General features: G+C 41.7%; 3 protein-coding genes across 6 annotated transcripts; all 3 read left to right on the top strand.

The window, feature by feature from the left end:
* Positions 1-10,745: 10,745 nt before the first annotated feature.
* galk1 (galactokinase 1) lies at positions 10,746-29,730 on the top strand. Its single transcript, XM_034193867.1, has 8 exons — positions 10,746-11,036; positions 12,952-13,141; positions 13,247-13,366; positions 15,133-15,268; positions 15,387-15,568; positions 18,537-18,687; positions 20,167-20,329; positions 29,233-29,730. Exons 1-8 carry the CDS (start codon positions 10,872-10,874, stop codon positions 29,305-29,307), a joined length of 1,182 nt encoding a protein of 393 aa, XP_034049758.1. The 5' UTR covers positions 10,746-10,871; the 3' UTR covers positions 29,308-29,730.
* Positions 29,731-32,095: 2,365 nt separating this feature from the next.
* Positions 32,096-77,680, top strand: llgl2 (LLGL scribble cell polarity complex component 2). 4 transcript variants are annotated; one of them, XM_034193383.1, is made up of 27 exons: positions 32,096-32,342; positions 46,155-46,275; positions 48,575-48,672; positions 50,832-50,913; positions 51,031-51,146; positions 51,324-51,482; positions 54,128-54,290; positions 54,370-54,502; positions 54,579-54,633; positions 54,926-55,080; positions 56,920-57,131; positions 58,487-58,554; positions 58,626-58,779; positions 58,901-59,005; positions 59,193-59,288; positions 61,232-61,428; positions 62,290-62,437; positions 63,242-63,389; positions 65,844-65,960; positions 66,088-66,254; positions 67,288-67,552; positions 68,423-68,567; positions 70,218-70,246; positions 70,401-70,448; positions 71,731-71,773; positions 73,131-73,192; positions 76,059-77,680. In XM_034193383.1, exons 2-26 carry the CDS (start codon positions 46,201-46,203, stop codon positions 73,168-73,170), a joined length of 3,018 nt encoding a protein of 1,005 aa, XP_034049274.1. In that variant the 5' UTR covers positions 32,096-32,342; positions 46,155-46,200; the 3' UTR covers positions 73,171-73,192; positions 76,059-77,680. The 4 variants fall into 4 exon arrangements, with proteins under 4 accessions (XP_034049274.1, XP_034049275.1, XP_034049273.1 ...); XM_034193384.1 differs by having other exon boundaries at positions 32,096-32,353; positions 65,844-65,954; positions 66,082-66,254; XM_034193382.1 differs by having other exon boundaries at positions 32,096-32,353.
* Positions 77,681-82,314: 4,634 nt separating this feature from the next.
* Positions 82,315-87,360, top strand: LOC117530627 (caldesmon). The gene is made up of 3 exons (XM_034193511.1): positions 82,315-84,553; positions 86,452-86,628; positions 87,292-87,360. Exons 1-3 carry the CDS (start codon positions 82,388-82,390, stop codon positions 87,358-87,360), a joined length of 2,412 nt encoding a protein of 803 aa, XP_034049402.1. The 5' UTR covers positions 82,315-82,387.
* The last annotated feature ends 36,008 nt before the right edge of the window (positions 87,361-123,368 follow it).

Here is a 123,368-nt window from a genome sequence, read left to right as displayed (position 1 = left end):
CCCAATAAAAGCAGGACGACACCTCCACCACGTTGCCGAGATATCGTTCTACCAAGGAGGTAACGTTCTCAGCCTGAGTGTTATCACTACTAACGTTGTTTCAGTGAATACGTTGTTGCAGCTGTTTTCCTGAGGAATCGGCGACTGCTTTGCTCTGCATCCCGCCAGTTAAGTGATTGACAGTAGCTACACGAGTGTGGATTATAGGTGGAGGTGGAATAACCACCATACTTGTTACGGGGTGTACACACACCCACACCTGACTGTTTTTGCTCTTCGCCAGCAGTACCAGATCCGACACGCAGAGACGGTGGCCACCTGGGGACTCGGAACTTGGCGGCTCCAGTATTCTCCTGGTTCGGTGGCGGAGGAAATCGTGTGGTTCCGGTTCTTCTCCAGACGGACGTCTCCTATCGTCGAGCCTGCCCACACGACACCTTGATTGATTGATTCTGTATTCGTTCTATAATCTGCTGTGTGTAGTTGTGGCATTCACAACAGTAAAGTGTTCATATTTGACTTCTTGTATTGTCCATTCATTTGCGCCCCCTGTTGTGGGTCCGTGTCACTACACTTTCACAACAGGATATCTCGGCCAGCGTCATGGACTCCGAGGGGCGTCATCCAGCAGTTGAACAGCCAATGGGAGAGCAGGGTGCACAGGCGTCTGCAGGAGGTGTGATTGGTGAGTTGCAGCACATCCTCACCGCCTTTACTGCTCAGTTGGATCATATGACCGAGCAAAACATCCTCCTGAACCACAGGGTGGAGGCTCTCTCCGCACAGGTGGCTGCGAGCGCTCAGGGCGCTGCTGCAGCTTCTCCTCCTGCCGACCCTGTGCAGGATATAAACGTTCCACTGGTCGTTCAGCGACCCCTCCCACCATCCCCTGAAGCATACATAAGCCCCCCAGAGCCGTACGGAGGTTGTGTGGAGACGTGCGCGGACTTTCTTATGCAGTGTTCGCTCGTCTTTGCACAACGTCCCGTCATGTACGCGTCTGATGCTAGTAAAGTAGCTTATGTGATTAATTTGCTTTGAGGAGAGGCACGCGCTTGGGCTACGGCGCTTTGGGAGCAAAATTCACAGCTCCTTCATTCGTACACTGGGTTTGTGAGGGAGTTCAAAACCGTGTTTGACCACCCTAACAGGGGAGAGACCGCTTCAACTGTGCTGCTGTCAATGAGACAGGGACGCCGGAGCGCAGCCGCTTATGCGGTCGACTTCCGCATTGCGGCTGCGAGGTCCGGCTGGAATAACGCTGCGCTCCGCGCCGCCTTCGTAAACGGACTGTTGTCGGTCCTGAAGGAGCACCTGGTGGCTAAGGACGAACCGCGGGAATTAGATGGGCTTATCGACCTCGTTATACGGTTAGACAATCGGTTGGAGGAACGCCGTCGGGAACGAGACGAGGGGCGTGGCCGGGCACGCGCCGTCCCTCTTCCTTCCGGGTCCGAAAAAGGTCCGCCCTTCCCACGCTCCACGGCCTCTACACTCCGTGTGGCTACAGCTCCCCCTGCTGACGAAGCTATGGACACGAGTACGGCCACATTCAGACCACCGAATCGACAGAGGAGGCTCGCCCGCGGGGCGTGCTTTGTTTGCAGCTCAATTGAGCATCAATTGAGAGACTTCCCCGAGCGGTTAAACACCAACGCCCGCCCCTAGAAACTGGGCTTAGGGTGGGCCAAGACATTCACGTGGGACACACACATATTTCCACACGACTCCCAGTTACAATCCTTAGCGGGGATTTAACCCTTCAGGCCCCAGCACTGGTAGACATGGGGTCAGAAGGGAATCTGCTAGACAGCAGATGGGCCAGGGAGGTAGGGCTCCCTCTGGTGGCGCTTCCTTCGCCATTGCAGGTGCGAGCACTGGATGGCACCCTTCTCCCTTTAATCACACACAAGACACCACCAGTAACTCTGGTGGTGTCAGGGAATCATCGGGAGGAGATAAAGTTTTTTGTGACTCCCTCTACCTCCCGCGTGATTCTGGGGTTCCCATGGATGCTAAAACACAATCCCCGGATTGATTGGCCGTCCGGGGTAGTGGTTCAGTGGAGCGAGACCTGCCATCGGGTGTGTTTAGGATCCTCGGTTCCTCCCGGTTCCCAGGCTAAGGAGCAGGTCAAAGTCCCTCCCAATCTGTCAGCGGTGCCGGTTGAGTACCACGATCTTGCTGACGTTTTCAGCAAAGATCTGGCACTCACCCTTCCCCCGCACCATCCGTACGATTGTGCCATCGATTTGATTCCAGGCGTGGAGTTCCCGTCCAGCAGGCTGTACAACCTCTTACGACCGGAGCGCGAATCGATGGAGACCTACATCCGGGACTCCTTAGCTGCCGGGCTGATCCGGAACTCCACCTCCCCGAAGGGAGCAGGTTTCTTTTTTGTGGGTAAGAAAGATGGCGGTCTTCGTCCATGCATCGATTATCGGGGGCTGAACGAGATCACGGTTCGCAACCGATACCCGTTGCCTTTGTTGGATTCGGTGTTCACCCCCCTGCATGGAGCCAAAATATTCACAAAGCTGGATCTTAGGAACGCATATCACCTGGTTCGGGTCCGGAAGGGAGACGAGTGGAAGACGGCATTCAACACCCCGTTAGGTCATTTTGAGTACCTGGTCATGCCGTTCGGCATCACTAACACCCCCGCGACGTTCCAAGCATTGGTAAATGACGTCTTGCGGGACTTACTGCACCGATTCGTCTTCGTATATCTGGACGATATACTCATTTTTTTTTCTCCGGACCCTGAGACTCATGTCCGACATGTACGTCAGGTCCTGCAGCGGTTGTTGGAGAACCGGCTGTTTGTGAAGGGCGAGAAGTGTGAGTTTCACCGCACCTCTTTGTCCTTCCTGGGGTTTATCATCTCCTCCAACTCCGTCGCCCCGGATCCGGCCAAGGTCGCGGCGGTGAGAGACTGGCCCCGACCTACAAGCCGTAGGAAGCTGCAACAGTTCCTCGGCTTCGCAAATTTTTACAGGAGGTTCATTAAGGGCTATAGTCAGGTAGTTAGCCCCCTGACAGCCCTGACCTCACCAAAGATTCCCTTCACTTGGTCGGATCAGTGCGATGCCGCGTTCAGGGAGTTGAAACAGCGCTTCTCGACTGCACCCATCTTGGTGCAGCCCGACCCTAGCCGCCAGTTTGTGGTTGAAGTGGACGCCTCTGACTCAGGGATAGGAGCTGTGCTATCCCAGAGCGGAGAGAACGATAAGATTCTTCACCCGTGTGCCTATTTTTCTTAAGGTTGACCCCAGCAGAACGGAACTATGACGTGGGCAATCGAGAACTCCTTGCGGTGAAAGAGGCTCTTGAGGAGTGGAGACATCTGTTGGAGGGAGCGTCAGTGCCATTCACGGTTTTTACTGACCACCGGAACCTGGAGTATATCAGGACCGCCAGGTGGCTGAACCCCAGGCAAGCCCGCTGGTCACTGTTCTTCGGCCGTTTTGACTTCCGGATCACCTACCGCCCCGGGACCAAGAACCAGAGGTCAGATGCCTTGTCCTGGGTGCATGAAAATGAAGTCAAAACCGAGCTGTCGGATCCACCGGAGCCCATCGTACCGGAGTCCGCTATCGTGGCCACCCTTACCTGGGACGTGGAGAAGACCGTCCGAGAGGCCCTGGCACGAAGCCCGGACCATGGAACAGGGCCAAAGAACAAACTTTACATCCCACCAGAGGCCAGGGCTGCTGTCCTGGACTTCTGACACGGTTCCAAGCTCTCCTGCCACCCGGGGGTGCGAAGGACCGTGGCAGTGGTCCGGCAGCGCTTCTGGTGGGCATCCCTGGAGGCTGACGTCCGGGACTACATCCAGGCCTGCACCACCTGCGCCAGGGGCAAGGCGGACCACCAAAAGGCACAGGGACTCCTTCAGCCGCTTCCTGTGCCTCATCGCCCCTGGTCCCACATCGGTCTGGATTTCGTCACGGGCCTCCCGCCGTCCCGGGGGTACACCACCATCCTCACGATAGTGGACCGGTTCTCCAAGGCGGCCCACTTCGTGGCCCTCCCGAAGCTTCCGTCGGCCCAGGAGACAGCGGACCTCCTGGTCCACCATGTCGTACGTCTGCATGGGATACCAACAGACATCGTCTCAGATCATGGTCCCCAGTTTTCCTCGCAGGTTCGGAGGAGTTTCTGCCGGGAGCTGGGGGCCACCGTGAGCCTCTCGTCTGGGTATCACCCACAGACCAACGGACAGGCAGAACGGGCTAACCAAGAGCTGGAGCAGGCCCTGCACTGTACGACATCCGCACACCCGACGGCTTGGAGTGAACACCTGGCCTGGATCGAGTATGCGCATAACAGCCAAGTGTCCTCTGCCACCGGCCTCTCCCCATTCGAGGTGTGTCTGGGGTACCAGCCCCCTTTGTTTCCTGTGGTGGAGGGAGAGGTTGGTGTGCCCTCGGTCCAGGCCCACCTGTGGAGATACCGTCGGGTGTGGCGCACCGCCCGTTCAGCCTTGTTGAGGGCCCGGACGAGGGCGAAGACCCATGCAGACCGCCGACGGTCCCCGGCCCCCGCATATCAGCCCGGGCAGGAGGTGTAGCTATCTAAGAGGGACATCCCCCTCCAGGTCGATTCCCCCAAACTCAAGGACCGGTACATTGGGCCCTATAAGATCCTCAGTCCCGCCGCAGTGAGGCTCCAACTCCCGGCTTCACTGCGGATCCATCCGGTGTTTCATGTGTCGAGACTCAAACCACATCACACCTCACCCCTCTGTACGCCGGCCCGGCACCGCCTCCTGCCCGTATCATAGACAGGGAGCCGGCTTGGACAGTGCGCCGGCTCCTGGACGTCCGTCGAATGGGCCGGGGTTTCCAGTATTTGGTGGACTGGGAGGGGTATGGACCCGAAGAACGCTCCTGGGTGAAGAGGAGCTTCATCCTGGACCCGGCCCTCCTGGCCGATTTTTACCGTCGCCACCCAGACAAGCCTGGTCGAGGGGGGGGTGTTTGTGTGGGCTGCCAGAAGAGGAGGTACTGCTGGCCCACCACCAGAGGGTGCCCTGCCTGAAGTGCGGGCTTCAGGCATGAGAGGGCACTGCCGCCCCACTAGAGCGGCCGGGGTGACGGCTGTCACTCAGCGGCTATGACACCTGTCACCAATCATCTGCTCCTCACCCCTAATAAAAATAGGACGACACCTCCACCACGTTGCCGACATATCGTTCTACCAAGGAGGTAACGTTCTCAGCCTGAGTGTTATCACTACTAACGTTGTTTCAGTGAATACGTTGTTGCAGCTGTTTTCCTGAGGAATCGGCGTATGCCGCAACTGCTTCGCTCTGCATCCCGCCAGTTAAGTGATTGACAGTAGCTACACGAGTGTGGATTATAATTGGAGGTGGAATAACCACCATACTTGTTACGGGGTGTACACACACCCACACCTGACTGTTTTTGCTCTTCGTCAGCAGTACCAGATCCGACACGTGGAGACGGTGGCCACCTGGGGACTTGGAACTTGGCGGCTCCAGTATTCTCCTGGTTCGGTGGCGGAGGAAATCGTGTGGTTCCGGTTCTTCTCCAGACGGACGTCTCCTATCGTCGAGCCTGCCCACACGACACCTTGATTGATTGATTCTGTATTCGTTCTGTAATCTGCTGTGTGTAGTTGTGGCATTCACAACAGTAAAGTGTTCATATTTGACTTCTTCTATTGTCTGTTCATTTGCGCCCCCTGTTGTGGGTCCGTGTCACTACACTTTCACAACACAGCCATTCACGAGCAAATATGGGGTGAGGATCACCACTTTAACAACTGCATGAAAAAATAGTCCAGCAGTTTAAGAACAATGTTTCTCAACAATAGCAAGGAATTTAGGGATTCCATCATCTACAGTCCATAATACGATAATAATAATAATAATACGTATAATCAGAAGATTCAGAGAATCTGGAGAACTTTCTACATGTAAGTGGCAAGGCCGAAAACCTGGTGTGTAAATTCACAGCCAATCACAAAGTCAGTACCCATACGTCATTCACGCGATTAGCATACGATTAACATACCAATGCGCATGCGCCGAAAGGTGAATAAATGCACCGAGCAAACGCACCGAAAGGTTAACAAATGTGCTGAACAGTGAACACACAATGTCCACCATTTCAAGATGAATTTGATTACACCAAATTTCACTGTTGAATCTATATTAGCAGGAATGAGAGTCTCAGGAAGATGCACAGTAAACAATAGGTTACACAGTCTTTGCTGTAACGTTTTTACAGCGTTTATAATTATCTACCTGTGACATACATGTACTTTGTTTTTCTGGGTACTACAGGGTGGGCCAGAAAAAGTATGTCTTGATCAATAGGAAATCTATTGTTTTTGCCTATTTTTTCTATTTGTTTGGAAATTGAATTTTTGAATCCTGATGGTTCTGATTATAGTTTATATTTCTTTTGTTTAATAAAAGATGAATTTGATTAGATCAAATTTCACTGTTGAATGTCTTTTGAATCCTGATGATTCTGTTCATGATTCTGTTTATAGTTTACAGTTATTTTGTTTAATAAAAATATATATATTTGATGACAGGGATTACACTGTTCCATCTTTTGGCACATTTTTGTAATGGAGTGATACGTTAATTTAAATAACTTTAAGTGATACATTAATTCAAATAAGTTTAATGTATCTTTAAACTCTCTAGCTTTAAAAAGTATCACTAAACTAATGTTTCACTCCATAAATGAAAACCTTTTTTTATGGAGTGATACGTTAGTTTAAAGATAGAAACGCAGAAGTCAGACTCCAGAAAAAAGTCTTAAGCATTATATTGTTTGCTTTTTTGTGAGCAAAGAGGAGAAATTTTTGGGATTATTCCAACATCACTACACTCTAACAGCACGAAGCTCGGCTTTCTGGAGCACGTAATACAACTTCATTTATTATCAGTAGAATTTATTTGTTCACCTTTTGGCAGTGTGTGCATTGGTATCTTAATCGTATGCAAATCGTGTGAATGACGTAGCTAGTACTGACTTTGTGATTGGCTGAGAATTTACATCCCAGGAGAAATATCCTACAAGTTTAATACTCGTTCCCACTGATCTCTATATATCACTGGATCGCTCATTGGCCAATATTTTTGAAGCAAACCGACCGCCATATTACCACTCCCATATCCAGCTCCTGAATGCTCTGTTCTATTGATCTTTAATGAGGCGCCCGCAACTTTATTCTTTGGAATTATGTTCAAAACAGTGGCGGTGCCAGGAAACTTTTGCTGGGGGAGCTGGGGTAAAAGGTGGAGGGGCTCCACAAAATGTCGTTGAAATGAACAGTATATAGTAAATTGCTTTATAAATACCAAGGTATATGTTTTAGTCATCCGTGCTCCTCTAAAATGTGGTATCAATGCAGACACACATCACTTAGAATGATTGCAAGTTCAGTAAACTTGCACATAAATCAGTTCTAAAATTTACCAGTAATAAAATTATAAAGATAAGTGAAGTTTTAAGAGTGGCCGTAATAAATATTTAGGAAACCTACATTTTTGGAGTATGGAGTTAAATTTGTCTCATTAATACTTGCAAATGCACAGAGGGTGATTTACAAATATCCTTTGATTTGTACACGTGCTTTGTGATCCACAAACACAAATTTCTGATTTGTAACTTGTGTGTGGGTTTTTACAAATAAATCTTTGTTTGCAAAACTGAAAATTCTGTTTGTGAAGGGTGATTCAGCATTGGTGGATCACTGAACACACACATTCATCACTTTGCTCAGTTACGCAATACTGACACATTCTCAGCGCAAAACTGCAGTTGAGATCCACAAATATGTCAGTCGCTACTCACATTATTGGCAGAATTATTGGGGGGGCTGAGGGGGAACTTGGGCCATTATGGGGGGGGGGGCTTTAGCCCCACAAGCCCCCCCTTGGCGCCGCCACCGGTTAAAAAAATACCTTCATGTGCAATTACAAACTGTGCAATCGAACATTTCACCTGTGAGTATGATTGAAATGGAAAGTAATGAACAATAATTTGAATAGTTCTATCCCTTATTCCAGCATATAGACATGTGTAATAATAATATTAATAACAACAACAACAACAACAACAACAATAATAACAATAATAATAATAATAAGTGGCTTATTAACTCAACATGTGTAGCCACATGTTGTGTTTTGTGTTGGATGAACTATTTTAAGACATTTATTGGGTCTACTTGTGCATAGTTTTTGAGCTTTGGGTGTTACTGCTACAAGCTTTATTACTTATATTAGGCTGAAGCTCATAGAGCTGTGTGTAATAAATGTTGTCATTGCAGCAAAAACTAATTGTCCTGTAGCTATTTAAGTGGTGTTTTATTCTTTTAGTGCAACTATTTTTTTTAAAAATCCACTATTTCGATGTTATCTATCATGACTTTTGTTATCCATTTACTTCATTTACTTTTATTCATGATATATATATATATATATATATATATATATATATGTGTGTGTGTGTGTGTGTGTGTGTGTGTGTGTGTGTGTGTGTGTGTGTGTGTGTGTGTGTGTGTGTGTGTGTGTAAAAGCTTGCTGATGATTCCGCAATACTTGTATTGACTAAAGAACTTTGATTAAAGAATGATAACTTTTAGAAGTGAGTATTTGCCCCAGTGAGATATGAGTAAGTGAGAATAGAAGGGAAGAAAATGTCAAAGTTATAAAAGAAAGAAAGAAAATAAATCAAATAGCTAATCATGACAGGCATAGATTAGGAGGGATCAATATTACATTGTCTGAAGAACAAAAATAGATAAATGAGAGAATCAGCTCAGTTATTATTACTTGAAATTGTTGACGTTCTAATAAGCTGTTTATGTGCAGTCCGCATAAATTGGGAGTGGCAAGATGGCCGCCAGTTTGCTTCAGCGGATTGTATGGAGTGTGCGGGCCAATGAGCGATCCAGTAGTATATAGAGATCAGGGATTCGCTCCCCGCCTGGTCCCCGCCTCCTCCGCGCACGAGGAAAAGGAGGCAGGCACAGTGAGCGCTTCTGATTCGCTCCTCCTTTTATGCTTCAGCACATGACATGTTGACCTTTAAAGCAGAACATAAATAAATACAGCAAATGAATGAATGAACGAATAAATAAATGCTGCTTCGTGCTGCAAGAATCATTTGGGGAGGGCATTGATGGGGTCACACACAGCACTACTGACTGCTTGGATCTCTGTACGGACATGATGTTCTCATTAAAATTGTGCGCTGCTTTCCAAACAGCAAGCCTTGGATTACCAGAGATATGAAGGACCTCCTCAAGAAGAAGTGCGTGTTTAAAGATGGAGGCCAAGCAGATCTGAAGTATGTGCAGGGGGAACTCAAGGTCAGGCTGGAAAAGGAAAAGGAAGGAAGGTGGAGCAGAAGCTGGGGGTTTGGAAGAAGAGCCAGAGGGGAGGGGGGTGTGGTGACAGTAAACCAGTTCAACCACTGTTGCTAGGTGCAACCATCCCCGGAACCTCCCCCAATAGCTGCTCCCCTACTGGCCTATTCACCACATGTTGCAGCTTCACACCTTCACCGTCACCACCTACAGATGTACCCTCCCCCATGCTGAGAGTGTGGCTCCACCACGGCTCCACTCAGTCCAGCAACTAGCCTTCAGCCACCTTCCACTGAAGCACCCCTCCCCCAGGTGACCACCAAGGACAAATAGACCCCTTTCCACCCCCACCATCACAGCAGATCAGGTCAGAGGAGAAACTGAGGAGATTGCCCATCACACATAATAAAAACCATGGAATGACTGCTCCTCCACCACCTCAGACCCCAGGTCCTCCAAGCACTTCTACAGTTTGCCAACCAGGAGAAGGTGGGTGCGGCGGATGCCATCATTTACCTGCTGCACAGGGTGAACTCTCATCTGGACAAGAAGAAAGGGGATGTGAGAATCATGTTCTTTGATTTCTCCAGTGCATTTAACACCATTCAGCCCACCTCGTTTTAGGGATCGACAGGAGGAGGAGTGCAGGAGCCTAGTAGACGATTTTGTGCAGTGGTGTAGGCAAAACCATCTGCAGCTGAACACCACTAAGACCAAAGAGATGGTAGTGGATTTCAAAAGGTCCCACCCAAACAGCCCATTTTCGTAAAGACATGAAATCGGCTTTTTTGATTGACCCCTCGCTTACAAAAGGCTGTTGTCAAAATTACCTGCCAGGTTGTGCCAATGACAACAAGTAAAGTTACAAGGGGGGGTCCACTAGTCCTAGGGTCCACTGGTTCTAACATTGTTATAGTATTTGATGGTGCATATTACAACCCCAAACTAATTTTAAAGTTCACCCTAACCAGTACTAGTGGACCCTAGGACTAGTGGGAAGTTCCCGTTACAATGGGGTGAAAACGAGAGCCTTATTTTGATTGGGCCAATGGACTAGTGGTAATAATTGCCATATTTCTTCCTTACAGCACTGACTGGATGGACCATCGGATTCTTGTACTTTTGTCTGATTACAGGGTTCCGTATCACTCTTAGTTCATCCTCCATCTCTTCCTTCTCTTTGTCATCATTGTAACAAATTTATGTTTGTCAACTGGGCTTGTGCCCAATTTGTGCCCGATCTATCTATCTATCTATCTATCTATCGATCTATCTATCTGTGTGACGTCACTGTCAAAGACTTCTTCCCGGTTTGCTCAGTGTGTTCCCGCCTCCTTGAGGCGGGAACCAGACAAAGAAGAAGCTCAACGTCTGTGTTTTCTCTGTGCAGACTTTCATCCTTTCATTTTCCGCCCGGATCGCAGGTCTGGTTCAAACAGTAACAGGACTTTTCCTCTCTCGACTCTTTGAAGACGTTCGGTCAGCAGACACGTGATCAGTCCGTTAGCTCGATGGCTAATCCGGTTCCCGGTGTCCCGGAACTCGTCGCAGATGCTCGCCGGGTGTTCGAGCAGCTCTCCGGCGGAGAGGCGCCTCAGGCGGCGGTCTGCGCTCCAGGAAGAGTCAACCTGATCGGCGAACACACCGACTACAACCAGGGATTCGTTCTGCCGGTGGTAAGAACATTCAGACTGGATGAGCAGGAGAGACTGAAATCAAACTGCACTCAAATAGTAATAAAAAAATAACCATCCACAAAGTTGCTCCACTTTTGTTAAAAATGCAAATTATTGCTTGATAAAGGAATAGTTTGCACCATCCAGAGAACACTGACCTTGTTTGACCTGTATTTTGGAGATCAAGGAGTCAGAACTATTCCATTTATTCATCCTGTTAGCTCAACCAATAATTTGCATCACTTTTTAACAAAATTGGAGAAACTTTAACATTTGACCCCTGTGCAGATTTTGTCACCATGTTTGCTGTTTTTACCCCATAACTCCAAAACATTCAGTCATAGATAGTCCAAACTCTACTTTGAGCATTTTCAAAGTTGTCCTCTGTATAATTACTCTTCGTTGATGTCTACCTGGCTACAGTTACCTCCCCGGGATGACCACCATACATTTTGTGCCAGTTATGGCGTGCTGAGGCTGGATCTCCTTCAGTCCCCTTAAGTGATACTAATTAAGTTAAAACTGGCTCATGGACTATTAACCTTCAGTTTTGTTTGAGTTCCTTAGTAGAGATTTGTAGAGTTTATTTCCTCAGTAGAGATTTGTAGAGTTTTTTTTTTTATAATAAGGAATAATTAAATTTTGGTGTGAAGGCAGGGCATTTACAATATTATATATATATATATTAAAGAGGGAAGTCTGGCTATGCCTCCACCAAGAATTATCATAGCTCATCTTGCATCATTAAGGTAATCTTGTTTCTATTCCAGACATCCAACTAAGCTTCAGTGAAAGTCCTGCCCATTTTTTAGTTTTTTGTTACTAAGTGCCCCTTGAATGTTCCTCTGTGGGTGAAAATTGCTGGGTCGGGCATGCTAACAGAATAAGAGAGAAAAGAAGACAAAATAACTGAAACAAATAAGAACACAAAATCTATGTTCTAAAATAGATCAATGATGAAATTCCAAAACTGCCTTGCAGACTTTAAAGTGCCTGAACTGGTTCTGCTTGCCTGAGGTGATGACCTCAAATTTGATCACCTGAAGCGCCCCCAAGTGGTCGAGAGACGCAATAGGTCTCTCTCTCTTTCTGTATATATATATATATATATATATAAACCTAATGGTATACACTAGAAAAATGCTAGCTTTGCATACTCATGACAAACTGGACACAGGATGACCATGTCATGATTAGGTCTAAATGATGGAGACGAGGTAGGATTAGGTAGGATTAGGATTAGGTTTTACTTCTTTCTACCCCCCCCATACACACACACACACACTTTTTATGTGGTGGGTGTGTGTGTGTGTGTGCACAGATGTATTCGAATGCTTATATTATCTGTATAATTAGTTAATTTGCATTTTTGTTGCAGTCATATACATATATGTGATGTGGTGTTTGTATTATTACTGAGGAATAGGTGTATTTGTGTTGATTTTGATATTTTGGTCACTTTTGGTGAAACGTTTGAAATAAAGTATTCATCCATCCATCCATTCATTTTCTTCCGCTTTATCCGGAGTCGGGTCGCGGGGGCAGCAGCCGCCCAGACCTCCCGATCCACACACATCTCCCCCAGCTACTCCGGGGAACCCCAAGGCGTTCCCAAGCCAGCCGAGAGATGTAGTCCCTCCAGCGTGTCCTGGGTCTTCCCCGGGGCCTCCTCCCAATGGGACATACCCGGAAAACCTCTCCAGCGAGGCGTCCATGGGGCATCCGGAAAAGATGCCCGAGCCACCTCAACTGACTCCTTTCGATGTGGAGTAGCAGCGGCTCGACTCCAGTGCTGCAAGACCTGGGTTAAAAAAACAGCAAATATTTGTTTGCGCAAATGTGCTCTTAATAATGTTGACCCACCGGTAATACCAGAGAGTGTGTAGGATTTCTTCACTGAGTGTGTGTGTTCCAGGCTTTGCCTCTGGTGACTGTGGTGGTTGGGAGTCAAACCTCTGGCCAGGACGTCACCATGGTGACCGTGGCGAAGGATGCCGATGCACCAAAAAGGGTGGATTTTAGTTTATCCGGTGACGGATCACCTCTGTCTCCAGGGTCACCCAGCTGGGCGAACTATGTGAAGGGCGTCATTCAGCATTACAGAGGTACACAGGTGGATTTTGTATCTGTGGGGATAAAATTGTTAGCTGGTGTTCTGGCTGTAAGACCTCAGAAAAATAACATAAATTTCTGTGTCTTGTTTTATTCAGCGCCTCCTGTCCCAGGGTTTCGAGCTGTGATTGCCAGCAGCGTCCCTTTGGGAGGAGGTCTGTCAAGCTCGGCCTCCCTGGAGGTGGCTTTCTACACCTTCCTGCAGCAGCTTAAACCAGGTCGGACTGATAACCGTGAATGCTGCTCTCTCATACACACTAAACTGGCTCAAAGAATGTGCTGTCTATGTGTGGAGATACTAGGTCACACTGCGGCTGCAGCTAATTATGATTATGATAAATTAGCTTTAAAAATGTCTTGTAGTGAAAATGTATGTCAGATTTAACATTTTAAAGCAGGGGTCCCCAACCACTGGGCCACGGACCAGTGCCGGTCCGCACAGAAAGAATAAATACTTTTTCTAAAAAGTATTTTTATTTTATTGATATTACTCTGCAAGGTATTTTATTTTGGAAAAATGATCACTTCCAGCTGTGTCTGTAGCCCACATTTGGCACAGTCAGTTTTTCTCGCAAGCCCACATGATAACCGTACCAACAAATTAGTAAAAAACAAACATCGCTGGATAGCTTCTTTGAACAAGGGGAAAGACTCAATAATGAGACAGCAGAAGACTCCAAGACTGGCAACAAAAAGAAAGCCAAATTTAAAAGAATAGAAAAGATACCAAGAGTCCTACTTAAGTTACAGGTTCACTGCATCAGGTGATTCACACGCTCCAAACCCGCTCTGCATAATATGTGGGGACTGGCTCCTCAACGACGCATGAAACCTTCAAAACTGCTTAGCCACATACAGACCAAGCACCCTGCATTAAAACACACTGCATTAATAGACACTTTTAATGCTGACAGATTGACAGCTGTCAAGCATTGTTGGGACCCCATCACCCCTTGGTCATATTAGTTCCAAGAGATGGAGGGAAAGTGTCCAGCTGCCATTCATTTTCAATCAGTGTGGGCATTTTACAGGGACAAGAGACAAGTAGTCGCTAGGCTGGGAGGTAGGAGGGACTAAAATAGATGAGAAGTCTATTTTATAAAAATGCTAAGCTATGGGATGCAGAGATAGACAATCAGATTGAAGCCAGCGTGACATATGTAGGTGGGTTGTTAGTTATATTTATAGTTTTATATATAATAACGTTTTTGCTTAAGTTATAAAATGTGAAGTCTCAGTGAGGAATCACAGCAGTTTTTAATGTATGTATTGTATCATAATTCTTCACTCCCTAATATCTGCATCGGCTCCCCTAAAAATCCATATTGGTCGGGCTCTAGTTTAAATATTATGTATAATTACCTGCAACAATGAATTGATGTGCTGTCATAAGCTTAGAATGAGAACTACATGGGAGTGGGCCCCCCTTATGAAGGCCATCAGGCTGATACAGTAGCCCAAAAGGGACATTTGCCTTTTGCATTTTGTGCCACGGTTGGAATACCGAATAAAAAATAATAATAATCACTGGTTGCTCTTGCAGGCTAACTAGTTTCAGAACCCTAATTTTTGTGAACTGTTGTTTATCACAAGAAAATACAAAGGAGCATGAATTCCCGTCTCCATAGAAACGAAAACGTGAAGGAAAACAAAATTGTGACAGATGACTGTATAATGTGATCTGCATCCTTACCACTAGATGGCCCTAAATCCAAAAACATACAATCAGGGTAAAGTCAAGCATTTGTTAAAGTAATTTATGTATTTTAAGCAACAGTCATAGTTATGCAAAAGACAGATTATGTCTAATTTAGCCAGATTACTGCCTGTTTGAGAATAATTTTACCCTGTGGAAAAGATATAGTTTTGAAAATAGTCTGTTGTTGACCTCTGACTGTTTAAAACCCAGAATGTCTGTAAATTTTCCAGATTAATCCACCTGGATTGTTTTTTTGTATTGCATTTATTTTCCTCTGCACAACAGATGATGACGACAAAGTGGCGAAAGCAGTTGCGTGTCAGCAGGCGGAGCACACTCATGCCGGTGTACCGTGTGGAATTATGGATCAGTTTGTATCTGTTCTAGGCAGGGAGGCTCATGCCTTGCTCATTGACTGCAGGTACTCCAAAGTCTTCAGTAAATCACTGCCATTGGTATACATTTTATTGTTTCATGCAGTTTGTGCTTTATAAGTAAGACTGTATATCCGTCGTGTCCATCTTTGCGGTTTCACGCAGGTCCCTGCAGGCCACGCCCATTCCACTGGCAGATGCAAATGTGGTCATTCTCATCACTAACTCCAACGTCAGACACTCTCTGACAGGCAGTGAATACCCCATGAGACGCAGACAGTGTGAGGAGGCGGCCACCATTTTGGGAAAACCATCCCTCAGAGATGCGACCATGAAGGAGCTGGAAGGTGCAACTCAGCATCCTGTCCGGATCCACTTCAGCCCAGCTAACTGATGCACATTTAATAGTTTTAAGTATTTTATCAAACACGAAGGTGCTTTATGTTTTTCAAACACACACATTTGCTGCTTTTCTTTGCTTAATGTAACTTTAAATGTATCTTAATTGACATGACACACATTAATGTAACAGCCAAAGACTATTTTCTATGTACAGATTTAGTAGATCAATGTCATCCTGTGCAGAGAATGAAGTGACACTTCCTCTGTGCTCAGAGCTTTTCTATCCCATTTGCACTCTTGGCTTGACCACATGTGCACATTTAGTGCATGTGAGTCCCGCCCTGCGAAACGCTGGCCTTCCCCCACATTCATAAAGAGGCAGCAGAACTCACTGCCGCTGGTCGAAGGCCCAATGGGGAATTGTGTCATAGCAATTTCTGCCTGTCTGTCCATCCCCCAAAGGGTATAAGTGTCATGAAATCAACCCCTCTCACACTTTTCGGAGGAATTTCATGAACCTTGGTCCAAGTCCTTATTGTAAGTTGTGAATACGCATATTATCATATCGTTCAAGTTGGGCTGATTTCACCAGAGTTATGGGCCTTGATTAACAAATCTAGACTCCATCAGTTCCATGAGTGGGTGCCTGCATTCTAAAATAAAACTCCTCTCACACTTTTAGATGGCTTTCATGTAACATGGTACAAATCATTGTTATAGGTTGATAATATGCATATTGTAATATTGTACAAGATTGATACATTTTGGCAGAGTTATGGCCCTTGATTAACAAATCTAGACTCCGCCAGTTCCGTGAGTGGGTGCCTGCATTCTAAAATCAGCTCCTCTCACACTTTTAGATGGATTGCACGTAACAAGGTATAAATCATTGTTATAGGTTGATAATATGCATATTGTAATATTGTACAAGATTGACACATTTTGGCAGAGTTATGGCCCTTGATTAACAAATCTAGACTCCGCCAGTTCCATGAGTGGGTGCCTGCATTCTAAAATCAACTCCTCTCACACTTTGAGATGGAATTTCATGTAAAATGGTACAAATCATTGTTATAGGTTGATAATATGCATATTGTAATATTGTACAAGATTGACACATTTTGGCAGAGTTATGGCACTTGATTAACAAATCTAGACTCCGTCAGTTCCATGAGTGGGTGCCTGCATTCTAAAATCAACTCCTCTCACACTTTGAGATGGAATTTCATGTAACATGGTACAAATCATTGTTATAGGTTGATAATATGCATATTGTAATATTGTACAAGATTGACACATTTTGGCAGAGTTATGGCACTTGATTAACAAATCTAGACTCTGTCAGTTCCATGAGTGGGTGCCTGCATTCTAAAATCAACTCCTCTCACACTTTGAGATGGAATTTCATGTAAAATGGTACAAATCATTGTTATAGGTTGATAATATGCATATTGTAATATTGTACAAGATTGACACATTTTGGCAGAGTTATGGCACTTGATTAACAAATCTAGACTCCGTCAGTTCCATGAGTGGGTGCCTGCATTCTAAAATAAACTCCTCTCACACTTTTAGATGGAATTTCATGTAACATGGTACAAATCATTGTTATAGGTTGATAATATGCATATTGTAATATTGTACAAGATTGACACATTTTGGCAGAGTTATGGCCCTTGATTAACAAATCTAGACTCCGCCAGTTCCATGAGTGGGTGCCTGCATTCTAAAATCAACTCCTCTCACACTTTTAGATGGAATTTCATGTAACGTGATATAAATCCTTGTTATAGGTTGATAATATGCATATTGTAATATTGTACAAGATTGACACATTTTGGCAGAGTTATGGCCCTTGATTAACAAATCTAGACTCCGCCAGTTCCATGAGTGGGTGCCTGCATTCTAAAATCAGCTCCTCTCACAGTTTTAGATGGATTTCATGTAACATGGTACAAATCATTGTTATGGGTTGATAATATGCATATTGTAATAATGTACAAGATTGACACATTTTGGCAGAGTTATGGCCCTTGATTAACAAATCTAGACTCCGCCAGTTCCATGAGTGGGTGCCTGCATTCTAAAATCAACTCCTCTCACACTTTGAGATGGAATTTCATGTAACATGGTACAAATCATTGTTATAGGTTGATAATATGCATATTGTAATATTGTACAAGATTGACACATTTTGGCAGAGTTATGGCACTTGATTAACAAATCTAGACTCTGTCAGTTCCATGAGTGGGTGCCTGCATTCTAAAATCAACTCCTCTCACACTTTTAGATGGAATTTCATGTAACAGGTACAAATCATTGTTATAGGTTGATAATATGCATATTGTAATATTCTACAAGATTGACACATTTTGGCAGAGTTATGGCCCTTGATTAACAAATCTAGACTCCGCCAGTTCCATGAGTTGGTGCCTGCATTCTAAAATCAACTCCTCTCACAGTTTTAGATGGATTTCATGTAACATGGTACAAATCATTGTTATGGGTTGATAATATGCATATTGTAATATTCTACAAGATTGACACATTTTGGCAGAGTTATGGCCCTTAATTAACAAAACCTAGACACCTGCCAATTTAATGAGTTGGTGCCTGGATTCTGAAATCACCTCACCTATTTAGGACAAATTTTGTGAAATTTGGTACAAGTACTTGAAATGTTATCAGAATGTAGCAAACAATTGTACCAAAGCAGCTTTTGCCAGCCGGGGATGTCATGCTCTCAGAGCACTCTTGTTTTATAAGTTGGCGGACAGCAGCTACTTTGTAGAAATACATCCAGAAATCTCACAGAGAGGCTAAAAATTCCTCTGGGCCGAGAATCCACATACATCTGGCTTTTCCCATATCGAGAAATTGGGATGTCCTGATCCAAGTCATACAGAGTCAGGTTAAAGAGTCCAACTACTTCTGAGTAACAAAATTCAAATTGAACTTTCTGTCACATTTCAGAAATGAGAGACCAGCTGGATGACGTGACTTATCGCCGAGCCTGTCATGTGATTCAAGAGATCAAAAGAACTGTCCAAGGTGCTGAAGCCCTGAAGAGAGGCGCCTATAAAGAGTTTGGCAAGCTGATGGTGGAGAGTCACAACTCCCTGAGGTACAAAAATGCTTTGGCTGAAACCCTCATAATATGACAGTTTCCACTAATATGCAGATTTATTAAAAAGCTCATAATCACATTTCAAAAATATACTCATAGATTTAAAATAAAAATGCTGCTACTCTTTGAGGGATCTTTATTAATTGAGTTCTTCAAAATGTGAAAATGTTTATAACAGAGATGCCCTAATTCTTTGAAGTGCCACAAATAAATAAATGTGGATACCATGTGAATTGCATGACATTTAGGGCTGCAGCTCTCGATTATTTTAGTAATCGAGTATTCTGTTGATTAGTCTGGTGATTAATCGGATGAAAAGTACTTTGCGTTTTTAAATAACATCAACAGTCCAGGGTGCTCCCTAAGCAATGGCACAATGCTGCTGTGCCACCACACAGATTGTCAAATTCAGTGTATCCCTTTCTGTTTTCCTGGGTAATTATTTTTTCACATCTTTACAAGTTTTGGATCTTTCTCGGTGTCAGGAGCTCATCACTTCCCTGACACCAGACCGTAAGCGGAGGCGCCAGGTTGTCGGTGTAATCCTCAGTCAGTCAGGCTACACGTGAACGTGAGCACAGCCTGTGAAAAACTGAGCTCTGGAGTGCAGCTTTTCCACAAAAGCCACACTGATAAATCCGCTCTGCATCCTGTCGATGAAAACTTCACTTAAAGTGCACGGAGAGCAGAGCGCAGCCAGCGGACCAAACCATTTGCTTTATAAAAACAGACAAAACACTGCTTTGTTTTAAAGGCGCAGTAAGTCTATTTCAGATGATCAGCGTGGACCCGCTTTCTCTTAAATTTTTTTTTTCTTGGGACGTTACAGCACCACACACAGGCCTGGCATATGTAGTACAACATTAAGACAGAATTTGCCTCAAACACTTTTTCTAATTGAATTATTTGAGTTACTCGATTAATCATTTCAGCCCTAATGACAATACAAAGGGAGAACGGGCTGAATGTGACCTGTGGACCACAACATCCTGGAGTAAGAATCAAATTTTGTGTTTTTAAAAAAATCTGAGGGCAGGTCAGCTTTAAATGGTAAATGGTCTGCATTTATATAGCGATTTTCCATCTGCATCAGATGGTCAAAGCGGTTTACAATAATGCCTCACATTCACCCCAATGTGAGGGTACTGCCATACAAGGCGCTCATTACCATCACCTCCCCTCAACAGCTTTGTTTTTAACCATCTGCAGCACTTGTACCAGTGAGAAAAAGTGTCCACTCTGTCCTGCAGCTGATCTCTTGTTCTTGAACACGGGTTTGCGAAAATCTGTCACCGCTTGCAGATTTGAGTTAAATCTGTGGTTTTCTCACCTCCAACTGCAACAGGGGACAAGGCCAGAAAAATATCACACTTTTGTTCTTGCAATTTTTACTCTTTTGTGTCTCAGCATTACATCTTGTGATTGAATATGGTGTTTATGTGATGACCATATGAGTGTCGTTGTTGTTTCTGTCAGAGATCTGTATGAGGTGAGCTGCAGGGAGCTGGAAGAGCTCGTGACTGCAGCCTTGGAGGTGGACGGGGTGTTTGGCAGCCGGATGACGGGCGGCGGGTTCGGCGGATGTACCGTGACACTGCTGCAGGCCCACGCCATTGACAAAACCATACTCCATATCCAGGTTAAGATCACATGCACATCTACATGGATTATACTTTCCTGTTGTGAAAGTGTAGGAACACTGACCCACAACAGGGGGCGCAAATGAACGGACAATGGAGAAAGTCAAATAACAAAGCTTTACTGTTGTGAATACGCACAACAAACACAACAGATTACAATTGTGGTTATAACCAATTCCAATGGTGTCGTGTGGGCAGGCTCGACGATAGGAGACGCCTGTCCGAGTCGAACCGGAACCACCTGATTTCCTCTGCCACCGAACCCCGGGAATACTGGAGCCGCCAAGTCCCGAACTCCCAGGTGGCCACTGCCTCCGCTCGTCGGATCCGGTACTGCTGGCGAGGAACAGAAACAGTCAGATGTGGGTGCGGCTGCACAAAGCAACACGTAGGGTGGAAACACCACCTCCACCTCTAATCAACAACAACACTGTAGTGCAGGAATGCGAGTACTTATCCCAAAATACAGTCTCCTGCTGTTCTTCTCTCTTTCTGTGCAAAGGCAAAAGTATTCAATAGTCAGAAGACAATTCGTTGGGCTGGATACGTTACCTCCTTGGTAGAGCGATATCTCGGCAATGAGGTGGAGATCCCGTCCAGCTGATATACCCCTCTGCTGATGGATGTCAGCTGTCTCGGTTGATAGGTGACAGCTGTCACCTTGGCTGCTCCTGTGAGGCGGCAGCGCCCTCTGGTGCCTGGAGCCCGCACTCCAGGCAGGGCGCCCTCTGGTGGTGGTGGGCCAGCAGTACCTCCTCTTCAGCGGCCCACACAACACTTTCCCTCATTTTGGCTGTTAGAAGTGAGGGATTAATAAAAGAAGCCACTAAACACATGAAGGAAGGCTAATGATTACGATGACAAAATGTCATTTTACTAAACTCTCTGTACTGACTGCAGCCATTGATTATCTGCAACCCCAAATCACAAAAAGCTGGGGTGAAATGGAAAATGCAAATAGCAAAAAACACAGTGTTCCTTAAATTTACTTCCCTCATTCATCTCCTTCCAGCACAGTCACTCAGTGTTTGAGATCTAGACAGATTCACCGTACAGTACCATACTGTTTGTATTTCTTAATGATTGATGTATGTAAATGAATTCCAAGACATATTCAGTGACTTGGAAGTGTTGATGTGTTCATGGCCCGACATGTCTCAAGAAAACTGGCTGTAAAAGTGATGATTTAGACTTCAGACAACTTTATTGATCCCAAAAAAGGGCAATTACATTTACTTGTTTACCATAATAATGGCACACATCAAAATTAAAGACAACACATATACATTTGACATTTTTTATGTGCACTGAACTTGAAGTAGTCCATCTTCCGAATTGAGGCAAAGTGGGTGAAGGCCGCAGCAGGAGGGGCCCGCGCTGCCCAGCCTGGGGGTTGAAGGCTGCAGCAGTAAAAAACCGCGCTGCCTTCGAGGTGGCAAGGAGGAAGCCAGGGTGGGGGGAGTGGAGAGACACGGGGGGTAATAGGGGTGGAGGGAAATTTCTGTTAAATTTCTGTCAATTTCTGTCTGTGTGTGTGTAAAGTCTGACAGTTTCTGTCCGTGTGTGTGTGTGTGTGTGTGTGTGTGTGTGTGTGTGTAAAGTCTGATGTTGCTAGGCAACGGCAGGCTGGGGGGGGGGGGGATAGATGAGAAGTGGGGGGCCGAATTCCTTCACCAAGGCTGTAGATCCTTCTGGGGGAAGAGCAGGGAATTTGGCCTTCAGGAGCCGATAAAGCTGTCATGTTGATGTTTGGCGGAGAGATACGGAATTCTATTTACTGCACCCCTGACCGTCGAGAATCCAAATTTATGAAGAATATTCTCTGGTCCTCAGCAGTACAATTCCTTTGCAATGCAGTGATTTGCTCCGAGATTGAATCCATTTTGCATTTGAGTTCAAGAGTTCACGCAGTCTGAGATTACACAGCATTGCCCAACTCATTAATTATGACAGACTGATGAGGGGACAAAATTCTGGAAGCAGCCGTCTTGCTAGTATTCCTGTGGGTCAGGGCAGCGCACAAACCAATCAGCACCAAACCTCCCACCATAAAAGCGAATACGAATGAATCCTCAACATCTTCCACAGAGAGTGGAGCCACATGTCACACTCCATTCTCTCAGCCGTCGAGAGCAAAGCCTGCTGGGTAGGTTCCATCAGGGCACGCAGGGTCCCCAAACCCTGATCTCCTTGTTGAAAACAAATGGTGTCAATGGCGTTGAGAGACCAGCTCATCAATTCCATAGTTAATCCAAATCATAATTTGAAGAATTCAGAGTCTGGTGAAGCTGGGACTTTGAAGGTCGGAGCAGAGATAGAGAGCAGAAAGTAGGAGAGGAGAGGGGGAGGAATGCGACCGTCCTTGCCGGAGTCCAAGCTATAATTGTTTCCAAATTGTTTGGACTCTAAAGCCCCTTTCACATCGGGCCTGCTTCGAGTTGCGTATGCTGCGTATCTAATAGCGCAGGAATGTCTGCGTCATTTGCGCACAGCAGGGGGGGAGAAGCTTGAGGAGGTGAGAGCGCAGAGGATCTGCAGCCAGACTGTAATGAGCAGGTGTGCACTCTGATTTAGGATAGAATAGAATAGAAACTTTATTGTCATTGCACATATATACATACAATGAAACTTGTCCTCTGCATTTAACCCATCCTCATTACAGTTAGACACAGTGGGCAGCCACAATCTGGCACTCGGGGACCAACTCCAGATGTAGATGCTACCTTGGTCAGGGGCACAGGAGGAGCAGACCCTAAATAAGTATGTTTTTGATTGTGGGAGGAAACCAGAGTGCCCAGAGGAAACCCACGCAGACACAGGGAGAACATGCAACTCTACACAGAAAGGCCCAAGAATTGATCCCATGACCTTCTTGCTGTGAGGCACCACTGCTAACCACTAATCCACCGTGCCGCCCTCTCTTCCAGTTTATATTTCTTCTTGTGCAGTGCTGCAGGTGTGTGCTCTGATTTCTCTTCTAGTTTATATTTCTTCCTGTGACTGCAGAGCTGCAGCCGGCGTTCGCGCTGAGGAACTGCAGCCAGGCTGTAATGAGCATTTTTTGTTTGTTTGTTTAATTGTTAACATGTGCTCTTCGAGTGGTATAGTTTTACTTCATTGTGTACACGTTATAAGAAGTTCAAAAACAGTCCTATGTGATTTATAGCTCGGCAACAATGGAGCACAGCAGGAATCGTAAATTGGCGTCAGGTAGCGTTATATTGTGTGGGTGTGGCATCCAGTCACGTTAAGTACCGTTAAGTTGCCTCAACTTGCGAGAAAACTGCTTCCTTTCTGCATCCTGTGCTGGACGCAGACAAAATTAAACGTTTAATTTTTTGCAACCATTTCGTGTCACCCTTTGCGTCCCTCATGGTATTGTGGCATTGGGCTGCATCAACTTGGCGTCGTCGTGACGCTGCATAATGCAGCTCGAAGCAGGCCCGGTGTGAAAGGGGCTTAAGATGTTGGATAGGCACCACAGTGCACTTTAAACAACCATAAGATTAAATTTGCATGTTTGCACCCATTACGTAAAACCTGCCTTAGTGCATTGTTGACTTGCAGCTGCTCCTGTTTGTTCAGGGTCACCACAGCAGATACAGCACAGATCCACATTCGGATTTGGCACAAGTTTTATGCCCTTCTTGATGCGCCTCCAGTTTTACCCGGAGAAACCTGGTTTTCCGTGTATGTCAGGAATTGGATCAGAGCATCACTGGATTTTATTTTTCACATGATGCAATGTTCATAGCAAACCTTCACTTGGTGCTCGTTGTGGAAATTCTGGCACTCGGTCTGTTTCAAGGACATAAAACTGAGATCTTTAAAAACCATCTAGTGGATTTCCTTTGTCTTTGGCATCTATTGATGTTGGTATCTATTGCTGACATGGTGTTCACCATAAAATAATCAAAAAGTGGATACTGTTAGTGCGCCATAAATTAGTTTAGTTAGTGTTGGTTAGCCATAAATTGTTCAAACTTTGTACAGGAATTTTGAAGGGGGTATTTACTGCCCCCTACTGGTTGTATGAATCTTGTTTGGGTCTTTGTTATTTGAGGCACTCTGAAAATATTAATTCTCAAATGATCATGCTATTTGAGTGACTAATATGAGCAAGTGGGGTTATTTATTGCCCCACTGACTTTATATTGCAATACATCTATATAAATGATTGTTTTAGGGTTCTTCATATTTATTTCACTTTCTTATATATTTGTCCATCATCCTTTTCGTCTTCACTCTGGGCATCAAGAATCAGTCTCGATGCTTGTGCAGCTGTAAATCTTGCTGTTCTCAGTCTGTTGGCCATGCGTCCCTGCAAGACAGTAAAATATAATGATTAGAGTTGGCAAATTACAATACCATCTGAAACTATAATATAAAAAATCTCATAGATCTTCCCGAGGTCATAAGTGGCCCCTCACAAGTTTGGATACTTGCCACATGGATCGGCTAATCCTTGCAAAATTCTATGAACAAATGCAGGACAAATAGATTATGGTAGAAAACATTTTTTTCTGATTAAAATTAGAAAAATGGTGCACAAAAATATACGCCCGGGGTCATAAATGACCCCACTTGGTCACTTGAGGGTTAATAAAGTTTGTTTCCTCTTATTAATTTCAGTCCTTAAACAAAAAAAAAAAAAAATCAGCTTTTTAATGTGTTATCCTAGTTGTTCAGTGCCAATAAGATAATCTGCTTTTCTTTGTTAAAATGATAAGATATACAGATGTTATTAACACAGTCGTATATCTGCTGAAATGTGATATTGAATGTTGCAGGAGAGTTCTGCAATTTGATTAGGAAGTTTTTACATTTTGTATTTGTGTGATTTTTTTTTTCCCAGAAGTCTTTCTCAAATGAACTGTGAACACTGTTTGTTTGTTCTCAGGGAATAGGAAGCTTTCCTCCGTGTGTCACTTTAAGATGGGTGGGGGGGTATTTCAGACAAATGGCCCGGTCCTCTGTGTCTTGCTGAGATGGCTCCGCTGTGAGCTCAGGGGGGTAAGAGCTGTGGATAAAAGGCGTAAAAGTGTCCCGTTATTAGCATGCCGGTCTGGTCGCACTCATGCAGCAGGCCCAACGTTGGCTGATTACCACCAACACCAGTCACAGTTCTGCAGGAGAAAAGTCAGCAAGGACGTAGATTTCATTCAGAAAATCTGAGAATTTGACAGCGTCTGTTTAAACAGTGAGGACAAAAGAACTGATGCCTTTTGTAGTTTGGAAAATCTGATTTGAAATCGTCAGCTTTGCAAGCGGACTTGGCAGATTTCCTCACATCTTTCCTAACTTGGCTGACTGGCTGTGACCCATTCTTGAGGAAACAGAAATACTTGAACTACATCACTTCAGTCCTCCTCGACATTCCTGACCAGTGCAGAAGGATCCTTATCCTTACAACGACTTTAAAAAAAAGGATTTGTAGGATCATAAGAAAACGGTTTTGCCTCTAACATGTTGAACCTCAACTCGCCAAATGGCAACAGGAACGCAGATTCTCTTCAGGATCCAGTGTCGCTGAATGTCGGTGGAGAAATCTACACCACAACTCTGGACACTCTGACGCGCTGCCGTGAGTCGATGTTAGGTGCCATGTTCACCGGACAAATCCCTGTGCTTAGAGATAATGGTGGGAATGTTTTCATCGACCGTGATGGCAAAGTGTTCAGGTATATCCTCAATTACCTGCGTTCAAGTGCCCTGGATTTGCCTGATGGCTTTTCTGAGATTGCGCTGCTGAGGAGAGAGGCTGATTTCTTCCAGATTCGCTCTCTGCTGGAGGAAATTCATCTTTATGAAGCGTCAGTACCGCTTAGTCTCAGAGGGGGGCCGCTTGGAGCAATGATCTTGGTGAATGTTGACTCCAAGGTAGGTGTTAAAGGTCAGGCAGGATGTCCAGCATCTTAGCGGGTCAATTGTTATCTTTGGCTGCGACTAGGAAGTATTTTTAGAATAAAATATTCTACCAACCATTTCATGATTACCGTATTTACCAATTGAGTTTATTATTATTATTCATTTATTTATTTATTTATTGCTAGTTTAGGAGGTCCTGCGACTTGTATACCAAAAAATCACATTCAGTAATAATAATTTTATTTAGGGCTTTCCCAGAAATTAAAACACTCAACAAAATTAAGTCCAATAATAAAGAAATAAATGCCAATAATTAAAGTACATATGAAAATCCCAAATTAAAGAGCTGATTAAAAAATGGACACACATTTTTATCACAGTGTTTCCAACTCTGTGGGCCAGCAATCCATGCCATCTGACTATTTTTTTTTCCAAGTAACATCAAATATGTTGTCTATCACACATTTATTTGTCTATTTTGACTTATTTTTTAAAATTTAACAATCCTTATGTTACACACCCCAAGCTAAGGGTTTCCTGTACAACTCCATGTTGCTGTGTGCTGTATTCGTGTCCATCTGAGAATTTCTTTTGTCCAAACTGCAGCAAATAACATCCAGTTTTTGTCCAACAATGTTTGTCTAATACCCGTTTATTTGTCGATCTTGATTATTTTTGGAATTTAAAAGTCTGTATGTTAAGTAACAGCAAATGCTGTGGTGTGCGCATGTGCTGCATGGAGTTGCTGTCTCTTGTTAAACTCACCTCCAGGGAAACACTGAGTTCCACATACAAAAAAGGTGTGACATAAACTCCAGTATGACTGATACTGTATATTTTTTTCCCTTGTCACAATGCATTTTTTTTTGACAGGTCCAACTTATACTTTAGAAATTATGGTAATCAAATAATTTCTGCAGCATAGCTCATTAAGATAGTGCCCTTGTGGTGGGTTTTCTTTTAATTTGTTTTCTGTCTATATTTATTTACGGCACAAGTATTCAACCATTTCGTAAAATCTCATCTGTTTACTAGACTTTTGATGACGACAAGATTCAGAACATAAACTGAATTGAATCACGGATCCAACATGAACGTATCTGTCCGTTGGTTCCCAGTGAACAGTTGCAGCCGTTGGTAGAATATTTTAAGTGTTTGTTTACATGTTAGACATGGAAAGCCAGTTTTGTTTGTGTACACTTTGGAGGATCTGTGGTCAGCATAAATCTACCCTGTCCTTCCAGGTCCGTCTTCTCCACTTTAACTTACGCCACGGGCCAGAGAACTATGAACTCCGCACATGTACTGTGCGAACCTTCACTGTTGACCTCTTTTGTACCTGGGGAGCTTTCCTGGCTTTGCTTTGTGAGCGGTTCTCCTACAGAACATCCCAGGGTCTTGCCAAACCCCATCCATGCAACTCCAGGCAAAACTGGTTGAAACTGGAGTGGGTACCAAGACCTAATGAGCTGCCGCAGGATCAATATGACAAGCATCACTACAGAGAACTAACGGTCTCTGACGTCACACACAGAAGCCCGCATGACGTCACAGACATGCAGGGCTTTCTCGAAGAACTGCTGAAGGTTTCTCTGGCTGAAGGATTCAAGGTGGATTTGGTGAATCCCGATCCAGCGGAAATTCTCAGCTGTAGCTCGCTGCGCCTCATCAAGTGCTGAAGTCTTGGAGAAGCAGACGAGTGGATGTTTGTTTGTAGTCAGAATTGAGTGGATTGTGTGTGTGTGTGTGTGTGTGTGTGCGTGAGAGAGAGAGAGAGTGAGAGAGATAAAATGCCTGAATTAACAAACGTATTTGACAAATCTATATTTAAAAAAAAAAAGTCTGATTATATCCCTTTGACGATGTCAGACCAGAATTATTTTCCATCATTCTTCACACCATGTGTGAAGGTTAATTGAAATCCACCAGATGGTTGAGGAAGATGGACAGGGTGATTCCTAAAGACCCCCACACCAGGAAACTTAATGGGAAATACAAATTGCATTTAAAACAAAATTCCAAGAATAGCCCAAAATGTGCCTTCTGGAATCTTTGTCCAGTTGAGCTTGTTTGATTTTGGGTTTGTTTTTGGTGGTCTTTAATATGCTACATATTTGTTGGTGGGGTCTGACCTGAGAACTTTGTCAGTTTTGGGTGGTCTGGTCACCTCCAAAATGTCCGTTGGTTTGGTTGAAGTGTGAAGCCCTGTTGCTCTCAGGTTGTCTCTGTCAAATACAGACCAATGGTTGAGGGATACAGACATCAAACATGAGACCAGCTCACGTCTTTAGTGTACAACACTGCCAGTTCTGGGATTACCTTCCAGGATCTTGCAGGTCTTGCCTATTTTGTTCAGTTGAAAAATTGTGTCTGGTGGTGGTGGTGGTGGTCTGGGCCAACTGATGTCCTTGGTTCCACTCAGGGAATATGGAGATCAGTGCTTCTACCACCACCGTGTCCTTGCTCAAGGACACTGATGCACAGAAGGACATAGCCAAGGATTGACCTACTAACCATTTGCTTTAGTGGTCATTGTGTTGTCCAGCTGAACCACAGTGCTCTTGTGTTACCGGAAGGTTCTGTTGTTTTAGCAGATTGTTCGTCTGACATCACTGGGAGAAAAAAGGACTTGGTCTTCATGTCTAAAAGTGGTTTTGCAGACCCCCTGGCCGCCGCCATCGCCAAAAAAATAGATCAACAAGGTTGTTTTGTCGCTGTACAACCAAACATCCTCAGTGGAGGAACTAACCCGCTGAGGAAGTGGGGCGAGTGGCTTCAGAGGGTAATTTTAACTTGGAGGAAGTAGTAGCAAAGGAAGAGGAAAACTTTGCTGTCGGATGAAGAGGAAATGTGGGCGGGGGTAGGAAACAAAGCTGTGCTGTCTGTGTCGACTCCTTCAAGCTGTGAAGAATTAAGCTCCGCCTACAACCTGGTTAGAAAATCCTCACACACACATGGACGTTCTTCCAACAGAAACAGTATTTTGAAACGTACCTTCTGATTGTCTGTCTGCATGTCTTGTTTTTCTCCGCAGGAGCGATACAGTGGGACGCCAACGTTCTACGTCACCACGCCTTCCGAGGGCGCCCGAGCTCTCAGGTTATCCTGATGTCTGACTCGTCTGCTCCAACCTGCACATTTCTTCCTCAGGGCAGCTGCTTAGCACCACCAATAATAATCATAAAAACAATAATAATAATGATGGCAAAAGTTTACACATTAAATAATCCAAAAAATGCTTTTACTGCACAATAAAACACTTTAAACTGCAGCATTTTAAAATACTACATTTTAATTTTAAAATATTTGTGTTCATCCTGAAGTCTGATTTTCAACATTGTAGATTCATCGATTTGTTTCACGGCTGCATTTTTATTCTTCTGAATCTGTTATAACTACACTGTAAACTCTTGATTTCAAGGTAGATTTTAATCGTTTTCAGTTTTCATGTTTGATTGTTTTGACCAGAAGTGCCAAAATAATGTGTTCTGATGTTGCTTTAAAGTCTTACGTGCTTGAAGAAGAAGAAGAAGAAGAATACTAAGAATAATAAAAAGCATAAGAAAATGAACTTGTGTTGATTTCTGTTTTGTCAAAGTGAAATATTAAAAGATAGAAATGTGCAGGTGTAATCCAATGAACCATGTCGGTTTTCACACGGAGGGTCATGAAATACAGCTGGTTTTCCTCATCAGTATTAAACATTTTTGATTTTTTTAATGACACTTTATTTCTAATTAAATAATCAAGCTATCACGGAGCAGGTGGACACCAACACGTACACTCACCAGCCACTTTATTAGGCACACCTTGCTAGTACCGCAGTTGCAGACTGAACGGTCCCCCCTAAAAATCGATCCGCCCTGCCTTCACTGCGCATGCGTCTTTTCTGAGTGTCAGCCGTGTTTCACTGATTATCACCTCGATTCTGCTTCAAACTGCACTCCATTCATCATCTAGCTTAGTGACAGATATCTGAAGGTTTTGTACAACAATCATTTCCACATAAATTAAGCATTATTTCATAATAAAAGATGGAGGAAGCGATCAGAGCGCGGATGCTGCTGTGTTCACTGCGCCTCTGTCGTTTTAAAGCATCAGTAGCGACTCACCAATTATCGCCTTGTTTCTGGTTAAAACAGCCTCATTTCTGCTTAAAACTGACTTTAGAATAATTTAAGAGGTTTTACCTTTATCATCTGATGGTTAATAATCACATTATTCCCTTTGATCGCTTTTGGTGAAGAGACTGCACAGTGAAGGCAGGGTGGACAAATTTTTAGGGGGGGACCGTTTGGTCTGCGACACCAGGTTGGACCCCTTTTTGCCTTCAGAACTGCCTTGATTCTTTGTAGCATAGATTCAACAAGGTTTTGGAAATGTTCCTCAGAGATGTTGGTCCATATTGACATGATGGCGTCACTCAGTCGCCCATTCTCCTCTGACATCTGTCCAACAAGGCGTTTTCGTCCACACAACTGCTGTTCACGGGATATCTTCTCTTTTTCAGGCCATTTTCTGTAAACCCTAGAGGTGGTTCTGTATGAAAATGCCAGTAGATCAGCAGTTTCTGTAATACTCAGACCAGCCCATCTGGCACCAACAACCACACCAGGTACAAAGTCACTTAAGTCCCCTTTCTGATGCGCCGTTTGAAATTCAGCAAGTTGTCTTCACCATGTCTAGATGCCTAAATGCATTGAGTTGCTGCCATGTCATTCATTGCCTGATTTGCTATGTGTGTTAAGCAGTTGAACAGGTGTGCCCAATGAAGGGGGCCGGTGAGTGTATAGACCAGGGTTTGAGTCCAGGGAACCTGTCTCTGTCCTAGCATAGTTCCAGTCTACTTGTGCACCGGCCTACGAACCTGCGATGGTTAAAAACTCATCTGCTTCATACGGTGTCCAAGGATAAGCACCGGTCCGATGGGCCTGTGAAGGTGAGCCGCGGTCCGAAAGTAAATGTGAGAATTCCATAAATACTATTAAAATACAATTAAATATTGTATTTTATAGAAAAGTTGGCATTCTAAGTGTAAGATAATATTACAAAATAACATTAATTTTCAGAGAATTTATCAACTGCCAGGGTGGGTCTCAATAAAAGGACTTTGGACCAAATGTAACCTGCAGCCCCCACATTGGTTAGCCCTGTTTGAGGGAGAGAAGAAAGAAGTCTGCTTTGGCTACAAAATACTTCATTCTGAGATCTTTGGATTTCAGAAAATGTAACTGCTGTTAAAAGATGAGAAAATAAAACTTCAGATTTAGTGAATTTCTGTGCATAAAAGGTCTCTTGGACCAGATTCGCTGTTAAAAAGAGAAGCAGTGGGCACATCCCAGGACAAAAGACTCCAAGAATTTGGGCAACTGCATTTAGGAAAAATACCCAGAATGCATTGTGTCATCTTTTTTTTTTTTTTGCCAAAATGAATACTTACTGTAATCTTAGAACAATGATGATTTTCGCTTGACTGTGCCTGGCTAATATGCTTTATTTTAAAATTATTTTAGTGTTTGTTTGCTGTTACTTTTACATGCATTCGCTCAGAATCTTGTCAGGAAAGCTAAAAAAAATTCTTGTAATAAGAAGTAAATTCGTTTTTAATTTAAAATCACTAACTTGTTTATTTCTGACATAAAACACAAGCTCAACAACGGTGGTCATAAAATGAGAAAACTTAGAACCAATAACTGGGTCCTCATCCTCAAATTCAGTCTTTTTCTTGGTCAATCATCTCCCTTGCAGCTAAATTCATAGAAAATCTTTTCAGTGGGGACTGGAAAATTTAAAACATTTTTGGCACACCCCAATCCAGTCCGCCCCCCATCTCCAGCGAATTTAGATCCGCCCCTGAATTTTTTAAATAGGCTTGGAGCGCACAGGGAAGTCAGGGATTCTGAGTTGACGAGGCGCCCTGAATGCAGCACGGGGGCGGAGTTACACAACTGAAGTTTAGCTTAGCAGGAAACCCGGAGGCTCCGCCGCCGCACAGCTTACCGATTACTTTTAGTTTGTAACCGGTTACCAGGACTTGAGGCCGTTCGTTTGAAAAGTCGCCGTTACTTAGATTTTTGGAGCTTGCGGGTTGTGGCTGTTCCGGTTTCCCTGGACTTTGGCGGTGGACCGAGCTGTGCGGATCAGGTGTGCGGGAGGTGGGCCCTCTGTTTGCCGTCACTCTCTGCTTTTCCCCGCAGGTGTCCGACCGGAACCACCCGGATCAGAACCGGACCACCGGGTCGGCCTCGTACACACAGCTGTTCGCTTTCTAACAACCGGGCAGCTCACCGGGATCCGCTGCGACTCCCCAGCTAACTGGCTAGCACTGACACTGACAACTTGGTCTTTTCCTCCAATAATAAGTTGCTCTTAAGCCAAATAGCACTTTTAAATGAATCACTTTCAAGTTCGGCTTTAATAACGTTTACGTAGCAGCACTTTGTGCACGTACGTAATACTTTAATGCACAAAAAAACATTTATTGCCTCTAATCAAAAGACCTTGTTGACGTTTTTAAATGTTGAATTCTTGAATAATTTAACCGAACTTTAAAAAAAAAATTGTTTTTGTTTTGAATTTGGTAAATTGGTTTTCACCCAAGTTAAGTGTTTATGTTTTACGAACCAATACAATATCCGTTATTAGAATATAGTTGTTAAACCTCGGGGTTCACGTATTACTTGGAAATAACCGGTTTGTAAATTGCAGAATGTTGTTAAAATGCCCCGTTTTTCTATGAAGTCTTGCTACTAAACTAATATATAATTTTAAATTGAGGTAACTCAACAACAAAACCATTTGTTAAAATAAATCACTCTAATTTTAGTTAACGATCAGTTTAACTTTTTATATATGCTTTAAATGTTGAATTGATTTGATCACTGCTGTATGTAAATGTCTGATTAGCGCTTGATTCAATTAGCTGCTTTATCAATTAAAGATCTGATTTTTATTAAATGCTGCAATAAAAAAAAATAAAACGGTCCATAAATTCAATTCAGTAGTGATTGCTTGTCAGGGATAGTCAAACTACAGTGGCATACGTATAATATTAAATGCTCATAAGAAGCTTTAAACCGAAGACTAATCAGCATTTTTCATTGATTAAATTCCCCAAACAATTGATCATGGTCTCTGATCTTTGTTTTAGTGACTAATTAACACTGATGTCATTGCAAATATTTATAACTTAAGTTTTGTTGAGGGAGAATAGTGGGTTCCCGGTTCAAGACCACCCTTGCACATCATCCATGTAACGTGGGTTGCGCCAAGAAGGACATCTCGTGTAAAACTTGTGCCAAATTGACATGTCGATCCATCTGTAGTTCTGCTTTGGTGAGCCCCAGTTTAACAAAAGAAAAGAAAAAAGGAGAAGCCAAAGTGACTTACTTTTATAACTGAAGTGCAATTGTGTTATAAAGTTGATAAACTGTCAGCTTGTTTTTTGTGCAGGGTTTATCTTAAAAAGAGAGAATTTAATTTTGAGCATAAATACTGAAATTTACCAAGCTTTTAAAGTTGCTTCACAGCTAACTAAACAAAATGGGTTTGTTAATTTTTGAATTCGTTTTATACATATATATATATATATATATATATATATAATTAAGTAGTACCTTGCTTAGAGTTTTGAAAATAAACCTAAGTGGTACATTCCACTAAGTAGGGTTTTCTCACACAAGACTAACTTTAAAAATGACAGTTTCTCCTATGGAGTTTGGTATGAAGGCAACAATTTGCACACTTCATATATAATTATACTTATTAGTACTTGAAGTGATTAGGTGTTGGCACTTATTTCTTCACAAGAGTCCAGATCAGGAACAAATTGAGTTGTTTAAAGTGTGCATGAGTGAAGTTGCGGTGGAACGGTGTGGCACATTTCGCCAGGTGAGGAACAGACATGGCCGCTGTTGCATAATTACGGAAATGTCTGAGTCGGGTAAGGTGTGTCTCCCCAGCAGGTGTGTCACCAAGGCTTTGAGTCAACGAGCTGGTTTCAAGCTTGAGTACTTTGCTTGGGGAGGGGGAGCGACTGCAGGGACGTTTCACCGGTTTGTCAGGTTTCACCAAAAGTCACACTGCCTGACCTCTTTCCCATGAAAAGAATTGTAATTAGAGCAATGGTGAAATGAGTTGGCTAATCCATTTGTCTGACAACTGATTATCATCAGTTTTATAACATTGTCATGTAAGTTGCCCTCTCAATGAAAATACTGTGTGTGCGTTGCTTCAGTTTTTATTTTCTTCCTCTGATTTACTTTATATGAAGTCAAGTATTTTCAGATAAATTATTTTCAACTCATTGAATTCGACTTATTTGATCCATAATTTGATTTATTTATGAAAAAGCTTGGATCTCGTAGTAGAAAGTGTTTTTTAAAAAAATAACAGTTTAGTCAGTAAGAGCACAGGAATGACAAGGATGACGTTTTAAGTGCATTTCTTTCGGAACTAGAACAGAAATATCAGAAGATGAATAAGTTGCCTTGCACAGTTCTTTACTGACAGTGTAGCAATGTCACGAGTGCAACCAAGAAAATATTTGGCTGTAACAACAATGAAACGAAAATGGTCAATAATTTTGAGGAGAGAAGTTTGAGTTCATGGTCCATGTGTCAGCAGTGACAGATGTCAGAAGATGGGTGAAAGTGAACCTGCCAAAAATACAAAAATATTAATGAGGAGGTGAAGAATATAAACTGTCAATCATTATGGCAACCTTGAGGCAAAAATGTTTTTGTTTCACTCTGTTCCTTATGGATTACATTGTTTTTCAGTAACAAAAAATAAATTATCCAGAGCTGAAACATAGAATCCAATTTTGTAAGTCATCCCTGCCACATTTCTCCAAACAATGTGGAGTTGCGTCAGGAAGAGCACCCGGCGTAAATTTTGTGCCAAATCAGCATGCAGATCCACATTGCATCTGCTGTGGCAACCTGGAGTGAGCAGCCGAAGGGACTAGGTTGTGACAAACCTCTGTTATCATAATTTGCTGTTCTGTGTTGAGATGAATTAGCTCGTCCGAGTTCTTGTCTTGGTGCCAGCTGACTAAGCATCTCAGTTCACACTTCGCATCCATCTGCCAAATCCTGTAATTCTTCGTTGGGGATCCAGAGGCATTCCCAAATCAGATGGGAGATATAATCCCTCCAGCCTGTCCTGGGTCTTCTCTGTGGTCTCCACCCAGTTGGACATGGCTGGAAGATCTCTCAAGGCAGAGGGCATCCTCATCAGGTGCCTGAACCACCTCAGCTCATTCGTTTTGATGTGAATAAGCAGCGGCTCTACTCTGAGTCCCTCCCTTAATTTCATGCTTCTCAGCCTGTCCCGGAGTGTAAGTCCAGATTCCCAACGGAGGAATCTCATTTCCACTGCTTGTATCTCTAACCTTATTCTTTCAATCATTACCCTTCATGACCACAGGTGAGAATAGGAGTGTAAATTGAGTCTCACCTTTTAACAGCTCCTTCTTTAGCACAAGCAACCGAGCGTCCGTGAACATCAGACCCATTCTGTCTATCAATCTCACGCTCCAATTTACCCCCACTTGTTAACAAGACCCTGAGATACTTAAACTCCTCCACATAGGGCAATAACTAGACCCTGACCCAGAGACGGCAATCCACCCTTTCCCAACAGAAGACCACAGTCTCAGATTTGGAGGTGCTGATTCTTATCCCAGTTGTGTCACACTTGGCCTCAAATCTTTCAGTATGTTTTAAATCACATCGTATTTTGCTTTTTTTTTTTTTTTAACTGTCTGTAATTAGAACAAGTTAAAACACTACATGTCACTTAAAACAAACGTTATAGTATGACTTGATCTGAGATTAAATGGTTCTCTATCAACAGCGAGCTAGTTACTAACTCCTTCTGACTCATTTTGAATAACTGGATCAAATTCCTAGGCTTTGGTAAAAGCCTATCCATGTATCCTGTACAGTGCAACTTAAAACATTAACTCAAAAACAATAAATGATATTTCTCTGCAAGTCTCCAAAGTAAAAGGGCATATGTTGGTTAAACTTTAGTTAACTTATAATGCAACAGATCAGTGCAAGAGGCAAGTTTGTTTTCGTTTAATTATAAACCATCTACTTGTGTGCTGGGAATAATCCTCACATGCATGGTGGGAATTAGGAGCAGGTGTGGTTAAAGCTTGTCAGTTTATTTCTTTTCCAAAGCCTTTACGTGGTGGCCTTCCAGACTGCCACTGTTTTAGTACGTACTTGTCAATGTTGGTGCTTTGAACGGAATCTGCAGTAGTTTTGAGAAATGGTGGATGGAAAGGCATTTATTTCATAATTTTTCTTTTTTGTCCATTTACAAATTGAACCATTTTTATTTATTATATAGATAATTCCTGTGAAGAAAGAGAAGGTGAGCTCATCTCTAACTGTTGCGTACAAAAAGAAAACCTCAGTGTGTGAAGGACCTCTACGTGTGAAGGACAAACCACCAGCATGGGTCCAGCTCCGCCTGCATAGGCGCCGGCTCGCCAAACAAAAAGCCTTTGTTCTGCCCTGCTCGTACACCTGCACGCTAAAGTCCACTTCAAGGTAGAATGGAGGCTATATATATATATATATGGCTGCTCCCAAATGTAGGGCAAATTGGAGCGAAATGTTCAGCTGCTGAGTTCACCACATATTTTAGAATTTGTTTTTGACTGAACTGCTGCCAGTCTCACCATGTGACCCTGATAACCTTTGAACAGCAAAGTTTATTGAACCTCACCAACATGACAGTGGAATGTCCGTGAAACTTGTGGTGGCAGTGAACGCAGCAGCAGACACAAACTTGATTAATGTCTTACGTCTGCCGATGGGCGACATGTTATCAGCAGGAAACGAAGCTTCGGGTGATTCCGTCCGTAAGGGGTCGAATAGCAAAGACATCAGGCTGTGAGCGGAAAGGCGCAGCAACATGCCGAATTCATAAGCACAAATATTTGTGTTATATGCAAACTCAGTAATGCCTTCTTTGTGCTGTTTCTCCAAAATTAAAGCTGGGCAACGGTGAGTTACATCCATGTGGCAGTGTCCAAGGTTGGGTAGGATTACTTTGAAAGAATACATGTGGGTTACATGTATGTATGTACATACATTTGGATTACTTGTAATCTGATTACATTTCAAAGTAATCCTACCCATCCTTGAGTGTAACCATGGGAATGGTAGAAGAAATAAAAGTACATTAAGATACTTTGATGCAGCAGAATCGCGTCAAAGTTTTATGGAGTGCTATTTGCATTTGTTTGCAGTGATGTCATTGAGAGCTGGTGTAAGATCAGAAACAAGTCAGTAGAACATTCTGTCAGCCAGAGATGATAAAACTCTAATCTGCCCCCTGGTGGATAAATGTTTAAACTCTTCAGAGGCATCCAAGTTGCACAGATTTGTCAGCAGTTATAATTGGTGTGTGTTTTTAGTTAGATTGCATAAATTCGTGGATGTTTATGTGACATTGGATGACATTTAATGTGTTTGAAAAGGCGTTATAAAAGTGTGCTGAAATTTATAATTTATTACTGATTTATTGATTGTCACAGGGGAAAAGTAGTCTTCCAAGTGATTTATAACATGTCTTTTTAGATCATTTTTGGACTGTCCAAACAAAATGTTCAATTGAAAACGTAATTAATGAATTAATTTTTGTTATTTCACAGCAGGTGGGTTTTGAACATCAGTTAGTGCCTCTAAACTGTTTTCTTTTCCGGATTAGATCTGTTGTGCCAAGGTCTTGAGATATTTGGTTTATTTGTTTTTGAGGGGTCGCACCTGCAAACAAACTGAGGAGCTAATTTTTTGTTTGTTTTTTTGTAAGTACAGCTGTGATTAACATACTTTAATTGATTAATCAGTTTGTTCTGTTAAGAAATTATTTGGAAGTAGAGCTACAACTAACACATTTTGATTGTGTTCTGTTTAAAAAAAAAAAAAAAAAAGTTTTCCAAACTATTTCCAAAATATTGATATTCCTGACAACAGTTATATATCTGTATTAGAACACATTTATGGCAATTTAACAATTGTGTTAAACCAGGAAGAGTTTTTAAACCAATTCGAGACAGATAAATTATGATTTAGTTAAATTTTTATCATTTAAAGGTGTTTAAACTTGCTTTACATTTGAAACATTTAATGCCCTGATGTGATGAAGTTTTGTTGAAAGCAGAGTGGTGAGATGAGCCGAGGATCACCACTGAGGATCTGCTCTGAGTTTGGTGCTCCTGGTTCCCCCCTCCCTCCCCCTCTTGGCTCTGTTTGTGATTACAGGAAGGAGTTTAGTGGCGATATGATATCTCAGCTGCCACACCCAATCTGACAAGATCTCATTGTTTTGGGACAGTGCAGAATAAGAGCTGCAATGTTTGTGAATGTGCTGTAGGCTCCTCCTGCTATCCTCTCTTATTGGCTGTATAGTTTGTTTGTTTTTTTTTTAAATCAGAAAACACGGTCAGTTTTGTTTACACCGCTGTACCTGACATATTATTCTGTGCAATATTCTCCAAAGCAGCAGGGGTCACTAGAGGGACAGGAATCCTCTATACACATATTCACAGCTACATATGGATATTAGTGCCACTAATGGGGGAAAAAAAATCAGATTTTAAAGAAATTTGGGGCCACAATATTATCTATATATTATAAGCGAAGTGGCCTCTATGTATGTGTGTGTTTAACTTTGATCACGGAGAAACTGGGGAGAGTTGACATTTGCCCGTTGTAATGCTTATGTATTTTGGGTCAAGGATGAATGCCGCTAAAGCAGAAAGCTAATAGGACATGTTTTTGGAGAAATTAGGGATATTACATAACAGTGAAGAATGGACATTGATATCGGCATTAATCAGTCCCTGGTAACCAGACAAGCTCTGAATAAAGGAAATATTTCAACCTTGCCAGTTGTGAAACATAACATCAACTAAATGTGCCAAATATTAAATACAATTAATCATAAAACTTACTCATTTTAATTTCCTGCACTTTGTTAAAATCATTATAGAAACTTTGCATAATTTATTGCCACCCTTGAAAAATGTTAGCTACTTATTTTATAAACACTACTCAATCTAGTACCCGTGGATCCCCGTGGTCAACATGCTAGTAAAAATAGAATGATCATTTTCCAATATTGTTTTCTCTTAATGTTGGAACATTATGCTTAATCACAAAATAATTTTTTTTTCCTCATAAGATTCATTTTCTTATAAAATTGTTATATTGTTATTTGATGTTTTTTCGCATTTGTAAAATTCAGATGTTTTCTTCAACAAACATACGAGTATTTTTGTAATGTTTATATTTACATCACAAATTCATTACCGATTTTTACAGTGTAATAAAATAATCTGCATTTATTTATTTATTTGTCTGTCAGGATTACGTCAAAACTACTGCACACATTTTGTTATTGTTGCGCTTTCCTCCCTGAGTGCAGAAGCCGCTCGTGCTGTCGATTGCATCAGACTGTATGTGGAATGTTTTGAATTCCAGACATTTCCGAGTGACTCATTCTCAAGGAAGATGACTGGGACTTGATTGAAAGGTGGAATTCATTTTGCATTTCCTGCCCCAGTTGCTTTTTCGTCAGGTTGTCATGGTGTTGAAACATGTTTATGCCCCCCCCCCCGTCCCCTTCTGTTGCGAAAGATGGCTGATATGCTGGGAATTTGATGACATCACTGAAGTGTGGAACTCAAAAAAAAAAAAAAAAAAAAAAAAAAAAAAAAAAAAAAAGAATTTCGGCATGCCTTTATTTTTGGTTACTCGGATTTTATTTATTAATTTGTTTAAATAAACAGGATGCCTTGCAGAGGTTGTCAATCCAAGTTTGAAATTCCAGATAAAATCTGTGTATGAGCATGGCATTGCTGACTGAAACTGCTTGTTTGCTGCTGTTTTTTTTCCTCTCTCCCCTGTTTAAGCAGAAACAAAGGGAAACTTCCTGTTTACCCTAACAGTCGTTTGTCCACAATTTAAATGCAGTTTGATGAGTTGCATTGTTTTCTGACAAACCCATCTCACTTTCAGGTTGTTTATTGTGTTTCAGTTTACCGTTTTCTCCTCTGTCAGAATAATATGACCCCATTAAATTTAGAAACAATATTTGTTGTCATAAATTTTGCTATAGTTTAATCTGTAGATTATTTAAACTATAGAACTCTATAAAATGTTGCATCATATTATAATTGTAATTTGACCTTTATTTAACCAGGTTAGTCCCATTGTGATCAAGATCTCTTTTACAAGGGAGACCTGGACAATTATAAAGTTTCCAATTCACCTAACCTGCATGTCTTTAGAAATAATCCATGATGATGGTCCATGATTAAAAATAATCCATGATGATGAAGATAATTAAAGTAAATCCCACGGCTGCTCCCTTGTTTGCACTTGGGGTCGCCACAGCAGATCCAAGGTAGATAAGCATGTTGGGTTTGGCACAAGTTTTGTGCTGGATGCCCTTCCTGATACAACTCCATATTAGATAGAGAAATGTGGCAGGGGTGGGATTTGAACCAGGAATCATCTACATGAAAACCAAGCACACAAACCATTTGGTCACCGCCCCTGATGATAACTTGCACATAAAGTATTTAAAAATTATCAATACCTTCAAAATGGAATCAGTTTGAAGAGTTTTATTTACTGCCCAATTGAGCTTTTCTTCTAATAAAATTTGACCACAAAATGCTTTTTCCAGATTTCAGAGGTTTTTCCCACAATAACTGTTTACCACAGATATGCCAAATTTACATATTTCATAGCCACTATAGCTGGCATTAAGGAGCCAAGAAATGGAAAGGCTTCTTTAAGTGTAATGTATGCTTCAGTGTCTCAAACATGGATGCTCGCTATAGTGAATGTAATATTTTCCATAGTTTGAGCATACATAAACTTCACAGTTTAGTGTCAGTCTGTTGTTTGACTATAGTCCAAGTCTGGGTGTCCATGACAACTGCCACAGAAAATTTCAGGCCTCTAAGTCCATTATTTGCTGCGATATTCTGCTTTGAACATGGCTCTAGAAATGACGGCCATAATTTTTGCCTAAAAAACGGCGGACCCCATGCACACTAAATTGGCCATATCTCAGAAACTACTTGGCCTACAGGCCTCAAACTTCAAATTTATTGTTCTGAATCGTCTGGGAATATTTGATTAAAATTTATGAAAATCTGAGGCGAAGTGCGTGAAGCCCTTGTTGAATTGACATGGATCATCATCCATCCATTGATCATCTGTCACAATAAAAGGACCCATGTCCATATACTGCAGTTTTTCTCCTGACAGAAAACACTGGCATGGGGCATTTGTAAAACCTGTGCCAATTCAACATGCAGATCCACCTTGGATTTGCTGTGGCAACCCTGAGTGCAAACAAGGGAGCAGCCAAAGGGACTTACTGAGTTGTCCTTTGCAGCCAGCCTGTTAAATATTTGGCTGTCCCCTTCCTTCAGCACACACAGCGTGCTGGTTAATGTGACTATGAAGTCACAGCGTTAAACATCGGTGCAGTTCACATAATTGTGATGTTTGTGCAGAGACTCTTCCCCTGATAAGTAGCTGCTCCAGAAATAATGTGTGAATGTGTTTAATTTGTGCTGTTTAATGTCTGTCGAGGTCCCGAAAAGCCACAATTATTCTGCACAGAGCAACAAAACTGTAGGTTTAAGGATCTCAGAAGACAGACTTGCTCCTTCCAAGTTGTAACTAAAGTTCGACATGCTGGTTGTTGTTACGGCATCAGTGTCAGGTCTGGGAGGATGCTCTGGTGCACGTGTTGCTGCATCCACCGCATCACTACAAAGTGTGTATTAGGCAGCACAGTGGCTTAGTTGTTAATACTTGCCTCAGAGCAAGAAGGTTGTGGGATCTCTTCCCACCTGGTCCTTTCTGCGTGGGGTGGGCATGTTCTCCCCGTGTTTGTGTGGGTTTCCACGGGGTGCTCCGGCTTCCTAGCACTTCCAAAGACACGCAGGTTAGGTGGAATGGCAACTCAAAATCGACCTTAAGTGTGAGTGTGTTTTGTTTGTGTGTGTGTATACCTGTGATAGACTGGCATTCTGTCCAGGGTGAACCCTCCCTCTCGCCTAATGATTGCTGGCATAAGCTCCAGCCCCAGCGATCCTTCAGTTGGAATAAGTGTGTATTATTTTTTGGGATATAGAAATCTGCCTTTCCAGTGAAACTACACAATATGAAGATGTGCATGAAGGGAAATAATTCAGGTCTGATGCTTTCAAGGGGCGATAACTGGGTGTTTGATGTTGGGGTTTTTGTTATGTTTATAGTAGGGCTGCCACAACTAGTCGACTAGTCACGACTACGTCGACTATTGGAACCGTTGACAGCTAACTTATTAGTCGACGAGTCGTATATGTTATTTAAGTCTTTTTCTCTCAGTTCATAGTTTTATGCAGCGAGCTGTCCTGCCGTCATTTGGACGTTCAAATTTTGGGAAAGATGGCTGATTAAAACAGTGGCCGCCTTGTTGAAAGCCGTTTAAAATGCGCAGTTTACCGACGGAGCTGTCGGGGGTGTGTGTGTGTGTGTGTGTGTGTGTGTGTGTGTGTGTGTGTGTGTGCGTGCGTGCGCGCGCGCGCATTGTTCTGTTCAGTTTGTCAGTTTTCCTGCACATCTGTGTATTTTTTTTTTCTTTATAGGAGTTGGTGTTTGCATTTGCTCCACAAAGTTTTAAAACACAAAAAAATGTTCACACTTTTCTTTATAGCAGTTCTGTAATTTCAGAAATGCAAAAGAAACAACCACAAATCAGGAAAAAGTTAGGACTATATGTAAAATGAAGATGAAAATAAAAATGTTGCACTATTCCCAGTTTCTCCACTCACAGAAGTCAAACATTCTTCCAGAGTTGTGTCTTGGTGGCTTCCCTCATTGTCTCCTTCCAGCATGGACATTTAGTTTTTGAGAACTGCCTACTTGACACAGATTTACTATAAAATACCACGCTGTTTGTATTTCTGAATAATTGCTGTAAATAAAGTCTAAGAAACAGTCACTCATTTGGAAATGTTCATGTTTTCTTCCCCTGACATTTCTCGGAAAATGCTGCAGGCCTTAATTTAGGAAATTACGCATGATCCGACTAGTCGACTAATCGCAAAAATAATTGTTGACTAGTCGACTATCAAAATAATTGTTTGTGGCAGCCCTAGTTTATAGTTACCAAATACATGTTTAAGCTTTTGGAATCTCTAATGAAAGGTTGGACAATTTGACAATTCGGATATTTCATCATTAATGATGCAGGACTGCTGAGCCCGAGTTTAGGCTGCCATTACTTCTCTTCACATATTCTGCCATTTCTCTATTATCGCCGTCCTAGAGGCTGTGAGGTCACTATAGGACTTGTTCATCCATTTATTCACAATTGTATAATTCTAGAAAATCAAAAGAATTGTCGAGTCTTTGCATTCTTAATTATAGTACTGGGCCTAAAACAATGCTGTTTCTTGAGTCAGTAACAGAAAATCATATTACACTTTGATTTTAAAAAGGAAATTAAAAAATTGAAAATTTAACCAGCTGCTCATATATGAGGATTTTCGTATCTTGTAATTTGATTGTAAGTTGAATGTTTGATTTTGGGACTGAATATTTTTGCCTTTGTTTAGGGGAATTGGGTGTTTTTATTTTCTGACAGTTACTGACTAAATGAATGGATGGATGAATAAGTTTCGGCTGTTTGAGGTGCTGCGAGCTGGCCGTCTGATTTTATTTGAGGTTTGTGAGCCACAGTGAGTCAGGCCGGCACTGCTGATGTGTCAGCAAGGACCACGTCTGTATTTGGACCGAGACAAACACGCTGCATCAGATGGAAAATCCTGAGTCACAGCTCGGCTTTGTCACGGACCTGTGACACTGTGGGGTCACATGTCTGAGTGTATAGAGTTTTTCTGGTCCTCTACTGCTCTCCATCACATTCTAAGTGCCGCTGTGCGAGCACAGAGGGCCCAAGCAGAACCGGGAGGTCCGGCTTTCCCTCCACATGACTGCACTTTAGTAATTTCTTAGATGATATGGATCCCAGAGCTGAAGTTCTTTAGGAATTTTTTTTTTTTCCTTTTCTTTTTTCCTCCCTTGACTGCATGAGTTATTATGGAATCTCTACCTGTGAATTGACAGGTTTAGAATCCATTGCATTTGTATGAACCGTTAACACTAATAACTTTAACGAGATGCAGTTGGTTCCACTTAATGTTGGATTATTTTGTGCTCAAACCCAAATAAGCACCCATAGTACAAACTGTCAGCTTTAATTTCAGTCATTACATCTGATTTTATGAGATGTGTCAGAATTGCACCAGTTTACTTTTTTTAGGATGTGTGGTCTTCCATTTTGGGGGAAAAAACAGTTGAACAGTTGGTTGCTACTGTTTCGTGTCTGTGTATGCATTATTCTGTAAATATTTTATTGACAAGTTGGCACATAGAAGGTCTAAAGCTGATTTCAAGTATTGCATATCTGTTTGACTTCAGGAAAAATGATTTTCAAAAAGTGATAATTATGCAATAACCCTGTTGTGTCTGATTTATGGACATTCATGCTGGATTTTATGGTTGCAGGTTTTTTAAAAAGGAGTTTTACCAGTAAAATTAATACTTGCAGCCGTAATCCAGCATGAATGGCCACAAATCATCAGACACAACAGGATTATTCCCATTCTAATCCATTTCCATCGTTTGCACGGTTTATTTTTTCTGTAAGTCATTCAGTCGGCAAATTGTTGTGAAAGGGTGTGGTTGTCATTGATGACACCTGCGCAGGAATGCGGTCAGGGAGCAGAGTAACACATCGAATGTGAAACAGTTTTAATATTTTGCCACCGTCCACGCAATATTTATTATGATCTGAAATCTCACACGATGAACCAATCAGGTTTGTGGAAAAAATGTAATTGGATTAGAATGCAGATATTGGTGTGGATCTGGGGGTTGGGACAGATGAGGTGTCTCTGGGGTGACTTCTTTTTTTTTTTTTTCCCCTCCTTTCTGTCTATTCAGACCCCACTTGTGGTATTTTCTACGGGTTGCACAGTTTGTATATTTTCAGGTTTTATTTATTTATTTTGTGCATACATTTCTGATTATGTATTCCCACATTTTTGCTATAAAATAATATAAATTTGATCACAGAAAAGTAAAAAGTGATGCGGTGTAGTAAATGTGTCCAGAGTAAGCTGTCCACAAAAACTGATAGCATGCATGAATGAAAGCAAGCAAGAGAAGCCACCAAGACGTTGGAGACAAAACTGTAACTTTCCTGTGGCTGCAGCAATCACATATCATAGTGGAGTGGAACACAAAGATAACACTGGTTAACATTTTCTTTTTTCTTTTTTTTCTTGCATGTACTTTGAGAACTGATTTTAGGGTAATTTATGGTTCTGAATCTGAGCTCAAATTTCCTCTATCACATCACGTTTTTTTTTTTTTTTGCAATCTGCATGTTCCTTATTGATAGATTACACAAAGGTTGCTCATTCACGCACAACTAATCATGCACAAAAGCAGCTTCAAAAGCATAGTTTGGCGAACCCAGGTTCGCCAAATGTGAACAAGAGCCATAATTTCGTTTATGATGCCAAAGTGGTGTGCAAGATTGTAGTGTTTGCTTCAGTGCTTGATACGAGAAATATGTTTTCATATGAGAAATAGGTTTTCACATCTAACAAATGTGATGCGATTGGCAAAAACTAACACCAGACATGGATTTAGCGCCTCCAAATTACCCAAAATCCGTTGAAATACTCCATGCAGGAAAAATCGTGTTGGCCATTGTAATTTAAAAAGAAGAGAGAAGAATTCTAGGCTTTACATTTGACATGCAGTGACAAACGTGCTTATTTCAACAAATATTTGTATCAAAGGTTAATACTTTAATGACGTCATACTTCTCTTATCTCTCTCTTGGATGCAGCGTGCGCTTTGTGGGCCTGAAGGCTCCACTCTGGTGCTGAGACGCAATGAAGAGGTTCAAGAGACATGGCCATGATTCCCACAGAGACAGACTCCGACATGACCTCTTCCAGTTCAACAAGGTAAGTCCGAGAGGACACACAGGCCTGGGCAAGAAAGTCCTGCTCAGAAAAGGGGTCTACATTTCCGTGCACACTCGCCGAGCATAAATCAACTTACAAATACCAAAGCCAAAAAGGATATGAAGCTAGTAACCCAAACTCCCAATGATTTTGGATATAACCCAAAATGGGCTCAAGATTATTAGACTGAAAAGGCTCCCAAAGATAACTCAACCCAATCTGACCAAACGCAAAGACATTTAGTAATAAAGACCCGAAAGTTGTTTGGGGATAACAGGACTCTATATGAAATAGACTCTCAGATTTAGACCCATGAATATTAGACCTGACCTGAAATGGACCAAGATTATTACATCTGACCTGATATACGAGGGCTGTCAATAAAGTAACGGTCCTTTTTATTTTTTTCAAAAACTATATGGATTTCATTCATATGTTTTTACGTCAGACATGCTTGAACCCTCGTGCGCATGCGTAAGTTTTTCCACGCCTGTCGGTGACGTCATTCGCCTGTGAGCACTCCTTGTGGGAGGAGTCGTCCAGCCCCTCGTCGGAATTCCTTTGTCTGAGAAGTTGCTGAGAGACTGGCGCTTTGTTTGATCAAAATTTTTTCTAAACCTGTGAGACACATTGAAGTGGACACGGTTCGAAAAATTAAGCTGGTTTTCAGTGAAAATTTTAACGGCTGATGAGAGATTTTGAGGTGAGACTGTCGCTTTAAGGACTTTTCACGGTGCGAGACGTCGTGCAGCGCTCTCAGGCGGCGTCATCAGCCTGTTCAAGCTGAAAACCTCCACATTTCAGGCTCTATTGATCCAGGACGTCGTGAGAGAACAGAGAAGTTTCAGAAGAAGTCAGTTTCAGCATTTTATCCGGATATTCCACTGTTAAAGGAGATTTTTTTAATGAAAGACGTGCGGACGGGTCCGCGCGTCGGGACGCAGCCGCCGCGACGCTCCGCCACAGGAAAAACACCTCTGTTGAAAGCCTTAAGGACAAGTTGGAACATGTCCTGCCTGTTAAACAATTTCTCATATACTCACTCCACTGAAAGCCATCAAAAGCCGCCTGGATTTTACAAATGGTTATCAACACGGAGGTGTTTTTCCTGTGCCGCCGCACCGCGTCGGCTGCGTCCCGACGCGCGGATCCGTCCGCACGTCTTTCATTAAAAAAATCTCCTTTAACTGGAATATCCGGATAAAATGCTGAAACCAACTTCTTCTGAAACTTCTCTGTTCTCTCACGACGTCCTGGATCAATAGAGCCTGAAATGTGGAGGTTTTCAGCTTGAACAGGCTGATGACGCCGCCTGAGAGCGCTGCGCGACGTCTCGCACTGTGAAAAGTCCTTAAAGCGACAGAATCACCTCAAAATCTCTCATCAGCCGTTAAAATTTTCACTGAAAACCAGCTTAATTTTTCGAACCGTGTCCACTTCGATGTGTCTCACAGGTTTAGAAAAATTTTTGATCAAACAAAGCGCCAGTCTCTCAGCAACTTCTCAGACAAAGGAATTCCGACGAGGGGCTGGACGACTCCTCCCACAAGGAGTGCTCACAGGCGAATGACGTCACCGACAGGCGTGGAAAAACTCACGCATGTGCACGAGGGTTCAAGCATGTCTGACGTAAAAACATATGAATGAAATCCATATAGTTTTTGAAAAAAATAAAAAGGACCGTTACTTTATTGACAGCCCTCGTACATAGGCTTTAGGATTTTGGCCACAGGGGTATTGGACACAACTCAGATTAAATTGGTGAGACCAGATTTAACATAGCTCTGTTGTAATTTAAGGATAATTAGATTTGACGTAACATTAATATAAGGATATTGAACCTGAACCCCAATGAGACCCATGTCCGTATTTAACCCCTCTGGATTGTAAAACAATTATCAGAATAGGAGACAGTTATTTACTGATTAATTAAAGAGATACTTGTTTGTCTTTGGGAGTTGTTGTATTGGTAACCCAGAAATTGTCACACGTGGGCGAAAGTGACATGGATGTGAGAGATGCGAGAAGCAGCACTGGGACCGTCATAGTCGTCCAGACACAAGAACTATAAACTGATCGTGGGACAGCAGTGATGGGGCAGGCGTGAGGCGCACGGGGGGTCCAAGCGACTACGCGAGTGATGTGGACTTGAGAGGCCCGAGAGACTGTGGACGTGAGACAGACATTTCTTGTCAAGGTGTAATCCATGTTCTCTACCTCATCCTGTCCTGTCATCGTCTCTACAGTCATGGTTCTGTCTCACCCACCCCTCCCCCATCTCTCTATGGTTTCCTTTCAGACGGTAGAGCACGGGTTCCCCCACCAGCCCAGCGCTCTGGGATATAGTCCGTCTCTGCACCTGCTTGCCATAGGTACTCGCTCCGGGGCCATCAAACTGTATCCTGAAAACGTTCACAGAGAGGTGTTGGAGTGTCATGTTTGAACTTGAGGGAGGCTAACAAACGCCTCTGATGTTGATAAATCCTCGTCTGTGCTTCAGATGTGTGCTGGTTTCAGGTATGTCGTTCCCACGCTGGTTGTTCAGCACCAACCGGTGTCATCAGACAGTAGTGTCTGTGTCGCTGTTCCCACAATCCTGCTCATTGATGGTGACGCGGAGCCAGTCAGTTCACTCTCCCCATTCAGACACACAAACCGGGTTTGATACCTCCCCATGAAGATGATTCATTAGTACAGTGGAGGAGATTGTTCTGGATTACAGCTAAAACGTGAAGATCCAGATGAATGAAAGTGTGAGTGAAATGAAAAGCAGCTTCTTTTTAGTTGATCAGAATAAAACTTTGTGGAATACTGAAGGGAGGAGTCCATTACCCTGAGAATTAATTGTTTGTGCGATGGCTGCGGATTCTGGATTTATTTATTTATTGTATCTTCTGCCATTGAGGTTACAGTCAAATCCACATGTAAGAAGTAATGCTTTTGCTTCTGTTCACTACCACAATGGAGTTTATAAAAGAATCCAGATGTTCTTGTAGTTAATACTTTCAGGTTTAACCGCTTAAAAACTGCAGCTATTTTTATAAATAGTCCATCTGTTTTCAGGTCCTGCAGGTAATTGGACAAACTACCATAATTATAAATATAAGGATTAAATAATAATTTTACAACCAGGTTCCTTTAGACTAGCCTGTGGAGGATTTTGAGTTGGAAGCCAAACAGGGTCAGAAACTGAATTCCTTCTCCCCCTTCCCCTCCCTGTTGTTAGATTGGTTCCCTCTCTGTTATCTGTGTTATCAAGCTTGGGACCATTAATGCCAACAAAATATGAAAAAAAATTCCCGAGACCACTTAATTTTAATTTGAATGTAATTTCAGTTGGTAAAGTACTCATGGGCATGAAGATGCTAAGTGCAGTGGGTAAACACAGCATTAATAAAGTTGTGATCACTTTATGTATGGTAGAATTTACTGGTAAACTGGCCCAGTTCATTGGCTGCTGGAATGTTGACCCCGGTTACCTTAACCTGTTTTGGAATGATTGACATTTCTCTGACCTTCCCAGAGCAAGTCTGGAATCAATGTGCATATGTGCAAAGCTTTGACCACTTGGGGTAAAAATTGAATTCCTTGAGCCCAATAAGCTATACATTAGTCAAAATGAACCGTGCAATTCTGGGGTCCACCTTCATGTACACACCAAGTTTAAGAGAAATCTGACAAAGGGCCTGGGTGCAGTAGGCCAACAAAGAAACACAAGGTTGTCCCTAATGATTGAACTCTTACAAATTTGACTTCACCTGAGAAATTCTGGAACCAATTGACGTGTGTGTGTGTGTGTGTGTGTCAAGATTAGTGTAAATTGGAGTGAAAATCACCTTTTGGACTGTAGGTCCTGACACTGTTGTTGCAGTACTTGAGTCTGGTCTTGGTCTCAACTTGTTTGGTCTAGACAATCAAGACTTAGTCCAAAACAAGGCTTAGTCTTTGAGAAGGTAAAACAGTTAAAATAAGTATTACAACACTACCTGAGACCCATTGGTACCGGTGCTTGTTTCTGGTTTCCCTTTCATGAAGCAGATGAGAACCTGAGTCCCGCTTGATGGGACTCAAATCTGATGCATGTCACTTCCCCAGCTAAGGTTGGAACCCATTTACATCTGGGTGGACTGGGATGATATAGGCGACGTTTCCTGTCCAAGGATGCAGACAGAAGGTGTGATCAAGCATGAAACCCAGGTCTACATATTGCTTTATGACTCCAGTGGCATTTATCTAAATCAGTGGTGTCCAAAGTATTCCAGAAAGGGCCAAGAGGGTGCAGGTTTTCTTTGCAGCCACTGACTCCAGCAGGTGATTTCACTTAACAACACTTTGAGCAGATGGGCTGAGTTCATAAGTGAAGTATTGAATACTTTGGACACCACTTATCTAAGTTAAGCCTTTTTAGGGCAGGTGTGTAACCAACTTTCTTCAAAAAAAAAAGGGGGGGGGGGGGGTTTGGCTGATGCTTGGCCCTGGGCCCTCTGATGAGCAAATATGGTATTTAGTATATCAGGGTGTCTCATCAATCCAGCATGTCCTTGACCAGTGTTCAGGTATGGAGCTCCAGGTGTGGAGTTCATGGGTCTACATGAAGAGAATGCTGCTGTTACACAGGTGCACTTCCTGCCCCACCAGGTACAGTGAAGCCACAACCTTCTGCTTACAAAATTTCAAAGGTTTGAAGAAGCATCATGTGTTTATCTGAGAGATGTGGCTAATTCAAACATGTCCACTGTGTTTTGATCTGTTTAGGTTGAACTGGTGACTTTGCTGGATGACAACAGCCTCCACATGTGGACTTTAAAAGCCCACAAGGGACTTTCTGAACTGCTGGAAATAGGCCGCTTCACTCTGACTGGACCACCCGGGTAAAACACACTCCTCCTTCACAGGAGCATTTTAGGAACTTTTTTTGGGCTGCTAATTTAAGAATTTAGTTCCTCAACTGCCTTGGTGCTGATGGGTTGAGATGAGTCAACTGCTCAATTGGTTCATACTTATCGTAGAGGGCGTCTCACAGTTCTCCACTGACTTACTACTCTTAGCGCCCCCCCGAGTGTGACCAGAGTAACGGCAGTGCTCGCCCACTCGTCAGGAGAGCTGTTGCTGTTGGGGACAGAAGGAGGACATGTCTTTGTGGTGGAAGTACCCGGGTTCACAGAACTGGAAGAGAGGAACATCAGTCTTGATCAGGTCACCAGCAGGTGGGTGTTTTCAGCATATTGTGCTCTCATTTCTTTTGGTCTGAATCTGTACCTGCAAGGTCTTGAAATGCACAAACACTTATGTTTTTTCCTCCTCCTTTTTTTTTTGGTATGGCTACTGACTGTTGAAACTGTTTGAAAAAGGCATCTGTAGTAGTGGTGGCCGTTCCTCTGGTGTCAGTCATCACCAGTGTGATGGTGCACCATGGTATGAATTGGAATCCAGGAAACACTGTGATGAATCTTTTCTTTTTTTTTTCCTCGGGGGAAAAAAAAATTAAAATTTTTTTTTATTTTGCCAATCCAAAATAACACCAAATATCCATTACCGTATTTTCCTTAGTATGTCACCTTTTCTTTTTAACTAGTTTGGGAGGCAGTGTTGCCACAGTTACTTTGAAAAAGTAATCCAATTACTGATTACTCCTTGAAAAAGTGACTTAGTTACTTTACTGATTACTCAATTGTAAAAGTAACTAAGTTAGGTTTCTAGTTACTTTTTTAGTTACTTTCCCCAGCTGCTGACAACAACCCTCTGCCACCTCAACATGACAATACCTGTTTTGCCCAAACTCACTTTATAGTCACCCTTTCTTGACTTCAATGAAAATAAATACTTGTTTTATAAAAAGTAAAATAAAGACCTCTTTCTTGACCTCATATATAACTGTTGACAGCACTGTAAAGGTAAAACCTGCAATTAAATTCTTTCTAACATTTTTCTAACATTTAAATTCTCTCTAAACATTTTACTTGTCAAAATTATTATTATAAGTAGTATTAGTAGTTGTAGTAAAAAAAAAAAAGGCTTCAAAACTGGACCTTTTAATCTAGGGGTGTTGTGGGGGAGGGGGGGCACATCCTTGCCCCATTCCTTCTGGATTCGCCCCTGCTTTGGCATTTGATCACAAAGAATGGATAACATTTATTTATGCAGAAAACATGACCAGATTTACAGGTAAGAAAGTTTTATTGCGTTTTTACATCATGTGGTCCTCAGAAAGAGAGTTTAGGTGCATTTGAGTGGAAAATAGTGTCGCGGAGGATTAGCTGATTTTAGCAGCAGATGCGGAGTGGCTCAGCTCAGAATTCTAAATAAAGGAGAAAAAAACCTAAAAATGTTTTTCGTAAAGCTTAGTGCAGGTGTGCTGTTGTCACCGCTTTAAGAGGTGAAGGCGAGTCGAGCTGCTGTAGAAAATCGCAGATGAAAAGCTCATAGCTCGCTTAAAGTGGGCAGTGCAGTCGAACCCCAACCTCCTGCCCACGGACCAAGTTTAATGCTGCTATCGACCCACAATGTAAAAATAATAGTAACGCACAGTGACTTGGAGAAGTAACTTTAATCTGATTACTGATCTGGAAAGATTAACACGTTAGATTACTCGTTACTAAAAAAAGTGGTTAGATTACAGTAATGCATTACTGGCATCACTGTTCGGAGGTCCTGCTACTTATACTCCAGTGTGACTTAGATGCTGAAAAATCATGTGTTAATAATAACTATTATAAGGCTTTTCCATAAATCTAAATGCTATGAATGCAAACTACAATAATAAAAAACACTTGAACATTGCACAAAAATACCAAATTAAAGAGCTGATAGTGCAGAAAAACGGTGCGATTTATAATACTCCAGAAAATACAGTCAGTTTGGAAATGAGTCATTTCAGCACAGCTCTGATCCGCACTGAGATCGAGGTGATCTGTCTGATCATCACTGTCGCCCCTGGGTTCTGCTGAGTACCGCACACAAGTCAAAACACTTTCTAAATACTTCTCTTATAGACGTAGCTGGCTATAAAGTCAGGTTCACCTGAAGATGTAACTCGACAGTCATCGAATTGTTGCTAAAATTTTACGCTGTATGCGCGCGCAAGCATTAATATTCCCAAAGATTTTTTTTTTAATTAAAAGCTATAAAAATCTTTGATTCACGAAGTTTTTCTTCCAGAATTTAACTTTGAAGGACCAGGTTTGAAAATTAAAATATCATCCAGGTTATTAAAGGGTCACCCCTTTGAGTCTGCTCTGTTTGGGGTTTCTTCCTCGGAGGGAGTTTTTACTTGCCACTGTTGCTCTGGGGGTTGGTAGGATTGGACCTTGCTTGTCTGAAGTGCCTTGATGCAACTCTGTTGTGATTTGGCGCTATATAAATAGAAATTGTTATATAGTGTAAACCCACTCCTATTGTGAGATCATGTTGTCCCCATCCAAAAAGTGAAAAATATCATAATACAAATTTTAAGTTATATTGCCGAACCCCACTCTGTAAAAAGAATAAAAAAATAAGAATAAAATAAATCTGTTTATGCAGAAATGTTTCTTTTGAAATGAAGTATTGTAGTACTAATGTAACCAGGCCATATTTAATTTCCCAGCTAGAGCTGACTATTGCTTATGGAAAATTAAAATTAATTTGTTTATAATCACTCTGAGGAATCAAGAGTGCAGCTGTTCAGCCTCCCCCCTTTTTTACACATTTGTGTAAACAAAAGAACCACAGAATAATTATTCCAAACTGTTTAACAGTTGTGTTTTTCCCGCTTGTTTGAGTTCCCACAGCTCGTCATTATAAGAACATGTCCTCATCCTGCCTGTGTGTACAAATATAAAGAGTTATTATAAAAATTGTCCCCGTTCTCCAGTGTGCTGGACGACTACATTGGCCGCCGGAATCTGGAACATGTGGAGGCCTTACAGGAGAACCCAGTCAATCCAAACCAGGTTGTGATTGGCTATGGACGAGGTCTCATGGTCATCTGGGATCTGGAGAAGCAGTCTGCAGTGGAACACATCCCTGCTACGCAGGTAGACCTTAACACAACACCGATACTAAGAAACACACGCCAGCAAAAGCACAACATTAACTCTGCGTTGTGTCTGACAGCCACTGGAGAGCGTGTGGTGGTTGGAGGACGGAGGCTGTATTCTCAGCTCACACAGTGACGGCAGCTACTGTCGATGGACAGTGGGAGGCAACAATGTAAATGACGAGGACGAGAAGTCTGACATTCCTTACGGTGAGGAACACCACCTGACGTACTTTATACTCAACATACTTTTAATAAAGACTGATAATAAACTCTTTTGTTGCAGGACATTTTCCATGCAAAGCCATTTCTAAAATCATTCAGCTGCCAACAGCAGACGGGTAAGTCAGTGTCGAGAACTGTTAACTAATAAGTTTCCCAGTTAAGTGTTTGTACCTCACTATGACGTTAGCGGAAATTGAATGTGTACCTGTTGATTTGACCAGAGTTCACCCCCGTCTCGCTTTTCGCTTTGTGTTTCACACGCAGCAGTCGGATTAATTTGTGACATCATTTATTTGCCCTCGCTCAGAGAACGTGGTTGTAATGTTTGACTTCATTTCCCAGGTGTTACACATTAATCTGTGTTCAAACAGAAGAGAACTTGACCTTACCTATTGTTTGTGCACTCAGGCCTCCATTCCTCTTGTTCAGCGGCGGGATGCCTCGGGCCAGTTACGGCGACCGCCACTGCATCACTGTCATCCACAATAAAACACACGTGGCTCTGGATTTCACCTCCAGAATTATTGACTTCTTTGTCATCAAAGACGGACCGCGACACACAGGCAAGAAAACGCATGCTAACCGACACATGCAACCGCAGACGAATCACGTTTGTGGAAACGAGCCCAATAATGTGGTCAGAATTCTCGTATTATCACAATAAGTAGGTGAGCATAAGTAATTCAACCTGTGGAAGAAATGAGAGATAATAAATCAGAGGAAATGTTTTGTAGTTCGACGATCATCTGTCCAGAATCTGCTCCAATACTGACCTGTTAGAATTTTGCTTTCAGGCTAATGTCACTGCTGCATGTTCAGAGTAAGTCTGTTTTTTACACTACATTGGTTTCATTAAGCTGTCCAGACAAGAGAGTTCCTCACAGATCCATAGTTGTCTGAATTTGTGCTTGAGAGGTCTCATACCACAGATATGGAAATACGATTCATCAACCTGTTTTTTTTTTTTTCCTCCCCCTTTTGGATGGCATTGCTAGATTGCTGCGATGTCATGAGAGCCAAATGGCTAACATCTAAATTGTTGACTATTACGTCAAATCTGTAGCTGTAATTTTGGCAGGACACCTGTCTCCACAGGGATTTCTCAAGCATGGATCTCCTCTGATGTCCTGCTCTGCATCTGCACAAAATTTCAGTTGTCATGTGATATACGTTCCTGTGTGGCAGAGATCTTGAAGCGTGAATAGTGGATATGATTAAAATGTCACAGAATTCACCACCTGGTAAAGAAATTATTCAAAATCCAGATCTCAGTCTAAACCACAAAAGTTCTTCTGTTGATACTTCTGATCACTCCTCTACATTTTCTGGATATCAGCTGAAGGAGAAGAAATCCAGAATCTACATCTTGATTATGAAGAGCTGACAACATTTAGTTGCCCATCCGGTGGGTAGGGGGTGGTTGGTTGTAATCACATAACCACCTCTGTGAAGATGAGGTTTAATTGTGACATTGTGATTGTGTGCTGTGTTCAGTGAGAAGGCCAGAGAGATTTTTCTGTACACCTTACAAATACTCGGGGAGCCTGGGCTGGTGCCATTTAGTTGCCGCATCTATCATACAAAAACGTGACCAGTTGATCGTGACCCTCCAGGCAGATCACCGGTTTATTCCACCTTCCCAAAAGCAGCCATCTATCTGCTGCATCCTGGTGACATGTGGATGTGTTCTTGGCATTTTCTAGTTATTGGGTTACTCAGTACTGAGGCATTCGCGTGGCAGGTCATGTTCACGAAACTGAGCCATGTTGACTGTAGTGTTGTAACTGATGTTTCCTCACATGGTAAGTAGAATACAAAGATCCACTGCATGGACCTGGTATATCTGGTTGTCATCTTCTCAGTGGAGATTTTCATGACCACTGTTGCCTATATGCTTGCTCAGGGGGAGGTTAGACCTTAGCCCTTGTGAAGTGCCTTGGGGTGACATATTGTTATTTGGCGCTATATAAATAAATGGAATTGAGTTGGTCACTGGTTAGAATCCAGGTCTCATAAACAGTGCAGCTATAAGCACCTGGTCAGTCCTCCTTCTGCAAAGATGCTGGTATTGCCAAACACCATTGCCATGAATGTCACTGCTGAGATAAGTGACCACCAGGAAGTCATTGAAGGCCCTGGTCTTCACCTCGATCCAGGACAATCTCAAACCTAGACATCCCACGTCTTGCTCAGCTTCTCAAGTGCTACAGTCAGGGCATCCATTGGTTCTGCAGAGATCACGACATCATCCACAAAGAGCAGCCTGGTCACCTGATCACACCTGCAGTTACTTTGATTGAGCTCAGTTCATTCAGTGAGTTTTCAAGAGTCTTCATGGAAAAGTGGAGCTGCGACCAGTTGACACAGTTTCTGACCTATAAACCTTTTTTCCTCATCTGCAGGAGATCCCAGTGCACTGGTGGTGCTGGTGGAGGAGGAGCTGGTTGTGATCGACCTGCAGACAGACGGCTGGCCGCCCATCCAGACGCCTTACCTGGTTCCGCTCCATAGCTCAGCCATCACCTGCTCCCACCACGTTTCGGCCATCCCCCTCAAACTTTGGGAGAGGGTTGCCTCTGCAGGAGAGCTGCAGAATATGCACTACTCAAAAAAGGTAAAGCCGCTAGTTTTGAAGTGAGAAGCGTGAGGATTTCCCACACGTCTACAGATGTCTGGGTTTGCTGGAGACTGCTGTTCCACTGCAGTTATGGCAGTTCATATGGGGACATGCATAGCGTTTTCCGTGCAATTTTATTGGTCAGCATGGATTATTAGGGTCAGTAAGCATAACTGTGGAAATTGTCTACCATGTTAAAAATAACAAGTGTCAGTGCACTCATCAAGGGTTTATTTTTTGGATTATTTCCTCACACTGTGCAGTTGAAAAAAATGACAACTTGCTGTAAAAAATATATATATTTTTTTACCACTATTTGTACATCTTGTGAGTCATTTTAGCATTTACACTCTTGTGTAAATACACTTTTAGTCTGAAGTACCAGGTGAAATGTTGACAGCACTGTGTGAACTGTTTTGGGAGACATACTGCTGGAAAACATTTTGCTGGTAGTTGAGGTTCTCCTCAAAAATCTTCACGACAAGGTGTAAATTTTCATGAATGGGGTTCTATTTTGGTGAAGTTTTTTTTTTTTTTTCTCACTACTTTATTGTCATACAAAAATCCTACAAAGTGAAATGATAACTTATAGCTTCAGCTGTGTAAAAACTGTTACTTGCTCTGACTTATAGTTTCAAACAGTGCTTTCCAAACTGGGCGTTTGACTGTCCAAGATTATTTAGACACCACTTTTTGATCTTATTTACAGTAAACACCAATTCTAACAGAAAGAACTCCTCTTCAACAAAGAAAGTACCACATCCAGAACTGGGGAAGGAAAACTGGACATTTTTTCCCCTAAAATCTATTTTTGATTGTGACATGTGAAGTGAAAACAGAAATTAAGCAGACGCGAATGTGTTCAGGTTCAGGAAACTGTCACCATTTCATCTGTCAAAATCGAGACTCGCACAAGACGAGTGGCAACAACATTTCCAGGAATATTCAGAGCGATCTGAAATAGATCTGTACTTATGAGTGTGCATGCCTCAATCAAAGTCGAGTTCAGGTGTCGACTACAGATGAGGGATTTTCGCAGATAGATGGTCGTGTGCACGGGCGTCCGTGGTTCATGTGTTCATTCATGCACAAAGCCTGTGTTGCAGCACCAGAACTTTGTGGTCAAAGACTTTCTGAAACTGTCTGAAACCCCTGCAGACAGGAAATAAACCCAGATCTTTCTGTACTCTGTGGAGCAACTTATTTGAGCTATCATTGATGATGGCACACTTAGTGTTCAGTAATCGTGTGTGTCTTGGTTTTTGTTTGTATTTTATCGGCCACCCCAGTAAGTCTGTTAGCTGCTGTTTGCATGATTTTTATAAGTTTTGATTTGCTGTCTGTCCCTGCAGCCGTGGCCAATTACAGGAGGTCAGAACCTGGCCCCAGACCCTCCACAGAGAGATCTGCTTCTCACTGGGTCAGTTCAGCCAAACGTCTGAAGATTCTTTCACATTATGTCGTTTTAATTTTTGTATGTTTTGCTCGTAGTCACGAGGATGGCATGGTGCGTTTCTGGGACGCATCAGGAGTGTGTTTGTATCCACTGTACAAGTTGAGCACATCCAGAGTTTTCCACACGGACGCCGACCCGAACGACAACATGAACCATGGTATAGAGGGGGAGTGGCCTCCTTTCAGAAAGGTAAGTTCATCACTTCTGTTCTCACATGACTGGATCAGCAAATTAAACTCACCTGAACTCCAAGTGGAAAAGCTGCTAATCAGTATTTTTCGTTTTTGGGTCGATATTTTTGTTCCTGCAGGTTGGATGTTTTGACCCGTACAGCGACGACCCGAGACTCGGCATTCAGAAGATCCACCTTTGTAAATACAGTGGTTATCTGACTGTGGCAGGCACCGCTGGGCAGGTGCGGAAACAATACAACACCCCGCCCCCCCTTTTTTCCCCTGCTATAGTTGAGAATGTGCCCCCCCCCCCGACATTTTGTCTTGGACCTGCGTCAGGGAGGTCGTAACCCTGCTGTGACTGGGCCCTAAGACGGTGTGTTTCCTGGTTTTTGGTGGGTCTGATGGGTCGGTGTGTCTTATTTTCAGATCTTGGTTCTGGAGCTGAATGATGAAGCTGCAGAACAGACTGTTGAGGCCAAAGTTGCTGACTTACTTCAGGGCCAGGAGGGATTCCGCTGGAAGGTGAGTGACTGATTCTTTCATAAAGACGGTAGCAGACTTAACTGATATTTACTTCTGACTCTCATCACATAATGTTGCTCAGCAACAACTGACAGTATGAGTTAAGTAGAATGGGGAAAAATGCATTTTATTTTTGTGTGTGTGAGAAAGAGAGAATGAAAATATTCAGCAGGTAAAATAACTATTGAACATGTCACTGTTTTTCTCAGTAAATATATTTCTAAAGGTGCTACCGACATGAAATTTTCACCAGATCTCTGTAACAGCCTACGTAATCCACACATACAAAGAAACCAAAACAAGTACAGAAATTAAGTTATGTGTAATAAAATGGAATGACAAGGAAAAGATATTGAACACGCTTACTAAAATTTATTTAATACTTTGTATACCGGCCATTGTTGGTAATGAAGCCTCCTGTATGGAGAAATTACTCACATGCATTGGTCAAGTGCGATTTTTGGCCCAGTCTTCATATCTTGAAGGTTCCTTGGAACTCGTTTATGAACTCTGATCTTTTGTTCTTTCCATAATTTTTTTTTTTTTCCCCTATTGGATTCAAGTCAGGTGATTGACTGAACCATTCCAAAGGTTTTATTTTCATTCTCCGAAACCAATGGAGAGTTTTCTCTGCTGTGTGTTTGGGATTGTGGTCTTACTGAAATGTCCACCCTCATTTCATCTTCCACATCTTGTTAGATGGCACCAGATCTTATCAAGAATGTCTCAGTATATTTATCCATTCGTCCTTCTTTCAATTACATGGAGTTTGCCAGTGCTGGATTCTGAAAAAACAGCCCTGCACCACGATGTTCCACCTCCAAACTTCACTGTTATGGTGTTTTTGGGGCCATTTGACCTGCAAACATGGTATGTTTTACAGCATCCAAAAAGGTCAGTTTTGGTCTCATCTGACCAGACTATCTTCTCCCAGAATTTCACAGGATTGTTAAATTGTTGTGCAGCTTCAACATGCTTTTTCTTCATCAATGGAGTCTTGCATGGTGAGCGTGCATTACTTAGTTTTCTTTAAAACAATTGCTCTGTTGCTCTCGACAAGTGGTCCTTGGCTCTTGGACAACTCTTCTGATAATTCTTCTTATGCCTCTGTCAAACATCTTGCAAGGAGCACCTGGTCATGGCTGGTTTATGGTGAAATGATGTTCTTTCCACTTTCAGATTAAGGCCCCAACAGTACTCACTGGAACATTCAGACATTTAGAAATCCTTCTGTAATCAATGCCATCAGTATGTTTTGCAACAGAAGAGAGAGCTCTTTGCAACCTTATTCTTGCAAGACATACTGATGGACCTATATGTCTCCAGGGCCCTGAGGTGAGCAGGGAAGATTGAGGCTGATCCCTCCCACCCAGAACACAAACCTTTTGTCACCATTCCCTCTGACAGGAGGCTGAGGTCCATCAGAACCAAAACCTCACCACACAAAAAACAGCTTCTTTCCATCCACAGCTGGCCTCATAAATAATGCCAGAGACCCCCACTTATTCTGCCTCCCTCTCCCACTACCATAAAACACGGGCTTGGTCACACGTGAACTGTACTGTACATCTGAACTCCAATCAGCTGTTTTTGCACACTGTCCCATTCCATTACAGTTTAAGAGCAAATATAGTTTTGTTCTTGCAGATACTGTTCTATTTTACTTCTTATAGAAGTGTTTTTCTTGTTTGTTTTTATGCACCAACAACACCGGAGCAAATTCCTTGTATGTGCGAACTTACTTGGCAATAAATTTGATTCTGGTGAAAATTTCATGTCAATAGCAACCTCAGAAATATATTTACTAAGAAAAATGGTGACGTATTAAATACTTATTTCACCCACTGAAAGTACAAAACAATGCTCTCGTATTTTAGATGCAGTAACTTGACATGTCAATTAGAGTAAAAGACTAAATCTTGTTGTTTTTGCTTCTGGATCAGGGCCACAATCGTCTGGATGTGCGAGAGGAGCCGGTGTTGTTTCCTGCAGGATTCCAGCCCTTTGCTGTGGTTCAGTGTCAGCCTCCAGCTGTGGTGACCGCCCTCAGCTTGCACTCTGAGTGGAAGCTGGTCGCGTTCGGCACCAGCCATGGCTTTGGGTTGTACGACTGCCAACAGAAAAACACCGTCCTCGTCAAGTAAGGAGACTTTTAAAGCACAGCTGGACTACTATAAATCTGTTTTTCACATATAGTTGATGCGTCAATAAACACTAAGAGTCAGTGAAGGGATGCAAATCTTTTGTCCAGTATTAAACCTTAATGACCTTTTAGGGGTTTGGTAATATTGCGGTTAAAGTTAAGTATGTGCTTGTTAACATGGAGATAAAACTGTGCATTAAAAGAGCAAACACTGTTTAGCTAATTAACATTAATGGGCTAATTGACATTTATAACATTATTATGAAGAACCTGGGAGTGAATTGCTTCTTGTTGCCACTGAATGGATGTAAATATTTGGTCAGAGCTAAAAGTGTGTAGGCTAACTTCACTAAATATAATTGTTTTACAACTGTTATACATTTTTATATTACAGTTAGCCTTACTAGAGCTTAACTGTTCTCTTGTTGCTGTTCCACACAGTCCAAACAAATGTGCTGAGTAGTGTGAAGGTTATTCCCTCTCTTTATTCAAGAGTATGGTCTTTCAGTTTTAGAGCATGATTGATTAATTTCACTTGTCCTTTATGGCCCAACACATCATCATCTTGTTTTATGGTGGTGGTATCCAGGTTGATGTTGCATTTCTCATGATGTTGTATGATTGAACCCACTTACTTTTAAGATGCTATAATGCTCAACTGATTGAGCTGAGATGGAATGATTTTTTTTTTTTTTGTAGAATACCTGATTATGAAAATAACTAATATTTGCAGCCTTAAACTGCTTATTCATGTTTTTTTTTTCTTTCTCGAAATGGGGGAGGGGTAATCCTATAACCTTCTGGTCACAAGCTATCTTCAGTGTGCTTTTTTTATATTGGGTTGTTGCTTCCCTGTAGGTGCACGCTGAACCCCAGTGACCAGTTGGCCATGGAGGGTCCTCTGTCTAGGGTGAAGAGCATTAAGAAATCCCTTCGTCAGTCCTTCAGAAGAATTCGACGAAGCAGAGTCTCTCTAAGGAAACATCATGTCAACAATGCTGCCAAGGTAGCTGGGAAATGTTCTGACTGCAGTTCCTGTTTGTTGAAACTAAACAGATGTGACCTCAACCTGAGTAACCAAATTATATTTGTGTCCGTTATGGTGAAGCTTCCTTCAATTAGTCATTTACTGAAATGATCCTGCTCTGAAAAACTTAACACACACTAAAATAGTGTTTCTGTTCCTAGATTTTGGAAAAGCCTTGATATGGACTGTGTAGAATGACGGGATAAATGGGTTCATCCTCTTCAGTTTAACACCATAAGTCAAAAACAATAAATACTCTCATCTTGTAACTTGCCACATTAAAAGTTCATGAAGGCAAACTGACTGGATGCTACTTAACTGGATCAAACCAAAACATACCCTTGCGTATCATAGACTGGTCTTCAACGTGCTAAACTTGCACGCTCTTTCATTTCTAGAGGACACTGCTACTTGTTTATTCGTGATTGAAGAAGTGTGCAGTGATTTAATAATGTTTTTGTATCAGTCTCCTGACTTGTCTTCTAAAGCTAAACCTGGCTGTAAAACTGATGGTTTAGATGTTAAAACTTATACATACTTGTGCTGACTTTTGTACTTTTGGCTTTTTATCTTGGGTTCTGTACTTTAAATAATTTTTTTTTGATTGTTCGTGAGTAAACAGTCGGTATAGACATGATGGAATTAAGAATCTGAAAGAGCTTTGAATCCTTTAGTGTTCATGTGATGTCACCTCATTTCTGGCATCAACAGTCTGTGTATTTTGAAGTAGTCACCTTTTATTCTGTATTTTTTATGAATTTTTTATTTTTTTTTTATTTGTAGCTCCAAGAGGCAAACGCCCGCCTGGAGGCTGAACTTGCAGAAATGGAGCTGGCCCCTGTCCAGAGGAAGATTGAGGCTCGTTCCTCAGACGACTCATTCACTGGCCTCGTGCGGACACTCTACTTCGCTGACACCTTCCTGTTGGACAGTGAGTTACAGCTTCTGAGCATAGGCCTGAAAAATGAAACCATCAGGAAAGCAATGTGGATGAATGTTTACAGAACAAAAGTCATTGAAATTTCACTCTGTCTTAATCTATACAGTAGTGTTCAGAATAATAGTAGTGCTATGTGACTAAAAAGATTAATCCAGGTTTTGAGTATATTTCTTATTGTTACATGGGAAACAAGGTACCAGTAGATTCAGTAGATTCTCACAAATCCAACAAGACCAAGCATTCATGATATGCACACTCTTAAGGCTATGAAATTGGGCTATTAGTAAAAAAGTCGAAAAGGGGGTGTTCACAATAATAGTAGCATCTGCTATTGACGCTACAAAATCAAAACTATTATGTTCAAACTGCCTTTTTAGCAATCCTGTGAGTCACTAAACTAGTATTTAGTTGTATAACCACAGTTTTTCATGATTTCTTCACATCTGCGAGGGATTAATTTTGTTGGTTTGGAACCAAGATTTTGCTCATTTACTAGTGTGCTTGGGGTCATTGTCTTGTTGAAACACCCATTTCAAGGGCATGTCCTCTTCAGCATAAGGCAACATGACCTCTTCAAGTATTTTGACATATCCAAACTGATCCATGATACCTGGTATGCGATATATAGGCCCAACACCATAGTAGGAGAAACATGCCCATATCATGATGCTTGCACCACCATGCTTCACTGTCTTCACTGTGAACTGTGGTTTGAATTCAGAGTTTGGGGGTTGTCTCACAAACAGTCTGCAGCCCTTGGACCCAAAAATAACAATTTTGCTCTCATCAGTCCGCAAAATATTCCTCCATTTCTCTTTAGGCCAATTGATGTGTTCTTTGGCAAATTGTAACCTCTTCTGCATGTCTTTTATTTAACAGAGGGACTTTGCGGGGGATTCTTGCAAATAAATTAGCTTCACACAGGCGTCTTCTAACTGTCACAGCACTTACAGGTAACTCCAGACTGTCTTTGATCATCTTGGAGCTGATCAATGGGTGAGCCTTTGGCATTCTGGTTATTCTATCCATTCTGATGGTTGTTTTCCATTTTCTTCCATGCGTCTGTTTTTTTTTTGTTGTTGTTTGTTTGTTTGTTTTTGTCCATTTTAAAGCATTGGAGATCATTGTAGATGAACAGCCTATAATGTTTTGCACCTGCGTATAAGTTTTCCCCTCTCCAACTTTTTAATCAAACTACGCTGTTCTTCTGAATTATGTCTCGAACGTCCCATTTTCCTCAGGCTTTCAAAGAGAAAAGCATGTTCAACAGGTGCTGGCTTCATCCTTAAATAGGGGACACCTGATTCACACCTGTTTGTTCCACAGAATTGACGAACTCACTGACTGAATGCCACATTACTATTGTTGTAAACACCCCCTTTTCTACTTTTTTTTTTTTTTTTTTTTTTTTTAACTAATAGACCAATTTCATAGCCTTAAGAGTGTGCATATCATGAATGCTTGGCCTTGTTGGATTTGTGAGAATCTACTGAATCTACTGGTACCTTGTTTCCCATGTAACAATAAGAAATATACTCAAAACCTGGATTCATCTTTTTAGTCACAAAGCACTACTATTATTCTGAACACTACTGTACATCTGTAGGAGTGACATCACTGTGTGTCTGTTGTGCAGAGTCAAGAATACTAAATTAGAGCATGGCCGATAACTTTAGACATAAGTTTCCCGAACATAACATACACTATCAGTGTTATTACTGATGTGAAAATGTTTCTTTTACTGAATAAACAACGCAGGAAAAAAAACACTTTGACTGCTGGGAAATGAGCCATTACATAGGTAGTCCAGCAATGGGTCCACAGACTGTCTAGTTTACGATGCTGTTTTGGCTGTGGCCCCATCGCCCCTTGGACACATGAGCTACAGTAAACTGAGGCAAAGCAAACAGCTGCCATTCATTTTTAATCAAAGTGATTGTTTTACATTGATGAGATAAGTGGTTGCTGTACCACTAGGTAGGTTTGACAGGGCCAAAATATACGAAAAGTATTTTGTGCAAATGTTGAGTGATGCGCGGCGACTGCCAATCTGAGTGATGGCACTGTGATGTACAGTACTCTGGTTAGTTGTTGGTTATTAGGTTGCTCCGTAGTATTGGTATCATATCAGTCCTTAAAAAAAAATCCATATCAGTCGCACTCTAACAATAATCTCTGTGCTCGTAGTGTGTCGAGGCCTCTGTGTCAAATAACTTGAGCACTTTCAGTGGTTGGCCTGAAACATTTTGTGAGGGTTAATCTCTGACAGGAAGGGTATGGTTGATGGGAATGCCCACAGACATACAGGTCGGGGGAGTATACCATGCTCTGTGTTCCTCTGGTTTAAAATGTACGGTCGAGTGAATGTGATTGGTCTTCAGTTGGTTGATATGTTTGACTTTCATATAAGTTTAACAGCTGGAATCTAATGTGGTTTTGTCGTAGGTTCACATAACACTCCCTCCCTGTGGGCGGGGACTAATGGTGGCGGCGTGTTTGCGTACATGCTCCGGCTTCCTGCTGTGGAGCACAGAGCAGACGAACCCGTCACCGCACATCCGGGTGAGAAGTGTGTTTCCATTTTTCACGTTTGAGTGCCAAAAGCGTACTTCTCCAGTTGAAACCAAATAATTCAAACTTGACATTTTGTATTTGAAGATTTTTTCTGTCTTTTCCTTCTTGAATCCAGCCAAGGAGATCCAGCTGATGCACCGAGCACCGGTTGTGGGTGTCGTGGTGTTAGATGGCCATGGAGTTCCTCTCCCTGATCCTTTGGAGGTGGCACATGACCTCGCTCGATCCCCCGAAATGCACGGCTCACACCACCTCCTCGTCGTATCGGAGGAACAGTTTAAGGTCAGGATCAGAGATGTGACCACAGCAGTTTGTAGATAACCTCTTCAGCCATTTTTTATTTATTTTCTTGGCTGTAATGTTACTGGAACTATTCAGCACTATTATTTGGAGTAACAAACCAATAAACGAGGTTAATATTTCCCATGGGCATGAACATGGGAACGGCAACGTGACATTTGACCCCAATGATCTTGCCCTCTAGCTGATATGTCATGGAAATTCTGGAGTCCACCTAAGTGTGCAGCATGTTTGCTAAATCCTAAATTCCTTGCTTTGCCAAAATTATTTATTTATTTTATTTTTTAAGGCAATTTTGGTGTCAACTTTCACTCACATTCTAAGTTTTGTAGAAATCAGCTAAATGACATGGCTGGAGCAAGCCAACAGACAAACTCCACATTGACCCCAATACAAGGTTCCTGCAGATCCTTAAAAAGTCAACACGAGGAGCGATTGAGAAGTTTTGAGCCTGACCTAGATAAAGTAGGGCATGGTTCTCCATCTTTTGCATTCTAAGAAACCAACATTTCTTGAGAACATGTCAAGTTTTGATTCACTGGGTGCAATGTTGAGAAATGTTGGTGTCTTAGAATGCAAACAATGGAGAACCATGCCCTACTTTTTCTGATTCAGGCTCAACACTTCCTCATTTGCCCCTCATAAGGCTAGAATTGGTATTAAAATGTCTTAAATTAGTCTTTCAAAACTTCCAAGACATGGGAAATAGAATTTTATTCATGTTTTCTTTGAACATGGCAAATAAAAATATCAAAATAAATGGAAATATTTTTGTATTTCAATGAAAGCCTCTCTCCAATGGCACAAATGTTTCTCCAATTAGTTTGATATTTTGTCTGATTCGAAAATTCAAGTTCCAGTTTATCTTTATGAATGACATCTCAGGCTCTGAAGCTAGCTGTTCTGTGTCTGTGAGCGTAACATCAGCTTTTTTTGCCTTTTTTGTTTTTCTCCACTATATGCAGTGATTCTGTAGTCGTCATGCTAACATGCAGCTGCTGTTTTCTGTGTCCAGGTTTTCACGCTGCCGAAGGTGAGCGCCAAGACAAAGCTAAAGCTGACTGCCATAGATGGCTCCAGAGTTCGGCGGGTGGGCGTGTCCTGGTTCGGCAGTAGTCGGACGGAAGACTATGGCGAGAGCGATCTGGTGGTTCTGACCAATCAGGGTGATGTCCATGTGGTGTCGCTGCCAACAGTGAAGATGCAGGTTCACTACCCGTGTATCCGCCGGGAGGACATCAGCGGCATTGCTTCCTGTGTCTTCACCAAGCACGGACAGGGTAAAGTCAGACAAACGCAGTGGTACCCAACGTGAGGTTCCAGCCCCCATGTGGTCATACGATTTATTACAGGTTGCAGAATGTTTACCAGGTTAGGAAGCAAAAATAGAGTTTGACTACATGCATTTTATTTTTTTAATGGCCAACTCAATGAAGTTGGGAAGCATTATGTTTTCACCCCGTTCAGGTGTCTGTCTGTAAACATTTAGTTTTTGCACAATAACTAAAGAGCACATCATCTGATTGAAACCATTTCTTGGTCATGTGTTGGAAGCAGGGTTGGGTAGGATTACTTTGAAATGTAATCAGATTACAAGTAATTCAAATGTATGTGCATACATACATGTAATCCACATGTATTCTTTCAAAGTAATCCTACCCAACCCTAGTTGGAAGATAGAGGAAGGTTCCTTTTGAACATGGAGTCAATAGACCACATAACATCGTTAAAGCACCAGACTTTCGCTATTGAAATAATTTCCACACTTCTGTAAAACCAGACACCCACTTGGCATACAGACTTACTCTTGTTTTCAATCTAATATGCACTAATGTTTTATTTTCTAGCACTGAAAATAAAATTTGTCAGAAGGTACTTTTGTTGTTACAGTATATCCCAGATCCTTCAAGACCTCACACCAGGTCCACCATTTCACTGCCAAACTAGATACCTTGTTTAAGTCCCACATAGTGACACAAATAGGTTAGACTGCTGTCCAGCACTGTGGTGTGAGTGGGTGAAACCTGAGGTCGAAATGCTCGGCGCGATTCACAAATGTATGACTGAAACGATTGACTAAACTTACTGGCAACTGTGGTGCGTCTCCACTAACGGTTTCGGCACCACCTTCCTTTTTTTTTTGTCTTTAGGTTTCTACCTGATGTCACCATCTGAGTTTGAACGCTTCTCTCTGTCAACACGTTACCTGGTGGAGCCTCGCTGTCTGGTGGACGCTCCAATTCGCCCCGCTAACCAGCACAGAACGTCGGGTGACAGCGCTTCATCCCCTCACAGGTACACACACTGAGGTTCCCTCCTGTAACGGACGGAGGAGGGCAAAGGTTATGTCCAGTGCTAAAACTTAGCTCGCTACAGATTGTAATGAAATGTTAACAGAGAGCAGGTTCTGGGACAAAATCGAGAATTTTTGGACACAACCTGAATCGGCAGAAAAATTTTCCTTTTGTCTTAATTCAAATGAATTGACATTGAGTGGTTTAGATCATATTTGGCTGAAAGGAGCTTTTCTGTCATGATTGGGGACCTTTCCTCATCAACTGCTCCTCTGTGCTGTGGAGTGCCGCAGGGATCTGTCCTTGGGCCAATTCTATTTTCTTTGTACATTCTGCCATTGTGGTCAATTATAACCCAGCACAATTTGTCCTTTCATTGTTATGCAGATGATCTGCAAATCTGTCTGCCTGTGAGGACTAATGGGAGTGATGCTTTGTCATCATTATTTAATTGTATTCGTGATGTGAAGCAGTGGCTGTCCCGAAACTTCCTTTACCTGAATTATGGTAAAACTGAGATCATGGTGTTTGAGCGCACTGGCATACCAAATGTGGTAACACCAAATTTTGGTGCTTTGGCTAACTATGTAAAACCAGCTGTCAAGAATTTGGGAGTGATATTTGACAGCTGTTTGAGGTTCGATCAACAGATAAATTCTGTTGTCAAAGCTAGTTTTTTCCAACTTCGCCTCTTGGCTAAAATAAAGCACTTTCTCAGTAGACGTGATCTTGAGACGGCCATTCATGCTTTCATCAGCTCCAGACTTGATTATTGTAATGCACTTTATGCGGGCATTAATCAGTCATCTCTTGCGCGTCTCCAGTTGGTGCAGAATGCTGCTGCTCGTCTTTTGACAAACACTTCTAGACGTGAGCATATTGCGCCCATCCTATACTCACTCCACTGGCTTCCAGTTCGTTTTAGAATTGATTTAAAAATTTTAATGTTTGTTTTTAAAGCTATTTATGGCCTTGCACCTCCCTACTTGTCTGAAATTTTAACTTTGCGCACCTACAGTAGGACGTTAAGGGCGTCTGGCCAGCTTTACTTAGATGTTCCAAGGTCAAGATATAAACGCTGGGGTGATCATGCTTTCGCGGTAGCTGGCCCCAGACTGTGGAATGAGCTACCTCTTGAGTTACGTACTATTCCTGACCTAGCACTTTTTAAATCTAAGTTAAAGACTTATTTATTTAAACTGGCTTTTAACACTTAGTGGGGAGGTGACATGTTCTGTTATTTTTATGGTTTTTTTTATGTGTTGTTTTAAAATTTTATTTTATATGTTTTATTTTGTAAATTTGTGTTTTTAATGTTAAGCACTTTGGACACCAGTCGGTGCTGTAAAGCGCTTTATAAATAAATGTTGATTGATTGATTGATTCTGAACTGTTGTTGTGGATTCATCTGCTTTATGATGTCACAAAAGTGATGGGGATAAAACTGCCGTCGTCTGTTAGTTAACAGCAAACATATTTGTTCTGAATGCACTGTCTACTTTTCTTTCGTTTGGCAATAATATAGAAGTCTGGCTGCAGGAACATTGGCATCTTTTAGAGTCTAGATCTGCTTTGATCTTACACTACAAAACTTGTTTTTTGTTCATTATCTCTGCCCTCAGTGTATGGTTTCTCTCTCTTCTCTTTCTAGAACCACCAGAAAAGTCAGTGAGGATGCAGGTAAAGTCTAAGAGAAGCTGCAAACAGCGCCGCGCTCAGAGTTGCATGTCCGCCTGCTTTGTCGCTCGCTCTAACCGTCTGTCTGTTTTTGCACATGTTTTCTTTGTGGCTGACTGTACCGATGTGTCCGTTGCCTGCCGCCTTTGTGACCCAGAAAGTGCAGCTAGACGTGTTATGGAGCATGCTTTGCTGAATGACGAGCGTGAGTACTCGAGAGAGGAACATGTTTAACTGTGTAATGCAAACCTCGACTCTGGTAAAGTGCGAGAAAGTCTGGCTTCAGTTTCCATAATGGCATCATGTGCTGTGTCGCCATTAACTGTCGTCTTCACGCTCAGTTTGATCACACAAAACGTCATCAGTCATCGATGTAGAACTTCCATTTTTATACGTCCTAACTATTGGTGGGAGATGTAACCTAAAATTACATCCACATTTTTCAGTTTTTGGATGACGACGATATTACAAGTGAACCCCGTTAACTAGCACATGCGTAAGTCACGATTTGGCTTTACTCACGGTCAAGTTGTGGACCCCAAAAATTTAGACTACTGCATAATATACTTTATATATTTTTGGTCAACTTGATTAACTCGTGGTTTCAGATAACTCACGGTCAGATTTTGTGGACCCCAACTCACGCGAGTTAACGGGGCTCACCTGTATATGGCAGTGTTGCTTGTTTTGCACTGTATGACCCCTTTTAATTTTAATCTTTGTTAAATAGCAAAAATTCTACCTGCATTGTTTTCATTTTCAAATCTGCTCCTTCAGAGTTGAAATCGGTGAAATACTTTAGCAAAGATTCTTTTTATTTTTATTTTTTAACAGCTTTATATGTTTAAATGTACCATGACTGGTAATTAATGATTAAGAGTTCGGTGACTAACTTGGGTGACTCTTTTTTAGCAGCGTCCGTCTTCTACACCACAAAAGTTCTGGCGCACACCTTCAATCCCTGTTTCTTAAAATAAATAAATAATATATTGAATTTATTAAACCCTTCAGATTTATTCCTGTCCACCTCTTAAAATCAGCTGTCATTTAAGGGTCCTCAATTTCTCCAGATATACCAGTGCACCCCCCAAGCACTTCAGATCTTACATCCCTTGACCTCGGGTCAGTCCCAGCACTCTCTGCGTGTCCTGAGATCACTAACTCTCTACTTCCCTTTGCATGAGTTCAGACTATTTATAAGCCATGCAGGAACAAACTGATACAGAATTCCTGCGTGATGAAAAGCTGTGAAAAATTCTAACATCTGCCGTTACTGGACCGTGGTTTTTCTGTAAATGTTATCGATTCCATGTGGACCAGGTGAATGGAACTGTGGAATATCTCACCTAAGAAACAAAACTTAGTGTTGTTCATCACATGTAGATTCTGTGTGATCATGAAAGTCCTCAAAGGAAATCCACATGTTTTATAACGTGAAGTGTTTCTATGAAAAGCTCAGCAAAAAACAATGATTTTTTTCTTTGCAGAAGTACTCCAGGAGATCCAGAAGTCACTAGAAGGAGACCAGACGTAAGTTCCAGAGTCCCAATACTAGGGGAGCTATGACCACTACCTTTCCCTCAAATGGAAAACCATTGCAGGTCACAGCAAACTCATTTGTGCCTAAACTAAATTCATTCATGGGTTTAAGATTCAAAATGGTGTCCAAATGGCCACCAATAGACCCTTATCATTAAAATACATAGTAGGAACAAACAGACTTAATGACAGAAATAATTGTTTTAGTGAAAAAACCCTATTATGATGGCCATCTTGGATGCCATCTTAGATAACTGGCTTAAGTCCAGTTTTTATTTTTGGGAACATGATTTTGTTATGGGGTCATCTAAAGAACCTAAAAAAGTTGGTTTAGTTTAGTCCTGGGGGGGGGGGGGGGGCGCAAGGTTATTGGTCATAGCTCCCCTAGTACAATGATTCAGTCCAAGTGTGACTGATTTATTTAACATACTGTGCAGAACTTTTGTAAAAGTTGTGTTTTGGTGTTAAGGTAAATACTGGTGTGAAAAGTAAAGTGGGTATTCTTATGAATCATAGAGATTATTTTCTAGCTCTTTGTATCATTATGAGGTAAGCTCCGATGGTAATAGTAATTTTGTACTAAGTTTGGAAAAACTCTGCTGTAGTCACCTTTTTTATGTGTCGCCATTCCCAGTGATTTTATTTGCAGCTGTAAAGTTATTCCACGTGATGCTATTTTGCTCAGCCATCACTGTATTAACGTATCTCCAGGGTGCATGTGCACATTGCTGTACGCAGGGCTTGCTGCACGTTTGAGTGCACAGGACACGCAACAGTTGTGCAGAAATGGGTCCAACGTGGAAGTGAGAAACTGAATAGGGTTTTGATCCTGCAGTGGTAGATGATGTGATACGTGACAGTTTTGCAATGGCAATAACTTATTTTATCAAAAGGCACCACATTTTTTTCAGGAACATCTTTTATATAGATTTAAGTTTTGTTTCTTCTATTCAGCTATGGCCACTTTTAAGGATGGGAAAGAATCAAATTAGCCACATTCATGCAATAATTCAGAATTTGTGATTTCATCTTCTGTCTGTTCATCCATGTTGTTTGAGAGACGTGTGGGCCCGCAAAAGTGTGAAAATGTTGCAAAGACATATGCATCATCAGAACTTCCCTATGTTGTAAAAATAGCTAAAAAAGAATCTTTACCCCTTGTCAGAAGAGCCACTGCCTTTGAAAATACACCACCACCAACCAACTTCATGGATCTGACAGCAATGCTTAAATTGGTTCTAATACCCCCCGTCATGAAAGATCTAGACAGCCCTGGTGGACATGGTGTGGTTTGTTTTCATCTTTAGGCAGGACCCATTGGTGATAGTTGTTGTCCATTTGCTAACAGATTGTTCCTGGAGAATAATGTCAGCAATGCTGTAGCTTGAGGAATGTTCCTGGATTTTGGAGGTGAGACTCTTAAATGTTACATTACTTTTTTCTTTTGCAGTTGAAGTGGAATGTTTTTGAGCATTAGAGTGATTAAAAAAAAAAAACACATACTTGATGCACATCACTGAATATATCCAATCATTCAGGAGTTTAAAGCAAATGTGGTAATGCCTTTCCTAAAACATAATGTTGAAGATGAATATAACCTTAAAACAGAACAAACAATGTCGTTTTTCTACTTTATGTTTCTGTTCCTTCTCACAAGACGAGATGTTTTGGCGTTGAGGATTTTAAGCGATGAAGTGTTTCAGGTGTTCTTTTGTTACATTCTTCTTGCAAACACATCTTAAGGTGTCCAAATTTATGAGGTCATTCTTGTTGTTGCATCTTTTCCTTTCAAAATTCTCCACACATTCTCTGTTGGGGACAGAGAATGCAGACAGGTCAGTCCAGTGTCTGTACACGCTCCCTCTGTAGCCATGCCTTTGCAATGTGTGCAGAATGTGGTTTTGTGTTGTCTTGTTGAAAGATGCATGGATGTCTTTGCAAAAGATGTCAGTTTTGAAGGCAGCAAAATCTCAATGCTTTTCTGCATTAATGCTGCCATCAAGGAAGTGTAAATTACCTTTGCCAAGAGCAGCGACACAACCCCAGACCGTGACAGACCGCGGCTTATGGACTTGCTGCTGATACTGTAAGTCTGGATGGTCCTTTTTGTTTCACCCTCACATGACATCCATTTCTTGCAAAAAAAAAAAAAAAAAAAGATCTGAGATGCTGATTTATCTGACTGCAGCAATGCTTCCACTATGTGATGGTCCACCCCAGGTTATTCCGGACCCAGATAAGTGGACTCCGCTTCTGGACAAGACTAGGCTTACTTTTGTTTTGTTTTGTTTTTCTGCACAATATAGGTTTAAGTGGCATTTGTGAATGTAACTTTGTATTGTAGTGCCAGACAAAAATTTCCCAAAGTAATCCCTTGTCCGTGTGGTTATCAGCTATTGATGAATGATTGTGCTTGATGCAGTGCCGTCTGAGGGATCGGAGATCACGGGTGTTCACTACAAGGCTTGCGCACTTGCCCTTTAGGCACTGAAATTCCTCCAGATTCCTTGAATCGTTTGATATTCGGCATTGTGGAGGGAGAAATATGCAACTCCCTTCCAATCATTCTTTGAGAAACACTGTTTTTAAATATTTAAATTTTCTCAGGCATTTGTTGACAAAGTGGAGATCCTCTGTCCATCTTTTCTCCTTACAGACTCAGCCTTTCATACTGCTTTTGTAACAAATCATGATTACAAACACCTGTTTGAAATAGTTATTTATTTAGTCCCACATTTTTTTGGAATGTGCCATAGGTCTTAAATGCAGAAATCAATGTATATTAACAAATTAAATTCATAAACGTCTGCAATGAAATAGAAGTCTGATGTGAGAAATGTAAGACTGACTTTTTTGTGCCTTCCTAATGCTTTCTGATTTGGGGTTGTAGATCATTGTAATATATATATATATATATATATATATATATATATATACAGTAGTGTTCAGAATAATAGTAGTGCTATGTGACTAAAAAGGTTTTGAGTATATTTCTTACTGTTACATGGGAAACAAGGTACCAGTAGATTCTCACAAATCCAACAAGACCAAGCATTCATGATATGCACACTCTCAAGGCTATGAAATTGGGCTATTAGTAAAATAAAAAGTAGAAAAGGGAGTGTTCACAATAATAGTAACATCTGCTATTGACGCTACAAACTCAAAACTATTATGTTCAAACTGCTTTTTTTTAGCAATCCTGTGAGTCACTAAACTAGTATTTAGTTGTATAACCACAGTTTTTCATGATTTCTTCACATCTGCGAGGCATTAATTTTGTTGGTTTGGAACCAAGATTTTGCTCGTTTACTAGTGTGCTTGGGGTCATTGTCTGTGCCCCTTGGACCCAAAAAGAACAATTTTACTCTCATCAGTCCACAAAATATTCCTCCATTTCTCTTTAGGCCAGTTGATGTGTTCTTTGGCAAATTGTAACCTCTTCTGCACATCTTTTATTTAACAGAGGGACTTTGTGCGGGATTCTTGCAAATAAATTAGCTTAACACAGGCGTCTTCTAACTGTCACAGCACTTACAGGTAACTCCAGACTGTCTTTGATCATCCTGGAGCTGATCAATGGGTGAGCCTTTGCCATTCTGGTTATTCTTCTATCCATTTTGATTGTTTTCTGTTTTCTTCCACGCATCTTTTTTTTTTTTTTTTGTCCATTTTAAAGCATTGGAGATCATTGTAGATGAACAGCCTATAATTTTTTTGCACCTGCGTATGATTTCCCCTCTCATCAAACTACGCTGTTCTCCTGAACAATGTCTTGAACGTCCCATTTTCCTCAGGCTTTCAAAGAGAAGCATGTTCAACAGGTGCTGGCTTCATCCTTAAATAGGGGACACCTGATTCACACCTGTTTGTTCCACAAAATTAACGAACTCACTGACTGAATGCCACACTACTATTATTGTGAACACCCCCTTTTCTACTTTTTTTACTAATAGCCCAACTTCATAGCCTTAAGAGTGTGCATATCATGAATGCTTGGTCTTGTTGGATTTGTGAGAATCTACTGAATCTACTGGTACCTTTTTCCCATGTAACAAGAAATATACTCAAAACCTGGATTAATCTTTTTAGTCACATAGCACTACTATTATTCTGAACACTACTGTATATATATATTATGATGTAGGTGACACCAGTGTGTCATCTGCATATAAAGATATTGAATGCAGTGGTGACTGGAGTAATTGGGTAACATTGTGGAGGGGAATCATGGGTGTTGAACAATTATTTCACGTGGTTTCTGTTGTCTTTTCAGACTTGATATGTCCTGGTGAACGTCTCCTGCCTCACTGATTGAACAACCACTACTGACCTTGGCTCTCAGCTCACCTCTGCTTCTGATACAGCCACCGAAGGGCTCCATGAGCAACGACGACACGAGGGATAAAAAAAAAAAAAACCTAGCTGTGCCTACAGACCAGAACTGTACGCCAAAACATGGTCACAAACATTTGATCCAAGCCAGATGAAGCACATTCCATCAGACAAAAACTGTGCACGCCTGAATTAAACTGAGTGTGCCACGGAGGCCACTTGTTCAAGCCTTTTCTCCCATAATCCCTTTCTGCTCTTAAAGCCTTTTCATAAGGACTTTGGAAATTGTTTGTCCCACTTCCAGGTCCTCTGCTGTGCAATCTGGGTGGCCTGAATGGGCTGATTTATTTCTCTTTTTATCCCCAACCCCCAAGTTTTGTATTTTAAATCCTGTGATATGTGCCTGTTTTTATTTTTAATGAGACAAACTTCAGATGATGTATTTTGAGGGAAAATGTGAGAAAAAAATTCACATTCGATGTTTTTTTTTTTTAAACTACTGCTGTTTAATTTTTTTTTTTTTTTCTTACCGAATTACTAATTACGATAGAGTATTACAGCCAGTGATTATGTTGATTTGCGAACCTTTCTAAGATTTTAAGAAACATAATTTACAAAATTACCTACAGTATAATTTTACTGGCCCAAATTTGAGTAAAATAAGAATAAAGTTGTATTTTGATCAGTCATGTCAACCTTTTCAAAAAGATTTTCTCAAATATGAGTTTCGGGTACTCAGTGTGGCATATTTGTGAATTCTGAATGTATTCCTCTAATATTCTGCTTTTACTCCAGAGATGAGGATTATTTTATTATTAATTTGTGGAACAGTACCTTTTTTCCTTCTGTTTTTCACTCTGGCTCTAATACTCTGTTGTGACTTTTACTTTGACAAACACCGCTGCATTTTACTTTATTCTCCCGTCCACTTTTCTCTGACCGTAGTTCATAATCCGCCGTCGGTACTTCAGTCCTTGACTTATTTTGGGGGCGGAGCTTTCTGCTGGCTTTGGTTTTTAATCATTTTTTTATGCCTACATTTTGTTGTTTTTTAATGCTGTCATTGATTAATATTGGTGATTGATTCATTAAGATTTAGCAGATCATTTGTGGCATCAGAATTGAACTCCCAACCCCAAAGGTCGAGGTTTGGTTCCAGTTCCGTGGACTCGAGGCTGCGTGTCCGCTCAGCTGTAAATGGGTACCGGCCTGTGACAGACGAGCGTAGACTTTCATCTTGTTGCTAAGCAGTGAGTTGGACAGAATTAGTTTTGTTTATGAATATGATTTAGGAATGTAATTGTAAGCTATTGTAGTGAAATGTTCTTAATATATTCAGTCTGACTCTGTACCTGTGGGCGTGTTGGAACTGGGGTTGGCTGCTAATTTAGTCCCATCATATAAGGAAATATTTTGGTACTGTCTCTAAGAATGCTGGGTATTTTAGAACTTGTGGCCTAGAATATATTTTTGTAGTGAATCAAGAACGCTAATTTTTTTTTTTTTGTAACAAGACACTACAGATTTTATGTGAATACTTTTGATTACAAATTTTGTTCTCAAAGAATGAACGTGTCTGTTTTCTCTCTCTCCCTCTTCCAACAATCGCTGGATAAGACAGGCGTGTTTCCACGGGAACCGCCACCACGATGATCAGGCCGTCTAGTTTAGAGGTCTTGAATGTTTTTAATCATTTGGTGTTAAACTCCAAGAGGTCGTCTTGAGTTCTGGTCAATTTGAGGTTAAGTGTGAGGCTCTGATCTGATCAAACCTGAGATTAGACAAATTTGAACCAAGTCAAAAAGTTGACCTTCTGGTTTGCTGGGTTGAGGCGAGCTGAAGCTGCCGCCGTGTCTGCTGAGGTGGTCGAAGGCGGATCAGTTTTCCTCCAACCACAACCAAGACTTCTCATCATCTATTATAGAAGGAGTAGCTTTGTCTGCTAATCGCCTCGGGCTGCTGCGTCTTCGGTGAAAGCTGAGCTCTCCGAGGAGCCGGCAGCATTCATCTTCAAGCTGAAGGCGAGCAGTCGACTGTGAAATGTTCGCTGGGTGATTTGTACCCTGCAGGCGTTTATTTAGAAGTCACTAAATGCTCAAAATTCCACAATGTAAGAGGTTTGCTGCTTTACCATAAAACAAAGGCACAGATGTGACATGTCAACTAAAAGACAGAGATGTTCCTCTGCTTTGGCGTGCACTCTGCAGTTAGTGACTAAACCGATAAGACTCCATCTCCTCCAGTTTAACAAAATGTAAAAAAAAAAAAATTGTCATCTTGTACATCGCCAGGTAACGTGGGCAAATAGTCCATCAGCCAGTAGACAATTTTCACCTAATCAGCGCCACCTAAAGCTACTCAACACTGACAATCCAGCCTCAGTGCACCATGGCCCTACACAAATGTGTGGTGGCCATACCAGGGTGACAACTAGCCAGGTAGGGGTCAGAACTTAAAAGTAATCCGATCATATTGAAATTATACAATATTTGTCTGATCATGAAGATTCCAAAAAGGTAGTTTGGACTATGACTTTCATGGGGTAAAAATGATAATGCAAAGTCAATTTCAGTTTGTACGCGGGTCAAAACTTAAAGTTGCTCCAATTTTGGTAAAAAGTGAAGAAAATGAATGTTTGGGTTAAGAGGCTTCATAAATGGGTTAGTCTTGACTGATGGTTTGGCTCTAAAGTAAAGGTCAAACAACGTTGATGCCCATTGATTCTATGACGTATGTTGCCCCATAACTTGATAAATAAACACAGCAGATTGTGCAAACTATTCTTTTTCAAAACTTTAACTCTACCAATAATTTGTATCACTTATTACCAAAAATGGAGCAACTTTTGACCCATGTTCAAACTATTTTTGCTGTTTTTACCTCATAGCTCCACACCTTTCAGTCATAGGTGGTCCAAACTATACCTTTTTGTAATCTTTGTGATCAGACAAATAATGTGATGTAATTTAACGAATAATTGGAGCATTTTTCAGTTTTGATCCCTGCGTAATTCTTCATTGGCCCATACCTAGCTAAAGCTGCCACCCTACATGGCCACCATACATTTTGTGTAGCCCACAGCATACAGTCAGGATTGTGGCATTCAGTCCCTGAAAGTGTTACTGAAATCCTGCTTGGCCCATGGACTAAGAGGACTGGTTTTTCTCAAGCCTCTCCAACACTTGTTGAGATATTTTGACAAGCTGGTTCCTTGTGTAACCTTTGACCTCTCCCATTGGTTGTGGGTGGCAAAAAATTCTCCAAATCTCAGCACATGAACCCAAAGTGTGGTTTCTGATCCAGATTAAACTTTACCCTTTTTGTGTGCATTTTGAGACTTACTTCTGGTTCCATGGAGTAAATCATGAGGAAAAAAAATTTTTTTACAAGCATGGCCTCTTTCTATAAAACTGTCAAAACTAACTGCACCACCTTGTTTCTGTGCTAAAGCCATAGATGATCAGTATCATCATCACAACATCTTTCAGAGTCTGCACCATTATTTCTGAATAAAACAAGTGAATTTTAAAATGTCCTGGTGCCACCTTTTTCTTTAAACGACATTGTGATTGTGTTGTAAGTGTAGGTTGGGATTCGCTGATGATCCTGATCTGTTTCAGCTTTGGTGAGGTGCGTCTGATGTCAGAGGTTTACACTCAGTGAGTTCCTTAATAGTTTATCTGATGTATCTCACCAATTTCAGAAATGTCGTACAATGTCTGTGCTCTCGGGTTTTTTGTTTTTTGGGGCGTTTTTTTTTTTGTTTGTTTGTTTGTTCTTTAACCCAATTTGAGGACCTCTCTCCAAACTCCAGCAATAGATCTTGAGTCAGTAACCCTCTGGGATCTGGTGGGCAGAGAAACACGTTTCCCAGTGATCATTACTTAGGAATGTCTAAGGGATCATGCTTGCCGAGGGTCTGTGTTGGATTTTGTCTCAGGGTTGCGCTTGCTGAAGGGTCCATGATGGATGTCATTGCAGTCCCTGCACGGTCCATGCTGGATGTAGTCTTGGCTGGGTCACGCTTGCTGAAGGGTGCCCACTGGATGTTGTTTTGGGGTTGCCCTTACTGAGGGTCTGTGTTGTATTTCATCTTGGTGTCACTCTTGCCAAGCGTCAATGTTGGCTGTACTCTCGGGGTCAAACTCCTCGAAGGGTCTGTGCTGTGTCTCTTGGTCTCGCTGAATGGTACGTGTCAAATGTTGTCTCAGGGTTGCACTCGTTAAAGGATCAGTGCCGGATGTCCTTTCAGGATTGCACTCGCCGAAGGGTCCATGCCAGATGTGACCTCGGGATCATACTCGTTGCAGGGTTCATGCCAGACATGGTCTCAGGGTCACACTCAGCAATGGGTACGTGCTGGATGTTGTCTTGGGGTTGCGCTCACTGGAGTGTCTGTGCCAGATATTGTCTCATGGTTGCACTCTTCAAAGGGTCCATGCGGAAGCCACCTCAGTCACGCTCGACGAAGACTGTGTGGGATGTTGTCTCAGAATCGTGCTCACCGAAGGGTCTATACCGGATATTGCCTTGATGTCGCACTCGTCGAAGGGTCTGTGTCGGACGTCACATCAGGGTCATGCTCGCCTCAGGGTCGGCACTGGTCTTTGTCTGATTTCACATTCCTGCACTCGGTGTTGGGAGGAGGCCCTGATGACGGCTTCCATCAGCACCTGTGTGCAACGGTCCACCCAGCAGCTCTCAGCTTTCGGCGTGTATTCACCAGCTGCTCCTGAGAACCGCCTGAATTATTCAGCGTGCACGTCACCTTTGTTTGCCTTTGTGCATGTTCATAAAGCACATGATAAATGTTTGTGAGATGATATTAGATTGTAGCTCGCTGCTCCTCACGTTCATACGGAGCAGCGGGAGCAGCGTGCAGATTCCCGGCCGTGCACCAGGTTCACCTCATGGGCCCGGTAAGACCTCTGATACTGATTTAACTCCCAGCATTTTCAGCTGATCTGCGGTCAGCTTTTTACACCGAGAGCCCAGAAGAAGAGAGAAATCAAAAATGTTTCCTCAGAATATGATGAACTGTGGGGATTTTTATTTATTTGTTTTGCAATTTTTTTATTAATTTTTTTTCTGATTATTATCATAATTTTCTTGTCGTTTGTCTCGGTGGATCATTAATTTCAGTAGCAGAGCAGGTTAACAAATTATAGTTGTTTTGTGTGTGTAAAAGAAATTAAAATCACATTTTAAAACTACAATTGTTGGAAATAATTGTCAAAATCTGATTTGTATTTATTCAAGATTTGGGTTATTTATATTGAGTGATTTCCCCCCCCCCCCCCCCCCCCCACAGCTGCTTTTGTTGTTGTTTTTAAGGGAAAATATGGTTTCTAATTTGAAATATATTATTTAATGGATTAAGAGATGGGTCCGTAATTAAGATTTTGCCTTCTCTGTTGGGGGGTGGGACTAGGAAATGACCTCACTGTTGTTCTTCAGTTCAATAAAATAATGTTGATGCAGTATGGAAGCTGAGAATGGAAATTCCAGCTTTTACTGTGCTGTTTTCCAGTGAAAATACATTTTCATGATGTTGAGATAACAAAGTTGATTTCCTCAAGATCATGAATGAACTTTTACAAACTCAAGATAAGTTCGTCTTGTCATAGTAAAATAATTTTTTATATCTTAATATTCAGTAATTGTATTTAATTATATCGTTTTCACAAGAAACAAGTTTTCCTGTCATTGAGCTCACCTTGAAAATAGGGACTTTTGTTTTCTTGACATAATGAAATAATTTCATGACAAAATGAACCCTTATTTCAAGATAATGAGAAAAAAAAAAACCACATAAAAGCAAGTTGTTATCTCGAGATAATGAAATAATTTGTTACAAGAAAACAACATTTTAAAATGTTGCCATCAGTTGCCATAAAAATGTTTCTGGTCTTTTGCTGTTTTCAGATTACTGGATACGTCGCTCTCAACCAGATCTGACCTGGGTATGAGAACTAGGGGTCAGTGACCTAAAGCTGGAAACCTGGTCTTGGTGCTGATGGACCGATCCACAGAGCTGCTTTCTGTCTGACAGACGTGTTACTGAACCAGCGGCCTCGGCCACTCCCATTAAAGTTCCTGGTGCCTGTCTCATTATGGTGGTTTCATTACTTTGCAGTTAAATAGAACCTTAAAATATTTACCAGCATGTCACCGGTCAAGTCCCGAAGTAGAAAAAATGTGTTGAAGCATAAGGAAGAAAGTCATCAGAAAAATGTGAGAGGGAGACCGACTCATTCTGAGGCGAGGAACATGAGGCAAAAACATAAGGTGGATTCACCTGATCTGGAAGAGGACGAGAAACACGAGAAGAACTCTACCAGAGGGAATAAAAAAGATTCAAGACAAAGGAGAGCTGCGAATGAGAGAGACAAGGAGGGAAAAGTCAAAAAAAGATCACAACCTCAAGGAGACAGTAGAAGAAAGACGAGCAAAGCGAAACCCGTGATCGGATCATCTACGACAAAACCAGCAAGGCCCCGAAATGAGGTGTCCACTGAACCGGAACACAAAAGAGGTGACAAAGTGAATTCAGAGAGTATTGCACAAACCTCAGAGGAGGCCACAGAAGAGGAATTGAGCAATGAGGAGGAGGAGCTGAGCTGTAATGAAGAGCCGCAGAGGAGCGAAGAGGAGGAGGAGGCATCAGACATGCACAGAGATGGAGAACAGGTAGCAGACAAGGAGTCGGACAATGACCTTTCAGAAGAAGACAACACCAGAAGTGACTCAGAGGTGAAACTGGTCAAATCCAGCACAGAGGAACGTCAGAACGAGGCGGAAGAAAAAGACAAACTCAACAGTGACGTGAGTGAAGATGAGAAAATGAGCCAGGAGAACGCGTCTGAAAAGACCACACTAGATGAAACCAGCAGCGAACCTGTGAAGGTCACAGAGCGGCAGAAAAGCAAGATGCTTAAAAAAACCAAAGCCGATAAGAAGGTTGAGAAGGCCGAGAGAAGGAGGGCTAAAGCTGAAAGGCAAAGGGCAGAAAAAGAAGCCAAACGAAAAGCTAAAGAAGAAAAGAAGAAAAGGAAGGAAAACAAAGAAAAGTCCAAGTCTGCAAGTAAAAGTACACAACGAACAAATGTTACCCACAACAAGGCAGATGCAGCAAAATGCAAAATACAAATCGGACAAGCTGCGAACAAGACAAAAAACGGTGAGAAAAACTCTGATCCAGAGATCAAAGAGGCTGAACCAGCAGAGTCCAAAACCACGAAAGGCCAAGAGCTCGATACCGTTCTGGACCCTGAGTGTGCAGAAGATGAGCAACAGAAGGATCAAAGTGACGTGAGGGCACGAGCTGGAGGTGCTTTCCTGAGGAAGGCGAGGATAGCGTCACTCCGACAAACTGCAAATAAAATGACGGCAAAATTGGAAGAGGAAACCTCAGAGATTGAGTCAGTCGAATGCGATTCCAACAAACCAAAGGACCGTTTGATCGCTCCACGAAAAGGTATGACAACTCTTCGCAGAGTGTCCGGTTGGATTCAGAAGAAAATGCCAAAGGAGTTGAACTTGAGAAAAAAGCTTTGCGCTTGGACTAAAGCTATTGGAGCCTCCCGCTGGCTCGCCCTTCAGACCCAAAGGGAGAAGCAAGGCATCGAGAAACCCAAGAGCAATCTTCTGAAGCACAGAATGGCCATAAGAGTTGCCAGTAGAAGCACTCTGGCCAGTCGGAAACCCAGGAACTCCTCTGAAAACAAAATGGAAATGGAGATCCTACAAAAGGCAGGAGAGGGAGGTGAAGAAGCAGCCCCAAGTGGAGAAAAAGAGGCAGAGGCCAAATTTGCTGCTGTTCTACCCAGGATGAACAAAGTGGCACAGCCAAAAACAAACCAAGACCTTAAAAAGGCTTCTGGACCTTCTACTCCATCAAGCTCCACTGCATCAACTGGAGAAGCTTCTGCCTCCGAGAACAAAACGAAACCCCCTCAACCAGGTGCCAGGCTTGTTCTTCCTGTCAAACCAGATCTTAGCATTCTGAAGTCCATGAAGATGCCCTTGCCAGGAGGATTAACATCAGGTGGAGACCTGGCTGAGAGGAACTCATCATCCAACACAGAGAACAGAAATAGGAGAACGGGCCAAAACAATCAAGATGGAGTCGGTGTGCTCCAGCTTTCAAAAGGTAAAATGAACTCCTCTCAAGTCAACCTGACCAAGATGACCCTTGGAACAAATCGAGCCAATGTTCAGATCGAAGAGAAGGAGGCTACAGCTGATGTACCAAGGTCCACCATGCAGCCTCTTACAACAGTTGAGGGAGGTGTGGTGATGTCGGGGGTGCGTTCTTTATACGAAGAAGAGGCGGACAGAGAAGTAGCTCAGCTGATGGGCGAGGGGGGTATATATCCTGTTGGTCCACAAGGATTGCACTGGGCTGGGAACCCACAGATGAGTGGAGACCCCCAGGTATGTGCAAATACTTGCTGCATCTCTTTCTGACTTTATTATTTATTAACATACAAAATCATTCATGGACTAACATCTCCCTATCTGGCTGATTTAATTAAACCTTGTCTACTCGCTCGTCGTACTCTGCATTCTCAAGATGCAGGATTACTGTGTGTTCCAAAGATAAGGAAGAAGTCAGCAGGTCACAGACATTTTTCTTGTTGTGCACCTGTTCTGTGGAACAATATGCCTGCTGAGATAAAACTGTCTGATTCTTCGGAGTCATTAAAATCAAGATTAATGAGGCATCTGTTCTCTCTATTTTAGAATTAATATCGATTTAGCTATATTAAATTTTTCTTTCCCTCCAACTTCTGTTATTGCCATTACTGGTGGAGTAAGACTCAATCTCTTTGCATCTAAATTCTGGGGACTGTTTTGTGTAGCACAGAAGTCTTTTGCCAGCACTTTGTCTGTTAGTCTGCTGTTGTGAGATGGTGTTGGGAATTCTCCATTTTAGCTGGTTGATTTCCACTTGCTTTCTAACTCTGAGGTCATGATGAGGATGAGGTGGTGGCACATGATGATCAGGCCTTCTGTTTGTCAGCACTCTGTCTGCTCCTGCAGGGTCCTTCCATGACTGAGGTGTGTGTGGTCTTCACAGGGAGCTGTGTAGATCTGAGGTGTGCCGGTGACACCTGGAAGACTCTAGAGGACAACTGCTACTGTAGAGACTGGTCCTACTGTGACTGTACGGCACTTGTCATGAGGAGAGTTTTCGGGACTCTTGGGAGAACTTAGTGAGAATGTTCCGACTCGCCATGTGTCTTCCATTTGCTGAGACTTTGCTCTGTCATTTGGATGCTTTTAGAGGCAATCGCTGGACTCTATATCTGTATGGTTGCTGTTGGAAAAGTTCTTGTGTTTTATTAATATCCATTATTATCATGATGGAAAAATGTTACCTATATTGTGTTAATTCTTAAATTTAATGAGACAGTTTAATGCTGAAAATTTTCATGTGAGAAGTCAAGAGACAACCCTAATCCTTCTCAGAGAGCAAAAGATAAGAGAAGGGCCGAGGCCAACCTTGGGTTAGATAAGTCCGGCCGGCAGCTGTGTTGGAGATGGTGGGGAGAGTTATGACTGGAGAAATTGTTGCCAGGTAACCCCCTCCGTGCGATTATTGGGTTGTAAATTATCTGTAGTTTTGCTAACGTACCTTCAGTAGTTACACTTGCGGTAATAAAGACTTCAATTGAAGGAAGACATCTGTCTCTCTCTCTTCCTGCGACCATGAGTCAGGGATGGTAAATGGACTGCATTTATATAGCGCTTTTCCATCTGCATCAGATGCTCAAAGTGCTTTACAATAATGCCTCACATTCACCCCGGTGTGAGGGTGCTGCCATACAAGGTACTCACTACACACTAGGAGCAACTAGGGGATTAAGGACCTTGCCCAAGGGCCCTTAGTGATTTTCCGGTGAGGCTGGAATTTGAACCGAGGATCCTCTTGTCTCAAGCCCAACGCTTAACCACTAGACCATCACCTCTCCTTCGGTCAAGGGGTCAATATTTCTCTGACAGTTGCTTAGCTGGAGCATTTGGGTGTTTGTGTGTTTGACATTTCCTTGTTGTGCTTTGTTTTATTTTTTAATTTTATCAGTCGTATGTCCAAAACAGATGGTCACCCCACTGAATCTGGTCTGCTTGAGATTTCTTCCTGTAATCAGAACATCTGAGGGACTTTTTCCTGTCCACTATTTCCAATGCGCTTGGGTAAGGTTAGACCTTGCTCATGTGAGGCTCCTGATTTGGTGTTGTACAAATAAACTGAATTAAATTTTTGCATTAAGCTTCTTCACTTGTGCTTCTGTTGTGTCAAGTAAAATAAATATTCTTTTGTGGTTCAGGACTGGCTGCGTGCTGAGAACCTCTTGCCTTATCAGACGGTGGAGAAACTAACCAAATGGACAGTTTATGACAACGGAGGACAGGTCAGGACTGTCCCTGCCCACAACGGCAGGGGCCCATGGGAATCGGAGGACCCCAAACAGGACATGCTGGAGAGTCGCCTGGCCAGCACACAGGTAGAGTGACTACATACAACTCTGGGGAAAGAAAAGCCCTGATAGCGACCCCTAGAGGCTGTAGCGTTCATTACACCAATACATGATGGCGAACATGACCAGGATTAAGATGTACTTTGACCTTTACAGTTACTGTCACAAATATGTTGCCATCAAATTTAAAGAGGCATATTAACAAACTTGTCCACATGAGGAAACGCGCTGAGCATCTACTGTATCTGTTACGGTTTAGTGGCCGTTTATGTCCTGGCTGCTATTCAGTCATCTAATTACTGAAGGTTTAAGGGTCAATATATCAGTTGTACTTCATCACTTCTATCTAATGTGTCCAAGAGACAAAAGGACATAAAAGACTGCTGGTTTATTCATTTCCTGGTCTATCCAGATACAAAAGAGTGTCCAATGCAGCTGAGATTACAGTATATCACCTATCACACGGCTGCAGACCGGATAAGTTACCTGTCGTGGAAAAAGGTAAAATGCAAACAACCGCTGCCCACAAACTCTTTTCATGTCAGCATCCACCAGACGAGTGGAAGGCTGTGGAGAGACATTAGGGGAACATCTGTATCCATCACTGGTTCCAGCTGCTGATGAAGGTGGCGAGGCCGGATCAGGTTGATGTGGAGGTCTGATCTCTCTCTGTCTGTCTGTCTGTGTCAGGTGGTGATGCCAGGCAGCAAAAGAGCTGTCGAGGTGGATGAGGTGGAGGATCTGTCCCAGCTGGAGTGAGTCTGTTCATCTTTTTTTTCCACTTAGACCTGATGCTGACTATATTATCTGGAATGTTTTTAATTTGTTCTCAACACAAATAAACAAACAAGCAAACAAAAAGAGATAAAATTTTGACCACTTTGAGAGAATAAGTGTAATTTTTTTAAAACTAGTTTGAGAGTTTGTACAAACTGCATATATTGTGCAACACAAGTTTATTCCTCTTGCTTATTTTTGGAACTTAAACATCCCTTATGTTAAGTAACAGCCCAAGCTGTGGTGTGCACATGTGCCACACCGAGTTCCTGCCCATTGTTAAACTCCTATATATATATATATATATATATAAAATAACATTGTAAGGCTGATATCAGTCAACTGATACATCGGTTGGACTGCACTTGGAACATAAGTCCATTGAGGCCAGTCTGGAGCATTACTTGTTCCTGCCGAACCTGCCTGAGTCCACCTATTGAAATCTGGCTCCAGTTTGCTCTTTAGGTTCATGATAATGGAATTTGTTGCCGTAGGATGATTTTTAAAAGTTTCTCCACCCTCACAATTTGAAGCTGTGTGTCTGTTGTCAGGGAGGTCTGTGAGAGTTCTGTGCTCCTGAACCTGAAGAAGAGGTTTCACCGAGACTGTATTTATGTAAGTCTGAGTTTTCTTGTGCCCAAAAAACTCTTCATTCATTGAAAATGGTAAAACATAATATGTTGTGATTAAAATAAAGAAGGGTGTCAAACTCCCCTGTTGGATATGGTCTGTGGCATCTCTCCAGGGATAATGGAACACTTGGATCAGTTGTAGGTCCACTGGATCGCTCTCACTTAAAAACCCTCTGGGGTCAACCCCGTCGTATACAACGGCGCAATACAAGTTTTATTTAATGATATGATATTAGATAGAAACGTACTTTTTTTGCAGCAAAGTATACTCCGTGGACTTTCGAAGCAGCTCTCCACCATGCTTGTAGTCCTCATTGAAACTGTGTGATGACGTGCGCAATGTGAGTGTCCAATCAGGAATTGGTTCACCGTCACATGGTTTTCCAATATCCAGTCGTAGGGCAGTGCAATCTCACATGGTGCACCAAAGTGTCAGTAGAAGAGATGTGCTACTAGTTGGCCCGTGAATGTTGTTGAAATAAGCCTCTCTCGCTCCAACGCGTGAAGTACCGTTACGCATATGATTGGAAGTGACCAGAGTAAGAGAGCCTCATACAATCTCACATGGTGCACCAAAGAGTGTGAGTAGAAGAGATGCTTCACTACTTGGCCCGTGAATGTTATTGAATAAGCCTATGGCAAGCTCTCTCGCTCCAACAATTCACGTGTAAAGCACCGTTTACGTATATGAATGGAACGAGGAGGAGGGGCCCCTCAAAGTATAAAAGTGTTGTTTTCAGTGCAGGAAAACACTCCAAAAAGATCAGTCAACTCCATTGAAGTGCAAAGTTTGTGATGTAGGCCTTTGTGTAATAGCAGACAGAAATTGCTTTGAAATGTGGTATGAAGACCAACAAAATGCATAGACCATTTTGTATATATTGTTCAAAATGTGCATTTGTGTTTATTGTTAGAACCGTTATTTTGTACATTCTTTTGTACAAGATCCCAAACTACTTATAAAGTGTCAAAATAGTTGTTTATTATAGTTTGCGGTGTGTTTTGAATAATGTGTGTGGAAAATTATTTTATGCTTTATTTTTTCCCTTTCTTTTTTCTGATTGTAAACCTTTATTACACTTATAAAACACCACTATAGCATATATATTCTGAAAGTACAGGTTGTCCTGGAAAAAAGAGACATACTACTTGATTGAAGGATGCAGGGTTAGCTTTTAACAGCAATAATAAAACATTTATGCTAGGCGAGTGAACTGTCCAAAAAATGCCCTCAGACCCCAGGGGGCACGTGATGTTCGTACGCTAGGAGTCAGTGTGTTAATGTTGATCAGATTGACAGTTTTCTCTGTTTGAGGAATAAAAAGTGATTGATGGTGCAGCTTTCACCGAAAATCAAAGAACTAGAAGCAAGTCAAATCCAGGCCACGAGGCACGTTGGTGCCAGTGCTTATTACCGGATTCCACAGTGTGAGATGGATGGATGAGAGTCTCCGACTTCCAGTCTGTCACAGGTTCCTTCGCCAGTCCAGGTCTGGAGGATGGAGATGATGCAGATGAAGTTTCTTGTCCACAGACTGGCATTTGTGATCAGGAATCAAACCATATCCTACTGAGCAACCTGCTCTGCTTAAAGAGTGCAATAAATTCAAACCAGGAAAAACAGGTCAGATTTGATAATAAAGGCAACATACCTAGAAGTCTGGTTAAGGTCTGACCAAAGCAGATTTGCTACTTTGAGACACTTAAGCAGCAAAACACTTTAAGAGTTAAAGGAGATTTTAAATGAAATATGTACATTGAGAAAATATTTTTTACCCCAAACATCTGGACTTATATGATGTTTTTTTCAAATGTAAATTATGAAGATGTTTAATTTCTTGAAATCTTTTGAAATCAAGTTGTTTTTACAGGATTTAGGTTTGTTTTTATATGAATTTAATGGTCGGATATTAGATTATGTGTTATGCTGATCAGAATTTCAGACTAAAGCTTTCAACCAATGACATTTTGGGTTTTGAACCTTGCTCTAATTCCAGACGTATATCGGAAACATGCTGCTGTCCGTTAACCCGTTCAAGCCCCTTAATATCTACACGGAGGAGGTGAGACAGAGATACCAGGGCAAAGAGCAGCGGAGAAACACACCGTGAGCAAAACGTCACCGCCGGCAACATTCAAAGATTATAGCCCTCCAAAAGTCATCTGTGCTCACTTTCTGTTTCAGGCATGTGTACGCTGTAGCAGATGAGGCCTTCAGCCAGTCTCAGGCCTCCGCACAGGAGCAGTGCATCATCATCAGGTCATCGGCTCCACATTCACCTCTTTGATTGCAGTTTGATATTTGAGGTGGAAACGTGCACCGTGTATCGTGATAATCATATCGTGGGGCCTGTATGGAATTGTCATTTTTTAAAATGAGTATCATCCTATGTATCAGAATTCTGAAGGTTTTAAATAAGTCATAGCTTATTGCTTTGAAATGTTTTGAATTTATGGTAAAAAATGAGCAAACGCCCGACATGAGTATTGACATTGTTTTTTGTTTTTAAATGAAGTGCTTATTTTGTTCATAGTGGCCAAAGTGGTTCTGGAAAAACTGAAGCCACGAAGCTGCTCGTCCACCATCTGAGCTCCATGTATCAGGGCCGAAACGACCACCTCAGACAGGTAACTAAGAAACCGTTAAAAAAAAACAAAAAAAACAACACAAGACAATGCAACAGGCACAACTCCAGAGCAGTGCATCTGAAATCACCTTGGTGTTCTGTAAATGGACTGCATTTATATCGCGCTTTTCCATCCACATCAGACGCTCAAAGCGCTTTACAGTTATGCCTCACATTCACCCTGATGTCAGGGTGCTGCCATACAAGGTGCTCACTACACACCGGGAGCAACTAGGGGATTAAGGACCTTGCCCAAGGGCCCTTAGTGATTTTCCAGTCAGGCTGGGATTTGAACCAAGGATCCTTAACCACTAGACCATCATCTCCCCTTCTGATGATTCATAAAACCATCTGCAGCATTAGCATAATGGAAGAAGACAAATTTACGTCATATGATGTTCAATCACACTAGTGTGTCCAAAGTCCATAAATGTACGTCACCAGGATTCATGTTCACTCGCCGCTTGAATTGTTCACCAAACGTTTTTGCAGTGGAGAACAACACAAGAGCAGGAATCAAAGAGAGATACAGTAGTGTTCAGAATAATAGTAGTGCTATGTGACTAAAAAGATTAATCCTGGTTTTGAGTATATTTCTTATTGTTACATGGGAAACAAGGTACCAGTAGATTCTTACAAATCCAACAAGACCAAGCATTCATGATATGCACACTCTTAAGGCTATGAAATTGGGCTATTAGTAAAAAAAAAAGAGTAAAAAGGGGGTGTTCACAATAATAGTAGTGTGGCATTCAGTCAGTGAGTTTGTCATTTTTGTGGAGCAAACAGGTGTGAATCAGGTGTCCCCTATTTAAGGATGAAGCCAGCACCTGTTGAACATGCTTTTCTCTTTGAAAGCCTGAGGAAAATGGGACGTTCAAGACATTGTTCAGAAGAACAGCGTAGTTTGATTAAAAAGTTGATTGGAGAGGGGAAAACTTATATGCAGGTGCAAAAAATTATAGGCTGTTCATCTACAATGATCTCCAATGCTTTAAAATGGACAAAAAAAAACAAAACAAAAAAACAGACGCGTGGAAGAAAACAGAAAACAACCATCAAAATGGATAGAAGAATAACCAGAATGGCAAAGGCTCACCCATTGATCAGCTCCAGGATGATCAAAGACACTCTGGAGTTACCTGTAAGTGCTTTGACAGTTAGAAGATGCCTGTGTGAAGCTAATTTATTTGCAAGAATCCCCCGCAAAGTCCCTCTGTTAAATAAGACGTGCAGAAGAGGTTACAATTTGTCAAAGAACACATCAACTGGCGAAAAAAAGAGAAATGGAGGAATATTTTTGTGGACTGATGAGAGTAAAATTATTCTTTTTGGGTCCAAGAGGCGCAGTTTGTGAGACGACCCCCAAACTCTGAATTCAAGCCACAGTTCCCAGTGAAGACAGTGAAGCATGGTGGTGCAAGCATCATGATATGGGCATGTTTCTCCTACTATGGTGTTGGGCCTATATATCGCATACCAGGTATCATGGATCAGTTTGGATATGTCAAAATACTTGAAGAGGTCATGTTGCCTTATGCTGAAGAGGACATGCCCTTGAAATGGGTGTGTCAACAAGACAATGACCCCAAGCACACTAGTAAACGAGCAAAATCTTGGTTCCAAACCAACAAAATTAATGCCTTGCAGATGTGAAGAAATCATAAAAAACTGTGGTTATACAACTAAATACTAGTTTAGTGATTCACAGGATTGCTAAAAAAGCAGTTTGACCATAATAGTTTTGAGTTTGTAGTGTCAACAGCAGATGCTACTATTATTGTGAACACCCCCTTTTCTACTTTTTTTTTTTTTTTTACTAATAGCCCAATTTCATAGCCTTAAGAGTGTGCATATCATGAATGCTTGGTCTTGTTGGATTTGTGAGAATCTACTGAATCTACTGGTACCTTGTTTCCCATGTAACAATAAGAAATATACTCAAAACCTAGATTAATCTTTTTAGTCACATAGCATTACTATTATTCTGAACACTACTGTATAAACACAACTTCTCACTTTGTTCGGGCTGGAGTCAGAGTGTTATACCTCATAGTGTTGGGCCACATTGCATTATGGGTATTGACAAAACACCAAATAGTCATTTGGCGTTCTACAAGTCCCTGATTTAGTGAAATTTAGTTAATAATTATGTATTTTCCAGAGTATAAGTTGCACATTTGTATTGCACCTTTTGGGTTCGGGATCCGGGTTCACCTCTTGATTGCAGCCAAGCAATCATCCTCAACTCCTCACTCAGGGGGAGGAGAAGTAACAGGAAGACAGAGGTCAGGAATGAGAGGAACAGTAGTAGCCAGTAAACCAGTATTGATCAGTATGTCTGGTATTGATATTGTGGATTTATATTTATATTTGCAAAGTGTTTTTCTTTTTTTCACTTTTGATACTCTGTGTGCTTCTTACCCTGTGTGCTGCTATACAATGCTGCTGGAACCTCAAATTCCCTGAGGGAGTCTTCCCAAGGGATCAATAAAATTCTAATATAATCTAATCTAAATAAAATGCTGATAAAGAACTTTCGCTGGCTACCCACATGAAATAATGAACCTGTTCTTCTCTTCTTTTCTGTCTTTTCTTCCACCAGCCAATGGAGGTGTTTCCCATTCTGGAGAGCTTTGGAAATGCCAAGACCATCCTCAACAACAATTCCAGCCGCTTTGGCAAATACCTGCACGTCCACATCCTGCAGTGAGTCCTGTGTTCGTTGTCCTGTGTGAAAACATCATTTGAATGTTCTGCTCACGTTCAGGTCTTCCTTGGCTGTTTGGATTCAGTTTTTCTGTGTTTTTGTGTTAGTGGGGTTGTTGTAGGGACCTCATTGTCCAAATATCTCCTTGAGAAGTCCAGGGTTGTCTTTCAGGTGAGAACATTGAGTGTCGTGTGGTGTGTGCTTAAAAAAAAAAAGAAGAAAAATCACCAGGATGTCTGGCGGAAACACAAACTCACAATCCAACCCCCATGTGTCACTATTTACCCCACCAGGCAGGTTTTGGATCTTTTCTTGGATTTGGTTGGTTAGTTGGGTTTTCAGCGCGGCCAATTGGACATGAATGACCCCAGTTTTAGGAAATTTGAGCCTGGAGTTGACAAAAATTGTGCATTTTGGAGCCAGATGTGCAGAAAATGTGAGCATGAGGACCTTTAATGGTCTCTAAAGTCGGCAGGAAACTTTGTCCAAAGAACAGCATCAGGAAAACTTTTCTGTGTGTGTCAGTAACTCAGATGTTCTGAAACAGTACGTCACTGCAAAAAACTTTGCCTTACACCAGAAGGAAAAAAGCGTAAGAAGGTTTATAGCTGGAGCAGATTATAACAAAATCAAAATCATTTATATATGTTCAAATCGGATGACATGACCACAGTAATCCGATAACTGGGAATAATCGGGTAAAGATCGGTTTATTCGTGTGCGTGTCAACGTTCTTGTTGTATCTTTGAAGGCCAGAGAGGAGAGGAACTTTCACATTTTCTACGAGCTTCTGGCAGGACTGAATGACTGGGACAAACAGGAGCTCTACCTGCAGGGAGCAGAGACCTATTACTACCTAAACCAGGTACAGCGCCCCCTAAAGGTCGCCATATGCTGCCATATTTGACCGACAATGTCATTCACTGTCTGTCTGTCTGCTCGATGTGGACACATTATCTTAAGAAGGACTTCATGTATCCTGGTGAAACTTCACCTCATAAACTTTCCTGCTGGTCACATTTCGATTGCAACTCTGGCGATCAGGGGGCAGAATCACAGGAACCTTGAAACTTGACACATCACCTCACTAAAACCTGGGACAAATTAGAGGTTGAGCGTGTTTTGCTTCTAATTGTGTCCAGCAGGGGGACGAGTTTTGAAACTTCATGTCTGCAAGAACTCCATGATGTCTTCATGGATCATGATCAAAGTACTGTAGATTACCATACTAAGGCTCTGTTTTCTTTTTTCCTTTTTGTCCTGTAGGGTGGCGCGTGTGAGTTGAAGCCAAAACAAGACAAGCAAGACTTCCATCTTTTAGTTCAATGCTTCGAGACCATTGGGCTCCATGGTGACCAGATTGCCACAGTTTGGGCCATCCTGTCCTCCATCCTGCAGCTCGGCAACATCTGCTTCAGCTCCTACGAGGTGGGTGTGGTCACACTGCTCACCATTTAGCTTGTTTTGCATCATCCCTTCCGTGTTCTCCATCTTTGACCTGGACCTTCAACAGGCATCTGTTTATTTTTAGAGCGATTCTTTCGAGGTGGCTCGTATCTTCAGCGAGGCGGAGGCCAGACGAGCTGGCGCTCTGCTGCAGGTTTCCTCCGAGGCTCTGCAGACCGTCATCACACACAGAGTCACAGTGAGCGCGATTTAGTCATACTCATCATCAGCCATCTATCTCAAACGTCCATGTTCACATAACCTGCCAGTTTCCTGATCCACAGGAGACAACCTACGACAGAATATACTGCCCCCTGTCTGTGGAAAGTGCCATCGAATCCAGGTCTGTCTCAACACATTCTCAAAAATGAAAGTGAACTAATGAGTCAGTAATGTCATAATGTCAGTTCACGTAGGATGCTTTTTTTTCCCACTTGTGAGCACAAAAAAATCTTATGTTAAAAAAAAAAACTTTTTTTGAAACAGCGGGAAATATGGTAAAGTTGGTAAGTAAACAAAGGCTGATTGATGAACAGTGCTGAATGACGATTTGGAAGATTTCTAGTGTTTAAAGTAAAATAGTCTCAGTAGCAGTAGGTGGTAAAATCACAAGTCAGAATTTCAATACACCCACTTGGGAAATGATTCACAATATTAATACCAGCATTTTGGCATCAAAATTAATCCTATATCTTGAAAATAACCCCCCACCCCTTGAATGTAACAAAGTATGGTCTATTTTCAATTATCTGGCTATTCCGCTATGTGTAAAGTTTGTCCATGCTCTTCAAAAACTTTATAAACACAATTCTTTCACAAAGGTTTTATTTCAGCAACACTGTGTGAATAACAGAACTTAGGAGGCCATGCTCTTCAAAAACTTTTAAAACAAACCATTGTCAAAGGTTTTATTTCAGTCACACCGTGTGAATAACAGAACTTAGGAGGAGGCCATGCTCTTCAAAAACTTTTAAAACATAAACCATTGTTGAAGGTTTTATTTCAGTCACACCGTGTGAATAACAGAACTTAGGAGGAGGCCATGCTCTTCAAAAACTTTTAAAACAAACCATTGTCAAAGGTTTTATTTCAGTCACACCGTGTGAATAACAGAACTTAGGAGGAGGCCATGCTCTTCAAAAACTTTTAAAACATAAACCATTGTTGAAGGTTTTATTTCAGTCACACCGTGTGAATAACAGAACTTAGGAGGAGGCCATGCTCTTCAAAAACTTTTAAAACATAAACCATTGTTGAAGGTTTTATTTCAGTCACACCGTGTGAATAACAGAACTTAGGAGGAGGCCATGCTCTTCAAAAACTTTAAAAACATAAACCATTGTTGAAGGTTTTATTTGTCACACCGTGTGAATAACAGAACTTAGGAGGAGGCCATGCTCTTCAAAAACTTTAAAAACGTAAACCATTGTCAAAGGTTTTATTTCAGTCGCACTATGTGAATAACAGAACTTAGGAGGAGGCCATGCTCTTCAAAAACTTTAAAAACGTAAGCCATTGTCAAAGGTTTTATTTCAGTCACACTATGTGAATAACAGAACTTTAGGAGGAGGCCATGCTCTTCAAAAACTTTAAAAACATAAACCATTGTCAAAGGTTTTATCAAATTCTTTAGCCTGAGATCTTGTTTTTGGCTTGGCCATGACACTTGATTTACTACAACTTGCCATGCTGTGACTTGAAATTACATGTGTAATTGCATGAACACTGTAATAATATCAGTACTTATGTAGCTTTTGTGACTTCTCTAAAATAAGTACTACCAAGTCAGGAGCATTATATATCATAAACTTGAATGTTGTGTTCAATGCAGGGCTCATCAAAACTAATCATGAAGTCAAAACAATTACATTCTAATATTTCGAAAGATGTTAAAATTACAGTATATATTGCAGTTTTCTTTTTTGCATGGGGTGGGGGGTTTTTTGTCATGTCAAACTTTATTGCAGACTCCAACGTCCAAATAGACATACCATGACATACAAAACATAAAACAAATATATAGTATAAGAAAAGGTGTTATATCACGTAATATTAAAAAAAAACAAATTAATATATATACACATACACACACATATACATATATACAAGGTCTGTCAATAAAGTATAGGTCATTTTTATTTTTTTCAAAAACTATATGGATTCCATTCATGTTTTTATGTCAGACATGCTTGAACCCTCGTGCGCATGCGTGAGTTTTTCCACGCCTGTCGGTGACGTTATTCACCTGTGAGGACTCCTTGTGGGAGGAGTCATCCAGCCCCTCGTCGGAATTCCTTTGTCTGAGAAGTTGCTGAGAGACTGGCGCTTTGTTTGATCAAATTTTTTTCTAAACCTGTGAGACACATCGAAGTGGACACGGTTCGAAAAATTAAGCTTGTTTTCGGTGAAAATTTTAATGGCTGATGAGAGATTTTGAGGTGATACTGTCGCTTTAAGGACTTCCCACAGAGCGAGACGTCGTGCAGCGCTCTCAGGCGCCGTCGTCAGCCTGTTTCAAGCTGAAAACCTCCACATTTCAGGCTCTGTTGATCCAGGACATCGTGAGAGAACAGAGAAGTTTCAGAAGAAGTCGGTTTCAGCATTTTATCCGGATATTCCACTGGTAAAGGAGATTTTTTTTTAATGAAAGATGTGCGGGCGGATTGCAGCGTCGGCTCGCAGCCGCTGCGACGCTCCGCCACAGGAAAAACACCTCTGTTGGAAGCCTTAAGGACAAGTTGGAACATGTCCAGCTGTTAAACAATTTCTCATATACTCACTCCACTCAAAGCCATCAAAAGCCGCCTGGATTTTACAAATGGTTATCAACACGGAGGTGTTTTTTCCTGTGCCGCCGCACCGCATCAGCTGCGTCCCGACGCGCGGACCCGTCCGCACGTCTTTCATTTAAAAAAATCCCTTTAACAGTGGAATATCCGGATAAAATGCTGAAACCGACTTCTTCTGAAACTTCTCTGTTCTCTCACGATGTCCTGGATCAATAGAGCCTGAAATGTGGAGGTTTTCAGCTTGAAACAGGCTGATGACGGCGCCTGAGAGCGCTGCGCGACGTCTCACTCCGTGGGAAGTCCTTAAAGCGACAGTATCACCTCAAAATCTCTCATCAGCCGTTAAAATTTTCACCGAAAACCAGCTTAATTTTTCGAACCGTGTCCACTTCGATGTGTCTCACAGGTTTAGAAAAAATTTTGATCAAACAAAGCGCCAGTCTCTCAGCAACTTCTCAGACAAAGGAATTCTGACGAGGGGCTGGACGACTCCTCCCACAAGGAGTCCTCACAGGCGAATGACGTCACCGACAGGCGTGGAAAAACTCACGCATGCGCACGAGGGTTCAAGCATGTCTGACGTAAAAACATATGAATGGAATCCATATAGTTTTTGAAAAAAATAAAAAGGACCTATATTTTGACAGACCTCGTATATACATATACACACATGCATATATACATACACATACATACATAAAAAAGTGCTTATGCAAATTCAATAAAAAGGCATCTAATAAATAGAAACAGTAAAAGATGCCATTAAAAAAGAAAAAAATGCATACACATTCTATAAAAGGCAGAAATACCACTGTTTTCACATATGGGATTGGTATCTAACAGAACTGCACCTGGGATTGGTCAACTGCATCATGAGATTATTCCAGGACCCCTGCAGTCTACATATAAACTTGTACATCAGTCTTCTCAGGGTAGCCTGGAAGGTGTTTAACCCTAAATCACAAAAAAGCTTGCTGGCACTACTACCCCTGGGCTTCTTAAGCAGGATTCTGAGACAGTCATTATATGCAACCTGAAGTTTGCGCAAACTCTCCTTCTTACACGTCACCCAGAGGGGGGTTGTGTACATAGGGGTACAGTAAGCTCTAAACAAGTTCACCTTCACTTCATCAGAGCAGTAATGAAAATTTCTCACTAACACATTGGCTTGGACATACAGCATTCTTCTCTGTCTGACCATGTCAGCATCATTCTCCATCTTATCATTAACAATGTGTCCTAGATATTTTACATTGGTGCACACAGGCAGGGGTTGACCAGACAAATAGAAACCTGGGAAGTTAAGATGTTGATCCTCCTTGGTCCTACATATTATTATCATGCTCTTTTTGGCATTATACTTGATGTCAAACCTGATCCCGTAGTCAGAACATATATTGAGAAGCTGTTGCAACCCTGCACTGCTGGGAGATATAATGGCCAAATCATCAGCGTACATCAAGTGATTAAGGTGTTGCCCACAATACACCCTGTTCTACAATCTTTCAACTGCCTTGACAGGTCATCCATGTACAGGCTGAATAGGCTTGGGGATAAAAGCCCACCCTGCTGTACCCCATTGCCAACTCTGAAGGGAGAAGATAAAAAACTCCCCCATTTCACCTGCATAGTCTGTCTGTCGTACCAATATGCCAGGATACGTATGATGCTACCCGGAACACCCCTATGCTTCAACTTGGCGAAGAGCTTGTGATGGTTAACTCTGTCAAATGCCTTAGAGGCATCAATAAAGCCTACCAACACTGTTGAGCCATGCCCTTGGTACTTTTCTACTACTTCTTTTAATGCATAAATACACAAATCAGTACTATGCTTACTCTTAAAGTCAAATTGATTATCCGTGGTGCAAATAAAATCCCCAATTCTGTCAAATATTACACTTTCTAGCACCGTTGACAGTGGATAGGGCAATAGGCCGATAGTTATCCATACTCCCTACCTTCCCAGCCGTGTCTTTGATGACAGGTACTAAAATAACTGTCAACATAGCATCTGGCAGAATACCATGCATTACCAACCCTGTAAAACAAATAGCCAGCAACACAGCAACCCTAGAGCTGGCAAGCTTCAGGTGCTCTGCAGTGATATTATCCATGCCACATGCCTTGTTATCAGCTAGTTGCCTTATGGCTTGAGAAATTTCATAGGGGCTGATGTGTACCACTTCCTCCTCTATATTACCTGTACAGTAGGGCTCACTTCTGACACAGTTGAACAGAGCAGCATAATGCTGCCTCCATAGTTCAGTTATATTTTCTCCACCAGATACACCCTCAGTGTTACATGGCAGTGCTGTTTTAACCCTGTTTATATTCTTCACTTCTTTCCAGAAGCCAGTGACATTGCTGTCAAGCAGTTTTCCAGCCATAGAGTCAGCTCTCAAGGCTTGCTCATGCTTGCGAACAAAGCGTACTGCATATTTGTATCTAGTATTGGTTACCTTTTTATGCTCTAGAACCGGCCCCTGCCCGCAATTACCCAGGCTTTATGGGCTGCGTTAACTTCTGCATAGGGGCCAGCGACATACCTATTCCACCCAGGCTGAGCATTTACAGCTTTATTAGGGAGAGTGAGTTCTGATAAGGCAAACACAATACAATTGTACATTTCACAGAGGTCATCACAGTGAGAAGTGTCACTACAGTTAACATTCAAACATCGAATGGCATGCATAGGTAAATGTATTTTGCTCAAAAGTGCATCTGATCTCCCACAATAAAACAATACATCCTCTGAGGACAGTTTAGTCCAGTGTATCTTAGCCTCACTTACGCTATTATCCTCCCTCATTATCTCAGGGAGAGTAACAGTGTTAAGTATAAACTCAATAGGAAAATGATCAGTTGTGGTCGCCTCATATAGTACTTTTATAGGCCCAAGCGTTGCATGAGCATCTGCAGTACATATCAGATGATCATAGTCCGGCGGCTAAGGGACAAATTTTAGGGGAATCATGCACTTTTTTACAAAAGTGCCAAAACTTTATCAGAGGTACCTTATAGTGTCCTGAAGTATATAAGATCATAAACGTCTACACTCTAAAAACTTGGGCTTAAAAGAATAACCATTTTCAGCCTTCTACAGCATTTAATTCATGACAAACTCTTATCCAAATGTCTACTTAAGGTTATAATATAAACTTGAAGGTTATGAAAAATGTATTAAGGCTAAGTAGGGATACTTCAAATGTACTTCAGTATGCTTACACTCTTAGAAAAAGCGTTAATCTAGGAAAAGTGACTAAATATTGTCTAACTCATTGTGAATATCAATATGCCTATGCAATATAGCTGTTTGCGAGCATAGGGCAAAGGAAAGATGCTACTCATGCACTCTAACATATTTACACTCTAAAATAGCAACAGTGTTTGAATGGAAAGAAATGCTTTTTTATCAATTACAAGCAATCAATTTTGTTTTTATGGCCATAACCATTTAGTTTACAATTTAAAACACTCAGTTTATCACTTATGCTATATCTTCCATAACATAAAATCATGACTCTATATTTAATTTGCTTAGTGACTGAAAGCTGTTTTCATGCATAGAAAAAGAAAGTATGCTACAAATGCACTTAAACATAGTTTACACTCTTAGAAAATAATGGTAAATTAATGTTACAATTTAACCTCTTTCCATTTTGAAACATACCACCCTGCTAATGTATAAGGATGTACGACGACGTATGACGCCGCACGACGGACGATACATGATCACATAAGCTCAGTACAGCTTTGCACTAGTTGCAGTAGCCATTCTCTACAGCTTAACAATGTCCAATCTTGATCACTGGCCCCCTACATAATAACCATATGATCATATGGATTATATGAATAGCAATATACACTGTATTATAACCATGCAAACACCCTTTAAAAAAAAGCAGGATACAGGGCTAAAATCAAATGTCTACCACTTTGACATGACTTAATATAACCTAAAGAGTCCCTGGACAAAGTTTGGCACTTTTGTAAAAAAAAAAAAAAAGTGCACGATTCTATCCCTTAACTGCTGGACTATCAAGCCAGCTAGTTGTTCTATGGGCTTCACTGTAGTAGGTAAAACTGTCTGCAGGTAGAAGCACCTGACTAGATAGAACCAAATTATTGTCTTCACACATCCTGATCATATGCTTAGCAAAGGAAGAAGCATTATCAGAGATATCCGCATTCATGTCAACATAAACAGTTCTACAGCAGTTATCAACAATAAAAGAGTTAATATATTCCAACCTATTCACATATTCATCATCATTATGTCTCGACTCATATGGTGTGTAGACATTCAGAATGATAAATTCTGTTACTCATCCTGACATGGACCCCAGTACACCAGTCAGTTTCCAGTCGAACAACATTAATCACAGAGTCAAGCCTTTTATGCCACAGGATGGCCACACCCCCAGGGATTCTCCCCCTATCAGTACACTGAGAGAGATCTGTAGTTGACTCCCCAGCACTGTGAAAGTCATCATGAACAGAATTCAACCCCCCCCCAAATCCTGTTTGGAAAGGAAAGTCTCCTGTAAACACAGAAGGTCACAACTTTGAAGTATTTTGTCCCCCACAACACGTCGGGTTCTGTCCCCAGCGCTGTTACCTAAATGCAGCCCACGACAGTTATGAGACAACCCACATCACAGTTTAGGAGGTTGTAGCCACAGCTTCATTATTCTCTGACTGCAGCAGTTCATTTTCCCCACAGGAATACTGCCAGCAGAGCTTCTGTGCCCACGGGGTTCAAAATACCTCCTCACATACACCCCAGCTGGCCAGATATGGGAACTGTACATGTCAGCCACCTCCTTAAAATCTGCAGTGACATGAAAGGAGCCGAATCTGCTCCCATGCGATTCTATCTTCCTACATGTCACAGACTTATTGACCAGTTTCTCAGATAGATAGCTGCACAAAGTCTCAGCATCCACATCTGGAGAAAATTTGGTGGCAAATATACTCACTCTCTTAGTCGTAATCACAGGAATGTGGCTCTCTGTGCCAGTGCCAATAATTCCGGGAGGCCTATTCCTTCGCTCACGTTTCCCCCCGAGTGGATATGGGTCGCCTCTTAGGTGTGACATTAATGTCCGGCTTTTTATGTCCATTGTTCACAACAAAACTCCATGGCGGTGACATACCTGATGTGCGGGGCTGAACGCTCTCTGTAGCCGCAGCATGCGGCGACGGTAACGCCATCTCTGCCCGCTGAGCAGAGCCCGTCTTCCTCTGTACCTCCACCTCCCCTGCAGCAGCCAAAGCAGCGGCCCTGCGGTCCAGGTTCAGGGTGCAGCTCTGCTCCATCGCCTTCACCCGGCGATTCACAGCCACAGTAGCTGCCATCAGATGCTCATTCACATCCGCCTGTGCTTCAGTGGTCCTGCGCAACACAGAAACTTCATCGCTTAGTTGCTCTATTCTTCTAAGCAGGGATTAGGCATCGATACTGCCAAAACCAACAGGAGGAAGTTTGTCCAAACGGTGCGAGACAAACATAGGCATATCTTCCCCAAACTCATTAAACAATCTCAAGCATGCCTTCACATTTTTAACAGCTTTGTCTTTTCCCGTATAATAAATTTTCCGTTGTGTTGTTGTCGGACATACTTCAAACAGGAAGCCCTTTGATTTTGCAATCCATTCCGATGGAAAATTGTTTGTAGCCAACAGGACGATTTCATTGTGGTCAAGTTCAAGAACTCATCCACGACAATAATCTTTCCAAATTGGTTTTTAAAAACTTCAAAACTTCAGGATTAGCACTAAGGCAAGCAGTGGATTCTCCCGACACACTGCCACCTGCCATCTTGCTTTAAAAAAGATCATGGTAGACACCCACTTCCTATATGGAATATCTCCCAAATTACACTGTGCACAATCTCTGAAGTGGATGTAAGCATATTTGAAAAAAAAAAAATATATATATTTTCTACCATTACCATCTCCTGCTATCTCAATGAATGAAGAGTCAGTATTTAGGTTCCTAGTTTTCCTTCAAATACAGAAAAACGTAATACATTTTCAAAGTTTTTTTTTGGGGGGGGGGGAGCATACCCAAAGTCCACCTCCCACCTGAATCTGGATCCGCCCCTGCATCACTTTTTGTTGATAAGACGAAAATTGTTCGTCTCCAAGTATGTGAATTCAGAAAATATGCCAGTTTTATTAATGCAGTATTTAAGATAATTTCTACATCATATGATACTAATGAAGTTATTATTATAAGGTGAAGAATTCAATGCTGTCCAGTAGGTCAAAGGTCATCAGACAGAATATCAGGATGAGATTAACAGGCGTGTGACATGTTGGAAATATATAATTAATGCGTCTCAGTGGAAACCTTTAAGACAAGAATAAAATATCATTTTTCTGCTGTTTCTGTCTTGTCCGTGTCCTCTGCTGCAGAGATGCAATTGCCAAAGCCTTGTATTCCGTGCTGTTTGATTGGTTATTGGAGCAGATCAATGAGTGGTTGAGTCCCTCGGAGATGGACAGCACTGTGGGCATCGTGGACATCTACGGCTTTGAGGTTGGTATCAGGCCGAGCCCACGGTAAAATCCCTGACACTAGAACACGTTTTGTCCTACAAGTAGATGTCTTTGAAGAGTTTTTTGAGTAGAGAGGATATCAGTGTGCTTTTTAGAAATGGCGCTGGTAAATTAACCGGTAGATGAGGGCACAGGAGCATCTCCTCTGGGGGGGCGAGATATGGTTTTGGAGATTCCTGGACAATCAGTCAAAAATTCACTGGTGATTATGGTGTTATTAGTTTCTCTGCTGACAGTTGATGTTGGAAAGCATTTTTGTGTGTGTGTGTGTGTGTGTGTGTGTGTGTGTGTGTGTGTGTGTGTGTGTGTGTGTGTGTGTGTGTGTGTGTGTGTGTGTGTGATTGTCACATACTTTAAAATGCCCTCAGCTGAAGCCCAGGTCATGACCTCAGTGCCCTAAATGACCAGGGTTTGACCTAAAAATTAATATTTTACTTTGCAATTTTGACTCTTTTTATGTTAGCATTCATGGTGGAATAAATGAAATGAGATAAATTGATTCCAGGAAGATTCACGATGGAAGGAGTTGCTATAAAAATGACAACTTTTTTAATATCAGTGACAACATTACACTGTCATTCCATGAATGAGCCCCCCCCCCGCCCACCCGCCCACCCAAAAATGACTGGATCCACCTCTGTGTTGGCACCAATTCAGGCTCATCAAAGCCAAATTTCCAGCTCTGAACTAGTTTGGAAACACTTGCAACAACAACCGTGATGGCGAAAAGTAAACTGCCTAAATAGAATTCTGCTGCTGTCTCTGTGATGCAGCTTGTGAAGGTCTTGAAGTGTGAACTGACAGCCCTGTTTGTGTGTCTGGTTTTAGGATCTGGGCATGAACAGCTTTGAGCAGCTGTGCATCAACTTCGCCAACGAGCAGCTGCAGCAATTCATCAATCAGGCGGTGATCTCCCAGGAGCAGGTCAGGGATTGGTCAAAGATGATCAGCTGACTTACCATCCAGATAATGTACAGGACCATTATTTAAATAACATTTGTTTCTGCACCTTTCTGTTGGTGAAGGAACTGATCTTCACCTTTAAACTAAATTAAGGGTTCATTAAAAACAAACACAGAAATCGTTGGATTCCCAAGTAAAAGTATAAGAGCCATAGTATATAAATATTACTTAAGTATTCAGAGATAATTATTATATCATAGGATTATTATTACTATTGCAGATGCACAAATATGTAAACTACATTTTAATATTGTACAATCCCAATTCCAATGAATCATTTAATTGATCATTTATAAATTTCAAATTGTCACTTTCACAAATGTGAAGATTTATCCTTTTTTGTTGTTGTTTTATTTTCAGACAAAATACCTTCAAAGTTATTTAAATGGCTTCAAATATGTTTTTAATTCCAGTTTTCACAATAAAGTCTAAAAATAATTCTTGCAGCCTTACTGGTATTTATAGCTGATACACTATATGCAATATTAAAATATAAAGTAGCATCAAATGGAAAAAGTAAAGTCCTACTACCTCAAATTTTTTACTAAAAAAAATGCTTGAATTCTTATGAGTTCTTCGTAACCTGAGGCATTGTGTGTCACTGTGCAGTGCTGGTCTGCGCATCGCTCTGCAGTGTGCCGTATTCCATGCCCTGTGGTGCGCCCTGTGGCGCACTCTGTGGTGCCACTGTGTACCTTTAGGCGATGCGGTATCCCTGTGCTGTGGTGCGCTCTGTGCATCACTCTGCTCTATAACCTGCGCCCGGTCCCACACGCAGTGCTGCACTCTGGTGTTACTTTCATAACCCTGAGGTGTCATGGTGTCACTGTACAGTGTTGCTCTGTGGCATCGTTCTGTAGTGTTGCTGTGTACCTTGAAGCGTACTGGTGTTACTGTGTGGTGTTGCTGTGCCGTGTTGCTCTATAGCGCACTCTGCAGTGCACTCTGAGGTGCACTCTGTGGTGTTACTGTGTATTCTACAGGAAGAGTACAGTGCAGAACAGATCCAATGGTACCCGATGTCTCTTAAGAACTTCCACTCCTGCCTAGAGCTGATCTCCTCCAGACCTTATGGCATCCTCCGCATCCTGGACGACCAGACCTGCCTACCTCAGGTGCACGCTCACGCACATACAGTGCATAAGGGTTACAACTCCATCAAGCTGCTTTGCTAATGTTATTCCTTAGATAAATGTATTTGGTTGTCAGTTACCCCTCTGAGACTTTTTAAAACATCTAGTAGAACGTCTTAGTATTGCTTTATGCCAGCTGTCCCTACTTTTATCCCAGTCATTTTTGGGACGTTAATGTTGGTACAAAGCCTCAAAAAGTGGCCTGTAAAGGAAGTCAGGATTTGGCCGGTTTGCACAAACTAGTGACATGGATCAATCACACGCTGCTCACCCTGAAAATAAACAGAGCAACGGGCCAGTAATTCACCTCATGACCCAGAACCTTTGGAACACTGCAGTATAATGTACTGAATCTTAATGTGTGTGTGTTTCTCCCGTAAGGCCACTGACCACACCTTCCTCCAAAAGTGCCACTATCACCATGGAAACAGCCTTTTCTATGCCAAGCCCAAAAACCCGCTACCGGTCTTCACTGTTTATCACTATGCTGGAGCCGTCACCTATCAGGTCCTCACAGGGGTGGGGTGTGACCCAATCGCCATGTGGTACAACAAAGATTTGACCACATTCCAAAAACACTTCTGTCATTTTCCAGGTCCACAACTTCCTCAATAAGAACCACGACCAGTTCAGGACTGAAGTGGTGGAACTTTTCGCCAGGAGTCGTTTGAAGGTGAAGACGATAGAATTTAAGGTCTTTACGGTGGATGGTGGGTGAGACGAGTGCTCACTTGGATAATGCATGTGACGTTCCTATGTTTCTCAGATAGTGTCACAACTGTTTCGGAAGGTTCAGGATGGCTACATTCAGCAGAGGGAGCTGGGCTGGAGAGGGAAAGGCCTTCGTCAGCAGCCCTGCACCGCCGCCTCACACTTCCTGCAGTCACTGACTGAACTCACCACCCGCCTGGAGAGGTACCAGCAGTGTATGAGATGGAATTCTGTCTGATCTGCATGTTTGAAATGGAGCAGCAGTGGTTTGTGGAGAATGTGGCTTTAGTAGAAGTCATGGAAAGAAATGTGAGAAGGTTGGTGGTCTGAGTTGCCAGTGTTTTCATTTGGTGTGGATCTTCACTGAGAGCAACTCGGTGAAATGTTTCATAAGATATTACGCCCGGCGCCTACTGAATGGAAAGCTGATTACCCAAAGATGTGGAATGTCCTCCTTCATGGGTTTTAATCGAGACGTCGGCTGAAGTGAACGAGTCGGCTGAAGTTATTTAAAGGTTAGAATTAAAAGCCAAAACATGGATTATTGGAAATTAATTACTGGGAAACACTGCTGTAGACCAAGTTTGGCAAAAACAACCTCAGTTTGCCAATTGAGAGCAAGGTCTAGTCAAGGTCAAGTGGTTCCCAATTCTAGTCCTCGGGACCTAAAGTACTGTGGATTTTTCATTTGTCCCAGTTCTACTCAGACCTGATTTGGCTCATTATTTGTAGTTAGAGTAGGGACAAATGGAAAATACACAGTACTTTAGGTCCTAAGGACCAGGATTGTGAGAGCATACTGTTGGACTTGCAGATCCTGCAGCCCAGATTACCACCCAAATTACTGGGTTTCAATCCCCGATGAAGCTACACAAGACTCACTCAAAAAATAACTTGCTCAGTGAACATAAAAAAAAAATTATGTAAAGTATTTTAAAATGTGTTAACCTAGCCAGAAACAATTTTGCTGAGTGACCTAAGTGTAAATTTGCTGGGTCAACATGATGAATTTGTGTTACTGTTACCTAATTCCCATGGTGTAGACTACCGGTAACTAGATTTTTTGAGTGCACTTCATCTGCACTGACCTGCGCTGTCAGCTGTAACTGGCTGTGGAGGTAACCTGTGTTTGACCATTGTCAGTCCAGGAGGGGCCATAGACTCTCATAAGTTTCATCCTAAATGATCCAAGGATAAGCAGTGACCTGATGGGCCTCAGGGCTCATCTAGGACTTCTCTTCTCATCTAGATCAATAAGGGGTTGAATATCTACCCAAAAACACTTTCAAACAAAGTACAAACTACAAAGTGTAGTTCCATGTTATAATTATCATCAGAGAAAAATCATCAGTAACACTTAGGTGATCCTCATGTTTTCCTCTCTAACCCTAACCCTCAGATGTAAAACTGCTTTTGTCCGTTGTCTGAAGCCAAACTACGTCAAGGTAAGGACTTTTATGAATCAATGTCTGCCATCTGAGTATAAAAAGCCAGTTTGATGTCTGACGTCTTGTGTTTTGGCAGCTTCCTGGACTATTTGACGTGGACTATGTGTCGGCTCAGCTGAGGCATGCTGGGATCCTGGAGACCATACACATCCGGAAAGAGGGTTTCCCAATCCGGATTCAGTACTCAGTCTTCATCCAGAGGTCCCAAATCTCTCCCTCTTAAACTTTTCGCTTGTCTCTATAAACATTATGAGATGAGAGATGAGATGAGATTTATTGTCAATACACAAGTGCAACAACAATGAAATTGCGTTTACACTCCAATTACCTCAGACAAAATACAACAATTATTGCTAGTTGAACGTAATAATGGCACACATCAGAATTAAAGACAACACATATACATTTGACATTGTTTATGTGCACTAAACTTGAAGCAGTTTGTCATCTGAATTGAGGCAAAGTGGGTGAAGGCCGCAGCAGGAGGGCCTGCGCCGCCCAGCTTGGGGAGTTGAAGGCTGCAGCAGTAAAAACAGCGCTGCCTCCAGGGTGGCAGGGAGGAGGACAGGGTGAGGGGAATGGAGAGGCACAAGGGGGAGTAATAGGGATGGAGGGAGGGAGACGTGCGTCATGTGCAGATGAGTTAAGTTTGTGTTAGTTTCTGTCTGTGTGTGCGTAAAGTCTGACGTTGCAGCAGGCTGGAGAGGGAAGGTAGATAGATAAGGAGGAGCTGAATTCCTTCACCAAGGCTGTAGATCCTTATTATTATTTCTTATTATGGAATGTAGAAATCCTGTTTGTGCATCAGATATGTTGTCAAACAGTGAATTCCCGGTTGTGGCCGTCATCTTTTTGTCGGTATTTCTCGAGTCTGCAAAAACAGAATAAAATGGTGTTTTTGTAGAATTGCCTCAAAAATAATTGGAAAGGGTGTTTAATTTATTGTATTTTCTGGATTAAAAGTCACTTTTTAAAAATGGTTTGGGAGGTCCTGCTACTTATACACTGGAAAAAATAATCACACATTTGTTATCAATAATGACAATTATAATGACTATTCATAAAAGAATTCCCAGGAATCAAAGCACTAAACAAAATAAACTCAAATAATAAAAGAATAAATGCCAATAATAAAAAGTACACTACAACAATACACAAAAATCCCAAATTAAAGCACCGATAATACAAGAAAAGGGTGCGACTTATACTCCAGTGCGACTTATATATGGTACTTATACACATTTTCCTCATTAAGAAGTATTTTTTTAACAGGTGTGATTTATACTCTGGAAAACCCAATATTGCAGGGTGGCTTCCCGCTGCACACGGTCCAGGTTTCTAAGTTCCTAAAATAAATAATAGTTCTTTTAAAGCAACATTTAGACTCTTGTTTGTCATTTTAAAAAGTTTTAACCTCCTCGTTTTGCTAAAAAAAAAAAAAAAAAAAAAAGGCGGAGTGGGGGTTGGCTCCAAAATCTTCTTGATTTGGTGAAAAAAAAGAGGGAATTTTCAGGAAAATTTACTTGAAAAAGGGTCCGTTTCATTCCCCAGAACAAGCGTGTGCTGCCACTGACATGACAAAATCTTTAAGCCATGGAACATGTTTTTATGATGAAATCGAAGGCAAAGCTGCACATATTCGTATCGTATGTTGCAGAGCTGGAGGTCTTTGTGGTTTTCAGGTACGGGATGCTGCTGACTCAGCGGTCCAGCGAGGTCTCTGACAGGGAACAGACAGTCCTCCTTCTGGACATGCTCGGTGCAGAGGACGGACAATATCAGCTCGGACTCACCAAGGTGGTTAAACTAACTACAAACTGTTCTTATTGCACTGGAATGTCCATCACTTCTATAAAATATCAAAAAGGATTCATTCAATTTTCCTGAAAACATTCATGGAGGCTTCACGTCTTACAGATGCAAGATGGAAAAAGTTCCCAAAAATTAGTTTGATTTCCGTAGGTATGCTAGCATTAGCATGTCCTCATGTTTAGCTGATTTATTCAAGAGAGTCTAAGGTAATAAATTTAACTTTAACTTTCCTTGGCTGTCATTTAACAGCAGGGGTCACTGACTCCTGGTGTTTCCTGGCTTTTGATTGGCTGAGCACACCTGACTTAGTCAATCAGCAGTGGGCAGAGCAGGGAGAGCTGGAAGACGTGCAGGACAGGTGACCTCCAAGTGCAATAGCTATGTACATGTGTAAATTAAGATTTAGTGCCACTCTCATCTACACAAATTTAATGTATAATATTAAATGCAATATGGCTTCCTCTGCTCTTCCTGGGTCAAATTTGAAAAGCCGTCTGATAGTCAGATTTCACAGCTAAACATTTGATCCAAACTAGCAATATTTTGAAGTTTCCTACTGCAAAAACTGCCTACACCATCCCAAAATGCAATATGGCGGCCTTGGGTGGTGCATATTGCATGATACGGATGAGTAATATACACTAGGTGGTGCAAATTACGCATGCGTATCGCACAATATGCACCACATGGGCACCGCATGGTGCATATTGTGCATCCATATCTCGCAATATACACAACCCTGCGTGTATATAGCCAGTCTGACCTCCAGCAGTTCACCAATCAGTTGGACACCCGTACTTAACGTGGTTTTCACCACCTCACAGGGCGTCCTTAGTGTGCTCCTGTATCACCATGTAGGTGTTCCTGAAGGAGCTTCTCAACCAGCAGCTGGAGGACAAGTGGAACTGCACCCAGACGTGGGCTGCCATCACTATCCAAAGGAACATCAGGGGCTTCCTTTGCAGGAGGAACTTCAGGTTCTTCAAACAGAAAGCCATCGTCATCCAGAGCCATATCCGAGGACACCAAGCCAGGTACACAGACCTGAGAGCTATTACTCAGATCTCAAGGGCTTTGTACTCCACAAATCAAGCAGGCTTTCAGTCCCGTGGGCTGGATTGTGTCGATTAGGCCCCTTAAATGGAACCAAAAACCTGCTTTGCCCATGGACTTCTCTGTATGTTCTATATCTCAGTTAAAACACTGCCCCCTGTCTTCCAAAAGGAAGTACTACAAGCGGCTGAGGCAGTCTTTCAGCCAGTTCTGGGCAGTGATGATGATAACGAGGGACACCATGAAGAGGCGCCACTGGAAGAAGGTAGACAGAGTTTCTTCCCTATGTGTACCTGCTTTATTGTGTTATAAACGATGGCGTAACAGCAGCCGCTTGAGCTGTCATAGACTTCATAGGCCACACCCCCCAGTGACATAAGGTCAAAATGTTCGCAGACTTCCTCTATGAAACAGTAAAACTTGACACTTTAAAGCTGAAACAGCTGAAATATTTGTCTTTATTAAGAGGGCAAATATGTGGACAATCATAACAAGCAGACACATGAAGCTTATAGATTGGAGAAGCAACAGACAGGTCTCTCCAGTCACAGCCAGTGCAGTCTGGGAGTCCGTCGGAGATGTCCAGGGTGCTTTGGTGGCTTCCTTCACTTGGCTCCTTTGTGAGGCTTGTGCAGCCTGCAATAGACAGATTCGCCAAACTGTGCCATATTCTTTACATTTCTTTACAATTGTTTTAACTGAACAGATATGTGCAAAAACTAATTCCTAGTTTAGACCCTTAAAAAAGAAGTTTGGGTGTACTAAAAGCAGGCGGTCAGCAGTATGAGATTATAGTCATTATTTACTTCACCTCGAGATTCTCGCTCAGGATCTCACTTATTTTCACCTCAGGCTAAGATGTTTTGGAGTCTTTGGGTTTTGACTGAACTCACGGTTCACGGGCTCGAACCCAGAAACAAGGAATAAAAAAAAAAAAGGAAAAGTCACAGAAGAATCTGTTTTCTAGCGGAGCAGAAGTGATTTTGTGGTGAAAGTGGTCTGAACAGTTTGGGCATCATCTCCAAAGCTGGGAAAAGTAAACCCAGGCAGTCAAAAACCGGAGTGCAATACTGCCCCCGTCTGGGCAAAATGAAAAACCAACAAACCTGTGCTACACAAGGGCCAGGGGTCAGGTCAGGGGTGGGGTCAGGGGCCACTCAGACAATCTAACAGTTAAATATATTTGATAAAAGACATTAAAGTGAACGTGCCTATGCTGCATACTGTGCTGCAATGGTCTAGTGGATAAGTGCTGGGCTTGAGACCAGAGGATCCTCGGTTCAAGCCCCAGCCAGACTGGAAAATCACTAAGGACCCTTGGGCAAGGTCCTTAATCTCTTACTTGCTCCCGGTGTGTAGTGAGCATCTTGCATGGCAGTAGCCTGACATCGTTGTGTGTGAGTGAATGGGTGAATGTGACGCATAATTGTAAAGCGTTTTGAGCATCTGGAAAAGCAGATGGAACTTTTCCACTTTTTCATTGAAATTGTTGTGAATAGGAAAACCATTAAATCTAATAAAAACATACATTTGAATATTTCTTTATTACATGATGCATTTAATTCACTGTCTTTAACCCTTTTATGCCCATTTTTTTTTTTTTTTTTTTTTTTTATAAGTGGAAGAAGTTGCATTAGTACCTTTGAGATTTTTTTATTGTGAGTAGAAAATGACAGTGATACACTTCGGCAACAGTTGTTGCCAGTGAGGAAAAACAGGTTAAGCCTTAAATATAATATGTGTCACAAAAAAATATTATCTCTGACACAAGTAAACAACAAACATTATTGCTGTGTCACACACTTGGTTTTATCTCGGGAACATTTTAGGATCAGGAGACGGGCTACCAATGTGGTTCAGCTCCCTTTCTGACTAAGGGTCTGTGAAACTGGACCAAAAAAAAAAAAGAAACATCGTACAACTGCGTACTGCATCGCCGTGCAGTACTAAACCGTGGAGCATTGCCATGCAGTATGCAGCACAGGCATGTTGCATCGCTGTGCAATATGCATCACTGCATATCATTGCGTGACCGGCTTTGGCTTTTGAGCTATTCACCTGCAGGATGTTCTGACTCATCCATGCCCCGTCTCCTCCAGGCAGAAGCTGAGGCAGTATGACATTATTTTTTGTATTAAATTCGAAGCACGGATTCTCTTTGTCCGTCGTCACAGAAACCAAAGCAGATTTCAGAAGCAATTTCTTATTGTAGTATTATTTAAAAAAACAAAACAAAACATTAAAGTCCAACTTTCTCCACCACAACAATCATATGCACATTTATTTTCCCAAAAATGCCTCCCCTGAAGGCTGCTGACTTTTCTTCACAATATTTTTGACAAATATAACTTTTGTTATTGTGTCCAACAAAAGCGTTGCTGCTTTGTTTTTATTTGAACACTTTTTTTTCCCACCCACTCCTCTTTCCTTTAAGTGTTTCTTATCTTGATCTGATGATTGTGTTCCTTGCACACACACGTGCGCGCCCTCCGTCACGCGCCCGTCCTGGACTTTGACCTGTGTGGGTGAAACCTGAAGCCAGATCTCAGGTTTTTTTTTTTTTTTCTTCTTCCGCCTTCTCAGACCCGTCACACTTCAGCTCCGACAGGTACGTCGCTTCTCCTCCGATTGTCACTTCTTGCATCTCATCAAATTCAAAAATCTCTTTCTGTCTTTTAACGTCAGGCTTTTTTTGTTCGCTGACAAACCGTTTCTGTGGGACGGTGACACAGTCGACTGTATCCGCTTTCACAGAGTCTTCGTCTTCACTGGCACTTTATTTATTGATTGCTTTGGCTCTAAACTGATGCTTCAAGTGGATTTTTTTTTTTTAAAGTTCTTCTTTGTGTTCTTATTGTGTTGCTCTTATTGCTTTATGACACTTGGACTGTGGACTCTGTGTCTATCGGTCTTCAGGTTGTTCTTGGAGCCACACCCGACCTCCTTGATCCCCTTTAAAAACCAACAAAAACAGGTGGAGAGGATTGTTTGTCTCTAAGAGGTGACACGGTGCCGTTTGAATAACTATGAAACTGATTTATTCTGACTTAGAAGCTAAAGTCAAACTGTCACCAAAGAGGGTGCAGCTGGGACAGGGCCTTGTTTTATGAAGCAGGGAGACAGACTGAGACTAAGGCTTAGTATTCAGACTTCACTCAAACACTAAAAGTGGTGGTATGCTGTGGGGACACCCTAGGCAAGTTAGACCCTTCTAACTCTATCCCAAAGGGCTTAAATTTAGACCACCTGTGTGACGTGGTTTGTCTTAGTCCACATCTAAGGCCAAGATGGAAGCAGTTGTTGTGCTTAAGACACAGACAGGAAGACGAGCTTATGTAATGGACACCAGCAGGTGGTGCTGTGCAGAAGAAGACAGTCTCACTCCCCAAGGCTAAAAGATGCTCTTGGGTCAGACACTTTTAACCTCACGGTTAGAGCGTCTGCCTCCCAACCCAGGGACTGAGAGTTCGGTCCCAGAGTGCTACGAAGTAACACAGGTTACATTGGTGCCGTGACCCGGATGGTGGTGTGGTTTGGGGGGGTGAGTTTAACGGAGGCCAGCAGGTGATGCTGTGCAGAAGACCTTAAATAAACCTCATTCCCCAAGGCCAAAGGACACTTTAGCGCTAGATCCCAATGGTTTTAGCCTTGTGGTTAGAGTGCCTGCCTCCCATCCTGGAGACTGTGGCTTTGAGCCCATAGTGGGACGAAGCAACTCAGGTTACACTTACGTCAAGAAAGAGGGTTTTTCAAGATCACCCAGATTCCCCCAGTCCCTTAAATCTGTGATATTTTTGGCCGCTTTTGACTGAAAAACATCTTTGAATGATATTAAGTCATGAACCGTATTAAAGAACATCTGACTGTGCTTGGGCTGAGATATGTGTGTGACAGCTCAAAGATTCCAGTTTCTGTCTTCAAAATTGCTGTTAAATTTTGCAGTGGGAAAAACTGGGAAATCAAGGTCAAACCTTTGGTTTTTGGTTCTGGAACTTCACCTCATAGTGTCCAGTGTCCCTCACAATGTTCACTAAGGACCACAAATAAGAATCCACTAGTATTTAGTTTTAATACACTAAACTTTATCCCAAAAATGTCGACTCTACTATGAGTTTGTGTTTTTTTTTTCTTCATGTTATTCTTTAATTTTGACAACATTTGTCTTTCGAGTTGCATTTCCTCAAGGACAGTGTATGTTTCTGCTTTGGTGGAATTTTTTAATTCTTTTCCTTTTGCATCGTTTTCACTCATTGAAAGATTAAACGAACATAAAATGTGTTTCTGGTGTATCGAATATTCAGACTATTTACGTGACAACTAGTTCATACACAACTTTTGTTGAGGACTTTCCTCAGGCGACTCTAATCGGGAACCTTAAAACGCTCATTATTTGTTAATCTCATGCTAAATTGCAACCATTGGTCCCAAGAGTCTCAGAATATGACTTAGACCAAAAGCTTTGTGTACCACAAAAAAATAAATAAATAAATAAATTAAGTTGAATCATCTCACGATGAACATTTCCACTAAATGTTGAACTGTTTTAATGTGTGAAATGTCACAGATTAACAGGAAACATTTTATTAATCCTTTACTTTGTGACGTCTCCAAGGTTTTTTCAGTAATTTTTATCTAATCAGACTTGCATCGTAAATAATGACAACGTGATCGTAAAATCTTTCTATAAATAACTGTGTTCTGAAGTGATGATTTAATGAGTGCTGATTTACTTTTCAGCTGATAGTTCAGGCTATAAAAAACTTTTTTAATGCTGCAAATGTCTAAGATCAAGTGCTCTCTCCGTATCGTACGACTGTTTCTGTCATTAAATGTAAATGGACAGATTTTTGTTACCGTCATTATCATAATCATGTTTTTGTTTTCTTTGTGACTATTAAACTTACAGGAAAAAAGACAAGCAGCAAGTCTGTAATAATAAAATCACAGATTCTTAATGATATGAGCCAACTGTATTATTCTTATTTAATAGTGTTGTTGTTGTTGATGGTTCTTGATATAATTAACATTATCATTAATATTTACCGCAGACAGGGAAAAATGAAATAAATGTTCTCCTGTGAAGTTCTTTTTCTTACAATCCAACAACTTATTAACATCATATCCCTTTTCAAAATTATTCCAAAAAGTAACAGACAGCTATTAATACAAAAATTTTGTGAGGCGTTTATTTGGGTCAGGGAAGAGTTGGTGCCAGATCTGCCTCCTTTTACCTCTTTCTTTAATGTAAACAAGTGTGCTGTTTTCCCACAATAATTCCAAAATTGTACTTTTTTTTTTTAAACAATAATGTTTTTTTTTTGTTAAGTTACTTTTTGGAAGCGATACAGTTTGTTCTTTTTACATATCTGCAGACTGTTTTTGCCCTCGTCCATTTGTTTTCAGCATTGGTTTTAAACGAACAAGTTATAATTTATATTATGATTTAAAGCAAAGAAAGATTAGAGAAAAACAAAGACAAAACAGTCCATTTAAGATATACTGTGCCAATGAATTTCACACTTTTTTAAATTGTGATCATTTTATTACACCAGATTTAAATAAATGTGCAGCATTAATAATGTAAATAATTTTTGCTACAGATTGTTGATGAAAACATAATGAGATTTGTCAATCTATTATTTCTAAATAAATCAACCAATTAATGAACAAAGATCAATACATAAAGTGGCCATTTAATTAACTGATTTTTTTTTTTTTTTTTTTTTTTTTGCTTAACAGACATAAAATAAATAAAATATATATATTTTTTTATTTTATTTTGCCTCTAATGTGTAAATCTCTGTAATTTCAGGAATTTCAGGAGAAGAGCAAAGTAAAGGCTGTGACAAAGACAAACTCTGTCTATCCAGGAATGGTAAAAAAAAAAAAATAAAAAAAATAAATAATAATCACAGAATGTCTAAAAATAACCCACAAATATTTTATCACAAATACAGTAATCTGCTTAATTTCCTGGAAACTAGGTAATGACTTAAAAAGATTACTTTCATGTATTTTATTTATTTATTTATTTTTTGGTCACGTTAGGATGTGGGGATGCTGGAGATCCCTGCTGAGCTGTCGGCCAGACTTCGCAGTGCAGCAGGTGAGTTCCTTCAAAATAAAACCAAAGTAATGGACTTGACTTAACTCTGAGAATAAACTCTGCACAGATACAGTCTGGATACAGAAATCTGCATGTGATGTAATGGTACAGAACATTATCAGAATAATTCTACACGTTTTTGAGTTTGAATTCATTAATTCAACAAAACAACAGCAACAGTGATTTTAAAAAAAATACATGCAGTGGCGGCGCCAAGGGCAGCTTGGGGAGCTCATACTGAGTCAAGCCCCCCCTCAGCCTCCCAATAATTCTGCCAATAATGTGAATAGCGACTGACATATTTGTGGATTTCAACTGCAGTTTTGCACTGAGAATGTCTCAGTATTGCGTAACTGAGCAAAGTGATGAATGTGTGTGTTCGGTGATCCACCAATGCTGAATCACCTTTCACAAACAGAATTTTCAGTTTTGCAAATAAACATTTATTTGTAAAAACCCACACACAAGTTACAAATCAGAAATTTGTGTTTGTGGATCACAAAGCACGTGTACAAATCAAAGGATATTTGTAAATCACCCTCTGTGCATTTGCAAGTATTAATGAGACAAATTTAACTCCATACTCCAAAAATGTAGGTTTCCTAAATATTTATTACGGCCACTCTTAAAACTTCACTTATCTTTATAATTTTATTACTGGTAAATTTTAGAATTGATTTAGATGAGATATACTTATTATCTCACAGGAATATATCACAGTTATCTGGGAACTACTTTTTGCGCAGGAATTCCTCAAGCACGTCAGCTGCAGCCGCGCATTAACACAAAATATACAGAAGCTGTATATCGTTTGTTTGGCCAAAACCTCGGTGTTAAATTGGCAATAAATCTTTGATATAGACTATTTGTGTAAGGTTGATTCCATGCATTGTCTTGAGCACCATTTCAATGAATTCAGTTTGTATACCAATGTGCAAGTTTACTGAACTTGCAGTCATTCTAAGTGATGTGTGTGTGCATTGATACCACATTTTAGAGGAGCACGGGTGACTAAAACATATACCTTGGTATTTATAAAGCAATTTACTAGATATATTGTTCATTTCGATGACATTTTGTGGAGCCCCTCCAACTTTTACCTCAGCCCCCCCAACAAAAATTTCCTGGCGCCACCACTGAATACATGGATTATTTTTATGAAAGTTGGCAAGTGTGTGTGTTTCCATCTAAAATTGCAGAACCATCTCATTTTATACTCCTTCTTGTAAACACAGCAAAATATATAAACATAAGAGACATTTTTTGTAATTTTAAGGCATGCTGTGTACAGTTTGAAAACTGATTAGTAATTTGTTTTAAAATTTTATTCATGAATTATTAACCAGAGCTTCAACAACAACTGCAACAATAACAATCTGGTTATGAACTAATTCTTTCACTGGTTCCGCCTCCGGGGCAGATTTTTACATTATGGGCTTGTATTAGTGATTTATTATTGTGGTATAATGACTTTATGAGTGTGTTCAAAGTTTTATGAGCACGTTTGTGACTGTAGTTCTGTCTCTGACCAACAGGGCGGCAGCATGTATTAAGGGTCACAGAGGTGGCGCCTCCACAGGTGAAGGCAGAACACAGACTGTCTCTGCCTCAGGACATCGACAGGTTCACTTTCTCTCACTATGCCAAGTCCATATTAAAGGTGAGACTCCACATTCCAGCTGGTGGACATTTACTCTTAATGCAGTGACAACAGAATTTTGCCAAGAGCTCTAAAATGTCATAGAATCCAGTGGACATCAGCCTTGTTTGACCCAAACATTCAACACGGTCAACATTATTCCATTTATCAATCCTATGAGCTCAACCAATAATTTGTATCACTTTAAAATAAAAAAGGACCAACTTTAACTTTTGACCTCTGTGCAAACTGAAATTGACCTTAATTACCATTTTTCATTTCAATTCAATTTAATTATATAGCACCAAATCACAACATAAATCACCCCAAGGCGCATCATTAGCATCAGGTCCAACCTTACCAACTCCTCTGAGCAAGCACATAGGCAACAATGTTTAGGAAAAACTCCCTCCTACATTTTTTTTTTTTTTTTTTTTTTTTTGAGGAAGAAACCTCAAGCAGACCAGACTCAGAGGGGTGGCCACACATTTTTGTTTGTTTTACCCCATAACATCATAGCATTCAGTCTCAGATAGTCCAAACTATACCTTTGTTGAATCTTTATGATCAGACAAATAATGTGGTGTACTTTTCTATACGACTGGAGCATTTTTAAACTTTGACCCCTGTGTAAACTTTCACTGACCCCCACCTGGCGACAGCTACCACCGTGGGACAGCCACCATACATTTTTGGGTGATTCTTAGACTATGGGCACTTATTATGTCCTTTGATCATATTGTATGAAAAACAGAAAAAAGGGGAAATTTCACACTTTTATAGTTATCTTCACAATGAAAGTGTTTTAAGAAATTTGTTCTAGTAGTCTATGATGACTTTTTCACCTTTTTTCAGCATCATTATATGCAAATATTGCCGTTTTGTGCTTGTCCCACACCCAGACTCTTGATCTTCAATGATAAAAATAAATGGTAAAAAAAACATTTTTTCTAATGTTTTAAAATATCTCTGAATAAAATATCTGTAAAATAATCAAAACATAATTGGGGTATTCAATGTCATACAACTGTTGTGATTTTTTTTAAACAAAATGTAGTTGTCCCACACTATTGCCGTAATTTCCACCACAACACTGTAATGTCCCTTTAAACAGTTTGTATGAAAGATTGTTTGGGTAGTTTCTACGGAGATAAACAGTGACATCAGAGCACATGTATATAGCGCCAAATCACAACAAACAGTTGCCCCAAGGCGCTTTATATTGTAAGGCAGTGGTGTGGTGGAAATTACATTTACAAGGCCAATAGTGCCCGTAGTTAAAGAATCACCCTTTTGTGGAGTCCATGGTATACTAAGGCTGGATTGTAAGTGGTAACAAAAGCCTGCTTGGCCCATGGACGAGGACGTCGCTGTCCACACTGTGTGCAGTTTGAGACCTCGTGTCCTTTGCTTTTGGTGTTGAAGGTGGACAATGATTTTATCATCTGTCTTTATTATCTTACTGTTTTTCCTCATGTTGTGTTCCCTTTAGGACACATGGTGCCAGCCTCAGGATTTCCCTCTCCAGAGACCCCTCACCCACCTGGAATCTGAAGATGCCAGAACTGCCCTGGAGATCTACAAACTGGTATTTTAAAATGCTGTGCTCTTGGAGCCTCATGTGGATTAAACTTGAGTCAACATCTTCATTTTTTTTTTTTTTTTTTTGTCTTAAATGTGACTGTCAACCCTGTTGTCAGATTATGCGCTTCACTGGTGAGGTAGACCTGAGTGGCTGGCAGGAGCAGATGTTGGGGAACTACATTGTGGAGAAAGGCCAAAGTCAGCAGGCCTTAAGGGATGAGATCCTGGCTCAGTTAGTCTATCACACGTGGGACCTGAAAGAGGCGGAGGGCAGCCTGAGAGGATGGCTGCTTTTGGCCTGCTGCCTGAGCGCCTTCACCCCCTCACCGAGTCTCGACAAACCCCTGCTGAAGTACGTGCTTAGTGTAGGGGTACTCCTTAATTCACCCTACTGATAACAGTCCATCAAACACAGCCCCATTTTATATTGGAAATACAGAAACAGTCAGGTAACGTCAGGTGGCAGATTAGCATCAAATCACCTTCAGTCAATATCGTCACCTCGTTGTTGGGACTGTAGAGCTGCAGGATGACAACGTTGTGGACAAATACACCTTTCTGCTGTTCCACCCAAGTATTTTCTTCTGTGTATTTTCTTTTGGCCCTCCAGCAGTCCAGCCCTGACAGTTAATGCAGATTTTTTAAATCATGGTCACCTGACGTGAACTTTGGATGACACAAACGACAAAGACTTGGAGCAAATGTTGGATACGGGTGATGTCATGGACCAAGAAGGTTTTCAGTACCACATAACAACACGTACATTTCAGCCTCAGTATACCATGACCTACACAAAAAAGGGGGTCATCCTAAGGTAAAAACTGCAAGTAAGTAAGTAAATTGAATTTATAAAACACATTTAGACACAGACCAGCAAGTATGACAAAAGTGCTGTACAAAAAGTACATAACTAGTAAAACAATTAAAAAACAGGGCCAGCACGGTGGCTTAGTGGTTAGCACTGTTGCCTCACAGTGAGAAGGTCGTGGGTTCAATTACCGTGGCCTTTCTGTGTGGAATTTTCATGTTCTCCCCGTGTTTGCGTGGGTTTCCTCTGGGTGCTCCGGTTTCCTTCCACATCCAAAGACATGCGGATTAGGTGGATTGGAATCTTTAAATTGTCCGTAGGTGTGTGTGTGTGTGGGTGTGTCTGTGTTTGTTTGTCTGTTTGTGGCCCTGCGACAGACTGGCGTCCTGTCCTGGGTGTACCCCGCCTCGCGCTCTATGGCTGCTGGGATAGGCTCCAGCCCCCCACGACCCTTAAATGGACTAAGCGGTAGAAGATGAATGATGAATGAATGAATTAAAAAACATAAAAATAAACACAATAATATTATTAAAAAGAACGCAAACGCAAAATCATAGAATCGTACCGAAATGAAAGATTAGGGGGTGGGAAAGGCCAGAGAACACAAATGGGTTTTTAGCGTAGATTTAAAGGCATACATAGAGGGGGCACATCTGTCACCTGGAAGCAGCTGGTTCCGGCTGAATTGTGACTGCGGCACACGGAGAAGACCTTTGTCTCAGGATCTGAGGGACCTGGGGACCGAGTGGGGCTGCACAAGGCCAGAAATATTAGACAGGGCCAGTGCATGAAGAGCCTTAAAAAAACAATTAATAAAACCTTAAATTGAATTCTAAACAGGGAGCCAGCTTAAGGAGGCCAGGATGGGTGTGATATGTTCTCGCTTCCTACCACCAGTCTGTAGTCAGATAGAGGTCAATGAAGAATTACACAGGGGTCAAAATTGAAAAATACCCCAATCATATTGAAAGGTATTCCACATTATTTGTTTGATCATAAAGATTACCCAAAGGACTTTGGACTATCTATGACTGAATGATGTGGAGTTATGAGGTAAAAACAGCAAAAATTGTGACAAAGGTCAATTTCACTTTGTATGAAGTCAAAAGTTAAAGTTCCTCCAGTTTTTGTTCAGTGATGCAGATTATTGGTTGAGTTAACAGGGTTTTAAAAAGAGATAGTTACTTAGCACCATCTGTCTTGCTTAGTTATCACATTATAGGGTAACATATGTCACATGTCGTAGAATCCAATGGACGTCAACCTCGTTTGACCTTTTACTTTGGACGCCAAACATTCAGCACTGTCAAAATTATTCCATTTATTAATCCTATTAACTCAACCAAGGATTTGCATCACTTTTTTAACCAAAATTGGGAGCAACTTTGACCCCTCTACAAGTGAAATTGACCTTTGTCACCATTTTTGCTGTTTTCACCCCATAACTCCAAAGCATTCAGTCATAGATAGTCCAAATGATACCTTTTTGGAATCTTTACGATCAGATAAATAAAGTGGTATAGTTTTTAATATTATTGGAACATTTAATTTTGACTGTACCGGCTGCAGTCGGTGGGATGTCCACCATACATTTTTGTGTAGGTCATGATATACTGAAGGCTGGATTGTAGGGTTTATAGTCCCCTGAGATGGTACTGACTAGGTCAAGATTGACCACGAGCTCATGGAGTAGATTACAATCATGCAGTTTAATCTTCACAGCAACGTCTCAGTGTCTCTGTCCAGGTACGTGTCTGACCGCGGGCCAGGTGAGTACCGTTCACTGTGCCAACACAAGTTGCTGACATCGCTTCAGCTCCCAGCTCCCACCGCCCGCATCTACCCACCGACTCAGTTGGAGTGGACCGCCAACCAGAGGAGAGGCACCATACTGCTGGATATCCACACCTTCAACAGTGAGACTCACTGACATATCAGTTCTCTTGTCAGCTAGACACAGAGC

This window comes from Thalassophryne amazonica, chromosome 18 (genome assembly GCF_902500255.1).
Source record: "Thalassophryne amazonica chromosome 18, fThaAma1.1, whole genome shotgun sequence".
Classification (NCBI taxonomy): Eukaryota; Metazoa; Chordata; class Actinopteri; order Batrachoidiformes; family Batrachoididae; genus Thalassophryne; species Thalassophryne amazonica.
This window is presented reverse-complemented; position numbering and strand designations above follow the sequence as displayed.

What these genes read in the sequence shown, in the direction of transcription:
- galk1 (XM_034193867.1), top strand. Translation starts at nt 10,872, where the DNA reads ATGGCTAATCCGGTTCCCGGTGTCCCGGAACTCGTCGCAGATGCTCGC. An exon ending in GCCTTGCTCATTGACTGCAG is followed by an intron (nt 15,269 to 15,386) that starts GTACTCCAAAGT and finishes GGTTTCACGCAG; the next exon opens with GTCCCTGCAGGCCACGCCCA. An exon ending in GACCATGAAGGAGCTGGAAG is followed by an intron (nt 15,569 to 18,536) that starts GTGCAACTCAGC and finishes GTCACATTTCAG; the next exon opens with AAATGAGAGACCAGCTGGAT.
- llgl2 (XM_034193383.1), top strand. Translation starts at nt 46,201, where the DNA reads ATGAAGAGGTTCAAGAGACATGGCCATGATTCCCACAGAGACAGACTC. An exon ending in CTTGATCAGGTCACCAGCAG is followed by an intron (nt 51,483 to 54,127) that starts GTGGGTGTTTTC and finishes CCCGTTCTCCAG; the next exon opens with TGTGCTGGACGACTACATTG. An exon ending in AACACATCCCTGCTACGCAG is followed by an intron (nt 54,291 to 54,369) that starts GTAGACCTTAAC and finishes TGTGTCTGACAG; the next exon opens with CCACTGGAGAGCGTGTGGTG.
- LOC117530627 (XM_034193511.1), top strand. Translation starts at nt 82,388, where the DNA reads ATGAGGCAAAAACATAAGGTGGATTCACCTGATCTGGAAGAGGACGAG. An exon ending in AGATGAGTGGAGACCCCCAG is followed by an intron (nt 84,554 to 86,451) that starts GTATGTGCAAAT and finishes TTTGTGGTTCAG; the next exon opens with GACTGGCTGCGTGCTGAGAA. An exon ending in GTCGCCTGGCCAGCACACAG is followed by an intron (nt 86,629 to 87,291) that starts GTAGAGTGACTA and finishes TGTCTGTGTCAG; the next exon opens with GTGGTGATGCCAGGCAGCAA.